The sequence below is a fragment of the Monodelphis domestica genome, chromosome 8 (genome assembly GCF_027887165.1).
Source record: "Monodelphis domestica isolate mMonDom1 chromosome 8, mMonDom1.pri, whole genome shotgun sequence".
Classification (NCBI taxonomy): domain Eukaryota; kingdom Metazoa; phylum Chordata; class Mammalia; order Didelphimorphia; family Didelphidae; genus Monodelphis; species Monodelphis domestica.
The window spans coordinates 11473466-11614801 of record NC_077234.1 but is presented as its reverse complement, the minus strand read 5'-3'; the positions used below and the strand labels follow the sequence as shown (position 1 = coordinate 11614801).

General features: G+C 48.5%; 4 protein-coding genes across 12 annotated transcripts in view; 3 read left to right on the top strand and 1 right to left on the bottom strand.

Moving 5' to 3' along the window:
• The first annotated feature begins 13846 nt into the window (after positions 1 to 13846).
• Positions 13847 to 37595, top strand: LOC100021695 (allantoinase, mitochondrial-like). Of its 6 annotated transcripts, none has more exons than XM_007502395.2 (12): positions 13847 to 13915; positions 15310 to 15467; positions 20896 to 21047; positions 24784 to 24898; positions 25123 to 25269; positions 28039 to 28102; positions 28469 to 28562; positions 30266 to 30452; positions 31266 to 31404; positions 33449 to 33621; positions 34623 to 34655; positions 36315 to 37595. In XM_007502395.2, exons 2-12 carry the CDS (start codon positions 15321 to 15323, stop codon positions 36438 to 36440), a joined length of 1377 nt encoding a protein of 458 aa, XP_007502457.2. In that variant the 5' UTR covers positions 13847 to 13915; positions 15310 to 15320; the 3' UTR covers positions 36441 to 37595. The 6 variants fall into 6 exon arrangements, 4 of the variants coding, with proteins under 4 accessions (XP_007502457.2, XP_056664168.1, XP_056664170.1 ...); XM_056808190.1 differs by having other exon boundaries at positions 34623 to 34754; XR_472123.2 differs by lacking the exons at positions 34623 to 34655; positions 36315 to 37595 and adding an exon at positions 32354 to 32424 and having other exon boundaries at positions 33449 to 33586.
• A 21620-nt stretch (positions 37596 to 59215) lies between these two features.
• AGXT (alanine--glyoxylate aminotransferase) lies at positions 59216 to 85713 on the top strand. Of its 2 annotated transcripts, XM_056808276.1 has the most exons (12): positions 59216 to 59371; positions 60055 to 60228; positions 64876 to 65068; positions 66498 to 66562; positions 71009 to 71109; positions 72979 to 73049; positions 73770 to 73854; positions 78376 to 78471; positions 79947 to 80016; positions 81595 to 81690; positions 84404 to 84532; positions 85328 to 85713. In XM_056808276.1, exons 2-12 carry the CDS (start codon positions 60064 to 60066, stop codon positions 85433 to 85435), a joined length of 1179 nt encoding a protein of 392 aa, XP_056664254.1. In that variant the 5' UTR covers positions 59216 to 59371; positions 60055 to 60063; the 3' UTR covers positions 85436 to 85713. The 2 variants fall into 2 exon arrangements, with proteins under 2 accessions (XP_056664254.1, XP_056664252.1); XM_056808274.1 differs by lacking the exon at positions 59216 to 59371 and having other exon boundaries at positions 59803 to 60228.
• A 4684-nt stretch (positions 85714 to 90397) lies between these two features.
• Positions 90398 to 120730, bottom strand: MAB21L4 (mab-21 like 4). Of its 2 annotated transcripts, none has more exons than XM_007502398.3 (5): positions 119751 to 120730; positions 99423 to 99648; positions 93388 to 93541; positions 92356 to 92572; positions 90398 to 91072 (listed from the first exon to the last, which is right to left on the bottom strand). In XM_007502398.3, exons 1-5 carry the CDS (start codon positions 120250 to 120252, stop codon positions 90948 to 90950), a joined length of 1224 nt encoding a protein of 407 aa, XP_007502460.2. In that variant the 5' UTR covers positions 120253 to 120730; the 3' UTR covers positions 90398 to 90947. The 2 variants fall into 2 exon arrangements, with proteins under 2 accessions (XP_007502460.2, XP_001373794.2); XM_001373757.3 differs by having other exon boundaries at positions 92356 to 92709; positions 119751 to 120639.
• A 19129-nt stretch (positions 120731 to 139859) lies between these two features.
• CROCC2 (ciliary rootlet coiled-coil, rootletin family member 2) overlaps positions 139860 to 141336 on the top strand; it is a 109357-nt gene continuing 107880 nt past the window's right edge. For both annotated transcript variants that reach the window (XM_056808008.1, XM_056808009.1), the window contains exon 1: positions 139860 to 140146. In XM_056808008.1, coding sequence (XP_056663986.1) covers positions 140072 to 140146 — 75 coding nt within the window. In that variant the 5' untranslated portion in view covers positions 139860 to 140071. The remainder of the gene's footprint in view (positions 140147 to 141336) is intronic.

The following is a 141336-nucleotide window of genomic DNA, read 5'->3' as shown; positions in this document are numbered from 1 at the left end:
TGAGTGCATTTATAGATAAAACTGTGAGGACCACAAGTAGATAGGAAGAAGATCAGAATTTGTAGGACTCGTGTAGAGGCAAATTCTCTCTGGTGATGACAGTGAACTCACAATAACTTCAGGACTCTAATGTTTCAGTGCCTGAAAAACTCTAGCAACTCCGATGGGAAAAGAACTGATTATTAATCAGTGATCAGGACATTTTTAAAAGTCCAAAATAGTGCCCAAAGGCTATTAAACAGGCAAAGCTAGTTAGCTTGGGAAAGCTCATTATCTGTGTGTCTGTGAAGAAGTTGGGGTGCTACTCCATCGCTACTGGATCTGTGAATTGATGCAATCCTTTTGGAAAACAAGATAGCATTTTGCAATAATGGCTACAAACTGTCCACATACTTTGACCCTGTGATAGCCCTGCTCAGACAACATCCTAAGGATGTTATTGAAAGGAAAAAACCCCTACCTGTAAAAAACAGATTCCTGTCACCTGTGTTTGTACCAGAAGAAAACTGACAGCAAACAAGAAATTGTAGCATATGAATGTGATGGAATATTAATATGGCCAAAAAATTATTAACATGAAAGAGATAAAGAAATATGAGAAGGCATAGGAAGAAATGCAAAAGGAACAATGCAGGAGCAAACTCATAGACATATTTATGCTGTGCTTTTAAAGTATGTAAAAATGTAAAGGGCCCAGAGAATATAACTGTTTATGACATTTACACAGAGCTTAGAATTTTGCAGAGCATTTAATAGACAACATTTGAGAATCACAACAGCCCTGTGAGGTTGGCATTACTGGTATTGTAAACAAGGAAGCAGAGATACAGAGAAGTAATATAATCCACTCAAGGTCACTCGGTTGGAAAGGGCAGTCAGTTTTGAATACAGGATTTATCTAAGTCCAGCACCCTTAGAACAGGTTGCAGCTATGTTTCCTTTGTCAAAGTCAACATATGTATTTTCTTTTTTTTTTTTATTGTTTTTAAACCCTTACTTTCTGTCTTGGCATTGATGCTGGGTATTGGTTTCAAGGCAGAAGAGCAATAAAGGTTAGGCAATGGGGGTTAAGTGACAAACTCAGGGTCATAAAACTAGGAAGTTTGGGAGGCCAAATTTGAACCCAGGACCTCCTGTCTCTAGGTTTGGCATTTAATCCACTAAGTCCAAAATATACAATTTTAAATAACCTGAAAATTACTTGACCTTATAGTTTTATCAATACTTTTATTTGAATGTGCTTGGTGGTGGTTACTTAGTTCAACATTTTTGTCAAAGATGGAAGAGACCTTTGAAAAATCATTGGTTCGTTCCATCAGCATGTAGTAAATGGTCTAGAATGCACCAGGCATTATTCTAAGTACTGGGGATAGAAGTAAAAAATGTAAGCAGTTCCTGCCCTCAAGGAGTTTACCTCATCTTCTGGTCAAATCCCCTCACTCTCTGGGACTTTTACATCTGTAAAAAAAAAAATGAGATTATTGGTCTACGTGACCTCTAAAGATCCCTTCAAGCTCTAAATCTTATGATCATTTTAAACAAAGGACCAAAAGGTAGAAGTGACTGACCCAAGATCACACAAAGTACGAGATCAAGGACTGGAGCCCAGATCCCTGGATTCTTACCAAAAGTCATCCAAGATCTGTTCCACATTCATATCTTTACTTAGGAAAATTGAATTTTGGTCTGAGGCAAAAACGTTGACTGGAAATTCCAGAAAAGAAGACCAGCTAGTCCAGTTGTCTACCAAGGCAGGAAGAACCACTGAGCCCATTTCCTGAATTCTCTCTGAGGACTGAGGTTTTTGGCACTCAGGACGAATGAGCCCCCATCCTGTACTCAGTGGTGAGCTGAGAAGTGTTCTGACTCCCTGGGTTAAGCTGTATTTGCAAGGAGAGCCAACAGCCACAGATCTCCATTGCAGGTGCTCCTCCATTCCTAAAAAATTGTAGAGAAGACAAGTATTTTGACTTTAAGTCATATTGTTAAATGCACTAGGGAGCCAAAGCCACTTGGCAGTGAGTCCTTTTTTAAAATGGAAGAAACCTCTGTAGTGAGATAAAATTACTTCTAAGCTTAAAGGTTCTTAAGCCCTGTCTGAGTCATGAAACCCCTTTGACATCCTGAAACTACTGAAACTTTCTCAGAAGAACATTATTAAATAATTGAAGGAAATACTAAACTTGAGTTAGAAGTGAATGAAAAGAAGGAACTGTTGGAGTTTGATTGCAGATCAAAGCATGCAGTCTTCCATTTAATTTCCGTTGTGAGTTTTTTTTTAATTGTATGTGTCATTTGTGTCTTCTGTTGAAGCATGAGCAATGTGGAAATATTATTGCATGAAAGCCCTGGTAAAATCTCTATCAGACTACTTACCATTTTAGGGAGGGAGAGAAGGAAGGAAGAAAGGAATGGAGGGAAGGAGGAAGGAAAGAAGGGAGGGAGGGAGGGAGGGAGGAAAGAAGGGAGGGAGGGAGGGAGGGAGGGAGGAAGGAAGGGAGGGAGGAAGGAAGGAAGGAAGGAAGGAAGGAAGGAAGGAAGGAAGGAAGGAAGGAAGGAAGGAAGGAAGGAAGGAAGGAAGGGAGGGAGGGAGGGAGGGAGGGAGGGAGGAAGGAAGGAAGGAAGGAAGGAAGGAAGGAAGGAAGGAAGGAAGGAAGGAAGGAAGGAAGGAAGGAAGGAAGGAAGGAAGGAAGGAAGGAAGGAAGGAAGGAAGGAAGGAAGGAAGGAAGGAAGGAAGGAAGGAAGGAAGGAAGGAAGGAAGGAAGGAAGGAAAGAAGGAAGGAAGGAAGGAAGGAAGGAAGGAAGGGAGGGAGGGAGGGAGGGAGGAAGGGAGGGAGGGAGGGAGGGAGGGAGGGAGGGAGGGAGGGAGGAAAATAGAGGTGTAATTTTTCCCATCCTCTTCTGAGACCCCCAAATATCTATCAACACATGGACCCCAGTTTTAGAACCCTTCTTTCTGCTTCGTTTGGAAGGGTTGAATTTTTGCCTTCTTTTCTAAAAGTGGTCCAGCTTCCCAAGAACTGTGTGCATCATGGGTATTGAAGTGGACCTCCTTGGGAGTGATTTTGACACAGAGAGGTATTTCAAGACAACTGCTCTTTTGAGTGTGATACCAAAAACCTCTGATATTTCCCAGGTCCTCCAAGAGTTTCCCAGAGACCCTCAGCTACAATATTCAGGGACCGTAAGCAAGGAAGAATCCACAGACTCCTGAGGTAACCCCTCAGACTCTTAACCAGCCCACAACTTTGGGAAGTTTCTCTGTATATCAAGCCTAACCCTACCTCCTTCCAAGGTCCAAGCACTGTTCCTAGCTCTAACTTACTCTTAATCTTTTCTGTTTCACAGAACCAACCCTTTGCTAGTCTGGTGAAACCTATGGACTCTTCTTAGAATACTATTTTTAACTTCATGAAATGAAATACTTTAGGGTAATAAAGAAAATCGGTTATATTGAAATACAGTTACCAAGATATAAAAACTAACCCCAAAGCAAGCCACAGCACCCAGCTTAAGATCTTCTGTGTCTAGGACCTTGCTTGGTCCAAGCAGAACAAATGCATGCCCTTCTACATGTGATTGCCCTTCAAATACTTGAAGAGAGCTTTTGGGTCCTCTCTTCTTCCTCGCTGTCTCAAGTCAACCATTCTCAGATACTCACCAATCCTTTCCCCATCATGGTCACCTTCCCCAGGAAATTCTCCAGTTTAGCACTGCCCTTCCTATTTAAACTGTGGGGCCCAGAAATGTGCACAGTCGCCCAAATGTGGTCTGGCTAGGGCAGAGATATTTTCTCATCCAAATCTGCCAGAAAGACCATGATGCATATGGAATTTATTGAGAATCAGAAGAAGGAAAATGTCGCTGAATATCCATGTGCCGCTTAGACTCAGATTCTGGCCTGGTTCTCAGCAGACACATGGATCCACCTTGAAGGAAAGGGGACTTGGGGACCAATTGCCATTTTATTTTTTCCTTCAGAAGAGATATCTCATTAAGCCAAGGCAGATGTCAAAACTGCCCTGACTCTGTGGTTGAATGAGCTTGTACTGAGAGCTGTTGAGATGTCTGGTGGCCTGTCAGCTGCTGGGGCATCCCGCATCTGCCCTCAGCCCTTCCCTGAGATTCACTTTCTTAGTGAAAGGGATGGAGGCAGGCCCTGCCAGTTCCGGAAATGACTTCCAAAGATTCACTGAATTCTAAAGCATTGCTCAGTGCATGGGGGGATAATGCTGATTTTTCAAGTAAACTCTTCAGCAGCAGAAATATATTTCTAATTATAGGAACCACAGGGAAGGCTTTATCTTTGGCAGAACGCGTTTTGCTGACACAGGAGCTGAAAGGGCCATATGCTGACTTTTTCATATGTGAGCTGTGTGACTTTGACAAGATTTTGACCCCCTCTGAGCCTGCATTTCCACAATAGCAAATTGATAGGAAAATTGGGGAAATAGAGAGTTTTCCCTTTTCTCTTTCTCTAGATCTCAGATGACCATATGAATTGGGGAGGATCTGAGTTTTGATCAGACATCTGTGGTATTTAGACTTGGTAACAACACCCTATCTAAATGTGGTCTACATCCATCTCCAAGTGACTGCCAGTCCCTGGAACTCCCCTTGTCTTTCTTCCATACTAGCTCGGTATTCCACTCCCATTTGCCTAGTTTTCCTTTAATGTCTCTGCCAGTTATGGCCTGGGACTACCTTCTCTATTCCCTTCTCCAATCTCCATTTCTTACCTCAAAATTGAGTTGCTCTTGAATGACTTCTGCCATGGCAGGACTACCAGTATCAAGGATAACAGAAGCTGGCAGTTTTCTTATTACTTGCATCACTCCCACAAGCCCCCACAGCAGCCCCAGTGTTGTCCTTTTTCTCTTGGGATCGTGGAATCTCCAAGCTGGAAGGGATCTGGACCAAGGGTCACCTAATGCAAAAGATACCTGAACAGGATACCTCTACAGCCCACCTAAAAAGCCATCCTCCATCCCACTGAAAAGAAACTCACTACTTTTCCAAGGAAGCTCATGTACCAGGAATTGTAGGAGGCACCAATACAAACAAAAAAAGATAGTCCCTACCTCGAAGAGGCTTACCTTATTTTGTTGTTGGTTCAGTGGATAGAGCATTGGGCCTGGAATCAGGAAGACCAGAATTCAAATCCAATCTCAGACACAAGACCCTGGACAAATCACTTGACTCTGTTTACCTCAATTTCCTCATCTGTTAAATGAGCTAGAGAAGGAAATGGCAAGCCACGCCAGTATCTTTGCAAAAAACAAACAAACCACCAAATAGCATCATAAGAGGTTGGGGAAGAGTAATGATGCAGTGATGTTGGGAACCAGAGTTGGGAGAGATGAAGGATGAACAGCCACCCTCAGAACTCTCAGTGTTGGGATGTTAAACCTCCAATCTGCCTGTAGACAACTTCTACCCAAGCCTTTTAATTCTGCCCTTCTGGAACAGCTGAACAAGTCTAATCCCTCTTCCACATTAGAGCCCTTCAAATATTTGAAGACATCTATGATGTTCCTACCCACCCCCACCCCCACTGTTCTCTTCTCTGGGCTAAATATGCAGTTAGTTTTTCCTCTCCCTCCTTGAAAAAAGGTGTTTCCCATAAATCCCAAACTCCATTCTCCCCTTCTTACCGAGACTCAAGGTTCTGGTCCTGCTCCACACAGGGACCTCTGACTCTATCACAAGAGGCTCTTCAGTGTCATAGAAAGCGCTAGACTTGAAGTCTAACTTCATTCAAATCCAGCCTCTCCCTCTTAGGACCTATGTGACCTTGGTAGAGTAATCTAATTTCTCTGTACCCCCATTTCCTTATATCTTAAAGAGCAGCTTGGACTCAATGGCTCCTTCTAATCCTGTATCTAGGAGCTTATTCTCTGATCTATGGTTCACCTAACGCCCATGATTGATAGCATGAGTATTTCCCTCTCCATACTGATGGATTCTATTTGATTCCTAGGTAAACAAAGGCATGGCATCATCACCTCCAATGTCCTTTGACTTGCAGGAACTGTGACTTACCCCTTTGTCACGGGTGATCTTAAAGGAGCCCACTTTCCCTTGGACTTTGCATGTACAGATTGGAGAATGTGTCACAGGCTTCTGGGGGATGCTTTATATATACCATCTGTTCTTATTATACCACCTTATACCCCTTTAAAAAACAAATCCATTTTAGGCTGACTATGATGACCAAATAGTGGTAATAGTAGGAGTAGCAGCACATAGTATTTTAAGATTTTCAAAGCACTTTACAAATATTATCCAATTTGAGTCTCATAATAACACCAGGAGTGGGTGCCATTATAATACATTTTTCAAATGAAGAAACTGAGGCAAATAAGTTATGTGACTTTCCCAGAGTGATATAACAACTACATATCTGAGGCTAGCTTTGAGCTCAGGTCTTCCTGACTCCAGAATTCTCTCTACTGAGCTACCCACATTCCTCAGTTATGTTGGGGAACACACCAATGGGGGGGGGGGCTTATGGCCTTTGGTATTTGAATTAGTAATAGTAGAATAAGTAATTCTGCCCAAAAAGGAAATGAAACTTATCTGGCATCACCTGTTCTTGATGGAGAAATATTTCTCCTTGTGATCATGGCTTTCTTATATTGGTGCACTAATCAAGAGATCAAGGGAAGCCCTCTGAAATGGTTGACCCCAGCTCTGAGTGCTCATCCCAAATCCACCAACTATTTCTTTAGTGATGTAGTCTAGAATTTTACCCGAAATTACATGCTGACCACACTACAAATGGTGGTCAGATTCCGTTCTCTTCACTTCTCTGAAAGCTGAGACCTGCAGTACTCTGCCCATTCTCTGCCATCTTTCAAAGATCATTGACGGTGGCTCAGCAATCACATTGGCTGGGTTTTTTTTTGTACCCGAAGATGTTGTTTGACTGAGATGCCTGACTTCTCTGTATCAAGAACAGTCAGGGGTTCTCTAATTTCCCCCCATTCATCTGGAATATCAGTTATTAGTCTGCTCTTTGCAGTCCAGAGAAAAAAGAGGCCAAAGTGACCTGAGGCATTCTGTCTTCTATTGACTGTCAGCTGCCAATGTCTCATCTGCCATCAGCTGGGGTCCTATTCTTTTTGTGCTCTTCCCTTTACTCCCATGATGGCTGATTGTGTTTTCTTTTGTTTACTTTGTCATTGTCAAAATGTTCCTGAAACTAATACATCTGATCATGAACAACCCAGAGGGATCTTGGAGAAAGAACACTATCCACATTCAGAGGAAGAACTGTGGGAGTAGAAACACAGAAGAAAAACAACTGCTTGAATACATGGGTCGAGGGGACATGGCTGGGGATGTAGACTCTGAATGGACATCTTAATGCAAACACCAATAACATGGAAATAGGCTCTGATCAAGGACGCAAGTAATACCCAATGAAATTGGGCATCGGTTGTGGGAAGGGGGGGGGGGGGAAGAGGGAAATAAAGCGAGTATTGCAACAAAAAAAATTTTTTTAATTAAATTAAAAATTTTTTTTAAAAAGAATTCTTCTCCAGACCGCTTTCCCCAAGATCTGGGACTGCAAGTTGCTTTTACTTCCCTTAACTCCCAAGCCCCGTGGAACTCAGTCCAATGGCCACTTGGCAGCCCAAGTCAATACCTTCCCCTTTTAACAAAGGATCTTTTTACCTCGACCAGGATTCCCCTGTACTTGAGAGGGGGCTTAGCATGGTTGATATCCTTGTCCTTTGGTTTCCTCCTCAATGGCGGCTCATTCGGAATGTCAACATTCCTGACATCATTTTTGCAGGACAACAGTGACACGCTTCTATATCCATCATCTGCTTATCCGTCTTTACGTCCATCTTCCATACAAATCTTTTTAAGCTCTAAAACGCTCCACTGTCTGATTTCTTGGGCTGCTACATTGGTTCTTTAGACAACCTTCCATTCTCAAATCTTCCTTTCATGATCCTCTTGATGACATCAGAATGTCGTTCTTGATATCTTCTCTTCTCGTCTCTGACACAACAGCTGGGAGATCCTGGGCAAGTCACAACTCTCCAAGCTTGATGGTCCTCCTCTGTGAAATTTGGGGTTTCTGCTGTGGAGGATGATTGGCAGCTTTTTGTGCAGGAAGAGAGGAGGAAGAAATAACTCTGAAATTATTCATTTCAACCTCCGGACAAGTGCTCACATAGCCCTGATCTCCTCTACAACAGCCTCCTAATGGGTCTTCTTATCTCCAATCTCTCTCCTCCTGTTCACCCAACGCAGCAAGCTGCCAGATCTATTTTGTCTCTGTGCAGATTGGACCTTCTCCTCTCCCTAATCAAGTCCAGGGACTTCCTGATAAAAAGAAATGGAGCCCCGAGGCTCCCCTACTTATCCCAGAAAGGGACTGGCTATCAGTTCTTTTCAGGGCTTTAGGGGTACCCTGAGGGGTTAGACTATCTCAGTGATCCTATCAGCTCATCAGTCCATTGTAGTGTGTCCCAGTCATTGGCAGCACAGCTCCATTAACATCAATTAGCTTTTACAAAGCAGGGGTGACTTTGAAGATCTAAGAAGGGCCTGAATACACTCATCCTCCCTCCAACACTTTGTCCTCTTTGCCTCTGGGAAGAGGGGACTCTCAGCGAACTCAGTTTCCTCCAAACGAGGCACCTCTGCTGAAGGAGCCCCCTCTCAGTTGCTCTTATCTTGGGTTTTTGGTGGTTCGGTATGCTTTGCTTTTCAGGGTCTCAAGTCTAGATCTGCAAACCCTGTCACAAACTCCGGGGGGCTGCTTGCTCTCTTGAGCAAGCTCTCTTGGTCTCTCCTTCATCTAAAATAAAAGGACAAACCTAGCCTACTTGGCAGCCTTGAATGAGGCTCTGAAGCCTCCCCCCTTCCTTTGCTGTCTCTTTTCTTTGACCAAAGAAGCCAAACGAAGAGAAAGAAGAGGGTCTGAGTGACCCACACCCTTTGAATGGACCACCAGTTCCAACTACTCAGCCAACATAATAGTGTCTCTTCCCCAAATGGCTGACAGACCAGAACTAGTTACAGACCTGTGCCCAGGCTTCGAGGGGATTGCTGGGGATCTAGTACTAGGGGCAAGTTCTTAAGGATTGGGCTCATCAGCCCCCCTTTTCTAGATACTTCTCTTGTTAGCTTTGAACCCCTTCCAGCCTCATTGCCAGGAAGAGGAGACAGCCAGGGCAACGACATGAATATGGGTGAGGGAGAGAGAGAGAGGCCAGTCTGACTGGATGCCAGAGTACCGGAGGGGAGAGGAGGAGGGTGTTAATGTTCAATGAGGCTGGAAGGGGTTCAAAGGGGTCCCGTCCCTCCGTGCTTCCACATCACAGAGTTTCTCCCTTTCTTTAAGATATAGTTCCTTCACCATCATCCAGAAGAAGTCTTTCCTGACCCCCCCCCCAACTTCTAGTGCCTCCCCTCCCAAACTACTTGTATTCATTAACTTTCTGCTTGTGATGTGTGCATATTTCTGCATCTCTGCATGTGTGGACAACCCTCAGTGCTTAGACAATAACGAGATCATCTCCCACATTCAAATGTAGGATCCTTGGAAGCAGAGATGGCTTCATTCTTTTTCTGGGATCCCAGAGTCTAGTGTCATGCCTGGAACCTACATTCTTGCTGACATGGTGCAGATTTGGGCGTGCATATATGTAATATGTACATCCACAAACCGCACATAAGACAGCCATTCATCGCAGTTTTCATTTAGTGCTTTCATTCTCTTTCCATCTGAGACCTTTGGCCAAACCTCGAATTGTTGAACCGCCTCTATGCCTCCGGTGTTTGTCCAGCATCTGTGGCCACGTGATACAGTTCCAAACAAGGCCAATCAAAGTGAGGCAACATCTGGCCTTGGGGGATGAAGGGGAGTGAACCCTGCACTAGTAAAATAATAAGTAACTCTTCCCATAGCTCTAGCCCCCTGAGGCTCCCTGATGTTAAAGTTCATTATGACTGTTTGTTCATTCTCTTTCCTGGAAAGCAATTTCCTCTCTAGCTGTTGGGAAGCAATTTCTTCTGCTGCTGCATTTCAGGATGAGTGATTGCCCACCCCAATGGGCACCAATGGGAAACTCCTTTGGAAAATGGCTCCCCCTTGACTGAGGGGTCCCCTCTCTGCAGACACAGAAGATAACACCAAGACCCATGTTGTATTGTTCTATGAGGAGAGAGACAGAAAGAGACAAGCGATAGAAACAGAGACCTCAAGAGAAATGTAGACACAGAGAGAGAAAAGGAGAAGAGAAGAGACAGAGAGAGACTGGGGAAGATAACAGAGAAAGAGGAACAGAGAGGGGTGGTGGTAGCGCTGAGAGACACAGAGCCTGAGAGAAAGAAAGACATAGAGAAGGGTGAGAGAGACACAGAAAGACCGAGACAGAGAAGGCAGAGAGAAAAGAAAAAAAAAGTGCCAGGTTTTGGGCTAAGTACTGGAGATTACAAATAAGGGCAAACAAGCTAGCTCCTACCCTTAAGCAGCTTACATTCTAAAGGAGAAAGATAAAGTAGGAAGGAGAACTGAGACAGTAGGACTCGGTGGTCTCCCAAATCCCTTCCTGCCCTAAATCTCTGACCTTATTGGAGCAGGTAAATAAAACCAGGCACCCAGAATGTGAGTCAGCTAGTCAACAGCCATTTTAGGAGTACTTACCCTGCTCCAAGGGCTCCCCTGGATGGGACCTCAAGGGGAGATCTCACAACTTTCTGAGGCAGCTCATTTCTCCTGTTTTCTCCAACATTTAGAAGTTGTTCATTATATCATGCCTTAATTTGCCTCTCTGAAATTTCTGCTCCAGTTCTTGCTCTCTTCAGTCGAGCTGGACAAATCTAATTTCCTCTTAATTTCTTGAAGATGGCATTGTAACGAGGGCTGGTCAATTAATACCTCCCTCTCTTACACCCCAAAAGGGCAGGGGAGACTGTTACATAGGATCAGGGAAATAAGGTCAAAAGTGATCTCAGAGGTTCTCTAGTCTAACCTCCTCATCTTTGAGCCTCCCCCCAACCTCCCAACCCAGCCGGGACATCAAGTGACTTGGCCAACATCACAAGAGGAGACGGAGAACCAATCCACATCTGAGAAACAGAACTAGTGATGACAAAATAAAATTCCTTAGAACTGGATCTTGGGGTAGGGCATTAGGAAAGGTAAATGGGATTTACTGTTAGCTAAAAAAATGTAATTTAAGGGGGCAGCTGGGTAGCTCAGTGGATCGAGAGCTAGCCCTAGAGACAGGAGGTCCTAGGTTCAAATCTGGCCTCAGATACTTCCCAGCTGTGTGACCCTGGGCAAGTCACTTGACCCCCATTGCCTAGCCCTTACCACTCTTCTGCCTTGGAGCCAATACACAGTATTGACTCCAAGACGGAAGGTAAGGGTTTTTAAAAAAAAATGTAATTTAAGAAAGATGACAGACGCCATTTAGAAGCTTGGTCCATCTATGAGTCTTTGACCGGGTATTCGAAGTCTAGGAGAGCACAAGTCCAATCCCAGGTCTTCCTGGTCCCTGTTACTCTGGTCTCCTCCTGTCCTGGTTGCTTGTTCTCTTCTCCCCAGTCCCTACCCCTGGCCAGATTCCACGGGCTGCTTTAGATACGGCTAGCCTTAGCCCAGACACCTTCTTAACACGCCTCATGCCACCTCTCTCTGCTTCCAAGTGAAAACACTCAGCCTCACCCCCTTTTTTGTTCTGGGAGAAAAGCAGAAGCCAGGTTTACACTGCCCTGGGAGCCCCTTTCTCTAGTCGGGCTCACCCCAATGTTGATGAAGGAAAGGCAAAGACAAAGGGGCGTGTCTCTGGGAGGGCTTGAAAAAGAAAGGTTCCTGCCCAGGGAGATGCTGAGGCTGGCATTAGATCAGCTTCAGAGGAATCTCCTTTGCATTGGGCTAAGAGGAGATTTGAACAGAAAAGAGACTCTTCCAGATTGACCTTAAAAATCAAATGATACCGAATTTAAGTGATTTTTCCTCAGTAGGAACAAGAAAACCAGGAAGGAGACATTCAGTTACATCTGACAAGTATTACTAAGCACCTCCCACCTACAAGGCATGGTATGCAGCAAGAGGAGGACCAGCCTTGGAGACCCGGGGCAAGCCCTGCCTCGACCACTTACTGGCTGTGTGGACTCACACAAATTCCTCTTTTTCTCCCTGTTCCAAGCAAGACTTGAAAACGCTCTGCGACCCAGGAGTTGCCAATTTGTAGCGTTATGGAGGGAATTACGCACAAGGATGAAATCCCAGGTCTAGACGGGGCAGGTGCCAGGAGTAAAACCAAAAATAAAAATGTGCTCTTATCCAGGAGTTTCCATTGTGTTATGCAGAGAGGTTAAACTAGTAGGACGTGATTCGAGGAAGGAGATGACACTCATAATTGGGGCAATCATGGAAGACTGCATGAAGGAAGTGTAGGGAGCTGAGCTTCTAAAATTTAGAGCTGGAAGGAAGAGCATCTAATTCATCTCCCTCTGCCTCCCACTGGAGAAATTCGGTAAGGATCTGCCTGGTCATTTTGAAATGTATGTTCTATTTCTTTCCTTGGGGAATGAGGTAGTTACCCCATTTTTGTTGTATACTAGTTTCAGTTGTGTCTGGCTCTTGATGGACCCCCCCTTTTTTTTGGATAAGATCCTAGAGTGGTTTTCCAGTTCCTTCTCCAGCTCATTTCACAGATAAGGAAATTGAGGCAAACAGGAGTGACTTTCCCAGGGTCACATAGTTTGTATCAGAACCTGGATTTGAAATTGTCTTCCTGACTATGTCAAGCACCAGGCTGGGTACAAGGGTAGTTGCAAAGTGAATAGGAGCACAGAGCCTGGCCTCAGGAGCTTATAATTTGAAAGGGAGACAATATACCAGGAAAAGTGCACCAAGGAGTGGAGTCAGAGGACCTGATTTCAAATTCTAGACACTGTCACCTCGAATGACCTTGGGTAAATTACTGGACATGTCCTAGCCTCAGTTTCCTTTCCAGCAAAATGGGAGCATTGAACCGGATGGCATCTGAGCACCCTTCCTTTGTTCACTTTTTGGACCTCGATTTTCTCTTCTGTCAAATGGCCAATGAGGAGGTTTGTTTGGCTCAACTATACCTGTATGAAGCAGTTTTGTTTTTCTTGCTTTAGCACTGGGGGTGAGGGGTGGGAAGGGAAAGAAGGAAAGGTAAGAGGGAGAGAATTTGAATTTAAAAATAAAATGGAGTTGGCCTAAATCTCTGATGTTGTGATGCCCATCTGTACCTCAGTTTCCTGCTCTGTAAATGAGGGAATTGACTCCTAAGGCTAAAGTAAGCATTTTTGTGGGATCTGGGGTGGTAGCAAAGGCTTCCTGGAGCCAAGGAATCAAATCATAAAAATCATAGGCTTTACAGCTGAAAGGAACCTGAAAATGATCTCATCCATTCCCTCCTTCTCACATAGGAGGAAGCTGGGGCTCAGAAAGGGCTGGTGACTTGCCTAAGATCTCCTAACAGGTTCCTAGGCTTAGAAAACATTCCTCCTGGGTTCTGAGCAGTCCAGCTCCCCAAGTTACTCCACCGAGAGGGAAAGGGAGGCTCAGGCTCAATGTCTTACAAATACAATGGAGCTGTCCATAAGGCCAGGAGCCGGATCTAAAACAATCCCCCAATACTGTTTGTCTTTCCTCCTAGCTTTGTTAGCCAGGAGGGAGAAGGAGCAGGGCAGGGGCTCAAAGCTGTGCCCAGGGTGCCAGGTGAAAGCTCTGTTAGGGTGAAGCTCCTCTGGGAAATGCCAGAAAATCCCACCCACGCCGGAACCGGGAGGCAGGTGGGGGAGGGGCTTGATTTCACATAAAAGGAAGGGGAAAGCCAGGGAAGGAGGGAAGTGGGGGAAGTGGGAGCCAGAGGCAGCAGCTGAGCAGTCCAAGGAGCCGGGAGAGGTGAGTGCTGAGCAAACATTCTCTGGGAGAGGGAGTCAGGCAGAGCCAGCCTTTCAAGGATGCCCAGTGGTTAGAACTCTCATTCTTAAGGTGGGGAAGAAAACTTCACCTTCTCTAAACCTGAGGACCTCCCCCATTTCTGAGACTCAGTTTCCCCCTCTGTAAAATGGTAGGGTTAGATTAGATGACCTCTGAGGCTTCCCACTATTACTGCTATTTTGCCTCTGCGAAGTTTGCCCCCTTCCCCACTCATGTCAATGAAAACACTGATTTGAGCCAAAGGAAAAGCTCCCAACTCCAACTGCCTACTTGCCGGGGCTGAGAAAAGCACTTTGGAAAGCTCAGTGCCCTACAGAAACGCCACCTGTCCTGACTCGCAGCACCCTGGCCAAGTCACAAATCCTCCGTCCTGGGCTGCTGCTTGCCTTTTCCCATCGTGCCTCATTTCCTAGTTATCATGGCACAGCTAGGGCTGGGGAGGGCTCATCAGAGCTAACCAGGCTCCAGGCATCTCCCCTCTTTCCAGCTGCCAGCTGGGCAGACCCATTCATAACAAAACACTGGCAAGCCCACCCTATTTGTAAACCCTTAGTGTTACACCATCAAGCGCTCCCTACCAGTTTGGAGGCAGAATTGAACTCAGAGCCTCCTAACACCAGGGACAGCTCTCCATCCCCCGAGCCAGCCAGCTGTGCCACTTCTAATCCGTCAGGAGTTTGTGAGCTGCTTTTCTGCCCCAAGTGCAAGGCAATAGGGCAAGGAAAGGGCTGGGAAGCTCAGTAGTTGTGGTCTGGACTAAAGGAACTTCATTGTGCATCTGACTCGGGGCTCCCAACCAAGGACTTTCTAAACCTTTGATTGGGCATCAGAATGGGAGGAGAAGACACAGGCTTTAGCTGGTGCCAGGACACCTCCCCATGCCCACATCTCTCCCCTCTAAACAACCAGCAACCACCTCCTTAGACAGCAAGCTATACTAAATAGTATATATATATATATATATATATATATATATATATATATATATATATATATATATATACAAAATATACTAAATAAAAAGGTGGACTAAAAGGCAGCGAGCCTTGAGTTTGAATCCTACCTCAGTCCCTGGGCAAGTCACTTCCCCTCTTCTGCCTCAGTTTCCTCTTCATTAAAAAAAGAATAGTACTTACCTCCCAGCTTTATGGCCAGGCTCATAGGAGATCGTAGATGCAAAGGGCTTGGGAAGTCCTAAAGAGCCCTCTCAATGTTCCCCGAGGGCAGAAAACAATTTCTAGAGTGACTTTAAGTTTATTCCCCGGCCAGCTGACTTGAGTGGACAGAGGGACCATGGGGCGCTCCTCTAAGGTCTTGACAGCATTTTCTCCCCTTCTGTTCCTCATCTCTCTAAGGACCATCTGGAATGGAGGCGGGTTCCCAGGTCACGGTGATCAGGAGCAGCCGGGTGGTGATGGACGATGCCATCATCCCAGCAGAGATCATCATCGACCGGGGCCAAATTGCTGAGATTCTGCCCATTGGCAGCACGGTTCTGAGCCAGGGGGAGAAGGCAAGTACGAGGGCAGCCTGGCCTTCATGCCGAGCGAGGCAGGCACTGACAAGTCTGCACAGCACAAACGTGTGCAAGCATGTGTGCAAGGGGTGCCTCCTGGGCTTTGTCCGGAAAACTGGCAAAGAGAACTATTCCGACTGGGAATAAGGGCAGCCACTTTCAAGGGGAGAGCCTCATGGGCGAGCCAGAACTGTCTGCTCAGATCTGCAGAACTGAAGGGTCAGCCACTTTCCCCTCTGCTTTCCCAGCACAACTGCCCGGGAGGCCTCCTCTTCCCTTCCAGACCCCTCAGGCTTGCCCACCTGCTCTCTTGCCCCCATGGGCAGCCCCTCATGCACCTTGCATGCCACGTGGCACTCCTCCTTTGCCCTAACCCATCACGTGGGCCCAAGGAAACATTTGAGGAGTGAGACCTGCCCCCCCCTTTCCTGGTAATGGGTTTAGAGGTCTGGGACATTGGACAGCTGAGAGTTTCATGTACTTCTGTCCATTAGCTACCACCCGAGAATGGACTTATTGCTTGGCCCCACAGGCGAGACCTGAGAACCAGTGGTACAAGCTGCAGAGACACATGCAGGTTCAGGGTCAGGGAGAATCTTCCTCCCAACCCTGGAGGAGAATAGGTTGCCCTGGGAGGCACTGGGCTGTCCCTAACTGGAGTTCTGGAAAAGTGAACGAGGGGACAGCTAGGTAATTCAGTGGATGGAGAGCCAGGCCCAGAGATGGGAGGTCCTGGGTTCAAATCTGACCTCAGACACTTCCCAGCTGTGTGATCCTAGGCAAGTCACTTAACCCCCATTGCCTAGCCCTGACCACTCTTCTGCCTTAGAACCAGTACACAGTATTGATTCTAAGATGGAAGGTAAGGGGTTAAAAAAAGAATCAGGAAGGAGCCCCAGGCTGGGTGTCTTGTAGAAGGATTGCTCACCCCCAATGTCTGGTACAGTGCAGGCACCCACAGCCCTTTTTTGATTGGTTGATGGATGGATGGATACCTTCCAGCTCAGAGATTCTGGGATTCTAACCATGCACAGGCAAGCTGGGAGAGAGTGGCTCTACTATTTTGGCTGTCTTCATAAGCCTTAATTGGACATTGTGGCAAAATATAAAAATGCTGCCCCCTCCAGCTACCCTTTGTAAAGAGCCAGCTTTGTATGTATTTGTTTGCACGTAGTCTCCCCCATTAGACTGCAAGCTCTTTGAGGGTAGGGTGCATTTGGTGTCTCTGTTTGCATCTCTAGTGCTTACGCAGTGCCCAGAACATAGAAGGTGTTTAATAAATGCTTATTGACTCCCACTCAAAGTGAGCATTGCTTTGACATAGATCAAAAGATCTGTAAGGAAAGCATCCACCCCGAGGATAAGAGCAGCACCCACCAAGCAACTTCTCTGGAAGATGCACCCTTAACCACAAAGCTGTGTACTTGAGCGACTGCTCTTGCTATTGATGGGCAGAGTTCAGAGAGAGGACTTGAGGACACGCTCGGGCTGGTGCCAAAGCATCGTAAGTCCAGCTCATGGGTTGGACTGAGCCAAATCAGAGTTTTATCTCATGCCAGGCTATCAGTCTGCCCTAGTTAAGGATCATATTTGGTTATACTTTATCAGTATCTGCTGTTGACTGGCTCCCTATCCAAAGCAAGCCACACACAATGGGGCAGATCCACCCTGCTCCCATTTCTGTCTTAACTGCCAAGAAAGATGCTCTTTGGACTACAGACGACCTAGCAAAACATAACAAAACAGCTAATAGAGAGCTGGCAGACAAGATAAATAGAGAGTAGGAAAGCATCCAGCTGTCCTTGATGGCTTCAGGTCACCTGGTCCAACTGAACTCTGACCTCAGGTCCTGAAAAACCTAATTACTGAGCTGGGTGGTAACACAGGTTTAGAGAGGGGAGACAGTCTCACAATTTTGGGGCAAGGAAAGAAAATGGAGTCTACAAACTATTGGTCCACAGACTTGATGTTGCCTTTGGGTGAAATTCTAGAAGGCGTTATTAAAAGGGTGGTGGGTGAACATCCAGAAAAGGAAATAGTAATCACAAGGAGTGAGCCAGGCTTCATCAAGACCAGATCATGCCAAATGACTTTTATTTGCTCTTTGGACACAGATACCAATTGGGGAGATCAAGGGGATGCTATGAAGTTTGCCCATATTTTAGCCAAGCTTTGGGCAAAGTCTGTTCTCATGGAAAAGGAAAGGATAGGTGAAACAAGTGGATATGGGACTAAGTGAATGCCTCTTGGAAGGTTTCCATGTCTTGATGCCCCCTGTGCTCAGCCTTATTATCAATGACTTGTCTAAAGTCACAGTTGAGAGAATGCTTTTTTAGCTATGTAGATGGCACAAAGTGGGAAGAGCAGCTCACACATTGGATGATAGAGTCAGGATCCAAAAAGATCTTGAGAGGCTAGAGCAGTGACGCTGAACCTCTTAGAGGAGCAGGTGATGTGAGAAATGTCCTCTGGCCTTTCTGGTCTGTGGAGAGGGGGGAGGGAGCAGACTGGCCCCACATCCCTTTGACTTTCTAGTAATTCTGGCAAACTCTGAGCTGGGGCAAAAGTGCACATGCCCACAGAGAAGGCTCCCAGCTAGCATGTGTGCCATAGGTCTACCACCATGGGGGCTAGAACAATGAGCTGAAATGAATAAGATGAAACCAATCAATCAGCAATTATGCCCTAAATGCCTAAATTGTACCCGGAAATGGGCAAAAGACCTAAATGTAACGACACACTCAGGTTCCAAAAACAAAACTCACAAGTGCATGAAGAGGACATTGGTATGCTCCTACTAGCTCTCCAGAAATGATGATCAGGAAAACGTAGGGAAAGGATGGGAAGGAAGGTGTCAGGGTTCCAACCTGTGCCGTAGGAAAATTGACCAGGGTTCTTCCTAGTAGGCTAGGGAGCAGAATAAATCAGGCTAGACTCTAGGGAAAGTTAGCTAGATTCATTTAGGGTAGGGAAGGGGAAGTTTAGAGAAGCCAGGAAAAGCTAGATCTCCAGACGTGAGGCAGGGATCAAAGCTCTCCACCTAGGTTAGGGAAAAAGGCACCAAAACCCAGCTTCTCTCCTCTTTTATTCTCCCTCTGACACCTCCCACAAAGGAAGTGGGAGGAGTCAAAGGAAGTTGCAGTAGAGGGTCCAGGGAGATGGAGTCTCCCAGGGCTTAGGTCCACTTCAAAACACACATTTAGAAAAAGAGGTTCAGAAGACCACCGGCTGAATAGGAGTCCACAAAGTTTTGTGGCATCCAAAAAGAAAACCAGTGTAACAATGGGCTGCACCATTGGGAGAGGCTTTAAGTAAAAGTTTAACCACTGGCTCCTCTCTCACTTTTCAGTCAAATCTGTATTATTAACATTTTCTACACGACTTTCTTAGTCTAGGGGATGAACAAACCATAAATTAAGTCTTGGTTTGTAGTTTTGCTGATGTCAAAGTTGTCAATGATCATACTGAAAATTTAACGATTGGCTCTTAGAGCTGATGTGAGCTGGCCCTGGCGTACCCTAGGGAATAAGGAAGTGATCAAAGTCCCACTGCCCTCTGCGCAGGTCAGATCATATGGAGAGTACTAGCTTTTGTCCAAGGTACCACTGGGTCAGAAAGATTAGAGCCCTTTATAACATTATAGCCCTTTGGGGTTCACAAAAACATTTTCTCTTGTGAGCCTTTCAACAATAGCGGCGACTGCCCTCCTTTAGTAGGGTCATATAGCCAGAAAGTGTTCTCGACAAAATTTGAACTTGGGTCTTCCTAACTCTTAAGTTCAACGCTTGGAGGGAAGAGTGTCTGGGACAGGGAGTTGAGATTCCCTTTGTCCTCTGCCTTGATCAGACCTTGTCTAGACTAGAGCCAGAAGGGATCGGGAAGGCCATTTCTTATCCTACAAATGAGAAATTTGGACCCCAAAGAGGCAGCAGGACTTATCCAGGGACTTAATGTATGGATTTGAATTCTGAGCTCTTGGCCCAGAGCCCTTTCCACTAGAGCCACTACCCTCAGCCCATGGGAGCTTCAGGTCTTCATTTGTAAAGAAAATGTACCTTAGATGTGACCGTGAGCAGGAAGATGCTTTTATAAAAATGCTTCTAGCATGCTCTCTTACATCAAAGAAGCATATAAAGTACTTGGGAAGTGTTAAAGTACTGGAGAGTGCCCATTTTTTTTAGTATTATTGCCCTTATTCTTGTAGCACAACCTATTTAACCAAACCTGAAGGCAAGAAATTGGCCTGGATTCCACTGGATTCCACACTCCAAAACAAGAACCAACCCTCAACTGGCCACAGGCCACCAATCACATCTAGGCATCATTCTCTGATGGACAGGTGGCTGGGGCGGGAAGGGGGGGGAAGACATTGGAGGAAAGGGCATGAATGGCACAGCAACACCAAACGCTGAGAAGGGCAGAGACAAGCAATGGTTAAATTAATATAGCATTAAAAAGGAGCTGTCCATGACTGAGACTCAGGGTTTCATGGAGGATCCTCTTTGTTGTTGTTGTTCTTTGTATAAGGAAATAGCAAAGATTGCTTAAATTCATAATGAATTGTTTAGGAAAAGGAATAAAGGCAAAAGAATATTCAATTTGGAGTCGGTTGAGTTGGGTTGGACTTGTGAGGCTTCAGTTTCCATCTTTGTGATCTTGGTTGAATGTGTTGGTAAAACGAAAGGGTTGGACTAGATGACCCCAACTTACCGGGCAGCTCGAAATCTAGGATCCCGGGAATTAGTTTAGTTTTTATTGCATTGCCAGGCCTCATCGTGTGTATCTGTGTGTGTGTGTGTGCGTGTGTGCATGTGTGTGTGCGTGTGTGCATGCCTAGTCCTGGGGTTCTGCTCTATTAGTTAGGGGTGAGTAGTCACCAAATGATATAAACCAGAAGGTTAGAGTGCCAAAACTTCTAAAAGCGAGGCTCATTTTGGGTAAGTTCTAGGATTTCCTTTCTTCTTCCACCGGTGCCCACCAAGGACAGTTCCCAGGAGCCAGGATTCATTTGGCCACTGCTCTTCAGTGGGGCTCCGGCTCTGCCCAGAAGACAATTTCTTTTTGTTCTGTATTTGGGCAGATTAGGACCAGCCACAGCCTGGTTTGTTCCTGGAAATATAGCCCAGGGTTGAACATCCTGGAGCTTTACTATCTGTGCAAGAGTTGGTGCGCGCGCGCACACACACATACAAAGGCTCTTCCAAAGTTCATTCATGGAGAGGAGCCCACTTTCTTGAGGCCCTTTAAGGAGACCATCACATAGATGCCATGCCAGTTCACCCAGCCTCCACTGACCCAGATTCCCAGGATGGTGCTTCTTGCTCAGACTCCCAGGTAGCCTTTAGATCTTGGAGGGACTCCAAGCTTTGGTCGGGAGACTGTCCCTCACTCCGCTTTCTTTTCTCTCTTTTCCAAATCTCTCCAGGTGCTCGATGTTGGCCACTTGGTGGTCATGCCTGGCATCGTAGACTCTCACGTACACATCAACGAGCCAGGACGCACAGCCTGGGAGGGATTCCACTCGGCCACCAGGGCGGCAGCAGCTGGAGGCATCACCACCCTGGTGGACATGCCACTGTACAGTATACTGGGCAGGGGAGAGGATGCTGGGAAAGGGGGATGGATGAAAGGAGGGAGGGCTGGGGTTCGAGTCTCCTGGCTAAAACACGACCCTAAAGAGTCCCACAAATGGTTCATGGGAAGATAAGTCTACCTACTTGCATTGCATTTACCAGCATTGAATAGTTTTATGCAACTTCAAAAGTCCTTTCCATATAGGGACCTTGGACATCATCTGGCCTAGACTTCACTTGGCAGATAAGGAATCGGAAATAATCACGGCAATAATAACTAGCATTTGGTCGCACTTTTATAGCTGTTACCTCATTCCATTTCCCAGAGAAAATTTAAGTGACTTGTCAAAGGAGTGAGTAGCAGAGCCACTTGCTCAGGTTCCACATCTTGAACACTTTCCATTGCTCCACACTGTCTCTTAGAAAACTAAGGACAGCATGGGGGGGGGGGCAAAAAATGTGGCACAGAATCCAGAGGACTCTCTAGCCTAGAAGGTGAGACCACGAGGAAATCATTTTACCTTCCTGGGCTTGAGTTGCTTCATCTATTGAGAGGATGAGTGTCAGACCAGAAGGCTTCCAAGGCCCCTTCCAGATTTACATCAATGGTTCTAAGTCACTTCAACACTCTAAGCCTCAGTTTCCCCATCTGTGAAATAGAGATAAATGATACTCAGAGGAGCTACCTTTGGGGCTTTTGAGGTAAACTTTAGACTGTCAAAGTCAACAGGGATTGATTAAGCAGCTACTCTGTGCCAGGTACTGAGCTCCACTTTATTGTTGTTCATGGAAATCTATAAAAGGTCACATCGATGGCATATTATTTTAGCTGGATGAGATGAGGTCATGGCTGATGGTCACAGTGTCTTCACCATCCAGACAACTGAGGTGATCACAGAGCCCAGGCTTTGGGGGTGGAGGGGGCTGGAACTCTAATGGTGGTACAATGAGAAAAAGGAAAAACACTGACTAGGATCAGAAGAATTCAATTCGAATCTCACTTCTGACATTTATTACTTGTGTTGTTGTTGAGTCATGTCAGACTCTTCATGACCCCATCTGGGATTTTCTTGGCAAATATGCTAGAATAGTTTTTCATTCCCTTTCCAGCTCATTGTGCAGATGAGGAAACTGAGGCAAACAGGGGTAAGGGACTTGTCCAGGGTAACACAGTTAAGATACTGGAATCATTTTTTATTTTATTCTACAGATGAGGAAACTGAGGTTTTTTAAGGTGAAATGACTTGACCTAAGTGATTAAGGCTGTGTTCCAGATTCCAGGCTCAGAGCTCCATCCACTCTGCCACGTAGCTTCCCCTTTTCATCTTTGGGTGTAAATTATTTCACTTCCAAGGCCCCTGGTTTCCTCCAGAATAAACTGGAGAGAATGGACTAGCTGGCCTCCAGAGGCCCTCTTTGTAGTATTCCAGGGGCAAGATACCCCCCTGGCCAGGGGCTCTCCGTTAAAAAGAATGCCCCAGACCCCTGCCTCAAGTCAGGCCGGAGCTCTGCCAGAATCCAGTGCCAGGAGGGAGAAACCGAGAATGCTGACTGCCTCGGCTTCTGAGCAGCAGCTGAGCTTAGCATCTACTTAGCAAGAATAATTAGGTGAAGGAGGGGCTCTGGCGCTGGTTTCAGGGTGTATTTCATGCCCAGGCACAGAAGTGCGAACGGGATCCTTTCCTCCTTCAAAATGATTGGCGGTCCTGCTCATCCAGTCTCATCTCTGGGGCTTGTGGGGTGCTGGGTGCAAATCCCGCAGAGGGGCTCTGTGGCAGCCGCCTCCAGATAGACCCTCGTGGAGAGCAATGCTAATGTGTCCATCGCGCCGCTCCCCACGGTGGACACCCCAGAATTTAATTCACAAACAGACAAGAAGCTGTTTCTGGTGCGCCCACCCCCTCGTGTCCTGAGGGCTCCCCACCTTTAACTGCTCCTAGCCTTGCTTGAAGGGAGGTCCTTGCGCATAAAGCCCCGTTTCCAGGCCGCCTTTATTCAGCATCTGAGCTTTCCTTCCTGCCCCCCCCCCCAAGTCTCAGCATGGGGCAGGGGCTTCCCTGGCAGAGGCCGGCTCACGCTTCACTGATTTCCGTAGACTTTCACCTCCGCCCTGTGAAGAAGGCCGGCGGTTAGCTTCATGGTGCCCATTTTACAGAGGAGGAGCCTGAGTCTGGGAGGTGGGCAGGGATTTGCCCAGATCACGAGGCAGGACTCGAACTGCAGTCTCCCAGGCTCCTCTGGCTGCCTCGGTCTCTCCTACAACATTTCCAAGAAGCAGCCATCGCTCTTTTGGTACTAAAGCCCCCTCCCCCCCCCCCCCCCCCCCATCGTGGAAGACTTGAATAGCTTCCCTGTGGGGATGCGGAGGTCATCTAGGCCGACTCCCCCTGGACCAGGCATCCCCAGCCCCAGCAGCCCTGCTCGAAGCCCTCCAGGGCTGGAGACCTCAGACCTCCCCAAGCCCGCTCGCTCCCCTTTCCGGCACCTGGAGAGCTCTCTGCCATCCCGCCCAGCGCTCCCTCCTTCGCACCGGCTCTCCCGCGGAGGCCAAACCCGCGGAGATCTGCCCTCTTCTCCGTGACGGCCTTCCGAACCTCCCAGCCTCCTCCTCGTCTCCACAGGCAGACGGATCCTGCAGTCTAATTCCATTTTCCCCACCGCGACCGTTCGGCGTCCCTAGGGGGAGGGGGCTTCCCTCCCAAGCGGGGCTCTCTGGGAACTATTTGCCTTGGGGAGGGTGGGGGGGGGCGGACACAAGGAGGATCCCCCCGAGCGCTGAGCTGAATTGAGCCTCCTAAAGACGACCCCAGCCACGCCCCTTTCAAATTAGAGGCCGCCGAGCTCTGCGGACCTCCGGCCACGCTCCGGCCAAGGTGGTCCCCCGGGCTAACTGCAGCTCCTTCCCACGGGCTATTTGGTCCGGCCGTACCACACCCATCCCAGAAAGGGACTCTTCCCGGGGCTGTCTGGAATGACACGTGAGCCAACACCGCCCTCTCCTGGTGGATTCCGGTTTTCCGCCGCTCAGGAGTCCTCGCGGAGGAACACAGGGCGAGTTCAGAGACCAGCGAGGCCATTCGCTGACTTTACAGAGGAGGGAACCGAGACCGGGAGGCGGACGTGACCAAGTTCAGCCCGTTAATGACCCTAAGTTCTCCCAGGGAGTCTGATTCCAGCGTCCACTCTCATTGCGTGGCGCCATGTTGTCCTACCCAAGGGAACATTTGCTTTGTTATTAGCTAAACTTTTCAAATATCATTTTATAGAAATAATAACATTATTTTTATATTGTATATAAATAATATAATATACATTATCTTATATATAATATATAACATAATCGATATAAATAATAACATTATTTTAAATACTTTATAGAATTTTATGTAATATAATATATATTCTGTTATACATAAAATATATAACAAAATGTATATGAATAATAACATTTTATTAGCTAAACTTCACACCAGTGAGTCCTTGGAGGACCAGAGGACCCAGGCTGGCCCTGTCCAGCAGTGGGGACATTCTGTGACCTTTACTTGCTGCTCACCCGCCCTCTCTTCTCTTCCACTCCCAAAGCATTCTACAGAGCTGTTCGAGCCTCCAGAGGGCACCAAGAGCCACCCATGTGTTCCCCACACTGACGATTGGCTCCCAGGCCTTGGGGGGTTTGGGGGGATCTTCCTTAGCGCTGCCCAGGAGGAAGCACAAGTGACTCCTCTCTTCTGCCTCTCTAGGAACTGCCAGCCTCCAACCACCACCTTGGCCAATCTCTACACCAAGCTCCAGGCAGCCAGAAGCCAATGCCACGTGGATGTGGCCTTCTGGGGAGGCCTGATCCCCGGAAACACGGTGAGTGACGCCCCCTCTTTACTCTCCCAGAAGCTCCAGAAGCAATCCTGGAATGTAGAATGTACTTTCCGTGCCCAGAGCTGCTAAGAACAAAGTCTGGGGGGGGGGGGGCTGTGACTCGGGTTCTCCTGCTTTCGCCTACCCCCCCCCCCCCCCCGCATGCCATCTGCACTTGGTCTCCCGGAAGGAGAGGTCTTGAGGCTTTCCTGTTCTGTCTCTTTTAGGCTGAACTCAAACCCATGATGAAGGCTGGCGTGCCCGGATTTAAGTGTTTCCTGATCGACAGCGGAGTGGAGGAATTCCCCAGTGTTGGCGCCCAGGATGTGCACTCAGCCATGAGGGAGCTGCAGGGGACAGACTGCGTCCTTCTGGTCAGTGTCGCCCGTGGAGAGCATGCTGAGAGCTCCCTCCTCAGGCGGGCGCCTCCATCCAGGAGTCTTCCTGACTCCAGGCCCAGTGTTCTTTCCACTGCTCTGCCTGCTGCCCTAATCTTCCTTTTCTCTGGGCAATTCTCTGAGGCTGTAGCTTCAGAGAAAATGCCCATCTGAATGGGTTGAAGTCTCCCTCTCAGAGAATCCCCAGCGTCCACGGAGACCCGGGTCAAGTTCCTCTCCCAGCTCGTGCAGGAAACAAATCCTCTGGGGTCTGCACGCTCCCTGGCGATCATTCGTTAGACAGTGGAAGCAACTGGAGAGAGCAAGGGCACGGAGGCACCTGGGCCTTTGCCTGGCCAAGTCTTTGTGTCTCTGTTCACTAGCCAAAGGCCACGCCGTGTCCTTAGTCCTTTTTCTGGTCTCTGTGGTTGGACAGACAACCTCAGGCTCATCCCAGGCCTTCTGGGAGTCTCCCAGGACAAGGGGAAGCATCTTCCAGAATGCCAGGCAGCCCCGATGCTTGTTCTTAGCCCACTCGAAGGTGAGGCTGAGGCCCAAATGGATTTTCACAACTTTCCTTTTAAAAAGGAACAAGGGGGACAAATTTGTATTCAGTTCACACGCTAGGATGGACAAGCTACCACGGGAGATCTAGAGTGGTCTCATCTCACTGTGGCTTGACTGAGAATCCCCAGGATGCATCGCCACCAAGTGGGGTCATCCGGACTTTCCTTGGAGACCTCTGGGATGAGGAGCTCCTGGGGCAACAGCTCTCATCGTTAGCAAAGTCTTCCTGCCATCGAGCCCAATATGGCCTCTTGGCAACATCCACCCCCTGGTCATGGTTCTGCCATCTGGGAGAAGGAGAATAAACCCAATCAGGCCTCCAGTCATAGCCCTTCAGATGCCGATACATGACCACTGGGTCCCCTTGGAGGACCTTCAGCCTCCTATGGAATGAACTCAAGGCCTTGCTGATCAACCTTCCTTGGGCACTCTTCTCTTTGTAAAGGCCTTTCTTCATGGTGGCCCCATAATTGGACACAATTTCTCCACTTACGATTTGGCTGGGGTAGAAGAAATTGGGACTGTGACCATCCTCTTTCTCTGGAGAGAGAGAGAGAGAGAGAGAGAGAGAGAGACAGAGAGACAGAGAGAGAGACAGAGAGAGAGACAGAGAGAGAGAGAGAGACAGAGAGAGAGACAGAGAGAGAGAGACAGAGAGACAGAGACAGAGACAGACACAGAGACAGACACAGAGACACAGAGACACAGACACACAGAGAGGGGGAGACAGAGAAGGGGAGACAGAGACTGAGAGAGAGAGAGAGAGAAAGAGATAGAGAGACACAGAAAGACAGAGAGACAAGAGACAGAAAAAGGAGACAGACAGAGAGACACACAGACAGATAGAAGCAGAGAGAGAGAGAGTCAGAGACAGAGAGAAAAGGAGAGAAAGACAGATAGAGAGAGGGAGAGACAGAGGGAAAGAGAGACAGAGAGAAAAGGAGAGAGAGACAGAGAGACACACAGACTGACAGAAGCAAAGAGACAGAGAGACTGACAGAGACAGAAAGAGAGGAGAAACAGACAGAGACAGAGAGAAAAAGAGAGAGAAAGATAGACAGAGAGGAGAGAGACAGAGAGAAAAGGAGACAGAGACACAGACAGAGGCAGAGGGACAGAGAGAAAGAGACAGAGACAGACAGAGAGAAAAGGAAAGAAAGACAGATAGATAGACAGACCTTTCTGTCTGAGGAGAGACAGAGACCGAGAGAAAAGGAAAGATAGACAGATAGAGAGAGAGAGACAGAGAGAGAGAAAAGGAGAGAAAGACAGAGAGACACACAGAGGAGAGAGAGAAGATCCGCTTTTTCCTATGTATTGTGTGCCCATGTCCCATTGCTGACTCACCCTGAATTTGGGGTTGACCAATGCTCCAGGTTCTTTTTTCACCAGAATGCTAACTGGCCACCCTTTTTTTTTTTTTGCTTTAGGAAGCTGAGCTCTGAACCCAAGTTCAAGACTTACCACATTTGTTTCTTATGAGACTCAGTTCATCATTCTCACCTGTTGAGATCTTTTGGGTTGTGATTCTTCCCTCCCCCCCCCCCCCCCCCCCGGGACGGAGTTGCATTATTATCTCCCTTTTCACATGAGAAAATTGAGTTAAACAGAGGCTAAGTTTGTTGCTGGAGGCCACACAGTAAGTGTCTGAGGCTGGATTTGAACTCAGGTCTTCCTGGCACTTTAACCACTGTACCCCTTCACTGTCTCTAAATCTGGAAAAGAATCTTGGAGGGAAGGTGCCAGAGCATGGTGACAAGATCACCGGGTAGGTGTTAAAAGACCTGCCTTAGGATTCTTATGCCCTTGAGCGAGTCTCTTGTCTGTTGTCTCCTCAGCTACAGAATGATGGATTTCCATTAGATGAAGTGTGAGGTCTAGGTGGTCCGGTGGATAGAGTGCCGCGCCAGAAGTTCAAATCCATCCTCAGACACTTCCTGGCTGTGTGACTCCCAGACAAGTCACGTCATTGTTTGCCTCAGTTTCCTCATCTGATAAATGAGCCAGAGAAGGAACTGGCAAACGGCTCCCGTATGTCTGCCAAGAAAACCCCAAACGGGGTGGCTGAGAATCAGACAGGACTGCCGGCCTCTTTCTGCCCTAACGTTCAAGGACCCCCGACAAAGACAAATGCCGAGTGCGCACAGGGACACCAGAGCCCGCTTTGATCTCTCTTCTCGCCTGGCTTCTTTTCTGCAGTTCCACGCCGAGGAGGACGTGGATGCGGAGAAGTCCGGAGGAGGAGGAGGAGGAGGAGGAGGAGGTAGGCTACGCTGAACCTTTGGTTCTAACCTCTTGTATTGTACGCCGTCAGCAGCCTGACTCTGAGTCTTCCTATTCGAGCCCATTTTGCCGTCCTCATTTCCTTGATGGACGTCGGAGGCCCCGTTTTATTTGGTGCCCGTGACTCTGAATCCAGCCCCCTCCCCCCCACGCCACCCTGCCTCCCCGTGCCAAGAAACGTTTCTGGCGGCCCTCGAGTTCTGTGGACGGAGGGGCCGTGAAGGTGCCACACAAATGGCCCATCCTTTGTCCATCTATGGGCTCCCAAAGCATCCCTGAGACTCAGGACCCCGGGGTGCTCGGTCTGGGTGACGTGACCGTCCGTCCCTCCCTCCTCTGCGTGCAGAACCTTCCCAGTACAGCACGTTCCTGGCATCCCACCCAGACGTCATGGAGGTCGAGGCCATCCGGACGGTCAGCGAGCTCTGCCTCCAGTACAAGTAAGCCAGGGAAGGGGCTTGAGGGCAGAGCGCAGCCAGGGGAGAGGAGAGCAGAGCAGGGGCGCACTCAAGGCTTATAGTCCGCCTGGCGAGATCCCAGGGGAGGGGGGGTTGTGGCCCCCTGATGGCCTCATGAGTCTCAAATGCCCCCTTGGCTGGGATCCGTCTCCCATCTTTGGCCGTCCGGCCTCTCTCTCCTCCCCTTTATCTGGTCGCCTCTCCGGCTTCCTTTTCTTTTTAATCTTTTGGGTGGTTTTATTTTTCCTTGATAAACAAGACAAAAATCCAAGCGGCCTTCATTTAGAATATTACCTAAAGCGTTGAAGAAGGAGGCCCGGCCTGGCCCGACCCGGCCTGGCTTCTCTTCCATCACCCTAAACCTGTCCCGGAGAGATCTGTCGATGAGCGCCTTCACCCGCCTGGCAGGCTGTGAGACCCCGGGATGGAGCAGGGAGGCTGTGCAGGAGACGCGTGCCTGCCCAGCCCAGACCGGAGGAGGACTGGCCGGAGGAGGCCGAGCTGTTCGGTCCAGGGGGGGGGGGGGGGACAATTATCCGGAATAGCGGAAGGGCTTGTCTGCCTTGGCTGGACTAGCACAGTCAGACGGGCCGGGTTCAAGGAAAAGCTTCTCCCGGTCCGTCTCCCAGAGCAGAGCGGGCTGCCCTCGGCAATGCTCTAGGAGACACTCTGTTTAGACACGGCTCTCCCCAGCCCGTCCTCCTGGCCTGGCCAAGCTTGTGAACAAGGCAGCCGGGCTTCATTCTGAGGTCCCGGGTCCGAGGGAGGCCTTGAAGTCTGACAGCAGCTGTCATTGTGGCTGTGCCGGGAGGCCAGAAGACAGAGGTCTCCTTTGCCTCCGTGAGCTCCTGGAGGGGGGCTTGTCGGTCTGAGCCGAGAGAGCGAATCGGGCTTGACCCCTCCTCAGGGAGCTGCTCCCAGCCCGGGGATGCAGGACGACAATCCGCTGCGGAGTCCGTTAAGGCATAAGTGATCCACGGCCGATCCCCTCCCGGTGGAGCCATTGTGGGCCAGTTGGCAATGAGCACTGCCAGGCTAAGGAGAGAGGAAGCTCTTGGCTTCCTTTTCTTTTCCTCTCCCCAGCCAAGAAGGGACGGAAGAAAGAAATGACCAGCTGGGGAAGGAGCCTCCATTCGATGACTCCGACCCTACCTTGGGTAGCACCAGAAAGGCTCAGAGACGGGAACTGAAGGGTTATTAGAAATAGGGCGAGTCCACCCGTTCTGCTCTCTAGATAAGGATGCTGCAGCCCAGAGATGTCGGGTGCTCTGCTAAAGCCCCCCTACCCCCCGGCACCGCCAATGGCAGGAAGTCCATCCCTGGACCCTTGAGGGCAGCCGCAGTCCTGCTGCTTGGACCCCTCCCGGATTCCACTTGCTATGGCCGATCAGGCAGTCGATGGACCACTATTTAGTAAACGGCTGCTCGGTGCCTCCCTCTGGCATTATCTCCAGTCGGGGCTTGAGTGCTTGGCACGGTGCCACCTCGTAGCTGCTCTGCCCCAGGCACTGGAGACCCAAACACAAGGGTGAAAGCAGCCCCCACGCCAGGGGAGAAGGATGGAGGCAGCTTCCCGCCAGGTCCTCTGCTGGCAAGCCCAGCTCTTGCTCCTTCTTTCCTGGCATTGGGGGGGGGGGGGGGAAGGACAGACGGCCTCTCCCACCCTCTCTTCCCTTCACTGACAGGGTGAGATGCCACATTGTCCACCTCTCCACGGCACAAGCCCTGCCCATCATCAGGGAGGCCAGGCAGAAGGGGGCGCCCCTCACCGTGGAGACCACCCACCACTACCTCTCCTTGGCTGCCCAGCACGTGCCCCCCGGAGGCACCCAGTACAAGTGCTGCCCTCCGATCCGGAGCAAGTGTAACCAGGTGACTGGCAGGCGGCTGTGGGGATGAGGTGACTGTTGTGAAGGGAGCTCCTCATCTCCCGTCCCCTTAATGTTGGAGGTTCACAAGCCTGTCTCTGGGGTCATGATGCCCTCAGGCCTCCCTGGTTCTCCGTTTCTCTCCTAAGAACACGCTGCCATCTCTGAGTGCCTTTTCTTCCTTCTTTTCCCAACTTTTTTTCCCAACTTTCCCAACTTTTCCCAACTCCCAACTTTTCCCAAGTCTTAGAATCAGTACTGTGCATTAGTCCCAAGGTAGAAGTGCAATAAGGGCAAGGCAATGGGGCTAAGTGACCTACCCAGGGTCACACAGCGGGGAAGTGTCTGAGGTCACATTTGAACCCAGGACCTCCTGTCTCCAGACCTGACTCTCCATCCACTGAGCCTACTAGCCACCCCCTATTAATGCCTGTTCTAATACTGAATATTTTCTCCTCTCATATGAGTGCTGCTTCCCCACGCTTGCTCAAGCCTCCATCCTGGGAGCGAATAGATTCTCTATTAATGAGGTAACATGGAAAATGCTTTGTGAAGCTCCGAACGCTGTAGAAACAAATGCTAGAAATGAGCCCGCCTTTTCTGTGAACGGCCGAACCCTGGTACAGTTGGGCGACGGGCTGCCCTCCTTCTCCAGGCTCCTGGGGTCTGGCTCAGCGGTCAGCATTGCCCTGTTTGGGGCCATTATCCCAGGAAGGGAGACCAGACAGTGTGGCCACCCAGCCGGCCGGCCGCCTGTCCCTTACTGCCCAAGAGCGCCCCCTGCAGGGCTTCAATCCCGCCTCGTCCTTCCTTACAGGACCAGCTGTGGAGGGCCCTCCAGGAGGGGGACATCGACCTGGTCATCTCAGACCACTCGCCCTGCACCGCGGACCTGAAGCACTTGGAAAGTGGCGACTTCCTCCAGGCTTGGGGAGGCATCTCCTCTCTGCAGTTAGGTAAGAAGGCCTCAGGAGGCGTCTCTCCTGGCAGGAAGCCAAGGAACCTGCCTGGCCTGACTCAGGGCCAGGAAGATCCAAGTGTGAATTCTGCCTCCCTCGCCTCCGGGCTCTCGGCAAGGCACTTGGCCTCTCCAGACCCAGATTCCGCCTCGATAAAAGGAAGGAATAACAAGCGCATTGACCATCCTTGGGGCCCGTTGCCTCTCCCAGAGGATCCGGAGGATGCGTTTACCCAGCTATTATTAATTACGTTCATCATTATTATTCTGGTGCTTCCCGGAGTGGTGAAGCCCCTTCCAAAGCACACTGCGCACAATAGGTGCATAAAAGTGCCTCATCCATCCATCCATCCATCCATTCATTCATTCCAGCTTTGAACTTCTCTGGCTAAAGGCAGTTCCAAATCCTCTCCCTTTCTCCCTCCGTATTCCCATAATGCTTTGCTCCCTGCTGCCTGTCACCAAAGGAACGTTGCTTCCCGGCAGGTCAAAGCCTCCGGGTGGGTCCAATGGGCTGCTGGTAGATGCCGGCCCTTCTGGGGATCCCCCGGCCCTGGGAGGGATGTTGAAATGCCGGCCGCATAGCCTGTCCTTGGAGGAGCTCGGCGGAGGCGCCGCAGCGTGGAGCAGGGGGACCCTAGACACAGGCTTCTCCCCCTCTGGAAGGGGAGGGAACCCTCGGCTGGTCCTCAGAGGTGGGTGCCAGGCTCGGCCAGCCTCAGCCCTCTCAGCCTCTCGTTCCATCTCAGAACCAATGCTGTGTCTTGGTTCCAGAACAGAAGAGAGTCGAGTGACTTGTCCAGGGTCACCCAGCTCGGCAGTGAGCATCCGAGGCCAGATTGGCACCCAGGACTTTCTGTCTCCACGCCGACTCTCAATCTCCTGCGTCACCCGGCTGCCCCCTCAGGCGCCTTCTTTAGGCTTCTTTGTTCTCTCCCACATAAAAGGAGGCGTTTGAACTCTATGATGGAGTCCCAGACGGAAGGTTTTGTCCCGTCCTAGAGAGCCAGGATGGGAGGTGAGGAGGGTGAATTAGGAGGGCTTGAGGCCGGGGCCCAGTGAGGAGGCCGATACAATGTCTGGGGGATGAGGGCCTGAACTAGGGGAGGCCAGGCTGACCACTGAGTGGGGAGAAGCAGGCAAAGGCGCAGAGGCACGATGAGACCTGGGGGTGACTTTGTGCCTCTGTTTGCCCACCTGTGAAATGGGGCAATGCAGAATGGGGGAGCCCTGCATTCGGCTGCCTTTTACACAGAGACCCGTGTGCCTAGGATGGAGGGGGTTAACCAACCTCACCCAGCTTCGGGCTTCTGGGCAGCTGCTTTCTGCTATGCCTTCCCCATGACAGCGGCAGCCCGAGCGCCCTGCTCCAGATGCCAAGGGGAACACTGGCACATGCCAGGCAGCCTCTGCCAGTGACCCAGATTCAGCTCCAGATTCCCATTTGGTGGATCGGACTTCTGGGCTCACCTTTGCAAGGCTGAATGTCACCCTGGGTGACGCTGGCACCAGCAGAAATCCGTGAAAAACCTCAGCAGTAAACAGTGACAGGAAAGGCCTCAGTTCTGCTTCTGAAAGCAAAGATCCTGAACCATTTGGGGCTCCCTGAGCTCCCCCCAACAGGGGGCCCATCCTGACCTCCCACAATCCCGAGCTGCCCTCAAAGCAGCCCCTCCTGAGAAAGCCAGTGATTAGCCCCTCCCCCTTGATTGCCTTCTGTCATTTGGCGCCCACTTGTTTGCATAATACACCCCCCAGTGATTAGCCCCTCCCCCTTGATTGCCTTCTGTCATTTGGCGCCCACTTGTTTGCACGCGGCATCCCCTGACAACTTCCCAAAGCAATGGAAGCTCGCTGAGGGTTGCCATCACGGTGTACAGCGAAGCACGCGGTAGCGAGCTCTCCTGAGGGGTCGGCTTCACTGGGTCCGCCCGAGGAGGGCCAGGAAAGCTTTCGCCGGGCCAAGCACGTTGGTCCGCGTTGTGTGCAGGGACCCGGCCGGGCAGACCCTCACGCCTGGGGCCCCTCCCGTCTGTGCGCAGTTCTCCCTCTCTTCTGGACCTCCGCACGGCGCAGAGGGTTTTCCCTTCATGACGTGGTCCGATTTATGTGCAAGAACCCGGCCAAACTGAGCGGCCTCGCGGCGCAGAAGGGAGCCTTGTGTCCGGGGCAAGACGCTGACCTGGTGATCTGGGACCCAGAGAAGGAGTTTGAGGTAAGGAAGGCGCCGCACAGGCGGGGAAGAAGGGCTGCGGGAGCTCAGAGGACAAAGAACCCCGGCGGGCCAAGCGGAATAGGGGAAAGGCTGAAGGTTGGAGGCCGCTTGGGGAAGTCAAGTTTCCGTTGGGCCGGAGGAAACTTGAAGAGAAAGCTGCTGCCCTTCAGGAACTATGGGAGCAAGGTGCAGTCAGGCCGGGCACTGGCTAGGGGACACGTGGCCATTAAACCCCCAGAACACTACTGGTAGAAGTAGGGAAGTCAGAAGGAGGAAGAAGTGTTGGGGGCAAAGAACGGGGAGCTCAGACTTCTAAACTGTCGTCTTCCATTTTAAGATCAGTCCTGTGTGTTTGGTTCCAAGTCAAAGGAGTGGTGAGGGGGATTAAGAGCTAGGCAAGGGGGATCAAGTGACTTGACCAGGGTCACATAGCTAAAAAGTGTCTGAGGTCAGATTTGAACCCAGGACCCCCATCTCTAGACTGGTTCTCTGTTCACTGAACCACCCAGCTGGTGCTATTCGTTCAGTTCTTTTGTAAACCCTCATCTTCCATCTTAGAATCAATAACGTGTATGGGTTCCAAGGCAGAAGAGTGGTAAGGGATAGGCAATGGGGGGTGAAGCGACTTGCCCAGGGTCACGCAGCTAAGAAGTGTCCAAGGCCAGATTTGAACCCAGGACCTCCTGTCTCAGGGCCTGGCTCTCCATCCACTGAGCCACCCGGCTCATAACCCCTAAGTTCAGTTTTGATCAAATTGAATAGGGAGTGTTGGTGGGACCTCCAGGTAGGAGCTGTATAGGGGCTGATAGAAGGGTAGATCTAGGGCAGAAGAGAAAGCTCTGGGTACTCACATCTGACCAGACCCTCCTTCCTTTGCCTCTGGCGGGCCGAGCTCCTGACAATAATATTCAAAGCCTCCCTCCCTGAACCCCACTTCTCTACCAGGTATAGATGGAAAAAGTAGCCGATTCTCGCCCAGATAACGGTTCCTTTCATTTCAGGTCAAAGAAAGCATGATTCAGCACAAAAACAAGGTATGGGCGTCTGCCGTCCCCTTCAGACCACACGTCTCCTTAGGGCAGGCTGGAAGGGGTCCCTCTCCCCCCCTCCCTCCACATGGAGCACTGGGTGAGGTAGGCTCTAAGGGCTGCCTCTGCTGGGAAAGGAGGGAGAGATTGTCTTCCAATTACCACAGACTCATGGGAAGGGACACAGAAGGGCCTCTCACCGTCTTGCACAGTCATGCTTGAAATGTTGGATCATAGAATCTGAGAGTTGGGAGGGAATTCTGAGACCATCTAATCCAGCCTGTACCTGAGCAAGAGCCCTCTGTATTCACAATTCACACACACACACACACACACACACACACACACACACACACACACACACACACACACATACACATACACTGGCTGTACATGCCTTTGCTTGAAGGTCTCCAGGGAGGGGGACTTGCCTGCCTCCCAGAGCATCCTGTTCCACTCTGAGGAAGTTCAAATCATTAGGATGTTGTTTTCTTCCTTCTAGCCAACATCAGTTTCTTGGCAAACCACCTTCTATTCCTACTCTACTGTCTAGGGCTAAATAGAACTAGTCTAATCCCTCTTTCACATGACTGACCTCCACCACCATCTCCAAGTCTCTTTACCAAGCTAAATATTTTCCCATTTCCCCATTTCCCCAACCAATTCCCCTGTGACCTGGCTTCCAGGCCTCCCACCATCCTGATCACCTTCCTTTGTAGAATCACCTTCACAAAGTGACACCCAGGAGTCATCCCTCCCACCCAGGTGGGTCTCCCCAGGGAGAGGGCATCTCCCAGGCCTGGATGGATACTCTGACTCACCTCTGGAGTCTCAGGCAGCTCTCTATTTCTTTTGCCCCTTGGAATTCTGGCCTATGGACTCTACCCAGCTTTGCTCTGAACCATCTATCCCATCTCATCCGCTTCCATATTTATGAAGTGATCTTTTTAAATGTACTTCCTTAGAGAGTTCCTATAAGGACAGTGAGTGACAGACATGAGTGTCAGTCAACAAACATTTATTAAGAGCTCGGTATGGGCCAGTTACTGTTCTAAGTGCTTTGTGTAGAAAGCAAAAGCAAATTGTCTTCAGCCCTTATGGAGTCTGCCTTCTAAGGATGATACTTTGAAAAGTACATTTCATCAATGGGGGAATGAGAATTGGGAACCCTGGAGAGGAGAAGAGAGGAGAGGAGAGGAGAGGAGAGGAGAGGAGAGGAGAGGAGAGGAGAGGAGAGGAGAGGAGAGGAGAGGAGAGGAGAGGAGAGGAGAGGAAAGAGCCGGGCATCTCTCCCTCTATCCTGTCCAAGGTTCTCTTCAGTGGAGGCTGAGTGATTCAAAGCAGGGATACAGCCTTGCTCTGGATTAGGCAACAGTCCCTGTTCTGCCAGCAGTTGGTAATGGCCTTGGGCAAGTCATTCCCCTTTGTGGTCCTCAGGAGGTCTGGCTCTAAAAGCAGGAGCTCAGCTTCATCAATCCCGAGTATTCTCCAGGAATCGCTGACCTCTGGGGTCCCTTGATTCTTGGTCTCCCTTTAAGGACTCACCACCCCGACCTGACAGAAAATCCAGGGATTAGGACTGTCTCTAAGAGCATCCCTTTGAAATGAGGGCTGGCTGGAAAACCTACAGGCAGAGAATGATTTGTCTTCTTGTTTCAATCACAGCTGACGCCCTATCTAGGCTTTCGCCTTCATGGAGAGGTTTTTGCTACTGTTGTCCATGGCAACCTGGTTTATCTGAATGGGGAATTTTCACCAGTACCACAAGGGAATCTGCTTCTGGTGAAATGATCTACCCAGGGAAAAGCTCATCTTCCTCTTCTAGCTGTTTTCAAGCTTCAGCTCAGGTGGCACCTCCTACAGGAAGTCCCCCACCCCAAATGTTACTTTGTATTTACTTTGTATATATTTTTTACTTAATTATCTATGTACACCTTAGTCCTCATTCCCCAGAAGAATGGCAAACACAATTACATTTTTGTCTTTGTATCATTTGATTGTGATACAATTGGCAATAAATGCTTATTGCATTGTATTGGAGTGGATTAATGGAAGAAAAAAGCAGGGGGCCAAGACTCAACTTCTCAACAATACTGGACACAAGGAGCAGCTTAGGTGGCTCAATGGATAAAACACTGGACCTGGGGTCAGGAGGGCCTGAGTTCAAATCTGGCCTCAGATTCTTCCTAGCTACATGACCTGGGCAAGTCACTTAAACTCACTTGCCTAGCCCTTGCCCTTCTGGCTTAGAGTTGTTACTAAGTCAGAGAGGAAGGGTCTTAAAAACCCAACAGTACTCAGCAGAACTTGACAGAAGAAGGGAACAGTGGAAATGCTTTTCAAGACAGAGGAAAGATGAAGCAGCCAGTTTGATAGATAAATTCAAAAACTTCTCAGAATGTAATTTAAGATCTAGGGGCCACCAGATGTGTTATTGGGTCTAGAGCAGTGATGGTGAACTTTTTAGAGACCGAGTGCCCAAACTGCAACCCTCACACCACCTGTGAGCCCCCTGTGGAGAAGAGAGAAATTATATGTCATGCAGCCAGACAAGAAGCTGGAGATTGATCAGCTGTCCATCAAAGGAAGATTCCATTTGGATTGTGACCGGGAAACGGTGGAAGGCAAGAGCCAGCTGCTGACTGATTTCTGGGCTTCTTGGCTGATGGTGGTAACTTTGAAGGAAGAAGCTGGGTTTATCTCTGGGCCTTGGGATAATCAAGCTGGAGGTGGTCTGGCTGATTTGAAGGCAGAAGAAGAAGGACAAGAGTCCATATCTCTCTCTGACTTCCTCTGTTTCATGGTAGTGACTGAATTGCCATTTCTCTCAATATCCTCCAACCTAAGACTCACTGTAGATAATAGGGAAACCTCCAACCCTCTTACCTCCATCCTCCACCTTTCCTGTTTTCCCCAATAAATACTTACTTGAGATAAAGAAGAGAAGAGTATTTCCTCTGAAATATCATAGCTTCTAAAAGGGTGATGGGGGAATGGTGGAGTCGGGCCAAGGCCACCAGAACTCATGGGGAAAGGAAAGTCACTTTGCAGGCAGAGCATATTGGTTCAAATTGCTCCTCTGAAGCTTCCTTCCCAGGTGACCTTAGGCAAGCTACCCAGGTTCCCTCGGCCTCAGTTTCCTCAACTGTAAAAGAAAGAGGAAGAACTAGCTATCTTCTTCATTCCCTTTTGGTTGTGAATAAACTGTACTACTATTTCCCACCTAGATTGGCAGCTCTTTGAAGCCAGGTACCCGGACCGTTGCCTTTTCCTCAGTTTCCATTTTTAAAAATAAATACCCCAATAGACTACCAGGGGCTGGTATATTCGACCTGGTCGCCAAGAAACAGCCCCGTGTTTGGGAATAAAATGCTCAATAAAAACAAAACATCCCCAAGTTCTCCTTGAGTCAGGAAGCCCATCGTCCTGGAACCAATAGGCTTTGGAGGGGTCCCGCCATCTTGGAGGAGCTGGGATTGGGGAGGGCCCCTGCCCGCCCTGAGGCTTTGAGCATCTCATAGGAGGGGCTGATTGCCCGGGAGATCTGAGAACAGAGAATCCCAGTAACAGTCACAATAACAGTGGCCTTTCTGGGGCCCTGACTGTGCCTGGCATGACGTCATTGGATCCAGTCACGCAGCCAGCATTTATGACGTACCACGTGCGGGGCTGGGGGGGGGGGGGGAGGAAGAGACAGAAAAGTCCAGTAGGGTGCCCTGAAGACATCCTCCAGTCTCCAAGTAGACACTACACAGGTGCCTCTCCTGTGCCGCTAGAGGTCACTGTTTCTCCATCCACACCCACGACCTTGGTCTCTGCACAACATGTCAGAGGAAGAAGGATCCGAGGATCTGGAGCTGCCTAGGAAGGACCCCGGGAGGCCTCTCCTCCAGCCTCTCCATCTAGAAGGAGGAAACCAAACTGGCGAGGCAGGATGTGAAGGTCCAAAAGAGCCAGACTGCCTCACACCAACCCATTACTTCCCCGAGCCTCACTTTCCTCATCCATAAAATGGGCAGGACAGATGACATCCTCTGGGGTTCTCCTCAGCTCAGGATGAAAGATGGCTTCCACTCATTGCCACAGTCAGAAATAGGGCATCATCTCTCATGATGTGGTTAACACGAGTTCCAATTCCAGCTCAATGGCCTTTGCTCCTTTGCAACCTCGGTCTCCCATTCATGAAATGGGGATAATGATTCTTTCTTTAATGAAAGACATGTGACACAAAGTAAATTTTATTTTATTTTATTTTCATTACAAACCAACACATAAGTTTTCCAAATTTATATGCTCCATGATGTCTGCCCCTCTTCTTCCCTTTCCCTCCCAGAGCTGACAGGCAATTCGATCTGGGTTATGCTTGTATTATCAGGCAAAACATAATTACATGTTATTCAGGTTTTTTTTGAAGGCAATGGGGGTTAAGTGACTTGCTCAGGGTCACACCGCTGGGAAGTGTCTGAGGCCAAATTTGAACCCAGGACCTCCTGTCTTTAGGCCTGGCTCTCAAACCACTGAGCTACCTAGCTGCCCCGTTATTCCCTTTTGTAAGTGAATAATCTTATAGAAGTAACACCCCAACCACATACCCAAATAAATGAGTAAAGAATCACCTATTTGGTCTGCATTCCAGCTCCCACAGTTCCTTCCCTAGAGGTGTTTGGTGTCCCTTTTCACAAGGCCCTCAGAATTGTGGGTCATCACTAAGCAGATCCCATTTGATCATTCCACAGCACTGCAGTGACTATGTACCACGTTCTCCTGGTTCTGCGTATTCCCGCTCTGCATCCGTTCATGTAGCTCTTCCTGAAGTCCTCCTTTTCATCCTTCCGTACAGCCCAAGGGCATCCCATCCCAGCATGCACCACATTCTGTCCAGCTTTTCCCCAGTAGAGGGGCGGGGCTAAGGGTCTCTGAACTTCCTGCGCCCCAGAGTCCTTGGGAATCACGTGCTTCCTGCGGCCCATGGGGGCACCATCGTCATTATTATGGGGCCAGGTTGAAACATGGCCTGGACAATAGTCGCAAGAAAGGATAAAACCGGCTGACATGCAGGGAACTCACTGCCTTTCTATTGGGCATCTCTCAGCCATAAACTGGGGGGAACTCACTGCAGAGAGAAGGTGCGCCGGTGCGGCTCCACTCATCCCCCCTTCTGAAGGTTGGAAGAGGGAGTTTCTGGAGGGGGTGTGGGGGGTGTCGATTTCAAGAAATGCTGAAATTGACTTGCTTACAGATGGACAGGTTTGTATCCACAGACTTCACAGGGCGGAGATGTATTTAGTGGAAGAAGACCCAGACCCAGAGGCTCGGCCCTTGCATGCACTCTCTGCCCTCCTTTCTCTGGGCGGGGGAGTCTAGGGGCTCCCACTGCCCTGTGGAGAAAGCCAGGGCCTCCGGCTCCACTCTGAGGCAACTCAGTTTGCTTCGCTCTGGTTCCCAGCCTCAGGCTGTCCTCTGGCTCACCTCAGGCATTTATTTCATCAGTGAGTCTTGCTGATCACAAAAGGGTGAGCACTGAAGCCCTCGTGCTCAGGATAAGAGCTTGGAGGGCTCCAGTTACTGACCACCAGCCTTCTGGATCCAGATTTAGATTTAGACCTAGAAGGAGCCTAAAACTCCCCCATTTTAAAGATGGCAAGACTGATCTGATCGTGATGGATAGAAACATTGGGAGGCAGGGTGACCAAGTGGAGAGAACCCTGGATTTGTGTAAGAACTGAAAGAGTTGGGTCTAAATCCTACCCTAGACCCTTTCCAGCTGTGTGACTTTGGGCGGGTCACCACCTCCCTGTGAGCTCAGTTTTGTTATTTCTAAAATGGGAGGCCTGAGCATAGGTGACCTTGAGGATCTCTTCCAATTCCCATTCCTACCGATCTTATTGCCTGAAATCAGATGTCCCTTCCAAGTCTAGTATGTACCACTGTGATCCACTCTGCATTTTTTCCTTCCTCTCTCCCCCCTCCTTCTCTCCCTCCCCTCCCCTTCTCTCTCTTTTCCTTCCTTCCTTCCTTCCTTCCTTCCTTCCTTCCTTCCTTCCTTCCTTCCTTCCTTCCTTCCTTCCTTCCTTCTTCCTTCCTCCCCTCCCTTCCTTCTTTCCTTCCTTCCCTCCCTTCTTTCTTTCCCTTCCTTTTTTCTTTCCCTTCTTTCTTTCCCTTCCTTCCCTCCCTCCTTCCTTCCTCCCTCTCTCTGTTTCTTCCTTTCCCTCCTTCTTTCCTTCCTTCCTTTCCCTAATTCCTTCCTTCCCTCCCTCCTTCCTCCCTTCCTTCCTTCTTCCCTCCCTCCCTTCCTTCCTTTTCCTTCTTTCCTTCCTTTCCCTCATTCCTTCCTTCCCTCCCTCCTTCCTTCTTTCCTTCCCTCTCTCCCTCCTTCCTTTCTCCCTCCTCTCTTCCCTCCCTCCCTCCTTTTTTGTACCCTTACTCCCTGTGTTTTCCTTCTGTCCTTTGGTTCATAAGGTTTCAACACAGTTAAAAATCAACCAAAGCCAAAGGGCATCTATCACAGCCTGGAGGGACTTGGACAGTTCACTGGGCTTTGGAAGCATCTCATTACTCAACTCAGCTAGTTGACTCTTTCTGACCTACCAGTGTGAACTCCTGAGAAAAAGCCAATTTGCTCTCTCATTTGGCTTAGAAATAGGTCCCCTCTCTGCACAGCATGGCCTCCAGTGCACACAATAGCAATACTCTGCTTGGTAGATTCTCTGAGCTGCAAGAAGGAATAGACATCTCCTTAGAGCACTGATGCAAGAGAAAGAGAGAGATGTAAAGAGAAAGAATGTGAAGAATGAGAGAGACCAAGGGAGAAACAGATGTGGGAAGGTGAAAGACAGAGGGAAGAGAGAGAGAGAGGGAGGGAGGGAGGGAGAGAGAGACAGAGAGAGAGACAGAGACAAAGAGAAAAACAGAGACAGAGATAGGAAAAGAGGAAGAGAAAGATATAGATGGAAAGACAGAGATAGAGACAGAAAGAAAGCCTGAGGCAGCCCAGTGTGCTTGGGAAGGAGAGGGAGGTAGACAGTTTATACTGAATCAGCAGAAGGTAAATGATTTAGGAAGCTCCAACCACAGGGACTGTGTCTTGCCCAGCTGCCTTCCAGAGGGGCCCTTGGGGAAAGGGTACAAAGTCTTCTTTGGAAAAAGTGTTTCCTGAGGTTTGGGAGGCTGAAGCATGTCAGACATGCCCTGCTGAAAGAGCCCTTTGTGCCGACTGGCCAGGGACTCACTGGAGCTCAGAGGGACGGGAGGGGCAGCATTCCACAACCTGTTAGCTCTAAGGTGTTTGTTTCATCCCTCCCCTTCCCTTTCCCCATTTAGTTGGTGTTGGTGGAGGGGCTGGCCCTTGAAGGCCTTATCTGGGTCGACAAGCCCAGTGGGAATCCTGGCTCATCAGCCGACCTCCCCAATGTTTCCCCTCTCATCTGTAAGGGGACAGCCAGAGCAAAGGTCTGGGCTAGTGGGTGGCAGGGGGTCTAAAAGGGCAGATATTTCTCCCTAATTTGATGAATTCCATGGGTCATGCATGGGGATAGGGATGGGGTGATGGTTCTTTCCCTCATCCCTACTCTGTAACATGCCCAAGCCAGAAGATTCTTCTGAGTTCCTGAATCAGAGAAAGTCGTCCAAATAGGACGAGCTTTCATCTACTTTCCAGTCCAATTCTGCATCACTTGACTCTGTTCTTCTCAAACAGGACTACCATTCTCTCTGTGTCTTTGCCTGAGCGGTCTCCCAGGCCTTGAGAGCACTCCCTTCCCTTCCACTGCTTAGACTCTCAATCTCAGATCTCACAGAACAAGCCTGGAGGTCCACATAGAGCCTTTCCTGGTGGCCCCCTGCTGTGCGGGCTCTCTTGCACTGTTCTCTCTCCCTCTCCCTCCCTCTCTCTCTCCCCCTAACAACGTTTATTTATTTTGTATGTATTGTTTATAACTGTAGCAATCTGTGCCAAGGTCTAGTCAATTTCACCTTTGCAACATATTTCACCTCTGCAATATCTCTTGTTGATTACACATCTGCTACATCTCTAGTTCATTTCACCTCTGATTTCACCTCTACCAACACCTCTTGTTGATTTCCCCTCTGAAGAATTTCTTGTTGATTTCATCTCTGGAGCATCTCTTGTTGATTTCACCTCCAAATCTCTCTAATCAGACCTCTTCTCTTCTCTGACACTGAACACCCATCTAGAGCAGGTTCTCATAACCTCACTGTGGACTATTGTGATAGTTGCTGGTGGGTCAGCCTGCCTCAAGTTCTCTCCTCCACTTTAGTCTGTTCCCCATTCAAATTGATTTTCCTAAAGTGCAGGTCCTGTGTCCCACCCTTTAACCCTACTTAGTAACCTCCAGTGATTCTCTATTACTTCTTAGGTCAAATACAAAATTCTCTTTGGCTTTTAAGCTTTTCATCACCTGCCCTCCCACCCTGCCCCTATACTCTGTGATCCGGTGACATTGGCTTCCTTTCTATGCCTCACTTCAGACACTCCCTGGAGGGGCCATTTTCACTGGTTATGTCCTATGGTTGGGTTGCTCTCCATCCTCATCTACTCCTCTTATCTTCCTTTAGGCTTTAGCCACAATCCCAACTTCTTCAATCAGGGCTTTCCAGCCTCCCACCCCTGTGCCTCCCCTGTAGAATTGCCTTCCCTTTACACTTTATGTAACTTATTTATACATAGCTGTTTGCACGTTTTCTCCTCTTCCACTTTAGAATGGGAGGTCTTTGAGGCAGGGACTGGTTTTGCCTGTCCTTGCAGGGTCAGGGGTGGGGGTGGAGGGACGTTTAATAAATAAAGCTTAATAAATGCTTATTGACTTGACTTAACATATAGACTCTGGACCTACCTCAGCTTCCACTTGCACTGAGCAGGTGAGTCCCCAGAGAGGGGCCACTATGTCCCCTCAGGGATCTAGAGTTAGTCTCCCGGCAAAGGTGTTTTCTTCCTAATATTATATATAGCTCTTGAGCCCCCACCTTTGTTCCTGGTCATCAGTTAATACCAATTAGTCAACCAGACTTCATAGGTAGCATTTATAGAGAGCTTTAAGGTTTGAAATCTCACTTAATCCTCACAACAACCCTGGGAAGTAGAAGCTGTTAGTATCTACATTTGCTATATGAGCAAACTGATGATGAGAAATTAAATTATTTTCCCAGTCATGCAGTTTGTAAGCAACTGGGGTAGGATTTGAATTTGAGTCTTTCTGTCTCCAATTCCAGCGCCATTAGGAGTACTGGGTACAAATAAGACTAAAAAGTTGGCCTAGAATGAGACATGATTGGGGCAGGACCTAGAAACCTGAATGAATCAGGGCAAGGAGCCATTGGAGTGAGGGAATCCTTGGAGATCTCTCAGTTCTCGAAGGATCTTGTATTTATTCATCTGTGTACATGCTGGGGGTTAGCTCCTCAGCTCCCTGACAAGGGGCTCTCTTCCTTTCTCTGTCTTCTCACTGATTAGCGCAATGTCTGGCTCCATTAATGCTTGTCATAGTGAATTAGATTGGAAGGACCAAGAAAGACAGTGCTCAAGGCACCAAACCATGTGTTGTGTGTGTGTGTGTGTGGGGAGGGGGGGTGTCGAGGGGCCCATCTGGCTACCATGAAGGGGAGTAAGAGGAGTGGGAGAGAGAGAAACTCTTCACAATATGTGTTTGTGTTATTTCAATCGACCTCTGGCCCTGTAGTCAGTTCTGATGATTATTTTGACATCCCCCCCGGCAATATTGGCACAGGCTGGTGATGGAAGTGTTGAGACATCCAGCAGTCCTCAGGAACAGGACTGTTTGGAAATAGTTTGCTCACCCAGGACATTTCGAACAAAGCAGTACAGTGCTCTATTTAACATTAAAGCAACTTTTCCTTACACAAGGCTTGTTTCACATCCAAAACCCTGGCCATACACAAAGGTGCGCAGGTTTGCTCTTGTATGAAGTCCCAGCAAGCTTTGTGAAGTCCCGTGAAAGCCCGATTCCGTGCAACAAGCTAGACAACAGTAGCTGAGCGGGTGGGCTGTGTGGCAGGATGCCAGCAAGAGCCTCTTGCTTTTCTTCGTTCAACAAAGATTGATTAAGGGCCTCTGAGGTGTCAGTCACTATGCTAAAGGACACTTAGTCAAGGGACAAAAAGAAGAAAAGATCAGCACTTCCTGCCATTGAAGAACTTACCTCTAGCTGGGAAAATAATATGAAGATAGAAAAAGAAACAAGAGATACCTGCAAATCATGTCGGGGCAGGAAAGAAAATGTGTGTGTGTGGGGTAGTGGAGGGATTAACTATTGAATATTATTCATATAGCACCTACTATGTGCCATAGAACTATGCTAAATGGTTTTTAAAAATATTTCATTATCTAGCTATTGAGGAGGTCACAATAGACTTCATGTAGGGAAGTAGTACATAAACTAAGCTTTCAAGGAAAAGAAGAATTCTAAGACATAGAATCCAGGAGAGAGAGAAAGAGAATGTCTGAGGCATGGGAGATAGATGGTGCCAAGGAATCATGCCCCCTTTACAGGAAGAGTTACACGGCAAATACTCCTAGGAGAAAACCCACTGGTGATTTCCTTCTAGGATGAGATGCTTGAGATCAGGTGGGTTGTTTTTTTTTTTTAATTTATTGTCACACAATACACACTTCCTATTGGTCTTTGTTATAAGAGCAAACTCATGCATAACCAAAACCCCCAAATAAAACCAAAAATGCGCTGATATGAAAGACGACTCCAAAGTTCTTTTTCTGGAGGTCCACGGAGAGCCTTCCCCGTCATAAGTCTTTCAGGGTTATCCCAGATCAGTGCACTGCTGAGAGGAGCCACGTTTTCACAGGTAATCTTCATCCAGTATTGCTGTTATTGTGCACAAGGTTCTCCTGGTTCTGTTGATCTCATTCTGCATCTGTTCTCACAGATCTTTCCAGATTTTTCTGAAATCACCAAGGCCAGGTTTTGATGGGGGTCAGGGAGGAAGGGCACTGGATATTATAGGAGTAAAAATGAATAAATACCCCTAGTATATAGGAATTTTTAAATACGAAATTTAAAAAGAGGGAAAAGAAAAAAGGTTCTTTCAGTCTAGTGAGCAGAGCAAAGAGAGCCAGAGACTCACACCCACAGCACTTTACCAAAAGCACAAGCTCCGAAAAAAGAGCCCCGAAGTGCCTCTCAGCCAAATTTATCTCCTAAGCATCCTTAGGTAAAATGAGGATGTAACTTAAAAGGATTCTGGGAATGTAGCTCAGGTTTGGCATATTTTCCATCTGCACAATACTCCATCTCAGGGGAAGAGATCTAGTGCCTATGTCCATTTGCTCAAACACATTTCTATGATAATGCCACAGGGATTCAACCTTTGATAGTGTCTCAAGAAATCACTTGTTAAAAAAAAAAGTCAACTAAAAAACCTGAAAAAACTCACACAGGAAGTCCACCATGGCCACCAAAGAAGAGATCGGAGTCTTACTTTCCATGGGACAGTTGCTTAGAGGAATGGCTGGAAAAAATGTTCAGTGAACCCTGTGAATGCTACAAATCAGGGCTTGAATGATTTTGTTACTTGTTCTAAACTTAAGAAAGTGAGAGAAGAAAGAGAAAATGTTAATAATGAAGATTAAATTTTAAATACTAAAAATGATGATTTTAAAATTAAGTTTAAATTTAAAAATAGTATCAACTATTAAATTTTAAATACATTGTGTGTGTGTGTGTGTGTGTGTGTGTGTGTGTGTGTGTGTGTGTGTGTGTGTTTTACCAGCATGCGGGGTGGAGAGTTACCTATGTGCTATTGGAGAGAGCAGGGCAGAAGAGGTAAAGTTCCAGAAGTGAAGGGTATAGGGAAGAAGGGAAGACTACCAGAGGGTCCCATGGAAAAGGGGACTTGGGTGGTGCCAAGGGTGGAGGGGCGAAGCCCCACCCCAGAGATCCTTGCTAATTTCACTTGTCAGTTTCCCTCAGTTACCTCAGATCCAGGAAAAACTCTTGGCAACCCCTTTTCCCTCCCCTCAGGTGCAATTACAAGCTTCCTGGTCCCTGGCAAACTTTGTTATCTTAATGTGTCACTTCGAAGGGCCAGTAGGCACCTCCTAAATTCATAAAACTCCTCCATAAAGAGGGCTGAAGTCCCGAATCCTGTCCCGCCCACCATAAAACAGGGGGCCCTCCTGGAGGGAGCAGCCAGCGTAGTGGGGAGGGAGCTGGTTGCTGTCTGAGGCTTTTCATCTCCTTCCAGCCTCAGGCAGCCAAAGGTTGGCCGCCTGCACTTTCCTGGCTGACTCCCTCGCTCCCTCCAGGAGGGGGTTGGCAGCAGCTCCTCCTGCACCCCAGATGTGCACCCCGGGAAGAGACCACTTGCCTGTAACTGGGCTTCACAGCTCTGTAAACTGTGGCTTGAGGAACATCTGCCCACTTTCCTCGCATGCTGGGGAGCTTGGCAGGCATTTCTGACCCCCATGGAGAGGGTGAGTCCTCCTTGGAAGCGTCTCTTTTAGTCATTCTAGCCAGGAGCAAACAGACCAGGACAGAACCAGCCTCTGACTGGGGGGGGGAGGGAAGGGGGACAATCTGATTTTCTTAGAGCCCAGGGGGGCTTGGGCCAGCAGAATCCTCTCCCCCAGGGGCGAGCTGGTAAATGGCATCTTTTCCTCTCCAGGTGGGAGTATCTAAAGGCATTTTTCCCTCCTCTCCTCTGTTCTGTTCCAGGACATTGACTTCCTCCCCACTCGGCAGGGGAGCCAGCAGAGAGGAGCAGAGACCTTCCAGGTTGCCTACCCCAGCGTCCTCAGTTTACAGCCAAGGAGACTGCCCCACCTGGAACAGACAGGGCTTCTTTATCCTGGAATTCCGGGTTCTGCTATTTCTCTCAAAATCCAGACCAAGCCAACCCCAAGAATCCAAGGAAGGAATGAACCAGGGAAGAGCCACCAACACCTTAGTGCAAACCACATGAGCCAACAGAAGAAGCACTGGGCGAACCAGAGCAGATTGGGCCAGAGGACAGGGAAGTTCTGAGGGCGGGTCAGGGGCTAAAGAGTGAAAGAGCTTGGATGTCTGGGACAATGAACCAGGAGAGAAAATGGGAGGCTGGCATCCCGGAGCCCTGGAGGAGCTGGGTTAGGCAATGAAGGAGTCTAAAGAACAGAGGCTTGGAAAATGGATGGATCTCTGCTCTATGGGAGATGGAGGACTCCAGAAGACATCTCCACTCACTTCACCCTTTTGCCTTGTGCTTGAAGGATGTGGAATTTGGCTGACTCAGACTTATGAGAGGCACTGTGTTTCTCAGTGGTTAGAGCTCCAGCTTCAGAGTCAGGATGTTCTGTATTCAATTCCACCTCTGGCAGGGCCATTTGTGGGACACCAGCCAGCCATGTCTATAATTTACAGAAAAGGCACTTGCCTAGTTCCACAGAGGAGCTTTCCTCACCCCAGAGTCCATCTAAATCCACAAGTCCAGGTCCCATCCCTGTCTCAGACTTAGGAGAATTGCTCTCAGCAGAGGGAGGGCACTATCCCCCCCCCCCCCAGGCTGGGACTGGGTGGCTTCCACAATAACTTCTGGGTAGGGGGATGCCACCGTTGGGGACTTCAGGGCAGGCAGCGGCTGGAAACATGGCTGGAATAACTCAATGACAGTAAGCGGGATTTTAACTCAGGGAGCTACACCAGAGTATCCTGAATCCTGGCTAGAGCAAGATCTAGCTTTTATGTCAAGGGCGTGTGTGTCTGTGGAAGAGAGAATTGTGGTCCTTGGAAGGAGAGCAGAAATCGAGGGGCTCCTAGTGAGTGAGCCGGTGAGAGGGCAAGGGAAGGACAGGGAGCCCTGAAGGGGGGAGATAGCCCATCCAAGAGGGGAGGCATGCTGGGGTGATGTGCTGACCTGGGTCCTAGAGCCTCCTGCACACACTGTCTACACCAGCATCATAAGAGCAGAGCCGGGTGTTCTGAGCTCCTCCAAATGCATTTTGGGAAGCGAGTGCCAGGGCGGGCTGACCTCGGGCAGGGGGTGGGTGTGCCCGTAGCAGACACTGTGTGCCCAGTGACCCTGACTTCTTTGTACTTCATGGCAATAGCTGTCTCCAAGGAGCCACAGGTACCTAGGAGAGAGCAGTGCTCTCTGGGAGGCTTGGCGACACCACCAGGTCTCACTCAGCTTCTTTGCTTGGGGCTTTCCTAAAACCCTCGACAAATGTGTTAAACCAGGTGAATTGTAATTCGCTCACGTGTGCTCGAACAGAATCAATGCAATTGGAGTAAGAAAATGAGATTTGGGTTGGGGTGTCAGGAGGAGCAATCTTGGCATTCAATATCTCTGCTAAGGGTCCCATACCAAGAGCCATTCCCCAGTGGAAAAGTGGCCAAAGATACAAACGGTTCTTGGAAGAACCTCAAACTCCATTAACCACCTTAACTGCCCTGTGCCATCTGGTTCAAAGCCCACATCCTAACAGACTTAACCTTTTCATGCATGAACTATGTCCTGGGTGCTTGCCTCAGTTTCCCACTACATTGAGAATCAGCTCCAACCACACTTCACTCCCTGGCCATCTCACTGCCATTTCACTTCATTTATAGCACCTGTCTACACCCTCCCAACCCCCCCATCCCCCAAACACACACATACAAACACTGGAAGCTTCAAATCAGCTTCTTCTATTTCCATCTACTTCCTTATGGCTCTGCTCACTCCTGTAACTTCCCACACCCAAATATCCCTTGCTACCACTCCACTATCTATATTGTCTACCTTGATTCGAATATATCTATCTGTCTTGAGAGCAAAGGTTGTCTTAGCTTTTGCATTTGTTTTTCCAAGGCTTAGCACATAATCATATTTGCGCGTTCATTCATGCATTAAACAATAAATATTGTTCCAAAGAAATGAAAATCAAGTTGACAAAAGGTTTCACTTCATGAAGACTTGCAAAGACAACAAAAACTGAAGGAAATCAGGGCTGAATGGACTCTAGGAAGATGGTAACACTGATACATGATTGGTGGAACTGTCAATTGGACCAACGATTCTGGAAAGCGATTTAAGATTACATAAAACAGTGACTGAAAACATGCCCTAATCATTGATAACAAGAGAAGTGAAAATAATGAAGGGAGATTTGAATGAACAGCTGAAGAGTGAGGTAAACAAAATGGGAAGGGGGGGGGAGAGCATTTTAATAATGACTGCAGTAATGGGAACATCATGTAATTATAATGACCAATCTTGGCCTTGGAAAAGAGAAGAAGAAATATACATCCTACCTTTCACTGAAAAGTGAAAATGGGGGACCAGAAGTGTTGAGTCCCGCTTTTGCTATAAGATGCCACCAATCTGGCTCCATGGAGAATGGAGAAGAAAGTGGGATGCATGGAATTCAGGGAATTAGTGAAAAAGCAGGAGAGAAAAATAGGGATGCCTAGAAGCTTAGTAACTTGCCTAGGATGACTCAGGGAGGGAGAGGAAGAGGTGGAGTGCTATTCACTTATTATGTGCCAAGCATGTGCTGCATTTGAAGGATACACATAATCCTTGCCCTCAAGGAGCTTACATTTTAATCGCTGTAATTATTTATTGAAATGAATCATTTTCATGACATAGGGGGGCATTTTGATTTTTCCATTTAATGGGAAGGCAAATGGAGCCATTGGAAAGCAGACTGGGGCCCCCTTTCCAGGAACCATCACCAAGTTGCTAGGACAGTGGCCAGTGAGTTGGCAGGGGGTGTGGTGAGGTAAAGCCTGGCCAAAGCTGGCTCTCACTGCAGATTCCAGGGCACCAACTCTGATGGTCTGGGGATTGTTAGAGCATGGAGAGACCTTAAAGATCACCTCGTGTAACCTCTCCTAGTATCGCTATGTAGACTGAAGCTCAGAGAATCAGTCTCGTGCTTTACTCAAGAACAGATGGAAGATGGGGTGGACTATTGTCCAAGGAGCAGCGTAGCTCAGTTCCAGAGACGCTCATCCCCAGAAGGCTGGCCGCCAAGGAACGCCTACTCTGTGCCAGGACTGCAGAGAGTAACAGGGAAGATTCCACTAGCCTCAGAGTCAAAGGCCTGGATTCCAGTCTGGCTACTGCCCTGCGAGCCGTGTGATGGATTATCACTGGACCATCTCTTGGGTCCTCGATTTCCTCATCTGTAAAACGAGGAAGTTGTCTTAGATGGTCTCTGAGGTTCTTTCCTGTCAGCAGGGAAGATAAAAGACAGCCAAGTCTCAGCCTGCTGGGCACGTGGGCTCGGGTTCCTGCGGCCGATTCCCAAGTATTTCTCTTCACGACTCTAGAAGACTGAGAGGGGATCTTCGTGACAGTAACTAACTAGCCAGAGCACTTCTTTTTTCTGAGCAAACAGACCTGAATTCCTCAGTGAACAGAAAGAACTCCTGGCGAGAAAGTTCCTCTCCCAGTAAGGGTCACTATTGACTGGGTGGCTTTGGGGACACTGAGCTACTGACTTGTCCAGGGTCTCACCACCAGCGGGTGGCAGAGGCAGGACTTGGAACCCAGAACTTCTGCCTCTGAGACTGGCTTTCCGTCCGCTATGCCATGTTTCTTTCCCCTTTGCCCAACATGTACCATTTCATGTGCTTCCTAAAAGAACCCCTTTGATCAGCCAATCAAACCATACACATTTATTAAATGCTTGCTGTATACATGATTGAGCACTAAAGCAGAAACGGGAAGGTCCTTGCCTCAAAGGACTTACATTTTACTAGCACAAATGACACAGACAGAGATGAGTAATAGTAGATCCACGGGCAGAGGGGAAGGGAAGGTCCTGGAAGTTACCCCTAGTCTTATTGTTGCCATAGTAACACAGTTCTAGAGCAGAAAAGGACCTCAAAAGGCAGAGTCCAGCCCTGCCATTTCCCAGGAGAGAAAAACAGAGATGCAAAGAGGTTCAGTAACTTTCCCAGCAGGACGTAGGTAGTGAGAGGGAGAGACTGAGCGGTATTCAAGCCCAGGTTGTCTGGCTGCAGACCCGTTTTATACATGAGGAAATGAAATCCCAGAGTGGACAAGGAAATGGCTCAAGTCTGCACATCTAAAGGTCAAAGGTGGGATTTGAACTTGGGACCCTCCTGCCCAACAGAGCCCAACTGTGCTCTGTTCATCATATCATGAACCAGCCAGCAAGCACTCGCAGCCTCCCCTGTTTGCTATTGCTAGGAGCCAGGCTCCGGGGTGTTTTGGTCTTTCTTTCCATGACACGTCACCTGAGTTGAGTCACCCGAGTTCCGCTGATTAGGTGGGGGGGTGTTTATTATCTGCACTAATGCACCCAATGGGTGTCCCCTGCTCAGATACTCCCTCCTTGTTGCAACAGCATCTCTCATCCTGAGCACACATCTACCTGTTGTGTCAACAGATAGCCATGGGAGCTGACGGAAACAAAGCTCTTTTCTGTGGACAAACTGCTCGTCCCTGAATCCCTGGGAGGGATCGGCCCACTCTACAGATGAGAAGACAGAGGCGCAAAGGGGCAGGGACGGAGCCAGGGCATGAACCACACGGCATGGGGCATCCTTGTGGAGAACACGGAGAGAGCCGTGATTGAGGGGATTTGGGGCTGGTTCCGTGGCGTGGACCCAAAGCACCCCCCCCCCCGTGACTAGCCCCTCGTGGGGTGCCCAGAGTCCTGCTCTTTGCCTCCAGCCCATATTCTTATCAGCTTTTCATTCTGGCCTTCTGAAGAGTTCTTCTTTAAACTGGTGGAGCCAGGGGGCAGCCCTGTGGCTCAGTGGATGGAAAGCCAGGCCCAGAGACAGGAGTCCTGGGTTCAAATCTGGCCTCAGACCCTTCCCAGTTGTGTGACCCTGGGCAAGTCACTTAACTCTCATTGCCTAGCCCTGACCACTCTTCTGCCTTAGAACCAATGCATAGTGTTGATTCTAAGCTGGAAGGTGAGGGTTTAAATCAAATCAAATCAAATCAAAATCAAAATAAACTGGTGGAATCGGCTATAGATCAAAGCAGATGATTTTCCACATTCGTTTATTTGGTTTGGGGTTTCCATGAAGATTCTCTTAGAGAAATGAACACTATGGAAATGGGTTTGGCATGTGATAATCCACGTATAACCCAGATCCAGGGGGAGGGAAAGAGACAAGGGGGATCATGTAACTTCAGAAAGCTTGGCCTAACATGGCCACCATTTTGGCAACAATTTGTAGTTTGCCAAGGGCTTTAGTAGATTCGATTATCTTCACAACAACCTGGGACATTGTTGTTATTATCTCCATTTTAAAGATGAGGCTGAGCCCCAGAGAAGTCATGTGGCTGGTTCAGGCTCATCTCTAATACAGGTCTGAAGTAAGATTCGAATTCAGATTCCCTGAGTTCAAATCCAGCTCGGAAGTCACGGAACCCCTGGCTGCCCAGCTGCTGTCTCTGCCAGATGCCTCTCCATTGCGCTTTGCATGGTCTTCATTTTTGAGGAAAGGCCGGAAGAAAACACATTGAATAATAGAATCCAAAAGGACCTCACAAGGCAATAAAGTAGATCTACTAAAAGGACACTGAATAGGATTAAGCATGAAGACACATACAGGCAGAAACTCTGAGTTGGAAGAAGTCAGAAAGGAGGCTGAGCGGCCATCCAGTCCAATCCAACACTGAGCCAGAGTCTCCACTGCAATGTACCCACCAAGTGGCCACCTAAGCTCTGCTCCAAGATTTTCAGGGCTTCTTCAAGGGAGCTGTTGTCTAGGCCACTCCTCCTTGTCCTAGTCAAGTAGCTTACAGATTCTACCTGGATTGGCTGGTTTGTTTTAATCACCTTTACAAGTATAAAAGGGATGGACGACCACAGATGCATCATTGATTAAGAGCTGGAAGGAACCTCAGAAGTCATTGGTCGAATCCCTTTCTTTTACACATTCAGAAACTGAGTCTCAAGGAGGTGGAAGCTCCTTGCAGGACACACAGGTCAGTCATTGTCAAGAGTGGGATTTGAACTTGGTCCTCTGGCCCTGAGGCCACCACTCTTTCCATTTTCTTACCTGGCTTCCAAAACAACAAAAGTAAACAATCTTGGTGTTTCAGGGGACTGCAGGGTCAGAATGATGAAACAGGATGATGTGGCAGCCAAAAACACTAACACTAGCTCAGGAACTTAACAGAAAAAATGGTCTGGATAGGACGATGGAAGCCACAGCCTCGACTGCATTTGGGCGTCATTAGACAATATCAGGCCAATTATATTCCATTGTGGGTACCAAAATATTGGCAGGGATGATGGGGGGGGTTAATAGATTGACTCATGTAGGAAACTACCACCTGGGATAGGACTTGTGGGGGACATGGCTGCCTTCTTCAAGAAGCAGATAACTGTGGAGAGGAAGATTGGCCATACTTTGCCCCAGACATGTCAAGATAAAGACACTGGAGAAGAAGGTAACACTAGCTGAGAGGCTGACTCTAGAGCCTCACAAGAATCATTAAATGGGGAAGAAGGAGAAAAAGAAGGAAGATGAAGGAGAAAATAGAAAGACATGGGGGAAGAGAGACAGAGACAGAGAGGCAGAGACAGAGACACAGAGAGATAGACAGAGAGACAGACATATAAGACAGAGACAGAGACACACACAGAGACAGAGACACAGAGGGAGATAGAGAGAGAGAGACTGATGGATCGATAGATAGACAGGCAGATGGACAGATAAGTGGATAGACAATAGATTGATAGACAGATATTCTGATGGAGCACTTATTAAATGCTTCCTATGTGCCAAGCACTGTGCAAATACAAGCAAGACAGTCCCTTCCTTTAAAGAGCAAACAACCTAAGGGAGGAAGTCAACACAGGAGAAATGGAAAAGAGATGGGAAATGGAGGTGGAGGACATTGGATGTATGGTGAATGGACAGTCAGGAAGTACCATGGGCTCCTGCGCCTATCGAAGTAGGGAAAGCAAGCCAGGGGCCAAGTCTAAGAGGGCAGTGAGAGGAAGTGGGTTCCCCATCCTTGGAGGTCTTTGAGTGGATCCTGGATGACCACTTATGAAAGATGCTGTAGAAGAGCTTCCTGCTCAAACACATGCTCCACGAGGCTAGACGTCCGGCCATCTTGGATATTCTCTCCTATTATGCAGTTGCCCATCCGGGGCTCCCTCCCCTGTCTTCAAACTCCAATGCTTTTTTCAAGGATGCCAAACTTTAGAACCACAACCGAAGTATTCCAGAAGGAGACAATGGAATTTCTTGTCCCCCACAGTGTGCCGTTTACCTTAACATTATTCCCACCCACCCCTATCTTGGAATGTTTATGATTCGTGTGATGGAGATTTATTCTTGAAAATGAATTAGCAGAGCCAGCTAGTGGCTCAGAGGATAGAGTTCCAGGCCTAAAGATGGGAGGGAGGTTCTGGATTTAAATAGGACCTCAGATACTTCCTAGATATGTGACCCTGGCCAGGTCATTTCACCCCCACTGTCTAGCCCTGACCACTCTTCTGTCCACTATTGATTCTAAGAGGGAAGGGGAGGGTTTAAAAAAAAGAGAAAAAGAATTAGCTACTCAACTCAGCTTCAGGTGAGATGACCAATATCCCAAGAAGCCTCTGATTGTCTCTTCTCTGTCTGCCAGTCTAAATTCCAAATTAGAGTCCAAGGAATCAAGTCAGGCTCTGAGGAGGAACTTGCTCCTTCCCTGGACTCCCCCGCCCCCAGCCCCAATATTGATATGGCACAAAAGCCCATTGGGGTAGAAATGATGCCTCCATCCTGTGGGTGGCCCAGGATTTGATCCCACATGGAAAAGAAAATCTATAGAAATAATGGGGAACTTTGAGGAAATTTTGGGCTGGAGAGGCAAGTGACTTGGTCAGGGTCACACAATTAGAAAGCAACAGAGCTAGAATTCACACCCAGGTCATCTGACTCCCAACCTAAGTCTCTTTCTTCTCCCCCATCCAATCAATGCCTCTTTGGAGAGGACTGAACGCCTTGAAGTATGAGCCCCTAAATTAGGCAACATGAGGGGGAAGTGAGAAGAAAGTTCTGAGTTCGCTTGTCTTTCCATGCTGTGCTTAGGTCAACATTATTGGAAGTGTTGAACATTTAACCCCAGAAGCCATGTCAAAACCTTGACCCTCCTGGCTTGCAAAGTCTTTCCTTATCCACAAACATATAATAGGAGGCTGGAGAATGGGTTTCTCTAACCAAGGCCAAACAGTTATAAATGGCGGGGGGTGGGATGGGTGAGAGCTCCCAAAAAAGAGAAAACAGAATTATACAATTCGCATTTGGTGCCACCAAGTTGGAAACCAACTCAACCCCACCAAATGTGCTCATGGGGTTGTTTCTACAGATACTACCGGCTTCTCGATGCCCCTGTTCTTGGCCAACTTCAAGTCTATCCAGTCGTATGGAACCGAAATGTCTATATCTTCCTGGTCAGTTATTTTAGCAAAGATTTGTGTCCAGAACCCCTGCAGTACTTTCCAGGGCCTGTGACGTTCTTGGTTTGTACTTATGGTGCTGAAACTTGGAAAGGACAAATGAAAGACAGGATGCCACAAAGAAGTACTCAGCGGCAGATTTCTATCCCCGAATGCTTACATTAAAAGGAAGGAGAAGGAGAAAATGAATGAGTCTGATTTGTAGTTGAAGAAACTGGAAAATGAACAAACAAATATACCGAAAGCAAACTCCAAGTGGGAAATTATGAAAATAAAAGGAGAAATAAACAAAACAGGAAATCAAAGAACAATTAGACTGATGCAGCTGTTTAAAGTTTTATTTTTATGAAGAGTAATGCAGATGAGGAACCAATAGCAAATTCTATTTTAAAAAAGATTATAGAGGAAAATCAAATCATCAAAATAGAACTAACAAAGTACATCAAGAAGAAATAAAGGAACCCATCAGAATCTCTTACACGTGAGTAGATGCCAACAAAGTTGACAGCATAAAAGAAATGTTTGGGTATTTACAGAAATAGCCAATGGACAAAACAGGAAATAGTCTAAATAAACCAACTTCAGAAGAAGGAAATAAATAAACCATTAATGGTCTTCCATGTATAAAGGCCCCCAGAGTAGATGGAACCACAGATGAATTCTATCAGACGTTCAGAGAACAGCCAAGTCCTATAGTTTTGTTTTGTTTTGTGAGCTTGGGTCCCCTTATCTCACCCTGGTTAAAAGTTCAAAGCTGCTCAGAGACTCAACCACAGTACTGATCATCATAGAAACTTTGGCCTGCTCCACTGATCTGAGCTCTGCCACTCATCTCCTCTTTAGGCAGACTGATAACCCTCCATTCTGGAAGGAGCTAGAGTTATTGAGGACACCTCATTGATTTAAGTCCCTTTGAAGCCCAGAACTCCTGAACTCAAGAAATTCACCAGCTTCACATCTTCAGGAGCAGGAACTACCAGCACGCGTCACTGTTCCTGGCCCCCTAGACTGCCCTGCCTTTGAACCGGGGTTGGTTAACCCCTCCTCAGGCAGCCTCCTCATTCCCAGGAGCTCACTATATTAATGCCAAATTTGGGAACACCTGATTGGCTTAGCTCTCCACATCTCAGAGTTTCTGAGCTCAAGGGATCCTCCAGTACTCACCCCTAATAGCATCACCCAACCCAGCTGCTTTGATACTTTTAAGCAAAGAACACTGTATCATGGCTGCTAGGTTGTGCAACCCATACCTCTCCACCTTTTCTACAAGAATAGCATGAGTTTCTTTATCCGATGTTTTACTAAAATCTAGGTAAACACTGATCTATCTATTATATAGAAATTGCTGATCTATTGTTCTATTAACTCAATTAAAAAAGCAAGGGAAGTTCATCAGAATAGTGCTTGAACAGGAAATTCCATACAAAAATCTAAATAACTTTTTTCATTTAATCTTTTCTTCTTTTCTCTCTTCCTCCCTCCCTTCCTTTCTTCTTTCCTTCTTTCCTTTCTTTCTTTCTTCCCTCCTTCCTTCCTTCCTTCCCTTCCTTCCTTCCTTCCTTCCTTTTTCCTTCCTTTTTCCTTCCTTCCTTCCTTCTTTCCTTCCTTCCTTCCTTCCTTTCTTTCTTCCTTCTTTCCTTTCTTCCTTCCTTCCTTCCTTCCTTCCTTCCTTCCTTCCTTCCTTCCTTCCTTCCTTCCTTCCTTCCTTCCTTCCTTCCTTCCTTCCTTCCTTCCTTCCTTCCTTCCTTCCTTTCTCCTTCCCTCCCTCCATTCTGGAAATAGACATCAACCATGTTGATTCAGGAGACTATCAGGGAATATCAGTTCTCAAAGACTTCCTGTATCTTCATTTCATATTCATTCATGACTTGCAGGCTCCGTAATTATTGAACTTATCCTTTTCTCTAAGGTCTTCTATTGTTATACTCCCTAATTACATTAGAAATGTCGAGATGAGGCCTTGACCTCCCCAACCATAAGCACAAGGAATCAAGACCGTAGATGCTAAGCTGGAAAAAAGGTCATGAAAGGTAATCCAGCCCGATTCCCTCCTTTATGGAGGAGGAAGATCGAGTCCCCAAAGAAGAATGATGTCAGCTGCTCAGGCAAGAAGGGGCACAGCCGAGGTTTCAACTTGGTCCTTTGACACAAAATAGAACACTTTCTACTGGGCCACACTGTGCCCCAGTCAGATAGATTCCTGCCTCAGTTGCTAACTAGTGTCTTGGTTTTGGCCTCTTCCCAGCATTGTGAAGTCCCCAGACACCCTGGGGGATGATGGAGTTAATCTGTCACAGCTGTGCCTTCCAAAGAATATAGTCAGTTCTGGTGTTAATGGAGAGGCTGCTGTCACACAAAGGGGCATGGGGTGGTGTTGCCGGGAATAGAGTGATGGGTGGGAACCAGGAAGACTCCTCTTCCTGAGTTCAAGTCCTGCCTCAGACATTTCCTAGCTGTGTAACCCTGTACAAGTCACTTGGCCCTGCTTGCCTCAATTTTCTCCTCTGCAAAATGACCAGAAAAGGAAATGACAAAGCCTTCCAGTGCCTCTGCCAAGAAGCCTCCAAAGTGGGCCATGAACAATCCAACATGACTGAGCAGGGATTCCACACCGCCAATCTCCTCCTAGCTCTCCATATGCTTCGGTTTCAGTTGACTTTTCTCTAAAATGAAATCGTTGGACTAGGTGCTCTCTCCAATCCCTTCCCTCCTCAGGCCCGGCTCCTGCGACCTGCATGGGGCTTTCTGAAGCTAAAATGGGAGAATAATAGTTGATGTCTTTACAGTAGCTCTGGAGAAGAGGGTCCGTTTCCTGTGCTCGGGCAAGTGTAGCGAGGAGAACCAAGTTCGGTCCTTAGTAGGGATTTATTTAGTAAATGTTTGTTGACTGACAGCAGCGTAAGACTTCCAAAGCCTCTGAGCCTGACAAACTTGGAAAGAAGAGTGGGCTTCACCCCACCCCTTTGTAAATGATAAACCGAAAGCCCGGAGGGGTTCGGTGGCTTGTCCTGGGCCACAGAGCTTGCTGGGAGTCGAGCTGAGCCTTGGACACTGGTCTCTTGACCAGGCGTCCAGGAGGCTGGCAGGGACCTTGTGCCACCTTGAAATGGACCCAAAGTGTTTCATAAGCTTTAAAGAGTCACATCCACGTCACACGTCACACGGCAGTAGCCGATTCACGTTCATTTTTCTCTCATTGTTTCCTTTTCTTTTTGAATCTCCCAAAGGAGCATTTGCTTTGCTTGTCGCCTCGCTTCCCTTTTTCTAAACAAAGACAGAATCTAGCTAAGGCAGAGAAATCTTGGCCTTCTACTCCTAAAAGGTGCAGAGCTCCATCCCCAAGGGAATGCTGGGAGGAGAAAGGGAGGGAGACCCGCAGAAGTACCCCTTTCTTGAAAGAAGTTGGACAGGGGTGGATGCAGATGCCATTGGCTTTCTTGTCTTAAAGAGGTTTAATTGATTGAGAAGTTTTTTTTTTCCTTTTCCCAAAAGATAGGAAGCAAGAAAAAGCTTGGAAAGGGAGGTAACGGAGAGCTCGGGACCAGGTTGTTTTATTGATCTTGGACTGAGGGTGGCAACCCCCTCCGACCCTAGGGAAGAGGGTTCAGTGGCCTTTAAAAGTCAGACTGTCCCTGCTACTAAGTAAGGCCAGTTGGAGTTAAGAGAGAGGGAAAGAGAAGAGAGAAAGAGAGAGAGAGAGAGAGAGAGAGAGAGAGAGAGAGAGAGAGAGAGAGAGAGAGAGAGAGAGAGAGAGAGAGAGAGAGAGAGAGAGAGAGAGAGAGAGAGAGAGAGAGAGAGGGAAAGGGAGAGAGATTGCTCCACAAAGGGACACAGCCTATTGATTCTTGCTTTGCTGTTGATAAAAGGTCTTTTTCAAACCACAAACCAATCAGTGCTTGTTGGCACTGCTGGGAGATGCACAGGCTTCTACCAAGCAGTGTGTTCCTGGCTTCCCAGACAGCAGGTTGGGTCCAGTCACTAGTTCCTGTCTTGATACCTCCACAGAGCCGGGCCATGGCCAGCTATCCGTTGATTGTTGGGCCTCCAGCCTCCCTGAGGAAGCCCCTGAAGGTCCCAGACAGACTTCTCTTGGGACCTGGACCTTCCAATATTGCTCCTCGGATCATGGCTGCAGGGAATCTCCCAATGATTGGACACATGCATGATGAAATGTATCAGGTAAGTGGGAAGGGGACTGGCTTGGATATTCCCTTCTGAAATTTTCTGAAGACATATATGAATTTCAACATAGCAGAAGGTTGGATCTGAGGTCCATTTGGGCCGGGAGACAGGAGACATCCTTGTCTGAGTTCTCACCCTGTTTCTCTGTGTGAGTAACTTCGCATCATTTAGGCCTCAGTTTTCTCATCTTTAAAATGGAGAGAACAATACCTGGAGGTCCTCTGCCACAGAGTTGTTTGTGAGGGTGACTGGCCATGTATGTTCAAATGAGATAAAAACGAAAAGTTTCATACAGACTACAAGAGCCTAGACTGAGGGCTAGAAGTATTGTGGGAGAAACACCCAAGTACGTAGCAGAGTCTCGCCCCAAGAATGGGAGACTCAAGCTCTGTTCAATCCAAAGGTAAGAAAAGAATTTTATTTGAAGTATTTATTTGAAGAAGAGGTTTAAGGTGGTCAAATATATTTTTTTTATTTGAATTGAAAATTTTTATGTAACTCATTCATTTAGAATATTTTCCCATGATTCCATGATTCATGTTCTTTCTCTCCCCTTCTCCCACCCCCTCCCATAGTCAATGAGCAATTCCACTGGGTTTTACAAGTGTCATTGATCAAGACCTATTTTCATATTGTTGATATTTGCACTAGGGTGATTGATTAGAATCTATGTCCCCAGTCATAACCCCATGACCCATGTAATTGATCCTGCGTTTTTCTTCTGCGTTTCTCTTTCCACGGTTCTTCGGCATTTCTGCTCCCACAGTTCTTCCTCTGAATGTGGATACTTTCTTTCTCCTAAGTCCCTCAGAATTGTTAAGGTGGTTGAATAGCCCAGTAGCTGGTGGAATAGCCTGGGGCTGGTAGTGTAAGAGCCTCTTTGGAGCTGAGGGAATAGCCTAATAGGTAATGAAGTAGCAGCCTCAGGAGTAGAGTCACAACCCCAAGTGTAGAGTAGCAATGAGAGGTGGGGGTCCAGGTTGGCCTATTTATTAGGGTCTGGGGGCTTGTCATCTCCCATTGCAGAGAAATCTTCACCTTTCTGGAAAGTCCTGGAAAATGGGCACAGCCAAATCCAGGTGGAGGTGTGTTTGGGGTTTGACAGCTATATCATAGAGAATAAGGAGCATGAGCAGGTCTGGGGGATCCTTCTGGAATGCCAGAGTCCCCCCGGGAGCAGCTCCCTTGTTCCCCATTGTCCACCTCCTCATCATTTGTCCATGTGGGTGAGGTCTCGCTGCCCTTCTGGAATGGGAATATGGCAACCAGTGAGGGGGTGCAGTAAAATGGGGGACCCCTCTGGGTAATGAATTCTGTCTCCCAGTTCAGAACTAGAGTCAAAAAAAGAACATGAGCAATGAATAAAGCAGATTAGGCCCAAAGCTGATGGCCAGTGTAGAATATTACAGATGAATAATGTAGATTTTGCGGTTCCTGCCTGGCGGATGCTGCAGTTTATGTTTAACTAGTGCTAACTGGGGAGAATTCCCAGATTTCAGTGTGTGACTGTCTTGTTCCTCTCATTGGCCATTGCTGGGCTCCATCAGAAGGAATGGAAGAGAACAGGGCGGCCCAGGGAGTCATGGGGGCAGAGAGGTCAGGACACAAAGTGCTTGGCAGATTTCTGGTCCTACCAGCATTCCAGCGATCTTGCTCAAGGGAAGAATTAGACTTCAGAACCCCCTACTATGCAGCAGCTGACACCAAACAGCTCCTCCCTGAGTACTTAGTGGGCTCCTACTCTGAACCAGCCCTCTAGGTGCTGATGCCCCAAAGCACCCAGTGAAACAGTCCCATTCTCCAAAGGGCTTACGTGCCACCGACTGGACAACATGCGTCTGGGTACATATTGACAAGACAGATTCCAGGTGCTTTTAGGGGGAGACCGAGCAATTGGGGGGATCAGGAAGCCGCCGCTCATGGAGAAAGGGGGCACTTGAGGGGAGTCTGATGAATACTGGAGTTGGAAGAGGCAGAGAAGAGGAAGAAGCACATTTCAGGCATCAGGGATAAAGAGTGCGAGACATAGAGATGGGAAACAGAGTCACGCAGGAGGAATGATTGATACTGTCGTGATGCCAAAGGGATTCGTAGTCAGGGGTCCACTGAGCCCAAAGATCTCCGAGGTCTCTTCTAGCTCCAAAAGTCTGCCTTTCTGAAAAATGAAATAAGTTGTAAAAGTTCTATCTCAGCGTCTGCTCTTGTTATCAAGAAGCCTGGGTTCTAGTTTTGTCTCTAACAATAACTAAGTAGATGACCGGGGCAACTTATTTCCCCTGTTTGCACCTCAATTTTCTCACCTGGAAAATGGAAGAGATGATGACTAGATGACTTCTTGGGTTCCTTAATGAATGCCTGTCCAATTGAATTAGCTTGAATAAAGGATGTTCTATCTAGAGGAGGTTTAATGAATGGCCTTGTGGGAACTGGGGAGAGCTGGCCAGCCTCGCTCTGTCTCCGCCCCTCAAGAAGGGCCCCAAAGGATTCTTTCCCTTCTTTCTGCCTCTGAGGGCTGATTCTTGACTCTCTTCTCATTTTCTCTGAGTTTCCAGTTCTTGGGAAACTGAGGATTTATCCATCAACATTGTGGCTGGAGTTGCGTAACATTGTGGCCATGCTAAGGCATTTGAAGCTCTTCCTTGGTGCCTATGGCTTAGGGCTAACCTCTAAAGTCCATTTTCCAGAGGGGAAAATAGGATCTTCAAGCAAGAAGGGACTTGCCTAAAGTCAGTATGGGAATCCTTAACAGGATGGGTGGGACTGACCCAAATCTAATCCTCTTTTCATTCAGTTTCCAGGCCAGAGGATCTCAGGGTGAGAAATTCCTCAAATTAGAGTTAGAAGCGACCTCAGAGGCTGTCTGGTCCCTCATTTGATCAACCGAAAAACTGAGGCCCAGAGAAGGCCCCTGATTTGCCTCTGCTCACAAGGGGAATATGCATCAGAGATCAGACGTGCGGCCCAATCCTTCGATTCCAGAGCCAGGGCACTTTGTACTCTAACCATATTTACTGAGGCAGAACGGAAAGGATGCCTCTCTTTTTACAGATGAGGAAATGAAGGGACTTGGCTATGGGCACCCAGTTTCCCCAAGGGTAAGCCCAGCCTTCCAAACCCATTCACACTTCCTCGTTCCAAAGTAATCAGCAGAAAACAGGCTAAAACCATCTCCGTTGTGGATACAAAACTCTTGCCTACAGTTCTACCAAAAAGGCAATTAGTTACTTAGCCACCTTCCCAGCTGTCTTCAGGAAAGCCAGAGGTCCTTTGTTCAGCCACCACGGTGATGTGGGGGAAAGAGCACATGACTAGATAGGAAACAGAGACTGATTAAGGGCTAAAGGACTTGCCCAGGCCATACGGCTATGAAATGTCTCAGGTAGAATTTGAATTCAGAGCTTCCTGACTCCAAGACTTTCTTGGCTGTGAAAGACAGAAAAGGGAAGGATAAGAGAACAGCCCAGGCTCTTTTGGATTCTGAACACTCAAAAAGAAGCGGAGTAAAGAAGGTTGGAAAAGTGTATCATTGAGAACTGTGCCTCAGTCATTATTTAATGGCATTTTCACCACCATATCAGTCATAGGGAGGCAAGAAGGACTTTGGACTATGGAGGAGTTTTCTAGTCTTCTTCAAATCTCACCATAGCATAATGTTGGTTCTGTCTGCTTCCACCAGCTAGTTTTTAAGTCTTCCCATTTCCCTCTCAACAGCTCTAGTAGGTGTACCCATTTTATGGCTGAGAAAACAGGTTCAGAGACATCAAGTGATCACATCATGTTCACATCATGTTCACAAAATGCCAGCATTTGAATCCAAGTCTTCTCACCCCAAGTTCAAGTTCTTTCTGTTGTGCTCTACTTGTCTTTCTCTGCCTCCTTAAATTTCTCCGCACCTTTCTGCCAGATCTCGTTTACTACCTGTGTGTCCTTGGGGGAATGTCTTCCTATCTCTGGACTGCTCTTCCTTTTTGCAGATGTGAAATGAAGGAGCTGGGCTAGGGGAGGTCTGAGATTCGTTCACACTCCAGATAGATGTTCTCATGACTTGAGCCCCCTCACCTTTCCTTGCCTTCTTGGGATTTGGACACGTCTTCTGGAGGGGAGAGAGAAAAGTCAAAGATAGTGACAGAAGAGAGAGAAAAAGAGGTCGACAGAGGAACAGGAGGAGGAGAAGGAAATGGAAAAGGGGGGAAAGTGGCAGAAAGAGGGAGAAAGACAGAGAGAGAGAGAGAGAGAGACAGAGAGAGACAGACAGAGAGAGAGACAGAGACAGAGAGAGACAGAGAAAGACAGAGAGACAGACAGACGAGAGAGAGAGAGAGAGAGAGAGAGAGAGAGAGAGACAGAGAGAGAGACAGAGAGACAGAGAGAGAGAGAGAGAGAGAGAGAGAGAGAGAGAGAGAGAGAGAGAGAGAGAGAGAGAGAGAGAGAGAGTAACCGAGTCCTGCTCTTGAGGGCAGTTGCATCCCCACATCCCTGGCTAGCTGGTGTTTTGTACATCTCAGGCACTTCATTGAGATTTGGCTCCAAGAATCCTCTGTTCAAATCCGAAAGCTCTGCTTGGAGTAATCCATAGCAGGTGAGCTCAGGGCATCACTTTTGGCAAAGTGGAGATTTACCCACAACCTCCCTCTTCTACTTCAGATCATGGATGAGATCAAAGATGGCATCCGATACGCTTTCCAAACCCACAACCAGCTCACCATGGTCATCAGTGGCTCTGGGCACGCAGCAATGGAAGCGGCTCTGTTCAATGTAGTGGAGCCAGGAGAATCGGTCCTAGTGGGAGTGAATGGCCTCTGGGGGCAGCGGATAGCAGAAATCGCTGAGAGGATGGGTAAGTGAACCAGCTATGTCTGGAGTGAATTCCACACTCAAATCGGGAACGGGTACATGAGTGACTCTTGGATGAAGACTCTTGCAAAGAAGCGGAAACTATTGTGGGATGAAGGGAGTCTCAGAAGCAGAGCTGAATGCCTTCATTTTCCCAATGAGCAAACTGTCACTTCAGAGCGATCACACATCCCGAAAGGAGTGGCACAAAGGAGTGAGCTAATGCCTACTCTTGAGAAGCTGACATATGATCCAGGTGATATAGTTTAAGAAACCTGCCCATGATTGCATAGTTAGTAGGTGTCTGATACTAAATCTGAACGCGACTCTTCCAGACTCCAGAGACAGCACCCTAGCCATTGCACCATCCTGCCACCCAGTTTAATTCAAAGCCCTTGTCTCCCACCTTCCCAAAAGTCCTGGGCACGACTCTATTGAAGAGAGATCCACCAATCACAGAGAGCTATTTTCAAGTAGAATATCCCTTTGTTGGATGGTCACACATCCTCCCTAGTCCAATTAGCAGCAACTTGGGGTCAAACATCTTACTCAGAGTCCAACCACCACATAGAAAGGTTCCCCCAAACCCCAGCATTCCTCCATCTTCTAAGGCTTCTAGAATTAGCTAAGCCTATGAGCTTGGGGCAGTCTGTCCATATGGTCAGTGCCACATTCCAGTTGCCTATTTTGGCCAAGTGACTGTGGCTCAAAAGGGGGAAATGGTGCTGGGCTTAATGATTAAGCAGACTGTTTACAGACATTACACCACAGTTCCCAGGGTGATTTTTTAGGAGGTCAGTTAAAAAAATAGGTTTCCATTCCAAGTTCTTGTTAATAGACAACTTAAGGGGGCAGCTGGGTGGCTCAGTGGATGGAGAGCCAGGCCCAGAGATGAGAGGTCCTGGGTTCAAATCTGGTCTCAGACACTTCCCAGTGGTGTGACCCTGGGCATGTCACTTCACCCCCATTGTCTAGCCCTTATCACTCTTCTGCCTTGGAACCAATAAACAGTATTAATTCTAAGATGGAAGGTATGGGTTAAAAAAATTGATCTTTCTTTCTTTTTTAAACCCTCACCTTCCATCTTAGAATCAATGCTATGTATTGGTTCCAAGGCAGAAGAAGGGTAAGGACTAGGCAAAAAAGTTTAAGTGACTTGCCCAGGGTCACCCTTCTAGGAAGGGTCTGAGGTCAGATTTGAATCAAGAACCTCCCAACTCCAGGCTTTTCATTCTACCCACTGAGCTACCTCATTCCCCTTGAGTAGCCAACATTGTCAGTCAGGCATCTGGATGTTGAGAGGCTGGCATTCTACCCCCAGGACAGCCAACCCAGCTATGCTTTCAAAGGTAGAAATAAATCACTGAGCTGTGGCTGATGACTTTTCCTTGGTCTCCTGATCCTCTGCCTCCTGTATTTCTTCAACCCATCAGGAGCCAAAGTGCATCAGATGGTGAAGGCCCCCGGAGAGTATTACACCCTAAAAGATGTGGAAAAGGTAAGTGCCAGGCTTGTCTGCAGCCATCATACACTCGAGCTTTGGCCCCATCACCAAGTTCAGATGGATGTTATTATGCTGCTGTAAAGGGGACAGGATGGGAAGAGTCCTGGAGGAGGAGGAGCTGGGGGCCCAGCTATGGCTGTGAGGGGAATGGGCACAGGCACGGGCACCCAGACAATCCGTCAGTCCAATTTAGCGAATTCAGCAAACGCTCACAATGCACTTGTGCAAAGAGCACTGGGCTGGGCACTCAGGCACATAAAATGGTGAGCTGTTAGGTGGTTGGATGGCACAGTGTTGGATGTGACCAGTATTAATCTTCAGGGTAGGCAAGACCTGTCGTTAAATATGTCTTCAGACAGCTCCTATCTGTATGACCACAAACAAACATTTATTTGGCCTTTATCAGCCTCAGTTTCTTCATCTGTAAAATGCGATTAAAATGGCATCTCTATCACAAGATTGTTGTGAAGGTCAAATGAGATAATTTGTAAAATATTTTTGAAGATCATAATCCAGGAATCCCTGAATACCATAAATATACACTATCCCCTTTTTAGAGTTAAAACAAGTAAAAAGATAAATTTTGCAAAAAGAATGCAAAAGCCCCAAACTTTGTCATGGATTTTCCAGATCACAGGGGCACAGCACCCCTAATCCCCCAACCCCCCACAATGTGGAAGGGATGTTTGTATTACACCTAAATGCTAAATTATCATCATCATCATCATCATCATCATCATCATCATCATCAGTATGGTCCCCGCTCCCTGAAATTTAAAAGCCTAATATAAGAATTTGTCAAATAAGGGGCAGCTGGATGGCTCAGTGGATGGAGAACCAGGCCCAGAGAGGGGAGGTTCTAGGTCCAAATCTGGCCTCAGACACTTCCTAGCTGTGTGACTCTGGCAAAGTCACTTAACCTCCCCTGCCTAGTCATTACTGCTCTTCTGGAGCTATTTGGAAGCTTACTAAGGTAGAAGGTAAGGATTTTTTTTTTTTTGAAAAATTGGGTTTCAAAGTATGGGTGGGGATGTAACAGGAATTGATAAAGAACGAAAGGGGAGGATATTTCATACACAGCATGAGCAAAGGCCAAGAGGGCAGAGAACACAGAGCATACTCAAGGGATGGAGCTGTCCAATTGGACCACAGCACAGAATTCATAAAGAAAAGGAATATGAGGCAAGCCTAGGAAAATGGAGGCAAAGGAATCACCAGGTTATGAAAAGCTTGGGATGTCAGGCAAAGGAGATTTTACTTGCCACCAAAGAATTTTGAGTCATCATTATGGCCAGATCAATGAATAGGGAAAGATTAGTTTGACAGGAGTACAAAGGATGGATTGGAGGTTGGAGTAGCAAGAGGTGGAAGACCTCTAAGGAGTGTCTCATCCATTTCAAAAAATGTGGGCTTCTGTGGGCTAGATCAATATTTTAGGAAGACAGTAATGAAGATGAAGAAAAGGGCAGTGCCATCTTCTTGCCAACTTCTTGGCTGCCTTTTATATATGCTCTATTCTTCTTCCTTCTTCTTTTCTTCTTTCTTTCTTTCTTTCTTTCTTTCTTTCTTTCTTTCTTTCTTTCTTTCTTTCTTTCTTCTTCTTCTTCTTCTTCTTCTTCTTCTTCCTTCTTCTTCTTCTTCTTCTTCTTCTTCTTCTTCTTCTTCTTCTTCTTCTTCTTCTTCTTCTTCTTCTTCTTCTTCTTCTTCTTCTTCTTCTTCTTCTTCTTCTTCTTCTTCTTCTTCTTCTTCTTCTTCTTCTTCTTCTTCTTCTTCTTCTTCTTCTTCTTCTTCTTCTTCTTCTTCTTCTTCTTCTTCTTCTTCTTCTTCTTCTTCTTCTTCTTCTTCTTCTTCTTCTTCTTCTTTTCTTCTTCCTTCACATTCTAGAACCATGATTAAATCTATGACTCTATTCATCATCCCTGTAACATTCCAAACTAAAGCATCCTTCTCTGACCACACTCTTTTGTAGAAGTTACCTGCCCCCATTAGAATGGAGGTTCCTGGAGGGCAAGATTGTTTTCTTGTTCCTAATGCTTAGCACAATGCTTAGAGAATCATAAACATTGAATACGTTATTTTTTAATTGTTCATAATGTGTAATTGGAAATATGTTACCATAAAAACTACATTTCCCAGGAGCCCACTGACTTCCTATCATTATGTAATTCCTGTAGATAGGGGATACATTCAGTGGGTATTCCTGCTCTGGCTCTTTACTTCCTGTCTCATGATAATAAGCAGGGTTTTTTAATAGACTAATTAGCCATGGGCATGTGTTTTTTTTAATTTTGTTACCTTTTTATTCCTTTACTTCTAATGATCATTAATAAATCTTTTAAAATATAATATTTTTATTATTTGAAATGAATTGTAATTTTTATAATATAAAGGAAAGGATGAACATGAGAGATTTTGTGGAGTTATGATTCACAAGAAACTACTCAGATAGAAGGTATGAAAGAGAAGGAAGAGTCAGTAATGACCCCAAGGCTTTAAACATGAGCTATGGGATAAATGGTGGGGTCACTCACAGAAATACTGAGAGTATAAGGAAGGAGAATTGGGGGAAAAGAGGACAAAGTCATTTTGGGATAAGTTGAATTTGAGGTGCTAGATGATCATCCAAAAGGAAGATCCCATAAACCATTGGTGATTAGGGTCTAATAGTCGAGTCATCAGAATAGAAGATTTCTGCAAGAGAGTCATTTGACGAGAAGAAATGGCTGGAGTCATGGGAATTCATAATTCTTATGGTTCTTAGAATGTAATGAGAGGATTAAGGAGGATGTGGACAGAGTCTGGAGGGCGCCCACCTTAAAAAAAATGTTCCTTCACCACCTGAGGGAAAAATGTATGCTCCATTGTTGTATTAGATAAGGCAAACCAATGCAATTCACACTAGAAATTCAGAAATTTCTGAGAGATCAGGAGTGTTATCTGCATCATCATTAACCTTAGAGAAAATGTACCACCCTGTAGTGACTAAAAGCTGGAGGTGGCATTAGAAAGACCTGACTTCCAATCCCATCACTGATGGTTCCTAGCTATGTGACTGGGCAAGTCACTTACCTGGGTTTCACTTTCCTCACTGATCATAGAGCCACAGAATTGGAGAGGTGGGAGGATTGTTTGTTGCCTTTGCTTTGTACCCTCAGTGTTTGGTATGGTGCCTGACACAGAATAAGTAATGATGGCTTGTTTGTTGATTGGCCCAGGCATCTTTTCCAACCTATACATGAATGGAAATCTACTGTTAAATGCCTGAAAGTGGCTGCCCAGCTTTTGCTTAGAGACTTACAAGGAGAATTCCCCACCTCCCAAGGCAGCCCATTTCAGTTTTAGGCAGGTGCAATTATTCAATCCCACCCACCGACCAATAAGATTTAATTGGCCTTTTTGTAATTTCACCTTGGATTCTGCCCCTTGTAGCCAAGCAGAGCAAGCTAAATACTATGTAATAGAGATGCTGATGACCATAGCATTGGAGTACTGACTGTAGCATTGAATTCACAGGAATATTTTAAGGGTCAAATGAGATGTTGTTTTGTTGATTGGTTATATCTGACTCTTTGTGACCCAAGTTGGGTCTTCTTGGCAAAGACACTGGAATAGTTTGCCATTTCCTTCTCCAGCTCATTTGACAGATGAGGAAACTGAGGCAAACAGGGCTAAGTTACTTAAGGTCACATAGCTAGAGTCTGATACTGGATTTGAACTCAGGTCCTCCTAATTCCAGGCCTTGCCTTTCACTCTTTCCCCTGTGCCACCTTCAAATGATATCATATATGGAAATCTCTTTAAAAAGCTAAAGACTCTCTGTGAGTATTGGCGATTATTATTGTGATGGTAATGATGATGATGGTAATGAAGATAATGAAGAAGAATAGGAGAGCTAACATAAAGGAGTATATGAAATAAATCTCTTTTCTGGGTACTCTACTAAGTAGATCAAAAGCTGAGAGGAACTTCAAAATATAACCTACCTGCTGGTGACTAAAACATTATCAGTCCCACTGCATGAATTTAATTCAATTCAACAAGTATATATTGAGTGCCTGCCATAAGATGCTCTATGGGGCCCTAAAGACACAAATGCCAGGCCTTGCTCTAAACTGGGCTTCCATTCTACCCAGGGATGCAGCAAGTACACAAATGTGCATCCTACATGGAAGTCAGAGTATGACCAAGGCAACACAGCAAAACTGACAAATTGCTCTGAGAAAACTAGAGGAAGAAGAACAATTTCAGGTAGGGAAGACTGAAAAAGATTTTGGAAAAGATTCTAGGAATGTAGGTATAGGGCTTATAATATATTGGGGAGCCATTGCCTCCATTGTCTAATCTCTCTCTCTCTCTCTCTCTCTCTCTCTCTGTGTGTGTGTGTGTGTGTGTGTGTGTGTGTGTGTGTGTCTCCATCACTATCTCTGTCTCTGTCTCTAGGGTCTGACTCAACACAAACCTGTGCTGCTCTTCCTCACCCATGGAGAATCAACCAGTGGGATAATGCAGCCCTTGGATGGCTATGGTGATCTTTGCCACAAGTGAGTCCCATAGACTCCCTAGGTAAAGTGAGGAGAGCGGCTCTCAGTCTCCTAGATTCCTTCTCTTAGCTGGAAATGCACTTACTTTTCACTATCCACCCCCCTTGACCTCCCCAGGAGTATTGCCTTTCCCTGGTAGAATTTCAGAATATTTCTCAGATAGTTACTTGAGAGACACTCTGTGGTCCACAGAGGGGAACTCTAGATCCAAGGAGTACAATCAGCTCTATAATCTAGCTTGGCCAGTGAAGAGTTTTCTCATTGAATAGTTGTGCTGGTTGAAAAAGGATGAATCTGGGAGGCAGCTAGGTGATTGAGTAGATAGAGGGCCAGGTCTGGGTTCAAATATGGTCTCAGATACTTCCTAGCTATGTGATCTTGGGCAAGTCACTTAACCTCCATGTGTAGCCCTTGCCACTCTTCTGCCTTGGAGCCAATACAAAATATTGATTCTAAGGTGGAGGTAAGGAAGAAAGAAAGAAAGAAAGAAAGAAAGAAAGAAAGAAAGAAAGAAAGAAAGAAAGAAAGAAAGAAAGAAAGAAAGAAAGAAAGAAAGAAAGAAAGAAAGAAAGAAAGAAAGAAAGAAAGAAAGAAAGAAAGAAAGAAAGAAAGAAAGAAAGAAAGAAAGAAAGAAAGAGAGAGAGAAAGAAAGAGAGAGAGAAAGAAAGAGAGAGAGAAAGAAAGAAAGAGAGAGAGAGAGAGAGAGAGAGAGAGAGAGAGAGGGAGAGAGGGAGGGAGGGAGGGAGGAAGGGAGGAAGGGAGGAAGGGAGGAAGGGAGGAAGGGAGGAAAGGAAGAAGGAAGGAAGGAAGAAGGAAGGAAGGAAGAAGGAAGGAAGGAAGAAGGAAGGAAGGAAGGAAGGAAGGAAGAAGGAAGGAAAGAAGATGAAATAATATAATATGCCCAGATTATCAATTTTCCAAGAATTCAAAAATAATTAAACCTTGAAAATACAATACAACTTTGGGGCCTAGGTGTAAATATATTACTCACTTATGTTCAGGCACATACACATGTGTGCACATGTCTTATGTACATGTGTGTTATTTACATGATGTCCCACAACCACCATTAGACTGTGACATCCCCAAGGCCAGGGACCGTTTTTGCCTTTTCTTTGTATTTGCAAATCTCGGCCCCCTAGCTGGCACACAGTAGCAGGTGATATTTCCCGATTGTTAACTGCCTGCCCTACTGTCCCACCTCTCAGAGGATGTAATTTACCTCTGATGAGCCTGGTCTCTGTGATAATAATTCTTCAGGGACTTTGCCTGCCTGACCAGAGCACACTAGACACACTGAGGCTCACTCTGCCACCAGAACAGCCAGTTTAAGTGTATTCATCATGTTTCAGTTTTTGAGGAACAGAGACAAAGCATCATGCCGAGTTATTCCAGCTACAGGGCAAAGGCAACAAAAACCCCAGTTATGTTTATATAAAAATAATCTCGACCTTAATCCTTTCTCTGTTACTTATTAGCTGTATGACTTGGGAGGAGAAGGGTTTAGAAATAAGATTGCATATAGCACTTACTATGTGGCAAGTGATTTTGGAAAATATTCTCTTATTTGATCCCCACGACAATCATGAGAGGTATGTGCTATTATTATCCCCATTTTACAGTTGAGAGACTGAAGCAGACAGAAGTGAAGTGACTTGCTCAGGGTCATGCAACTAATAAATTTCTGAAGTCATATTTGAACTCCAGTCACTTCATGCTTATCTATATATTAGAAATATCAGTGCTTCTAAGAAATACCTCAGGGGGATATAAGAAGATCAAATGTTACAAGGTATATACAGTGCTTTGTGCTAGAAAAGTTAGCTAATTATACTGACTTCCCTGGACTTTCCTCTCTCCCTTTGTCAGGCATAATTGTTTGCTTCTGGTGGACTCTGTAGCCTCATTAGGGGGAGCTCCAATTTACATGGACAAGCAAGGTAAGAGCCATTTTTTAATTCTTTATTAATTCCTCCAATGATGAATCCCTATTTGGGCTTCCTCATGCTGGCAAATAGGCTGGGATGTAGAGATTCCTAACTAAGTTGCACCATAAAGAAAGATAGCTGACCTAATACCTTTGACCCATTCATCTAAAATGATGACTGAAAAGCCCTTGTGGCAACCTCTTCTTCAGTTAGAGCTCCTTTTAAATACAAAGTTCTTGTCTGCAGAAGGGAAAGGTTAGATTAGCACTAGTTTTATTAACAATAATGAGTTACTCCAACTAAATGACTAAACTCTTGGAAAGTAAGTCTATAGGGGAATAGGACCTGGGACTGGCCACTCTTAATGGAGAAGAGAGGGTCTGGGAAAATCCGGAGCATGGGCATTGCCCAGTGAGAACAGGTCTGGGTGAGTTATCAAGGGGAAGGGCTTTGGAGAGTAAGGAGTGTTGCAGGAAAATACATAATCATACTAAATGACACAGCTCTGGCCACCAAGTATCATTAAGTTAGAAGACCAAAGCTGCACTAGCCAGAAAATAATCACTAACACTGCGTCCCCACCCAGAATTCTATTTGAAGGCATTAAAAAGAATATTGGGAAGGGAATCCCCCAAAATGCTCCAAGTCAGGGAGAGAGATCTAGAAAACAAAGTACCAGTCTTATAGGGCAAGAACAAATGTCATCCAATCTCTTCTTCTCTGTTGATGCAGGTATTGATATCTTGTACTCTGGATCTCAGAAAGCCTTAAATTCACCTCCTGGAACTGCCCCAATTTCCTTCAGTGAAAGAGCTAGGTAAACTTCCTCTTCCATCATGTCTTTTTCCCCATTTCATTGATTTCCTGATGTGCTTCCCAACCCTGTGAATTCCTACCCCAAACAAGGGCTAACAGTAGAGCAAAATTGTCTGATGAAGCAAACCTGTCTGATCACACATTCACCTTACTCCATCTGTAGTCCTCCACCTCTCTCCCAAGAAGAATTTAAGTGCCATACTCTATTCTTTGTCTATTCTTTGGAAGCAAGATTGTTTATTGCATTGATGTGAGTGAGACCACTAGGGATGTTCTGATTTATTTCCTTGTCATGACTTCATGCAAGTCTTCCCACCCTTCTTCAAATTCTTGATAGTCCTCATTTGTTGAGTCGCCATACTTTTGGATTACATTCATGTGAAGTCAAAAAGCATTTATTTAACACTTTCTCATAGATGCTAATTTCATATATTCCAGTTTCTTTTATTTTGCACATACTAATTTCATGTGTTACAATTTCATTTAGTCATCCCTGAAGCAATGGCCAATTAGAGTTGAGTTTTTGCTGTTTTTTTTTTTGAGATTTCATATCTTCTTTTTTTAGTTGTTTTTCAATCATGTCCAACTCTTCATGATCCCATTTGGGATTTTCTTGGCAAAGATACTTGAGTGGTTTGCCATGTCCTTCTCCAGTGCATCTGAAAGATGAGGAAACTGAGGCAAACAAAGCTAAGTGACTCAGCTAGGAAGTGTCTGAGGCTGAATTTGACCTCAGATCTTCCCAACTCCAGGCCTGGTATTCTATCCACTGCATCACCTAGCTGTCCTGAATAGAGTCCTCTGCTTTTGTTTATAGTATTTTATAACCGCAGCAAATGATGCTATGAATATTTTGTTATATATGCAAACTTTGGTTCCATCACTGACTTCTTTGGGGGGCTATTGTCAATAATGAGTTCACTGGGTAAACAGTATAAACTTTTAATGCCTTTTCCACATAATTCCATGCTGCTTTTGAGAATGGAAGGGCCAGCTCCTAGTTCCATGCTTATAACGCTAGCCCCTGCAATACTGACTCCCTCTTCTTCTTGTTTTAGTAGTCACCGATTTGGGGGGGGAGCTTCACCTCAGAATTATTTTAATTTGTGCTTCACTTATCAGTGTCTTGGGGCATTTTTCTTCAAATAATGAAAAGTTCTGTTTGAAATTTGAAAAGTTTGCCCCCCCCCCTCCCCGTTATCTTGTCACACAGCTAAATGTCTTCTCCTCGCTGGAACAGTCCCTTGCTTACCCCAGCTGCTGGCCTCAGAGTGAGTCAGTCTCTGGTTGGTAGCCCAAATCAGCCTTCAGATTTGGGTATCCTACTAATATCTTGTAGTTATGCTTTGAGAGTTTTTAAAACCCATGAAAGGCCAAAGAAAAGACAATATTTGTTTTGGTAACACAGCCCTTTTACTCATATCCTCATGAATGGGCCCATTCATTTGGATGCCTTATAGAATTGCTTGGGCATCCAACGGCTGGATCAATGTGCAAATGACCTACTATGAACCTTTGAACATTTAATTAGACTCAGCAGGAGATGCCTGTTAAATGTTTAGTCACTTCCATGTTATGGTCCTTCAAAGGGCTACTCAGAAATGGCAAAGAACCCCCAAACTCATTTATTTGTGGCTTAATGGGTGTGGATGACATTCGGGAAACTCGTGGGCCTTCTAGTCACCTTATCAAAATTCCACCACCCAGTTTCTCCTTCCTGGGCCCTCACTCAACATCACCCTCAATGGTAACATTTGTTTAGCCAGGGTAACCAAAAGTCAACTGGTCAAGGCTGACAAGTTTCAAGGATGGAGACTATTGATATGTCTCCTTGTTCCAAGCAAGCACCCCCCTTCCCATACTACTACACACACTCACAGGACACTTGGGACTATGACGAGCCTTCTTTGACAAGGTGTGAATGAGGATGCCCTGGGTACCCATCAGTGACACTATCCTGAGTGCCAAGGGTTGGGTCATGGTGGATGGATCTCTTGTACCTCTAGTTTGTCACAGAGAAGAACTAAGAGTGCTGGAGCTAAGAGGTAAAACAGGAGACGAAGAGGCTCTGACTAGGAGGCCTGCACACTTTGGGGGACCCTCACAGGAATTCTGGGGCTCTAAGTGAAGAGGAAACTGTGTAGCCTCAGGGATGGCAGTGGCTGGAGGCAGAAGGACAGCAGGGAAATTCAGGGGTCAAGATGGAAGCTACAGGATTGAGACCTAGAAGCAGTTAATGGGGTATTGGTAGAGTATCATGGAGTTCCTAGAGAAAAAGAATTCTGGGACCTATGTACCAGAACCCAATGGAGGAGCTCTTGGCGATGTCTGAGTTCCTGGACCCAGATCTATGTTCTCTATTTATTATTTTCTCTGTCTCCCTCTGTGTCTCTGTTTCCCTTTGGCTGTATGTGTGAATCTCTCTCCCTCTCCCTCCCTGTCATCCTCTCCCTCTTCCTCCCCCCTCTCTCCCTATCCATCTGTCTGTGTCTCTCTCCTGTTCTCTTCCTTCTTTCCTCTGTCTCTCTCCCTCCCTCCCTCTCTTTCTCTTTCTGTCTGTCTGTCTGTCTCTCCCTCTTCCCCCCCTCTCTCCCCCCTCTCTCCTCTTCCTTCTTTCCTCTCTCTCCCTCCCTCTCTCTGTCTGTCTCTCTCCCTCTTCCCCTCTCTCCCTCTCCCTCCCTTTCCCTCTCCCTCCCTCTTTTCCTCTCTGTTCTCTTCCTTCTTTCCTCTGTCTGTCTGTCTGTCTGTATATATATACACATTCATATCTGTTTCACACAACACTTTCCCAAATATACGCACATATCCGTCCCCATCTATTTGTATGGGCCATACTCTCGTTACTGGCACTGATCTCTCCTACTAGCCCAACTTCCCAGCTCAGGCAGCACAGCCAGCCCGAGGGGGCTCTCTGGAGAAGTGTGCGCATGTGCCCTCTTTGCGATGGAGGAAGCGGCAGTAGCAAGGGGAGCGAAAGAGCCAGAAGTAGGGGGGGGGGGCTTTGTTCCTCAGATGGGGCGATGGTCCTTCCCAGTTGTTGCCATTTAAAGGCTATGAGTGCAGCCTCTCTTTCCAGGCAGGTGACCCAGAAATCCTCCTTCCAGCCTCCCTGACTGGCTTCTTGGTCCCTGGGTGGGATGTTCCGTTCCTTCTAAAGCTCAGCGTGTCCTGTGCTTGCCATGCTCTTGCCCCTCGCCTGCATGTCTTGGGTCCCCCGACCGTCCCTCCCAGGCTTAGATAAAGAACCACCTCAATTGGGTGGACTTTGCTAATCCCCAGTTCCTGGTGTGCTCTGTCCTCCCCCTGCATCTCTGGTCTGTGAAGGTGGTCCTTCTCCTTGCATCCGCCTCTCAGGGATTGCAGTATGTTCACCCAATAGAAGGCAAGAGCTGTCCAGCTGCTGGATGTGTGTCCTCAGTACCTAAGACAGTACCTGGCCCTTAGTAGGTACTTTAAAAATTCTTGCTGATTGGGAACAGCTCCGTGGCTCAGGGGGGCCTAGAGATGGGAGTTGGCAGCTTCCCAATATATTCTCAGACACTTCCTAGCTGTGTGACCCTGGGCAAGTCACTTAATTGGCATCGTTTATCCCTTGCTGCTCTTCCGCCTTGAAACCAATACCCCAGTATTGATTCTAAGAGCGAAGGGAAGGGGATTTGCTTTCTGGCAAGGCTAGCCTGCTCCTCTCATGCTGGGTATCTTTCCAGGGACCTGGGAAGGTCCCAAAAGTGGCGACAGTCACTTTGCAGTCCCAGTACCTGAGCAGGGGGCTAGAGCTTCCCTCTGATGAGAGCCCCCTCCTCCAGGCGAGCCTGACTGGAGGTGGGGACAAAGGAGAGTTTGAGTTCCAGCTCCCAGGACACCTGGGTCTTGGACGCCCCCTGCCAGAGAGGCATAGATATCCTCAAGATAATCTCTTCCCGGAAGCTGCAGGAAACCAGTTTCCTTTTCTGCCCAGAGATCCAAATAATCCTCCACTAGAAACTGAGAAAACAGAACTTATTCTCCTTCCTGGGAGCAGATTCTCATCTATCCCTCACAGCCTCCAGGAAGTCGAATCAAGGTTAGGCAGCCCATCCAATATGTTCCACGTCTCCCCGGTTCTCCACTGTACCTGTTTCCGAGCCAAATTGGAGACCAGCTCTGGAAAAACACTTTCTTTTCCAATTACATGTAGGAAAGATCTTCAAAATGCATTTTCTTGGGGGCAGCTGGGTAGCTCAGTGGATTGAGAGCCAAGCCTAGAGATGGGAGGTCCTGGGTTCAAATCTGACCTCAGATACTTCCCAGCTGTATGACCGTGGATAAGTCCCTTTACCCCAATTGCCAAGCCCTTTCCACATTTCTGCCTTGGGACTGATTTTTAGTCTCAATCCTAAGACAGGAGGTAAAGTGGTTGGGGTTGGGGTTTTTAAGTGAAGGATCGCTGACAGCCACACATTTAGGAACTGGCTATCTGAATCCTTTCCGTAATGCTGGGCAGACAATGAATGTTCCATTTTCCTTCTTTTCTTTTTCCTAGAAATAAATTTTTGAATCGGAAGACAAAGCCTGTTTCTTTCTATTTCGATCTCAAGAATCTGGCCAACTTTTGGGGCTGTGACAACAGTCCTAGAATGTGAGTACTGACTGCAGAGCTCCGGGGCTCTGAGGATGCACCTCGGAACGCATTCCTCGCCACTTTCCACAGTAGGAAGAGGGGACTCGTCAATGCTAGAGCCAGGAAACAACCTCGGAGGGCCACAGTGTGCAGAAGAGCAAACAAGGCTACACATGCAGGGATCCGTCTTCACTTTGGATGGCCTTCCACAGAGGAGCCTGACCTAACTCCGAATGGCGACCCCCTCTTTTAGATTACACTCCTGAAATGAGATCTCGTGGGGGGGGGGGGAGACAGAGACAGACAGACAGATGGTGATGGAGACAGAGACAGAGAGAAGAAAGAGAGACGGAGACAGGGAAGAGAGATACAGAAGGGGGAGAGGGAGAGAAAGACAGAAACAGAGAGACAGACAGTGATGGAGACAGAGAGACAGAGAAGAAAGAGAGGAAAGAGATACAGAGAGAGGGGGGAGAGGAAGAGAAAGACAGAGACAGAGAGACAGAAAGAGACAGACAGACAGACAGAGACAAAGAGACACAGAAAGGCAGAGACAGAAAGAGACAGAGACAAAGATACAGAGACAGACAGACAGCGATGGAGACAGACAGAGACAGAGAGAAGAGAGACAGAGTCAGAGACAGAGGAAAGATACAAAGAGGGGGAGAGGGAAAGACAGAGACAGAGAGACACAGAGAGGAAAGACAGAGACAGAGGAGAGAGACAGAATGAGAGAGAGAGTGAGAGAGAGAGAGCTAAAGAGAGATGCTGAAAAAACATTGCTGAGGCCACATTTCAGTCTCATACATGCCAGATTTGAGGGGAAATTGTGGCCTACGCAGTGTTCTGCAGTGTCGTGTTTCTCAAACATTTTGGCCCTAGGATTGACCCCTTGGGGCTCTTAAAAATTATTAAGAACCCTGAGGAGGTCTTATTTAAATGGGTTATTATCTATTTATATTAATCATTTTATAAATATAAATTAATACCATTTAAATGCATTTCTTAATTTAATTTTCCAAAATTCCGGTAATCTAAAAACCATCTTTTTATGGAAAATAGCAGTTCTAGCATGGAGACAAGAGGGCTTGGCCAGCCACGAATGAAAGGCTGTTGGGTGAGATTTCACTCACCCTGCTTGGTCTCAAGTTGGTCAAGCATGAAGCAATGGGTGGTCGCAGGAGCCTCGCTATAGCCGTGAGTCAGACTTCTGAGGCATCTGGTCCAGCCTGCTCGAGCTCTAGGGAAGGGGTGAATGTGGCTTGACATCAGGAAATGCCACCTCACCAGTGGAGCCCCTCGGGAGGTGGTGGGAGATTCCCCTCACAGGGCACCTTCGAGCAAAGGCTGGGCAGCCACAGGGGAGATCTGTCCCACAGGAGATGCTTCATGGGGCACTGGCTGGGCTGGGTGACCTCTGAGGTCCGGGCTCCGTGGTCCTGCGCCTCGGCCCCTCTGGAGCCATTGATTCCAGGGCGTCTGATGTCTTTCAGGTATCATCACACCACCCCGGTCATCGGCCTGATGGGGCTTCGAGAGAGCTTGGCCATACTTGCTGAAGAGGTGAGCCCGCCTCGCTGCCCCTGAGAGTGGGAAGGCCCACAGAACTTCTGGGAAAGGCTCCCCTCTTTCTGCAGATTGGATCTCCTGGAGCTTTGCTGGGGATCCTTTGTGGGGTGCTCTGGTTGTTGTGGAGGGGTTCCAGGCAGGCCCGACTCTTCCTGACCCCACTTGGGTGTTCTTGGCCAAGATCCTGGAATGGTGGGCCAGTTCCTTTTCCAGCTCATTTCACAGATGAGGAAGCTCAGGCCAACAGGGGGAAGTGACTTGGCCAGGGCCACACGGTCAGTAAGTGTCTGAAGTTGGATTTAAACCCAGGAAGAGGAGTCCTGCTAACTCCAGCACTATCCACTGGGCTATCTATTCTGTCTCGATGTCCCCTGATGTGTAACCAGGAGAGGCCATTTGGTCCAGTGCTTTAGAGCCCATGCTGGGGTCCAGCTCTTCCTCGGTGTCCAGTATGTTCTGGGCAAGTCGTCTGCCTGGGCTCACATTTTCACACCTGCATGCAGAGCCTGACACCCAGTTTTGGACACGGCAAGGGAGGGAATTTGCTGCTGAGGTCCTTCTCCGTCCCCTTCGCCCTGCCGCCCCTCCCTGAGGAAAGAGAAGAGATGCTCTTCCTTGAAAACAAATAATGGCCTCAGACGATAATATTTGACTATCTCGGAAGGGCCCTAAACGGATAAAAATCACAAATCTGGACCCAAAGGAGGGACTGGTGAGGCTGGGAGGAGCCCTGGGGCACGGGCTGCCCAGCTGAACTAAGCCTGAGCCCTGGTGGAGGCCACCAGGCCTGGGTTCAAATCCTGACTCCAGTACTTCTAGGATGGGTCCTAGGCCATTAACCAATGTTTCATCATCTACAAAATAAGAATATGAGTGACGTCAAGGCGGTCCTGAACTTGTTACCCAAATGTGGGACTGCCCTCCCAGCTGGCCAGGTTCCGACAGAGGTTCAGACCCATGGCGGGGGCAACCTGAGGAGCTCCTCCTTCCCGAAGGGCGTGCAAGGGTGAGAGACCAGGAAGAAGTGCCCAAGCAGGATATGGGGCGTCAGAAAGACTGTCTTCCCTGGTTCATATCTGGCCGCAGATGCTTCTGAGCTGTATGACCCTGGTCGAGTCATTTCACCGGGTCTGCCTCCACTGATGGAGGAGAGGGCCTTCCTTTCCATCTCCTCTTGTCTGAGGGGAGCTGGTTCCAGGAACGAATCCTGAATGCAGAGCTCAAGGCCGGGCATGAAAACTCCCTTCCAACTACCACAATCGGGAACTGTTCTTGGCTTCCGCGTCCTCGTGGGCACCGGGGGAGGCTGGGCCAGCGGCTTCCGAGGCCCCTCCTGGATTTAAATGTAGTAAATAGAACCGAGTGGAACACCTTTAATCCGTCTCACATTGGGTTTTCAGTCGGAAGGATTCCACTAAAATGTTAATGAATAAAGTGCTGCATCCTCAGCCTTTCCCTCCGCCTCTCTCTCCTCCGCTTCCGGCTCCTTTTGCTGGTCTTCCGGGTGGCTTCGCCTTTTCTCCGTGCCCTCCTCCGCGGCCCGCACTCACCGACTCTCTTTTCTCTGCTCAGGGCCTGGAGGAGAGCTGGAGGAAGCACCGCGAGGCCACCAACTACCTGTACGAAGGGCTGCAGAAGCTGGGGCTGCAGCTCTTTGTGAAGGAGCCGGTAAGGCCGGAGGGGAGCCCCGAGAGGGGAAAAGCGGCCCCAGGGCGGAACACGGGGCAAAGGAGAAATTGGGGGGGGGGGCTTCAGGGCGGTGGGAAAGAAAAGAACAAAGAGGGGCCCTGGGGTTTGGGAACCCGCCCAGAGAGGGGAGGTTGTGGGTTCAAATTTGGCCTTAAACACTTCCCAGCCGTGTGACCTTGGTCACTTAATGCCAATGGCTTAGTACTCATCACTCCTCTGCCTTGGAACCAGTATATAGTATTGATTCTAAGATGGAAGGTGAGGAGGGGAGGGGGGAAGGAAGGAAGGAAGGAAGGAAGGAAGGAAGGAAGGAAGGAAGGAAGGAAGGAAGGAAGGAAGGGAGGGAGGGAGGGAGGGAGGGAGGGAGGGAGGGAGGGAGGGAGGGAGGGAGGGAGGGAGGGAGGGAGGGAGGGAGGGAGGGAGGGAGGGAGGGAGGAAGGGAGGGAGGGAGAGAGAAAGGGAGAAGGGAAGGAAGGAGGGAGGGAGAGAGAAAGGGAGAAGGGAAGGAAGGAGGGAGGGAAGGAAGGAGGGAAAGGAAGGGAGAAAGGAAGAAAGGGAGGGAGAAAGGGAGGGAGGAAGGGAAGGAAGAAGGAAGGAAGGGAAGGAGGAAGGAGGGAAAGGAAGAAGGAAGGAAGGAAGGGAGGGAGGGAGAGAGAAAGGGAGAAGGGAAGGAAGGAGGGAGGGAAGGAAGGAGGGAAAGGAAGGGAGAAAGGAAGAAAGGGAGGGAGAAAGGGAGGGAGGAAGGGAAGGAAGAAGGAAGGAAGGGAAGGAGGAAGGAGGGAAAGGAAGAAGGAAGGAAAGGAAGGAGGGAGGGAGGAAGGGAGGGAAGGAAAGGAAGGAGGGAGGGAGAAAGGGATGGAGAGAGGGAGGAAGGAAGAAAGAGGTTTACCACCCAGTGAGGGGTGAAACAAGGCATAGATGCAGACTCTTGCTCCTTCCAAGACTGGAAGGCAACTGGGTAGAGTGGAAGAGGCTCTCTCTGGAACTAGAGGAGATGGGCTTGAATCTTGGCTCCTAGATTTCTCACTAGATAGAGAGCACTGGACTCAGAATGAGTTCAAATCCTGCCTCTGACACTTCCAAGCTGTGGGAGACTGAATCACTTATGTGGCCCTTATAAAATGCTGAATGTTCCCTGGGAAGTTCCCCACTGGGGACCTTTTGGGTTTGATCTGTCTCCCTTGTGTCCAAATCCCAGCTCCTCCCAGGGTTTACAAATAATAAAAACCTTCTACAATCCCGGAGCTCAGCATCTCTATTATAAGGCCACACTGACATCCCTGAGGACAATGACTGGCCTGACAGCAAGGGGGTAGAGAGAGAGCCAGGGGGGTGGTCAGTGCCAGGAAGCCCTGCCTCTGGGGAAGCTAAAGCTGGTGAATCATTTAATCTTGGGGATTTGGGGCTGCAGCAAGTGGGCTGACCAAGGGGCTGCACGATTTGGCCTTAGCATGGCAAAGCCCCCAGGATCTCCCTGGGCGAGGACGGAGGGAAGGGGGTGACCACCAGAAGCAACAAATCTGTCCAGGTCTGAAGTGGAGCAGGTGGAAGCTGCTGTGCTAAGTGATGGGGGTGGGGATGGGGCCCTGAGTAGCCCCTCTACTTCTGCCTCTGCAGATGAGGACACTCAGCTTTAAAAAGGAAAAAAGAAAAGAACTGCCAGTCTAAGGCTGACATAAGTAAAGTACTTCGCAAACCCTTAAAGCCTCTCTAGAACTACTGAAGTTATTGTTAGCACAGCAGCTTTGGCAGAGCAGATGGAGAAGCCAGGCGTGTGTCTTGGTCCAAATCCACCTCTTAAGCCAAAGGCATCAAACTCAGACAGAAGCTGGAGGCCACGAATGCTCATGGAAGGGTCCCTGGGGGTCAGATAGTGACTTCGTTGTAAAATATAGGTTATCTACATGTGATTGTATTTTTAAATAGATTTTAATAACTCTTTCTCGGCTGCATTTAATGGGTGCTGCAGAGGGCCTTGTGCCCGAGACTTCTGCAGTGCGTGGCCCTGGGGGTCCCAGGACTCCACATTGCCAAGAAAATACTGTCCTGAATGAGTGATGAGAGCTTCCTGGTGAGAAGCTCCCTGTACCAGTGAGCTCGCAGGTCCATCCAGCCCCTTTTCCTGGTCTGTGATTGTCGTACGACCAATGTCAAGCCGGTAATCCGTAGCCAGAGTCAAGCTGAGAGTGAGAAAATGACTCCCCATCAGAACACTAACGAAGGGGGGTACCTGGAACTTTGCCTCAGGGCACTGAAACGTAGCCATCCAGAAAATACAGAAAAATAGAAATGAGAAACCCATAAAAATGTAGAACTAGAGCCTCCCTTCAGCGCTGAACTCAGCCCCTCTTTGGGGAGTGTCTAGTTAAAAGAAGAAGCTGACGGTTCCCGGACTCCCCTGGAGTCCAGCCTTGTCCCTTTCCCCGGGACAACCTCTTCAGGAGGGACCTGACAGTGCCCCCCCCGTCTCTGCCCCCCCATGGGTCAGTGGGGATCCCCCCCAGTGCCCCAAGGCTCAGGCTCTTTCCCCATCCACTGAACTGTCTTTCACAATTGATTCCCAACCCTGGATGCAGGTCCCTGAGTGGGTCCCGAGGAGGATCAGGCTCCAAACGGGCCCGAATGACCCAGCCTCAAGCTTCTGCCCTGTGCCGGCCGAGGGTGAGAAGCCGGGGATGCTTTTGTTTTCCAGGCCGTGAGGCTGCCCACAGTCACGACGGTGGCGGTGCCTCCGGGGTACAACTGGAAGGACCTCGTCTCGTACGTCATGAAGAACCACAGCCTGGAGATCACGGGAGGCCTGGGCCCTTCCACTGGGATGGTGCGTGCGCCAGGCAGATCCCGGCCCCAAAGGACCGCGGAACCAAGAGGAAGTGGGTGGTCCCTGGGCAGAGCCCTTCGCCGGGGCCTCGTCTGTAGAATGAGAGGCGGACGGCGGCCTCGAGGGTGACCCTGTGATCGCCGCTAACGCACCCGAGTCGGGGAGCATGCCGCGTGCCGGGGCCGTGCGCGGAGCCTCAGAGGGAGCCTGGCGGTCCCCCCTCGGCCAGGGATGCTGTTCGCAGCAGCAGCATCCGTGGTCTGCAGGCCGACCTCCCTGGGAGCCCATCCCCCTCCCTTCTGCTCCGGACACGCGTCACCATAGCTAGGACTTGTCCAGCTCCTGGCGTGCGTCATCTTGCTTAGACGAGGGCTGTTACTGTCCCGTACAGATGGGGAAACTGAGGCCCTGGGAGCTCCGGGGAGGGGCTCTAGGGGCTGCCTCGGGAAGGGAGACGGTCTGGGAGGCAGAGGGCCGCGGGCAGCCTAGCCAAGGCCTGGACTGAAAGGCAGGACCATCTCGTCTTCCTTGGACCGATGAGGAAACTGAGGCTTGGGATTTCCCAGCGGCTTTCTCAAGGTCTTCCAGGGAGGGGCAGAGGCCGGACACGGATTCAAGTCCAGAACTCGACTCCTGCTCTAAGCGGGTCCAGAGGCTGGTTGGACCGAAATGCTCAGAGCAAAGGGATGGGGCCGGGCCTTGGCCGGGTCGGACCCTGGGAGGAGCCGACCTTAGAGCCCTGCCCTCGCCCCACGGCCCCGCCATCCCACGCTCTTGTGTCCTCCCCCATTCTAGGTGCTCCGCATCGGCCTCCTCGGGTACAACGCCACCAAAGCCAACGTGGACCGCGTCATCGCCGCCTTGAAGGATGCCCTGCGCCACTGCCCCAAGAACAAGCTGTAGCAGGCCCAGGCGCCTCCCCAGTGCCTCGTCCCCGATCCCTGCCCCGGAACTTCCACGGGCTGGGGGGAGCCCCAGAAGGGAGGGGGAAGGCCGGCTCTGGAGGAGGGGGAGTCGCCGCCTATGCCGGCCTTCTTGGGCCTCTGTCGGGAGGGGTCGCGTATCCCTCTGGAGCTCCGAGCCCTGGACGCGGCCTTCGCAGCTTCGGATTTCTGCTTGGGGAATCGCCGTCCGCTCGGCCCACGCCTGTGGCTCTCTTTAATAAAAGAACCAGTTTTGTCTGCCTGGTCTTTCCTTGCCTTCGCCCCGCCTGCCGGGCCTCCGTGCACCCCTGGACGGGTCCTAAGGAGTGGGAGCGGGGCCTCTGCCCAAGGGCCGCACCCCAGCGCACCCCAGCGGGCGAGAAGCTCAAGGGCTCCCCCGGCAAATGACCAGATTAACCTGAAGCGAATGGATTGAAATCGCAACGGCTCAATCTCTACTTACTGCTAACAGACATACACAGCAGTAACTCGAGCATCTATTGTCTCTCCAGGAAGGTCTCCTGAGAGTGAGCACACACACACACACACACACACACACACACACCCCTGAGAATAAGCATGCACATGCACACACACACCCGAGAGTGAACACACACCTGAGAGTGAACACACATGCACATGTACACACCCCTGAGAGTGAGCACACACCCGAGAGTGAACACACACACACACCCCTGAGAGTGAGCACACACACCTGAGAGTGAACACACCCCTGAGAGTGAGCACACACACACCTGAGAGTGAGCACGCACATGCACACACACACCCCTGAGAGTGAACACACACCTGAGAGTGAACACACATGCACATGTACACACCCCTGAGAGTGAGCACACACCCGAGAGTGAACACACACACACACCCCTGAGAGTGAGCACACACCCCTGAGAGTGAACACACATACACCCCTGAGAGTGAGCACACACACACCTGAGAGTGAACACACATACACCCCTGAGAGTGAGCACACACACACCTGAGAGTGAACACACATACACCCCTGAGAGTGAGCACACACACACCTGAGAGTGAGCACACATACACCCCTGAGAGTGAACACACATACACCCCTGAGAGTGAGCACACACGCACGCACACCCCTGAGAGTGAGCACACACACACACATACCTGACCAGGAAGGTTTCCTGAGAGTGAGCACACACATATACACACACACACACACACACACACACACACCCCTGAGAGTGAGCACGCACATGCACACACACACCCCTGAGAGTGAACACACATCCCTGAGAGTGAGCACACATACCTGAGAGTGAACACACACACCCCTGAGAGTGAGTACACACACCCCTGAGAGTCAACACACACCTGAGAGTCAACACACACACCCCTGAGAGTGAGCACACACACACCCCTGAGAGTGAGTACACACACCCCTGACAGTGAGCGCACACACCCCTGAGAGTGAACACATACACCCCTGAGAGTGAGCACACACGCACATGTACACACTCCTGAGAGTGAGTACACACACCCCTGAGAGTGAACACACACCCCTGAGAGTGAGCGCACACACCCCTGAGAGTGAACACATACACCCCTGAGAGTGAGTACACATACCCCTGAGAGTGAGCGCACACACCCCTGAGAGTGAACACATACACCCCTGAGAGTGAGCACACATGCACATGTACACACTCCTGAGAGTGAGCACATACACACCCCTGAGAGTGAGCACACACACACACACATACCTGACCAGGAAGGTTTCCTGAGTGAGCACACACAAACACCCCCCAGAGAATGAGCACACACATGCACACGCACACACACCCCTAACCCTGACCCTGTCCCCAGCAATAGTGCCATGCACCCACACTGCCCCTCCAGCAGACAGCATGAAGGCATGTTGGATAAGGCCGTGGACTGGAGTCTAGAAAATTGGGCTTCCAATCCCTCCCGAGACTCATCGGGGTCTGTGATGAAGGGCCTCAACTCTACCTCAGTAGAGTGCAAAGAATCGGAGCCCGACCTCCAGGGTTGTGCTGAGGACTGAACGCGATCCCCTGGGAAGGTGCTTTGCAAACCTTAAAACTCGATGAAGCTCAAAATGGGTTCTCTTTCCACTCTAGATCTGGACTTCCATTATTGTCAAAGAAAATGAACCCCCAATGTAGAAACGCCCTTCCCTTGCAAGGCGGCCACTCAGCTGTCTCTTACTGGTTTAAGCTCTCCATGAGTGCCCCAGGAGACTCCTGGATTCCAGGATGAGTCAGAGGCAGGACTTGAATGCAACTCTTTCTGTCATATCTCAGACCTCTGCCTGTCACATTCTCGTTTTAAATGGGAGGAAAAGGCCCTTTCCAGCTTTTTAACTTTAAAATTGGCCGGCTCTCTTCAGAGCTCAGCCTGCCTCAAACCCAGAGATGGGAAAGGAGGGAGCCGTGGGGATAGCTTTGAGCTGGAGACATCTCCAGGAAGGGTGTCTCCAGCTCAAAGCTATCCCCAAGGGTAGGAAGGGTGACAGAGCCTGGTAGCCTGGGCCGGGAATGGAAATGCAGGCAAGTTGTCCCTAGGTAGAGCACAAGTTTAATTCTGGGTACCCCATTGTCAGAAGGGTGTTAATAGAGTGTCCAGAAGAGGGGAGCCAGAATGGTGAAGGACCCTGAATTCCTCCCACGGAATTGGATCTGTTTGGCCAGAGAAGAAAAGACTCAAGAAATGCAAATGCTATCTTCAAGTATTTGAAAGACTTTTGACTGGAAGGGAAATTAAACTTGCATGATGTCAGAATACCCTTCCTAACAATGAATGCAGTCCCAAGTGGATAAGCTGCTTGCTCAGGAGGCAGTGCATTCCACTTCTGGAGGTCTTCAAGAGAAGGTTGGATGACCATTTGATGGGAGTGCTATAGAAGAGATTATTACTCAGATGCAAGTTGCATTGGATGGTTTCCATGGCCTTTTTCACCCTCTTTCTGTGATTCCATAAGGCCAGAAGGAACAAAGGGGAGAGGAATTTAGCTAACAGCATCTTCCACAGCTGGGATCTGACTACCAAGGATTATCAATCCAGGCATCCTATAGTCAACCTGCCCTCTTTTTTTTTTTTTAATACACCTCACAATGGAAAATAACAACTGAGCCAATGCAATAGCGATCCATTTTAGCAAGAATCATCCAGCCCTGGAATTCCAGGCTGCCACTGAGGAGCTGAGTGAATTCAGAAAAGGAAAGGTCCTACAGTAGCTTAAAGCAGCCAAATCAATCTCCTGTTATTGATCAGCACAACAGCTTAGTGTGATTGAATCACATGGCCTGGGCTTGAGCACTGCTTGCCTACTACTTCCTGTTTGACCTTAGGTGAGTCCCTTAACTTTTCTTTCATTCATAGACACTGGACCAAATCCATGTGTCTGCAACCACAAGAGGAAAACACCATGCCTTTGTCTTTAAAGCAGTGGTTCAACCAGTCCTCCAACAGTTTCATTATGAAGGAGTGGTTACTCTAATCCCTCAATGCAACCTATAATTCAGAATAATTTGTAACGATCACTCCCGTCCTTGGGCTAGAATCAGTTGAGAAATTGTTGTCACACACACACACACACACACACACACACACACATACTACCAAAAATCACCACTGGACATGCCCAAGGTCCACACTTGTAGTCTGGCTTTAGGGAGGCTCTCTCCCTTCTGGACCACAGGTTCAGCTCCAAAGCCCACTGACCCAGCTTTGCTGTGCTGCATTCTTCCTTGTGGATGGTTAGCTGCAGGACCATGTCTCTGAAGGAGAGAGTACTGATGGAGCCCACATCCATTCTACCGAAATCTGCTCACCAATTCCCCTTTCCTATGTGTCTGTGTGTGGATTTAGCCAAGACCACAGGTGGATTCCAAGTGGTCATGGTTGGTGACTGCTTAGGAGGGTTGAACTCGGGCTACTCAAGTAGCCTTGGGTGCTGCCCCTACTTTTGTCCCAACAGATCCGAGTTCTAGTCCCTGCACTGCTCTAGTCCAGTTGTGACTGTAGGATGTCAGTAAGCCTCAGTTTGTCTTGTCTATAGAATAAAGATCAGTGCATTTGTCTTCCCTCTGCTTATAGGGCAATTTTAACTGAAGTGTTTTTTAAAAACAGAAAGTATGCCATAAAAGTGAATGGCTGCTACCACCTCCATCCTCCCCCTCACTGTCACCATCATCATGTACGTCACTGGAACTACACAGAGCAGCCAGTCAAGAGACACAGCTTTGGCCCATTGCCTCTCCCTGGACCTCTCTTTTCCCACATTTGAGTGCTTGGCCCAGAGCTATAACCAGGCTGAGGAAGGCAGAGCTTTGTCCCTGGGGCCACAAATACAGAGTTCAATGGCAGTACTTCTAGCACTGTAGGAACAGTAATAATAAGAGAAATCACTAAAAGTTAGGCAGGATGAGAAAGAACTTTACGTAGCTACCTCCCAGCAACACTATGAGGTAGGAGCTGTTGTTATCCCCATTTTAGGGATGACTATGTCGACATCAAAAGGGGCGAAGTGTCTCGTCCAGCTAGTGTCTGCAGCAGAATTTGGACTCACCTTCCTGACTACAAGTCCATCAGTCTTTCTGCTCTGCCATATCACTTCCAGAAACACTAGAGCTTAGCATCTCGTAGGCAAGAATGGCAGACGCTTCCTGATTCCTTGGCAGATGAGCTCCCACCTCTAACAGCCTTGTCCTCCCCACTTCCTCCAAGGGTCTCCACCACAGCGCTCCCCAACTACTGGATCAAGGGCATGTTTCACGACATAAGCCTGGGGCAGTTTTGTACCATAAAACTGTCAATGATGGCTCTGCCCAGACCAGAGGAGACGAGGAATGCGAGGGATTACTTTTAGAATGCTGGCTTGGGGAAGGAGTCAGAAGAGCATGGGGGCTCCCTGCTACATTTCAAAAGAGGAAAAAGCAGACACTTCCAGAAAAGCACTCTTACTGCATCCACAGACCTCGTACCCTGGCGCTTATTTATTTTAGATCAAACATGTTACATTTCATTGCCACAAAATCACCCGAGAGCTCCAAATCATGTACATCTACCCATTGTCAATGGTGAATATGCTTGCATTGGTGTGGGGACTCCCCCCACCAATATCCCTGAGGATAAATAAAAGCAGCAAATCTGAACACTAATCCTAGAGACCAAAGACGGAACTTTGGGGTAGCAGAATATGGTTCTGGCAGCACCCATGGGGCTGGATTTGGGTCACCATGGGAAATCTCACTATCCAAATGGCCACAGTTCATACAGATCCCATCACCGATTGCCTTCTGGGAAAACAAGCGGAATGCTAAGATCTCCCAGAAAACTGATGCCATTCCCATTCCCATCTCGTCCCATGGTGCTCTGAGGCATTGTTTGAGGACTACGAGAAGCCACAAGAGCACCCAGTGGAGCGAGAGCCCCATAAAGGCAGAATGGCTCCATGAGAAGATTCCAAAAAGTCTGAAACTTCTCAGGGATCAAAACGAAACAAAAACAAAAACAATGCAGCTCAGCTTCCAGAATTCTCCAGTTTCTTGGTCTTCAAGAAGATGTTTTGCATGGCTGAAATCCGATCTTTGTCTTGAATGTTGTAGACCTGGAACTAGAGAGCAGAGAAGGAAGATGAGAAAGAGAGCGGCCAAGCCTGCCATCCTTTTGGACTTCAGCGTCCACTGATCTAGACGTCCCTGCTCCGGAGCCTTCTATGCTTCCTCCATGAGAAGCTCCCCCCCCCCCCCCCCCCAGGCTCAGCAGTGGTGCCTAGGCGTGCTACACGGTCAACCTTCAGGATTCGAAGACAACTAGTCTTGTCGATGGCGTGATCCATCCACGAAGACAGACCACAAGACCTCTCTGACGAGTCAAAAGAGGGAGTCTGGTGAGGCGCCCACTAACTTGGAGCCCGGATCTGGAGCCACACAGGCTCTCCGTCAGGCCTTCCTCCAGCCTTTCCCAGCTCACTCGGACCTCCCAGAGCTTCCGCTCCGTGGAAAACCCAAGGGTGTGATCGGAACACAATGAGACACCTGAGGAGGATTTCCTTCGATTCAATTTCGCATGAATTTATCAAGCGTCTGTTGTGTGCCAGACACCGTGCTAGGCTCAAACAGCAGAAAGGAAATGAAAATTCCCATCCTACTTGAGGGGGCCACAGGGGGCGGGGGATGCGACCTGCACATGGAATTCTGCACCTGGACCATGTTTTGTAGTGCCAAAGAACTGCAACAAAAGCAGCGGTGAAGTGGCTGAACAAATCGTGAGAAAGAAAGGGAGTAAGCAGGTAGGTCGCCCCTACTATGCACCAGGAACTCTGCGAAGCACTCTTACAAATGTGATCTCACTCTGTAGAAGATGCTATCACTATTCCAGTTTTACGATTGAGTACATGGAGGAAAAGAGAAGAGAAGTGACTAGCCCAGGGTCACACAGCAAGTGAGCCTCTGAGACTGAATTTCGACTTGTGTTCTCCTCACTCCAAGGCCAGCCTTCTGCCCCCCGACTTCCTCTATCACAGGGTACGCATTTTTAGGGCGCCAGCCTGTGAGATGACTAAAAAGAACCCTGGGAAGACTTGTACGAAGGTGCAGAAGCAGAATGACGTAGACAATAGCAAGAGGCAGGAGCTAGCGGCGGTCTCAAAAGCCGAGTGTTGAATTGGAAAAAGAGCCCTTGGCGATCTGTCTGGGGGCGGCTCGGGGCTCGCAGACCGCCCCCACGTGGTAGGCGCCAACGCTGCTGCGTGCGGAGCACGCTGGGGCGGCTGCTTTTCCAGGAAGGCTGTGGTGGAAGGTGTGAGAGGGACGAGCCCTCCGCCGCGTTTGGGGCTTTATGGGGACAGAAGCCTTTGCGGGGGGCACGGCGCTAGGCACGGGGGGAGCTGCCTACCTTGTCCAGGAGGACGTCGAAATAGGCCGTGTGCCAGTAGCTCGGGCTGTTGGCAGGCAGCTGCAGGAGGGCCTTGATGCCGGTGTCGAGCCTCGGGGGGCTGGCGAACAGGTGGGTCACGTGGATCTGCAGGGACTGCTCTGGCTGGCTGGCGAACTTCTCCACTTGCTGGTACACCGAGTTCAGGTCCAGACCTCGGCCTTGGAGGAGGTTGTGCCTGGGGAAGAGGAAGTGGGGGAGGTTTCTGGCGGCCAGGCAGCAGAGCAGGACCACCAGGAGCCGGTACACGGAGCCCTCCAGGTCGGTCCAGTCCTCCGGGGAAGGGAAGAGCTCGGTGGCCCACAGCAGCACCATCTGTGGGAAACAAAGCAGAGCCTCAGGGTCCAAGGCCAAGGCTGGGAGGTGCGGAGGACGAGAGGCTGCAGGCGCGCCCACGGAGGTCCAATGGAGCTGCCCTGTGGCAGGGGCTTACTGGAGGGGAGGCGCGGGAGGGGGGGGGGGCTTTGGGGGCGGCAGCGGTGTCGAGGGGAGCCTGAGGCCGCGGGGCTCCTCGATCAGCACCCACCACGCCCCTGGCTGTCCTTTCTGGGCGGCGGTGATGGGCGCCCTGTGCCCAGCGGGATGCAGCCCCTTTCACAGCACAACTCTTACTCCTGTCTGTCCTCTGGGGTCTGCTGCACAGTGGGCACTCAATAAATGGTTGTTGATTGAATATGGGGCATAAGAGAGTTTGCCAAGCAGATCCTAGATCTCTGCTCCAGCTCAAAGCCACAGTGTTCAAGGCTGTAGAGCAGCCCGGGGAAGATGTGGCACACACGCAGCACGAGCTGCTCCGTGCCCCTCTTGCCAGTGTCCCTTTCTGCATGCGCCACCCCTCTGTCCAACCTCAGAAAGCACCCCCATCTCTCCTGGAAAGCCTGGGGCTCCCAGACGGCTTGACTTTGCCCTCTGGCACTCGAACTGGGAGAAGGGTCACCCATGAGGGCCCAGAGCAGGACAGCAGTCCATCCCCTGATGACCCCCAGCACTGACCTTCAGCTGGTCAAACGTGAGGCCGGCCTTCTTGCCTCCCTCTCGCCAGCTCTCATTGTTGACCCTGTCCAAGACCGAGAGGCTCTCCAGACGGTAGCCTTGGAGGGAGCCCACGATACTGAGGAGTTTGCTGATGAGGTTGTCGGTGGAGACCCTAAAAAGACATCCAGATGGAAGTAAACAAATAGGCTGGGAGTCTCAGCAACGTCCCAGAAAAAGGCCCCGAAGATTCTCCCTTGTTTCCACTGATCCAGCACCCGGATGCGTGCGGGCTCAGACAGTTCAGACCGAAGCGGCCGGCCACCTGGGAGGCCTGCGGTCCCACTAGGTCACTGACCAGGCCTGGGTTCATTGGTCAGTCTGCAAAGTAATTGGCTGTGACTCGAGAGCGCTACATGTTGGTTTTAAAAGACAGGCAGAGACAGTATGCAGCGAAGAAGTCTTCCCAGGAACTATGTTTGGAGCTGGAAAAGAGATGAGGAGGGCTTTACTAACTCTTGCTAAGAGTTAAGGAACTCTTACTTAGAAGCAGCAGAAGGGTCAGCCTTGTGAACCCAGGAAGACTTGGGTTCGAGAATTGCCTCCCTGCTCCTCTGCAAGTCGATTCATCTCTCTGACACCGAGCTGTGGTCAAGCTAAGAGTTTGTATCAAGGAGAGAATTCCCAAATGAAGAGCTAAATCATAGCTGTAGACCAAAAGGAATCACAACTCACAGACGGCCCGCAGACCCCTTCTAGCTCATCACATACTCACATTTTGCCTAAAATTGACGAGGTATGGAACAAATGGACTCACAGACCCATCAGTCCATCCCTGACCTCTCTCGTGAGCAAGTCCTCCATCTCTGATGTTGCCCTGAAGGTCTCAGAGGCAGCTTCCATGAAGAAATGTGCATTGGCTGACTGCCCGACCAAAGCATAACGTGCTCTACAGCCCCAAGGGTTTTCCTGGACATCCTCCCCTCTTCCAAGCATCCCTCTCGCTGTGGAGGGCACCGCCATCCTCCCAGTCTGCCAGAGCGGAAACTCTAGTGTCATCCTTGACTCATCAATTGCACTCCCCAATCGCCACAGGTTCCCCTTTTCTCATCTCAGCCCCAGCACCTCTCCCCTGGGCTTTGGCAAGTCCCAAATGGTCATCTCTCCTCCCTCTCATTCATCCTCCACTCAACTGCCAGAGTGATTTCCCCAAGTCCCACATCTATCCACGCACACCCTTATTCCTACCCAGTGAACTCCAGTGGTTCCCTCTTGCCTCCAGGCTCCAGTATACACGTCTCTCTGTGCCATACAAAGCTCTTTACCGTCTGGCCCCAATTTTTTCTCTCCATGCTCCAGGCTTAGCATAGTCTATGCCACATACATGTGCGTTGATTGATTGATAAACTCCTCCACTCCACTTGGAAAGCTCTTCCTAGTTGGCCCCGATCTAGCATTCCAAAGTCATCCTACATGCTAAATTCTCTTTGCCTCCCACTTAGTCCTCTGTCTCAGGGCTCCACACCTTTGCCAGTCCTTTCCCCCGCACCAGAAATGCCCTGCCTCTCCCTTCTACCCCAGAAATCGATCTTCTTCACGATGCAGATCAAGTCCCATCTTCTACACAAAGCTTTGAGCCCTGATGTCCTCTCCCTCAAGCTACCTTGTTTTCCATTATTTTGTGGCTGTTGTACTTATAGTTTTCTATTTATATATTATACATAATATATATAGTCTATAGTTTTCTCCAGACTTCCCTATGTGCTTGCTGTCTCCCTCATTAGAATGGAAGTTCTTTGAGAGTAGGGATTATTTTGTCCATTGTGTCTTCCGGATTTAGCACCAAGCTTGGCACCTAAAGGCTTTTTGGTGTAGTGGAAGACTTCTGGTAAAGGGGAACCCACTTCCTCCAGAAATAGTTCTGCTTTTGGATAGCTCTCATTACTAGGAAGCTTTACCCAGGTGAGATCTGCTTCTGTAATTTGTACCCATTGCTAAATAGCTGGTAGCCTTAAAAAAACTAAAGATAGCTGCTGGCTATCTTAGAGAAGAAACTCTATCAAGAGAGGAAACTCTCCTCTCTTGGCTAAATATACAGAGATCCTTCAAGGCATGATCCTATGGGAAGGTCACCTTCTTTGGTTGCCAGCCAATTTGTCAATGTTCTTCCTTAGATATAGCATTAAAAATGAGCACAGTGGAGGCAGCCGGGTGGCTCAGTGGCTAGAGAGCCAGGCTGGAGATGGGAGGTCCCAGGTTCAACTGTGACTTCAGACATTTCCCAGACTAGTCACTTCACCCCCATTGCCTAAACCTTACCGTTCTTCTGCCTTGGAACCAATACACAGTATTGATTCTAAGACGGAAGGGAAGGGTTTTTTCATGAATGAGAACATTGTGAATATCATCTCCCTTGTTGCAGGCACTTAAGTAATCAAGCCTCTATTTGTAGTAGAACACAAGAATAATAATCCCCAACCTAGGCACAATGAGAATCTTTCCAAAGCTCAAACTCCTGGGTAGAGGCTGAAGTACGTACCATCCCCATCATCCATCTCACCTGCTGAGGAGGCTTCCAATGAGCCTACAGAGGCCGAAGGGGCTGACATCCCAATAGGAGCTATACAACATGTCAGTACGTCTCAGAAGTGGGAAATGGAACTCCATCTTCATGGCTCCATCCTGTCCCTCCTTTAGCCACTAGCCCATGCTGCCTCTGGCCTAGACCATGAAGTATCCAAGAATAACATTGCAGAATAGCTTCTATTTCTATCTGAACCCCATTGAGAAAGAGCAGAATGAAATAATAAGAGCTCATGTTTGCATATCTGCTTTAAGGTTTGTAAAGCGCTTGATAGATGTTATCTCCTTTGAGCTCCCCTACAAGCCCAAGGGACAGAGAGATGTTAGAGCTCTTATTAGTCCCTACTGAATGATAATGAAAACCAAGGTTCCATCCCCTACAGCTGCTGTGTCAGTGAGAGCAGTACCTAGATCTTCCTGGTTTGGCATCACTAACAAGGAAACTGAGGCCCAGAGCAATCATAAGATCAAAACTTGGAAGACCCCCTGATCTAACCCTCTCACTTGACACTCCTGGCCTGGCTGCCCTTTCTCCAGGGGTCAGTTAAACCTTGCTTCCTTTGGCTCTCAAGACTCCTCCCAGTCCTTAGTCATCCTAAGACCCCTATTCTTACCCCTTGGGCACAGATCTCCATTTTTCCCCTTTTAAGGCACCCTCTCCCAATATACTCTTTCTCCATCACTGGCCTGTTACAACGACCTCTTCTCCCCAACTAGGTTAACTTTAGAGCACTACCCAAGGAAGAGTTGTTGATGCCCAAACTCACACAGTTTGCAAGAGTGAGGTTTAGGGTGCAGGTCTTCAGACGCCAATCTTTCCTAGATGGCGGAGCCCCTCACCATTGCCATTTCTGGAATGGTAGCCCATGTATCTCTTGGACCTCCTAGGCTGGGAGATGGTAGTGAGCTTAGAGGTCATCTGCTCACACACACATTCTCCTGACATCTTCCCTTTGGTCTCAGGACAGTGGGTCTACTCGACCTCTCCCTTCAGCCATTGCCTCTCCTTAACCACCCAGAAGTATTACTCACCAATGTCCATGGCTCCTAGTCCAGGGGAGAACACCTACTGGGAGCCACCTAACAGAGGAAATTCCTAGCTATGAAGCCCCTTGGCTCAGGACAGAGATGGGCAGGCCTAAAAAGGTCTGAGAATGAGAAAGGAGAGGGCAGAACAGGTATTTCCTAGACTTCTAAGAAAAAGGAAAAACTATACAACCTCAAAGAGGGCCTGTAGCCAACTCAAAGGAAGAGATGCCTTAAAACAAGACTCTGGATGGTCCTTCCCTTCCTAAAGCAGCCAATTCCACTTTGGGACACCTCTATTGCCAGAAAGTTTTTTTTCCTGACAGCTAGCCACATTTTCATCTTTTCAGTGACCACCCAGAACCATCCCAGTTCTGCCAAGAAGAATAATTCTCATCCCTTTTCCCCATGATGCCCTTCAAAGCCTTTCCAGGTCTCCAGCCCTTCCAATGCATCTTCACATAGCAGATCATTGACACCATTAACAATTCTGACCACCCTGCTCTTGCTGATTTTCATTTTATCAATGTCCTTCCTAAGTCTTGAGTCTCCATCAATCACTCAATGAACCAACAGGCATTTATTAAACACTGACTAGGTGCCAAGCAAGCACTGTGCCCAGGACACTGGGCCAGAGTCCCCCAGTCGGGTCCAACAAGACAGAAGAGGACAACAGGATTGTCACTTCCTCAAACCAGGAAACTAGCCTTCCTTTAATGGAACTTCAGGGTGGAAAACAAAGTGGCATGAATGGTCATACACAGCTTTCCTTAAGCAGAAAATGTTGAATTCCAATCTGAAATGTGCCTCTGGTTCACTCTGTGGCCTTGGACAAGACAGGTAGCACCCACTTATCTGCAATTCCTCATCTGGCAAGGAGAATAATGGCGACCTGCCTCTTGGGGTGGGGACAGTTTAATGACTGTTTTTCAAGTGTTCTGAGAACCTCAAATGAAAGGGGTCACATGAATGCACATGATAATTATGTTACCATCTTGGGATAGGGCTTAATCATTCCAATCGCGCTGGGAGTCCAGCCCAGAGAAGTCCTGGTTGTCTTCAGGTAGAGAAATGAAGAAGTTTGCCTAGATCGACCTTCGGCAGGTTATGGTCTTGGGTGGTCTCACTCCACCCTCCAGTATCTTTTTAAGGAGCCAGCAGAAGCTGACACTACACTCTCTGACCACAGGGCTGAGTCTTATCTGAAAACTTTTGGTCAGAAGTCTCAGGCTGGACAGAGCCTAAATATGATAATTAGCACCCATGAGAAACTGGCTGCTTCTATCGGGGAAAATAATAATAAAGAACATTTATATAGTGGCAAAGTACTTTACATCTATTATTTCATGTGAGGCTCACAACAAGGGAGGTAGCTGCTCTTGTTGCCCTTATTTTACAGAGGAGAATACTGAGGCAGATAGAGGTTAAGTAGCTTGCCCAGTTTCACACACTTAGTAACTGAGGCCACATTAGAACTCAAGTCTTTTTGATCCCAAGACCACGTACTTTATCCACTACACCCTCTACTACTAGTACATTAATGTCGGGGCAAAGAATTAAAAACCAAAGGGTTGTCCATCATTTGGAGAATGAATGAACCAATGGTATCTGGTTGTGATGGAATACCATTGCGCCATAAGGAATGACAAACAGGATGAGTTCAGAGAAACCTGGAAAGATTTCTATGAACTGATGCAAAGTGACGTGAGCAGAATCGGGAGAACATTGTATACAGTAATAGAAATATTATGTGATGATCAACGGTGAAAGACTAAACCATTATAAGCAAAGCAAGTCTCCAAGAAAATCATGGGGGACTCGTGTTCAAAATGCTATCCATAGCCAAAGAAGGGCCTGTTGGAATCTGAATATAGATCAAAGCAGACCATCTTCCAGTATATTTTCTGTAATGAGATTTCTATTATACATGTGATATGTGTCTTCTATCATGACATGAGCAACATGAAAGTATGGGTATAATCTATATCAGTCTATTCACTGCTTCAGGGAAGGGGGAAGGGAGGAAGAAAATCTGAATTTTAAAATAAAAAAAAAGCAATTGTCAAAAATTGTTTCTACCTCTAACTGCAAAAAAAAAATGGAGAAAAAATTTTGTAAAAGATTCATGCTAATAAGGGGCAACTAAGTAGCATAGTGGATAGAGCACCAGGCCTGGAGTCAGGAGGTCCTGAGTTCAAATTTGGACTCAGATACTTCCTAGCTATGTGACCCTGGGCAAGTCAGTTAGCCCCCATTGCCTACCCCTTACCAATCATCTGTCTTAGAATTGATTCGAGGAGAGGGAGAGGGAGAGGGAGAGGGAGAGGAGAGAAAAAAGATGCATGCCAAAAATATGCAAGGCTTTCCTTCTGCCTCCTTCTAAGATATCTTTGTGTATTAGGAGACAGTTGGGGGGAGGGATAGAAAGATAGCAGAACTGCCTTTACCTCCAATGATGGGAATCTGAGGGTATGAGATCAGCTCCTTGGTGCTGAATTTTCTCCAAGCTGCCATCTGGGAAACCTTGGGCCAGGTGCTTCCTTTGAAGATGAAGAATACTGCGGTTCCTCTTGACCACAGGAATGATGTTAAAGCAGATCATTCTCCAACCACTGGACACCAGCAGAGACATGTGGAGATCTTCTTCCTTTAAATTCGCTGCATTCAGGGAACCTGAAACAAGGGCCAACACAAGAACTGAAGAATAGTGGGACCTCTAAATAGAAATATTTCTCTTTTACACACTCACACACACATATGCCTATGTATGGACCCATTTTATTGATTGTACACCATGATCACTTCTACATATATTCTTCTATCCCCCAACTTGTACCTTCTTTAAGACAAAGAAAAACTGTACAGAGAAATACAAGGCAAAGCAACTACTAGAGTGATTGTCTGGCAATGTATACAAGATTCTGTACCTGTAGCCCCTACCTTTATTCTGAAAAGAGGCAGCCCTGCTTATTTTCTGTTCTTTGGGACCGAAATGTGTTTATTTCTGTTACAAAACTCAGAACTTGACTCCCCTCTTTCTTCCTCTAGTACTTTCTTTCCTGTCTTCCTCCTTCCTTCCTTTCTTTTTTCTCTTTCTTTCTCTTCTTTTCTTTTCCTTTCCTTTATTCCTTTCTTTCTCTTTGTCTTTCTTTCTCTCCCTTCCTTTCTCTCTTTCTTTTTTCCCTCTCTTATCCAGTTTCTTATCCATCTAGTCCTTAGGCTCAGTCTTCTTCTAATCTATTATAGTGATTTTTTTTACTTTTTCTTCATAGGAGAATTCATTCCCCTCCCTGTCTTTTAAATATATTTTTACTGGAATCTTTTGTTTAAACACTGTCTACATTTCCCTCTGCATCCTCCCTCTCCTTCACAGAAACATGGTTTTTTAAAAAGAGAGAGAAGGAGGAGGAAGAGGGAAAAAGTCAATAAAGCCCACAATTATTGAAAAAAAAATCAGATGTAGACCCCAACCTCTGTGCTCTTCTCATCTCTTTCCTTTTGGGCCAGTCTTGGTCTTGATCATTTCATAACATTTACTTTTAATTGTTTTGTGGTAGTACTTCCTATTTCCATTGTTATAGCCACTGTATAAAAGTTTTCCTGGCTTTACTTCCTTCACTTTTCCTTAATCAGTAAAAGTCTTTTCCATGCATCTCAGTAATTATCCTGCTAATTATTTCTTATAGCACAATAGAATTCATGTACCACAAATTTGACTAATAACCTCTTAAATGATTTCCAATTCACTGGTATCTATTTTGTTTTGGTTCTTTGCTACAACTACAAAAAGCTGCTATAATTATATTAATGTACAAAGAGCCTTTCTTTTTTTTTTTTTTTTGCTAGAGCAGAAGGTTTCTTTATTTTTTTAATTTTAAAAATTTTATATAATTAATTAATTTAGAATATTATTCCATGATTCATTTTCTTTCCCTCCCCTCCTCCACCCCCTCCCATAGCTGACATGCAATTCCACTGGATTTTACATGTGTCACTGATCAAGACCTATTTCCATATTGTTGATATTTGCACTAGAGTGATCATTTAGAGTCTATATCCCCATCAAACCATGTGATCAAGCAATTGTTTTTCTTCTATTTCTACTCCCACAGTTCTTTCTCTGGATGTGGGTAGTGTTCTTTCTCATAAGTCCCTCAGAATTGTCCTGGATCATTGCATTGCTGCTAGTAGAGAAGTTCATTACATTCAATTGTACCACAGTGTATCCTTCTGTGTATAAGGTTCTCCTGGTTCTGCTCCTTTCACTCTGCATCAATTCCTGGAAGTTGTTCCAGTTCCCATGGAATTCCTCCAGTTCACAATAGTATACCATCACCAACATATACCACAATTTGCTCAGCCATTCCCCAATTGAAGGGCATCCCCTCATTTTCCAATTTTTGGCCACCACAAAGAGCGCAGCTATGAATATTCTTGTAACAAAGAGCCTTTCTTATAATCTCTGAATTTGTTGGGATATATGCTGAGCCTTGGAATCTCTGGGTCAAAAAGTATGGACATTTTAGCTGCTTTATTTGTATAATTCCAAGTTGTTTTCCTCAATGGTTGGACCAACATACAGCTCCACTAACAATGCATTAGTGTGCCCCTCTTTCCAGAGCTCCTCCAACAGTAACTGTTTTTATCTTTTGCCATCTGTGGCAATATAAGGAATGTAAGGTGAAACCTTAGAGTTATTCTGATTTGCATTTTATTAGTAATCCGGGGCATTCTTTCAGATGCCTGCTAATAGTTTGTAATTCTTTTGAGTCTTTGCCTCTAACATCCTCTGGGTATATATCACTTATTCTGAGTATCAGCATCATGGTATGCAGTTCTGGTAATTATCCATCAGGCTAAACTGATTAATCTAACCAGAACCATCATGAGGTTGATATTAGTAAAGGTAATGGTAGGAAACTGCATGATCTTGTGTGGCTTTTACTCATGGAATGCCCCAAATATCTCAGAAGAGTCCACAAGAAGGGCCACACAAAAATCAGTGGAGGAGCCCACGGTGGTCACAAGCTGGCTTTGGAATATTACCAACAATGAAAGAAAGAAAGAAGTGAAAAAATGAATGAAAGAGTATTTATTATGTGCTTACTATATATCACGGTCACTATGCTAAGCATGGCAGATATGGATATTTTAAAAAATAGACATTCTACGCCTTCCTGGAACTGACAGTCTCATAGGGGAAGACAAACCAGGCAGGGCAGGGATAAATAGGGAGGGATATTTTGTTCTGACTTGGGTGCACTCAATAGATGAGATTTCATTAAGTAATTGATTCTGGGAGCCATAGCAGGAGCCATGCCGGGAGCTAGGGGTACAAAGATAGAGACAACACAGTTCTTAGCCTCAAGGAGCTTAAATTCTATGTGAGAAATAACATCTAGAGAAGCCTTCGTGGCATGAACAAATGCACAAAGAGGTGCTTCGGTCATGGAGAGAGCGTCAAAGGTGATACGGACAGACTGATACCTCAGTGGTATCCACAGATTATTAAAAGAACTTGAAACAGGTTTCCAGACCACTGGGTAGATTTTTCATGGCGGTGTCCTGGAAAGCAATGGCATTAATCATGAAGGATGAAAAGGCCTAAACATGGTGAGATTGTACCAGGGATGGGAACATCCAATTTATTGAGATTTCATTCCGTTAGAACAAACATTTATTAAGCATCTACTATGTTCTAGGACCTGTGCTGGGTTCCGAGAATCACGAAACTGTTGATGTATAAACGTATGATTTGAATGGTAATTATTAACAGGAGCGAGGTCAGCCATGGCTGAGATGGGTGTTAGTTTCTCCTTGGCCTCAGACCAAAGCCAACTTGCACGTAGCCTTTGCAAAAACCGTTTTTGCCTTGTTTTTCTCTGAAGTAAAAACTTGCCAGAGTTCCGTTTTTAGGTGTTGTTTTTTCTGAACTCATTAGTTTACCTTTCTTGTCCTGTTAGTCATGGAATGTTCCCAAAGGAGCCTGGGTATCCTTCCTCCCAATTAATTAATGGATTTGTCTTCTGCTGGTGACTAAATGAAAACATTCTTCCTCTGTGTGCTGGCTGGCCTCAATCCCACCCTTCCCCTTTCAGGGAGATCTTTGCACGCAGTAGGCACTTAATAAGGGTTTGTTCAATTGAGCTGGATGTAGTCCAGAAAAGCAGGGCAGATGGTTGTGCTTTGGCCCAAGAAGAAGTTAAACTGAATCAATAGATGTGTTGCATTAGGGCAGGGAGTTTTCCGGGGCACGGACTGATTTTGTTTTGTCTCTCTGTTCCCAGTGCCCAGCACAGTGCCTGGCACATAATAGATGCTTGTTTAATAAAGGACTTGTTGACTGGCTGATGGGTTTTTCCCAGATGAACCACTGGAAAACACAAGAAACGTTTCCCCTGCACACTAGAATGCCTGCCGCAGACACTTACTAGCTGGGTGAGCTTGGCAAAAGGCTTTACCTCTCTGAACCTCATTTGTCTTGTCTGTGAAATAGAAAGAATCCTGCCTGTTCCTCTCACCTCGTAGAGTAGACGTGACAATCAAATGGGACAGCCTATGTAAAGGATGCCACAAACGTATAGTTCTTGTTGTTCTTGTCATGACTTTAGAACCATTTGAACCAATGGTTAACCTTTCTGGATCCTTCCCCCGCTTGCTAGGACTTTTCTACTCACCCTCAAATTACGCTGAATTTGTTAAACATATATGTGTAGCCCAAGTCCCAAAGCCCATTTGAATGAGAGCTTCTAATCATTGGTGGAGACCATTGCCCTGCGCCTGTGTGAGGGAGGGAGGGAGGGAGGAACGAAGGAACGAAGGAAGGAAGAAAGGAAGGAAGGAAGGAAGGAAGGAAGGAAGGAAGGAAGGAAGGAAGGAAGGAAGGAAGGAAGGAAGGAAGGAAGGAAGGAAGGAAGGAAAGGCCGAACAAATGAAAGAAAAAGAAAAATATTTATTAAGCACCTACTATGTGCCAGGCATTGAGATAAGTACTTTTACAAATATGATCTCATTTGATGTTCATGACAACCCTGTGGAGTAGGTGTTATTATTCCCATTTTACAGCAGAGAATGAGGAAGCACAAATGACTTGCCCAGGGTCATTCAGCTAGTTCATGTCACAGGCAGGATTTGGAGTCCTCATCCTTTTTCTTTCTTTGGAGCTCGCACCCTAACAACATTACGCCACACTGACTCTTATGATTGATGCCCGGAGAAACAGAAAATTAATAGGCTATCGTTGGATTTCACTAATGCTGGACAAGGATGTAAGACACGTCATCTGTCAGGCACTGGGGGAAATGTTCAGCAAAATTCCCAGAGATAGCTCTCCCAATTAATGTCTATTTTGTTTTTCCCACTAATCAAACCTGCACATTTATGTGGGTGAGTGCCTAATAATAACTCAAGCTTCTATAGCTCTTCAAAGCTTAAAACGGTTTTTATCTTGCTCCTAGCAGTCCTGTAAAGGGTATGCCTAGTTATTATCACCATTTGACAAATTAGGAAACTGAGCCTCAGAGTTGAGCTCCTGGATCACCCAGATAATAAGCAAAAGAGGATAAGAGGTAGGAGACAAATCGAAGCCTTCCTAAGTCCAACACTCCATCTATTACTCCATGCTGGTGCATGATGCTACACAAGCTCTCCACAATCTGCCGCCACCCTCCCTTTGAAGTCTTGCCTCCTGCCACTCCCTTTTCTGTACCAGTACTCCAGCCAAAGTAAACCATGTCCTGTCCTCTGTACATGTCCCCACACTTTCCAGACTTCATTCCTTGACTTATTCTTTTTCACAGTCTTGAAATGATGTCCTACTCCCCGGCTCTACCTATTTTGGATTCCTAACCCTTCTTTAAAATATAACTTAGTGGTAACTAGGTGGCTGAGTGGATGGAGAGCCAAGCCTGGAGATGGGAGGTCCTGGGTTCAAACCTGGTCTCTGATACTTCCTAGCTGAGTGACCCTGGGCAATTCACTTCTCTCATTGCCTAACCCTTACTCCTCTTCTACCTTGGAAATGGTAGTTGGTATCAATTCTAAGATAGAAGGTATGGGCTTTTAAAAATGCTTAATTTAGATATTTCTTCTACCAAGAATTCCTATGTAATTTTCCACTAGGGAATTCCTATTTTCAACACTAAATTCTTTACCAGATCTGTAACTAAGGGTCGTAGACCCCTGGTGAACCAGGGATTTGCTCACCCAGCGTGTGAAGACTGCTTTGACGGAACAGATGGAAGAAACCAATAAGAAGGTTCAACGGCTGAGAGGGCGACGCAGCAAAGCACTGTGGAGTGCTTAGGGCATGTTGGAGCACAAAAGACAACACAGCCATCCAATGCAGCTGAGGAAGTCTCCAGATGTAATGATTTTTCCTGCCAATGGACCCAGGCTTCCAACGCTGAGAGAGTGGGACTGTCTCTGTGCATTGACTTTTCCACTTAAATCTCCTTCAAGCACAAGTGTTTTTGGGCACTCTCATCTACATCCCAGATGAAAGCGTGGTTTCTGAGAGACTACTACTACTAACTAAGGCAAAGTGACTAGGGACCTATAGCTCAAGGCCCCCTAAATCCAAGGGACACTGAGAAGATCATTTCAGGGCACACTTTCTCTCCGTCAGTGGTCAAATCCTTTCTCCCTGTCTCTAGCTGTGACTAGTTCAAAAGTAATAAAGAAAAGTCCAGGGTTCTGCCCCACCCCCAGCAGTGATACCTCATTTGACATCTCCCTCCTCTCCCTATCTTGCAGTCTCTTTGCACCTTGGGGACAAAATTTCATCACTAGATTTCTGTTCTTCATTAAACTTTCTGCATTTTTCTCAGTGAGTGCCCAACAGTAAATTGTATTATATGGCCTCTGATGGCCCCTCCAGGATTCCAGAGTTTGTTTCCCTACATAAAACTCAGTTATTTACCATTTGGCCTGCTTGCTCTCCTTGTTCTTACTGGCATTGAGCTTTCCACATTCCATATGACCACTTTGTTGCAAATATCTTGAATGTGCCGTATTGGCGAGCTGTCATCATGTCCCTCCTGCTTCCTTGACAGGAAATAATTGTCAAGGTTTTCTAGCAGGACAGTAGGTAAATCAGGGCACTAGGAAGTAGAAGAGAATGCCCAGGCTTCTGGCCAGAGATGCCCCCCTGCAAGGACTATGGGAAGCAGGCATTAGGAGGGCCCCTTCCTCTTGGGTGTTTACAAGAGCCAGATAATGGGAAGGGAGCTGGTAGACCCAATCAGTCTATTCTTGGTGGGGCAATGGCCACACTCTCAGTGCATGCAGATCTCCATCTTAGTCCCAAATCAGATGCTCTGAGTTACTCGGAGTCTGAGGGTTCAGTAAACATTAATCCTCAGGTAAAAGCAAGCTGCAAGACTGTAAAAGCAGATAAAAGCCTCTAGCATGGAGCTCATAGCAAGAAAGTTCTCCAGAGCCTCAGGAGCTCCCTTCCTTCCATAGTAAAAAACCAACCCCAATTGCTACCTCCACATTCAGAGGTCTTGGAGCTGGGTCCTAAAGCATTACCCCTGCAGGGTGAAAAACCTCAAGCTGTGACAGGTCAGCTCCACAGAGTCTTGGGCTTCAACAGCATGGGTTAGTGCCATGGAAGTGTCGGGACTGGCTCAAGCCCCCTCGTCTCCTGAGACAGTGACAATGGGCCATTGCTCCTGGTCTGTCACAGTAGTGTGGGCTGGGAGGGTGCCAAGTCAGGTCTGCTATCCCAGGATCCTTGAGCAACATGTGCCCAAACTGGAAAGATGGCTGGTGATGAAAGCTACCATCCTGGGGTACATGGAAGATTGACAAAAGGTGGCCCACTGGAGAAGGAAATGGCAAGTCACTCGGGTGTCTTTGCCAAGAAAACTCCATGAAGAGTCAGACACAACTGAACAACAACAGAGGAGACTGGAGGGCCGGGTTTGTTTTCCAAGCCTTAAAGTAGTCTCCAAATGTCAGCTATTGGGACTGTGCTCGGAGGCCACCTACTGAATTGTTGAGCTTCCCCTTCCTTTACCATTCCTAGAGATGCTGCTCAGGAGGGGCTCCTGGCCAGAGGGAGCAGGATTGAATGGAGTCCTGGAGCATGCAGCACTTCCATTGCATGAGGCTACAGGGTGCCCCCTGCTTGCCAGGGTCCAGGCTCAGCAGGGACACCCCACCTCGACTATACTTCATCCCCTCCCATCCTTGGCTTTCCATTCCACCTGCTCCCCAGACATCTGAGGCTGGCTCCTGGCCCGTGACATGGGAGCCTCTGGGAGGAGACGCCAGCCTCACCAGAGCAGTGCATTGTCAGCAAGTCTTCCCCAACCCAGCCTGGCACCTTTGGTTATTGGGAAACGGATTGTAGGCAGTGCCTGGGATGGGACAGAGGAGGGACTCCCACGGGGGCCAGAGCCTCGAGGTATCTTGAGGCAATGCCCCAGATGCAGCCCACAATGCTCCAGTATCTAGGCTAGTTTCAGGCAATGAGCGAGCAGGTGCTGTACAAATGTAGAAAGGAATTCTGCAATCCAGGAGACATAGGACTAGGAGGAGGAGGAGGAGGCAGCAGATACGTAGAGAAGTTGTTGCTTGAAAGTCAAGGTTCAGAGGCGAGGGTTAGAGTCCCAGACCTGCTTCTCACTTGCTGTGTGAATATGAGCAAACTGCTTCCCTCCCCTGAACCCCCAATCCCTTATCTCCTGGCTGGCTGTGAGTACAAATCCCTGATCCCAAATCATGCTTTGCCTTCATCTCCCTCCCATCTAGCCATGTGTCTGTCCACCAGATCCATCTGGCCATCTGGCCACCCCCTCAACCAGCCTCCCCACAAACCCTCACTTTGTCCCTCTTTGAGCATGATCATCAATCCATGGTGCCATTACCAACGGAAAGGTCCTGTCATGTATACCAACTCACCATCCCTCCATCTCATTAGGACCAAACACCCTTTCCTGGCCTCCACTTCCTTTTATGCATTAGCTTCCCTGACATATTAGAAGGTTCGCTCCTTGAGGGTAGGAACTGTCTGACTTGTTTCTATCTGTACTCCTAGCAGCTAGCTCAGTGCCTGATTCAGAGTGAGCATCTAATATAAGCTTTCTCATCCATCCAATGAGCCAAGCAAGCCAGGGAGGCTAAAAACAAACAAGAGAGGCAGAAGTTTTTAAAACTCTATTCAGGAAAGAGAAGGGCTAAGGGTGGGACAGGGACTGGCCTTGGGCTGGATGGGATGAAAATTGCTGCACTGTTATTTTGCTTCTATTTTCTTTTACTTTAGTTGAAAATAATAAATGCTGGAAGAGTTGGGAGAAAACTGCGCTGCTGGGGGAATTGTAAACTGATCCAACCATTTCAGAGGGTGATTTGGAACTACGCCCCAAAAGCTTTAAAACCACGCATACCCTTTAATCCAGCAATACCACTACGGTGTCTATACCCCAAATAGATATTTCCAAAGGGAAAAGAACCTAGTTGTATAAAAAAGCTTGTAACAGCTCTTTTTGTGGTGGCAAAGATTTGGAAACTGAGTAGATATCCATCAACTGGGGGATGTCTGAACAAATCGTGACATCTGATTGTAGAGGAATACTGCTGGGCTAGGAGAAATCATGAGAAGGATGATTGAAGAAAGACCTGGAAAGAGCTGATGCAAAGGGAAGAGAGCAGAACCAGGAGAACATGGTACACAGCAACAGCAATATTATGTGGGAACATTTATGAATGACTTGGTTATTCTTAGCAATACAGTGATTCAAGACAAAATCTCAAGGACTGATACACTGTGGTACATTCAAATGTAACAGACTTCTCTACTAGCAGCCATGCAGTGATCCAGGACAATTAGGAGGAACTTATGAGAAAGATGCTATCTACATCCAGAGGAAGAACTGTGGGAGCAGAAGTGTAGAAGGAATGATCACATGGTCAATGGGGATATGATTGGGGATGGAGACTCTAAACCAGTGGTTCTCAACCTTTCTAATGCCGGGACCCCGCAGTACAGCTCCTCATGTTGCAGTGACCCCAAACCAAAAAATTATTTTGGTGGCTACTTCAAAACTGTAATTCTGCTAGTTATGATTTGGAATGTAAATACCTGATATGCATTATGTATTCTCATTGCTACAAATTGAGAGGTTGAGAACTGCTACTCTAAACAATCACCCTAATGCAAATATCAACAATATGGAAATAGGTCTTGATGAATGACACATGTAAAACCCAGTGGAATTGCTTGTTGGCTGCAGGGAGGTGGAGGGGGGAGGGAGAGAGCACAAATTATAGAACCATGGAAAAATATTCTAAATTAATCAAATAAATAAAATTTTTCATTTAAAAAAAGAACAGAAGAAAATCTTCAAGGACTCATAATTCAAAACACCATTCACCTCCAAAGAAAGAATTGATGGAGTCTGAATGCAGACTGAGAAATACTCTACTTCACTTTATTTCATTACTTTTCTTTTGCTTGTTCAAGTTCTCTTTTATGCATGTAAAATCTATATTAGATTGCTTGTTGTCTCAAGGATTGGGGAGGGGATATAATACTTATTTTCTAATATCATCCTTACAGGAAGGAAGAAAGAGGTGAGAATGCGGCTCAAACTTTTCAAAAATGAAGGTAAAAATGATTTTTTCATGTAATTGAAGAAAGAAATATTTTTTAAAAGAATTACCTCTGCCCTGGAAATGACCCAGCTAAAAAGGGGTGACAACATAAGTAAAGAGGCACTTAGATGCCCTTGTGAACTCAAGCCAATTGATCCAGATGACTAAAGTCCCTGGTGACTCTGGGCCATTGCTGGTGACATTTGAAAGATAATGGAGAAGAGGATAAGATGAGAGGACAAATGTTGCTGAGATTTTCCCAAAAGGAGGTGTATAGAGACTGAAAACTCTTGGCCCAAAGGATCTGACTTCAATTCTGAGGCTAGTCTAAGACAAATCATAAAAGAGATGGTGAGCGAACTAGAAAGGGAAGCAGTGATTACAAAGAATCAACTGGGCTTGGTCAAGAACAGGTCTTCCTAGTTGCTTTCTATTATATAGGTCTAGGATCTATACAAAGCCCTGGTTCCTCTGGGGTATTTAAAGTCTTTCACAACCCAAGACTCTGGCTTACCTGCAAGTTTATTCCATTTTATTGTCCTTCACTCACCCTCTATTCCAGCTAAATGGACCTACGTGTTATTTCTCATACATGACATTCCAACTCCCTGCTCCTTAGCATCAGCTATCCTGTGAGCCTGGAATGCACTCCCTCCTTTCTTCTCCTTAGATTCCCTTGCTTCTTTCGAAATGCAGTGAAAGCACTGTCTCCCACCCGATTCCTCAAATTGTTCACCTTTCCTTTCACCTCTGAAAAATGAAAGAACTTGTATCCACTTGGTATTTATCTACATTGTTTCATCTGACAATGTAAACTCCCTAAAGGCAGGGATTGTTTCATTCTTGTCTTTTTTTTTGCCCAATCAGTCTACCATTACCCTTATTTCTTTCCTACAGATGGATGTAGAGGAGAATTAACTTGAATTTTAAAAAAACAATTAGTATTTACACTATGCAAATTATCATAAAAAAATTTGAGAAAGAAAAAATTCTGCCAAACTCTTTTAATTAAACAATACAGTCCTAATGCCTAAGCCAAGGCAGCACAAAGCAAAGAAAGAATACTATACACCAACACCATCAATGAACAGTTAAAAATTTTTTAAATCAAATCTAGAACAAAAGATTGCAGCTAAATAGGATTCACTATGATCAATTAGCCTTCATTTAGTACTTGCTATACACCAGGCAAAGAAAAAGTGAACTAGTCCCTGTCCTCAAAGAACTCCCATTTAGTTGGGGGAAATATCTTCTTTCTGGGAATTAACACAGTCCTTGACATACGGCTGGCACTTAATACTTGTTCCTTGATGGATTCTTCCTTTTCAAAATAGTGAGTAGAGACTGGATGGCCCCTTGTTGATATGGCATGGAGAGATTTTTTGCTCCTGTCAAGCCATAAATAAATAAATATTTATTAAGCACCTACTATGTACCAGGTAATCTTCCTCGAAGATTCTATGAGTCACCACTTCCCAAAAAAGCTCTCTTAAATAGGATGCGCAGAATTCCACTGTCCAGAGTACTCTACTATGCTCTCAAATGGCCAGCTCCCATCTAGGGGTCTCTGCCCTTTTCTGGACACTATGCTCCAGGGAATGAGGACCAAGAAAACAGGGAGAGCTCAGGGAAAGCCTCGAAGCCTTGTTATATGAAAACTGTTTGGAGAAGCCTGAAAAAGAGCACTCTTAGGAGGGACACCTTAGCTCTGCTCTCAAATATCTGAAGGGTTTTCTTTTTTTTTTTCCTGTTAAAAATAGCTTCATTTTATTTTTGGTAATGCATTTGATGCTCAATTCCAGTGCCTTCCCCTATCTTCTCAAATAAAATATTCATGGCATATAGGTCTGAGGTTTCTATATCACCCTTAACTTCTCTTATTTCTTTTTTTTATTTATAGTTTTTTAAAATATATTTTATTTGATCATTTCCAAGCATTATTCATTAAAGACATAGATCATTTTCTTTTCCTCCCCCCCAACCCCCCATAGCCAATGCGTAAGTCCACTGGGCATTAGATGTTTTCTTGATTTGAACCCATTGCTATGTTGATAGTATTTGCATTAGAGTGTTCATTTAGAGTCTCTCCTCTGTCATGTCCCCTCAACCTCTGTATTCAGGCAGTTGCTTTTTCTCGGTGTTTCCACTCCCAGAGTTTATCCTTTGCTTATGAATGGTGTTTTTTTTTTCTCCTGGATCCCTGCAAGTTGTTCAGGGACATTACACCGCCCCTAATGGAGACGTCCATTACGTTCGATTATACCACAGTGTATCAGTCTCTGTGTGCAATGTTCTCCTGGTTCTGCTCCTCTCACTCTGCATCACTTCCTGGAGGTTGTTCCAGTCTCCATGGAACTTCTCCACTTTATTATTCCTTTTAGCACAATAGTATTCCATCACCAACATATACCACAGTTTGTTCAGCCATTCCCCAATTGATGGGCATCCCCTCGTTTTCCAGTTTTTGGCCACCTGAAGGGTTTTCTTATCAAATAGAGCTTAGTCAAATTCTCTTCACTTCCAGAAAGTAGGAACTAGAGTCAATAGGTAGATGTTTCAAGGGTGTGGATTTTAGTTCAATACCAGGGAAAAAAACACCTTCTAACAATTAGAAGTAGAATGGACTGTTTGTGAGGCAGTGAGCTCCTCATCATGGAAAGTAGTCTCCAAATGCCTAAGTAAAGGGATTTTAAGTTAGATGCCTATTAAGGCCTCTTCCTTTTTTTTTTTAACCCTTACCTTCCACTTTGGAATCAATACTATGTATTGGTTTCAAGGCAGAAGAATGATAAGGGCTAGGCAATGGGAGTAAAGTGACTTGCCCAGGATCACACAGCTGGGAAGTGTCTGAAGCCAGATTTGAACCAAGGACCTCCCATCTCTAGGCCTGGCTCTCAATCCACTGAGCTACCCAGCTACCCCTGGTTAAGGCCTCTTCTGATGATAAGATTCCATGCAATAGAGAAATGGAAAGGGCAAGACGAAATTCTCTGGCTCCACACTGTTAACTCCTTAATTATTGCATTTCAGTCCTGAGGACTCACCCCTTGTCCTCGGGCTGAGCCATCTGCCCAGTGTCTGGAAGCACTTCAGGTATTTCCCATGTGTCTGCTTCTGCCTTGGAAAGAGTTGGAGATATTTCTGATAGAGAGAGAAGGTGGAGCAGGGTGAAGGCAGTGGGTGTGTCCCAGATAGCAAAACAACAGGACTAGGGAAATAAATGGTTGGTTATTCTTGAGAAAACAAGGAGAGACTTTGTTGGTCATGGCACAGGTTCTCCCTTGAGCCTAGAAGGTTCTCCTTCCCTCCTTGTGCCTCTTAAAATCTCTACCTCTCTGTGGAACCCAGCTTAGGTGCCACCCTCTACAAGAAGCCTCCCCAGATTCCATTCGTTTTGATTCTTCTCTCTCCCTCTTCCAGTTATCATATATGGGCTTGCCTGGGCACATGCAGAGAAGGGCGATAGGATGGCTTGTACACAAGTCAGAACTTAATAAGGGATGGTTGAATGAATGAAATGGCCTGGTTAGTGTATTCCATCCAGGGTGATCCTTGAAGGCACAGGTCCTTTTTTCTTTTCTCTTTGGATTGCCAGCACCTATCACAGAGTAGGGCTTTGGATGGCTAATTCCAAATAAAGGTAAGTGCAGGGAAGAGGGACATTTCTACCATTTGGAAATCCATTTCCTTGCCATCAGAGAGGAGAGTAGAGACAGAAAAGAGGCTGGAAGTTGGTTTTACTGGTGCTTTTGGATAACTTGGAGAAGCCAACCAACCATCATCCTTCTGGTGAGACAGAGAATCACTGAGCCTTGCCATCTGCCCTGCTGTTCCTCCCTTCGTATTCCTGGCCTTGACACTTGCCCTGCTGATTAGCGCCCTGGGCCTTGCGATCTGCTCTTCTCCCCTCCAACTCGTTAGACACACTCCCAGCTCCAGAATATCAGCATTGGTTGTTTTGTTATTATTCAGGTGTTTCAGTTGTTCTAACTCCTTGTGGCCTCATTTGGGATTTTCTTGGCAAAGATCTTGGAGTGATTTGTCATTTCCTTCTTCAGCTCATTTTACAGAAGAGGAAACTGAGGCAAACAAGCTATGCCAAGGAAACTCCACAATATTCATTGATCTCTCAGTGGAATGGGCTGCATTGAGAGGTGGTGAGTTCCCTCTCACAGAAAGTCTTCAAGGAAAGGCCAGAGAGCTGGATGGCTTTTTATCAGGGATGACACCAGTGGGCTTCTCGGGTGAGTATGATGTAGATGTGATGACTACTGACTTTGCCAATTCTGCAATGCTGTGATTCCCTGAACCTCCCTGAGGTGACCATCTATGACCACTACTTTGTGGTACCATGGGAAAAGTCCAGGCCCTGGAGTCAGTCTTACCTCTGATGCCTACCACCTGGGAGATCTTGGGCCAGTCATTAACACTCTGAGGCCTCAGTTTCTTCAACTATAAAATGAGAAGGTTGAAGTCTATGGACTCAGAGGTCCTTTCTGTCTCTAGCTCTGTGATCCTTCTAAGATATAAATTGGACCTGCCTTCCCAGAGGGGTTCCCAATCCAATGAAAGTCAAGGGTCCTCAAGATATTGACATTAGACTTCTGAGCAGCGCCAAAAACTTCAGGATGATTCTATCTCAGCATTATTCAAAGAGGTATTAATCTTAGTTACCCACGTTCCCTTAGAACACTGACATGTTATAGGAATAAGGCTCTAGACTTGGAGTAAAGAGAACCTGGGTTCAAATCCTGCCTCAGACACTTACTAGCTGTATGACCCTGGACAGGGCACTTTAACAGCTCCATGACTCAGTTTCCTCAAATGTAAAATGAGGGTGAGAGTAGGACCCCAGGACCTCAAAGGTCCTTTCTAGCTCTAAATCTCTGATCTTATCATCGTCAAACTTTCTCAGTCATCAAGTAACTCCTCTACCCCCACAATGGCCATGACAAACAAATGAAAGAACAAGTCAAAGCTGATGGAACGAATGAGTTCTTTCCCCATTTTGGTCTTCAGCAGCTCCTGTCTTTGGATTGGGCTAGCACCCAGCTCTAGGTAAACGCATCAGCCACTATCTGGCCTGCTCCATTCTGGTCCCTGAGCCCCCCTTAGTCTCAGGACATGACTTTGGCTCCTTCTTTACTAAGAAGTTGGAGGCTGCCTCCATCAGCGACCCTCCTCCACACTCCCAAACTTCCCCACCTTCAGCCATTTCTTCCCCTTCACCTGGTCTCAGAGAATCTTCCTTTCCATAGCCAGCTCTCCCACTTATCTCCTCTCTCCTGCTTCTCCAGCTACAAATGCACTCAATTTCCTCTGTCCAGAGAGTGGCATCTCTTTGGCCTCCCTCTCCATCAGCCCCCATAAACCCCGGGCTGTCCCCTCCTTCCCATTTCCCCTGCCACCATCCTAAGCGAACCTCTCAATTTTGTTCTCCCTTTAAATTCCTATCGCACGTGAGAGCCAAGCTGCCATTTGCTACCCATGGCTCAGTTTAACTTCCCAAGAGCCTCCATCTGGCTGTGCTGTCTAAGAATCCTCATCGCTCCTCATTGCCCGACCACCTTGACTGAGCAAATATTGATTAAATGTCCGTCCTGTTCCAGGCACCATGATCGGTCCCAGAGACACAAAAGCAATAATAGCAGGAACTTCCAATTGTACTGAAAGATTGGCACAGCACTTCATACATATCGACTCATGTGAGCATCATGAGAACTCTGGGAGGAAAGTGCTAGCTTTGATATCACCGCTTTACAGATGAAGAAACTGAGGCCCAGAGAAGTCAATGACCTTCCCATGGTCACACAGTCAGAGACCGAGGCCAACTACAACCAGGTCTTCCTGACTCCAAGTCCAAAGCACTAACCACTCCACCACAATACTTCAGAAAACGGAATAGCCCCCACCCTCAAGAAGCTGACATTCTACTTTGTCTGGCATTCAAGGTCCTCTAGAATTCGCCTGTATCTCCCACTCTTCCCTGATGCTTCATAAAAATGGAGTGGAGAATCCACTTCTCTGAGTTTGTCCTGCACTTTCCAGCCTTCTTCATGCCCAGCCACAGCACTTAATGGTTTGTCTTTTTTTTTTTTTAACTCTGACCTTTGGTTTTAGAATCAATACTGTGTATTGATTCCAAGGCAGAAGAGCGGTAAGGGCTAGGCAAGGGGGGTTAAGTGACTTGTCCAGGGTCACACAGCTAGGAAGTCTATGAGGTCAGATTTGAACCTAGGACTTCCCATCTCTAAGTGTGGCTCTCAATCCATGGAACCACCCAGTTGCCCCCAAAATGGTTGTCTTTGAATGTGGTTGTAGTCAAAGAATTCATCTCCAATAAATCAATGGGGGTGGGGCAAACCTCCATGTCTCTCCAAGATTAGGACTGGCTGTTAGGTCCTGGGAGGGCTGCTATCAGCATCAGTGAAATCAAAGATTATTAGCTCATGGAAAGAACTTTAGTAATACCCTGACCCAACTTCTTTATGGTAAGCTAAGAGAACTGGAGTCCAGAGAGGTCAAGAGCCTGGTCCTAGATCATATATCCAGGACGTCCTGGACGCCCTGAAATCCATTTGCTATACAGATTTTATCTTATCCCGGCATCCAGGACAGGCATGGATCTTGGAGCCAGAACGTTCAAAGCTTGAACTCTTAAATCTCAAAAAAATAAAAATAGATGAAAATCCATTCCAGGCTCGCCTGAGATAATAAGTACTATGTGACCTGGAGCTAGTAAGTTTCCTGTAAAATGGGGACAATGTTAGCACCTGCCAGGATTCTTGTGAGATAAGGTCTTTGGCTTTGTAAACCTCAAAGCCAGACTCCTTATCTTATCACAGATTCATTCAGCTCCCTGGGTGACATTAGTCACATCAATCAGGCAGTTGACAAGGATTTAGGACCTTCCGTCATAATCATTAAGAAGAAGAAGAGCAACTAGCATTTCTACAGCACTTGGAGATTCGCAAAGTGTTTCCCAAATATTATTTGGTCCTTGCAATCACCCTGGAAACTATTAGCTATTATTATCCCCATTTTACAGTTGAGGAAATTGAGACTGATAGAGATTAAGGTCTCCCAGCTCATGTCTGAGGTAGGATTTGAACTCATTTCTTCCTTCCTCCTATTCCACTGTTCTATGCACTGGGCCATGCCAGTTGCTGGGAATCCATATGCCAACGGAGTCATCCCCTGCCTCCATGGGTCTGTTTTCTCCTCTATGCCATGACAGTGTTGAACCAGATGGTCTCTAACATCACCTTCTAGCTCAGGACTGTCTCTCTGCCTAAGGTCCAAGGACCATGGGCCACCTCCTTCCCCATCAGCTTTGGTCCCCAGCAGCAGGAAAGGGCAGGAGGCTGGCCAGGTTCCAAGGCTTCTCCGGCTACCTCCTGCCTCTCACCGAAGGCCCGTCAGAGGAGAGGAGTCGGACTCGTTGTTCCGGTCCCTGGGGAGGGAGAGCCCTGAGCAGGAGGCAGCCTTGCCTTTTAAGGAAGGCTTCAGAGAACTATGCTTGGAATGTCACCTGTGTGCCTGACGCAGTGCAGTCATCCTCCTAACACCTGGGGCGGGTGGGCTTGGACTAGACCCTCCCTGCACCCCCTTTTTGTTTTCTCCCTTTGTCTGATGGGCCACGGGTGGCAAGGAAGGCTGCGCCAAAGATGGGCTTCCAGGGCACGGAGGAGGGTTTGGAGAGAATGTGATGGTGGGGGTGAGGGGTGATGGAAAGAGTTAGGGCAGGAGTGAGTCCGAATCTCACCCCCATTCAGAGTCCGAGGTCCTGGGTTCAAACATCTACTTGGCTGCCACTTGGGGGTCTCCGAGTCAGCGAGCTGTTGGGTTCCTCTTCCGTAAAATCGAGGTCATGTCCCGAGCACCTTCCTCACGGTGCCAGCCCAGGAAGCAGCCCTTAGCCAGTGATTGCTGACTGGCCCCACAGGGGCTGTTATGAGGCTCCAGGGAGATAACATCTGCAGACCTTGGAGGGCAATAGAAATGGGAGCTCTTATTATTCTTTCAGGCTCTGTCAACAGCCCAGAGAGCTAAGCAGATGGAAGGTAAAACACATCTTCGTCCTTGGCAACACATGGAGCCAGTGGGACCAGCAAGCACAGGGGCGTTCCCTGGAGGCAGTGGAGTGAGCCGGCCATCTACGGCCGAGAACGGTTCAGGACCCCGATGACTCACAGAAAGCCGGCTGGTTTCTACGTGAGCTTTGGGGAAACAGAGTCGTAAATCAGCCCGATTGACTCTGTTGGCTGACTGCACAGGTTTGTGGTTTGGTTGCTTTTAGATTTAGAAGAATAAAGAGGAGAGAAGAGAGAACTAGACCCTCGCAGGGTCCTCCCTGACAATCGGGCTCTTGGGGATTTGCTCAGCAAAGACCCACAAGCCCTCTGGCAACTCCAAGACCAGTCCTCCATCATTGCCATCGGACTGGAAGTCTCCTTTCCTCTTGGTGGTGCGTGAAAGAGAACTCCAATGCCGCTACTATCCAGCCCTGCACTGCCTCCACTTCTGATCCCTTCGGAGCGAACCCCAACTGGCTCAGACACTCTTCCCAGTCTGTCCCTCTGGTCATTTTTTAGGGTTCTGTGTGGCAGCTGGTGAAAGCAATGGACTCCTTCTCAGAATCGTGTTTGTAAATGCACAAAATAAAATACACGCGAAACAAGGAAACCATGCGTCAAAATAGTCATCGAAGCCACTCAACAAGTTCCTGGAAGGGAACAAGTGTTTGGGTAGCACCTACTATGTGCCAGGCACTGTGCTAAGCACTTGACAAATATTATCATCTCATTCAGTCCTCACCACAGCCCTATGAGGTGGGTGCTATTATTATCCTCATTTTACAGTTAAAGAAACTGAGGCAGAGGTGACAGGAATATACTCATTTTACATCTGAAGAAACTGAGGCAAACAGAGGGAAAATGACTTGCCCAGGGTCACTCCGGGAGTCAAGTGTCTAAGGCTAGATCTGAACACCAGTCTTCCTGACTCAGTCTGTCCCCTATTAGGAAATCCTTCTCATGGAATCCTCTTTCAGCCTCCACTGTTCTGGCTGGTTTCATGAACTATTTCAGAAGGGGGTGGAGGCTGCAGACTGGGGCGGGACAGGGGGTCAGCTTTGCTTCAGTGTTCTCATGGAGGGCTCCTTGGGATTGGGCAAGAGGAGAGGAAGGTATTAGGAAGAAATGACTGACAAAAACAAAAGACAAAAAACAACCCTTTACAATGCCTGTCTGGGCTTGAGTGAGGATCTCTCCTTCCCGACCTCTTTTGATCAGTGTTTCTGGGGCACTTTGTTCTGTAGTCAAGAACAAACACACTGAACCCGGATTAGAGTCCTCGGACCCTGGGAAGGCCTGTGAAGTTGTTCACCGACAGAGGCCAGCCTCCCTGCTCCCCTGCTCGCTTGGAGGGATGCTGCACGCTCTCGCACCCAGCCAATCCTTCCTGAGGGCTCCGTCCCATGAGATCGTGTCTGTGAGGTGCTTTTTAAAGGCTACTCAATGGACTCAGAAGGGCTGAAATGATGTTATCGCCCTTCGTCTCTGTGTCCCGGCGCCCCCTGCCCGCTCCCAGGAGGACCTGAAAAATGCTCAGCCTCACGGCCCGTGGCGGGAAGAAGCCAAGTCCCAGCATCCTCGCGTCCACCAATGGAACTCCAAAACGCTCTCTCCAGCCTTCTCAAGCCCTGCTCCCAGGCTGCCCTCCCTGTCAGAGTCCCCAGGTCACCCGCCTCCCTTCCAGCATTAGATTAGATGGGGACATCACCTCACCCTTCTGCCCTGAAGTCTCGGTGGAGTCACCCTCAGCTCTCCATCAATGCGCCTCCCTGGGACCGGCTGCCCCTCCCGGCCCCCCAGATTCTGCTGCCAGTTCCAGTGTGGGCTCCCTGGCAGATCTACCTGACCTGAGCCTCGAGGGCCCTGGGTCTGAGAAGATGCAGGGTCATCGAGCGGAAAGAAGCCCGAAAGGAGGAGTCGGGACGTGGGTGCCGATCACGGCTCTGCTAGGAGCTGTGTGACCTGGGGAGCTCCTCCACTTCTCTCTGATCTCACAAAAAGAGAGGAGAGGAGGGTGGGAGTGGCATCCCTTCTGGACACACACACACACACACACACACACACACACACACACACACACACACACACGCTTCACGCTACCTGGCATGATGAGACAGTGGTGCTTGCAGTGGACAATGGCAGCTACAAGAAGCTCCTTCAAATGCCCGAGGACCTTGCTGGGCAGGATGTAGCCTTGGCATTCAGTGCTCTCAGATGGGTTGAAGACATCCTCAGTCATCCATCTCTCCAAGCCAGTTGCATCCCGAGGAATCCCTAGCATGTAGGGAGCTGGGCTGAGAGGGTTCTCCTGAACCCTTCTTCCCTCGGGCTGACCGTCCGTTGCCTCTTGAGCCAACAGGGCTTCGGAGTCCACCCACAGGGGCACTTCTATAGTCAGATCATCCTCAGAGGTCCGCAGGGCAAACTGGAAGGCTTCCAGGTCCCTGGAGTAATCCACCCGGAACCTGGGGTCCAGCTCCTGGACCCTCTCCAGAATGGTCAGGAGGACGTTCTCAGCCCTCTGGTAGTCCTGGATCTTGGGCGTCTCCCGGGACTGGATAGCCTGCAGGTAGTGATGCCACAGGGAGATTTTCACTGCCATGGCTGCCAACCCAATTGTTGTCTATGGAGGGGCTGGGAGCCAGCTGGAGCTGGGCATCCGCGCTGTGCTCTCTCTTGGGGCAGAGCCCGAATGAGCGCGGGACGGGACAGTTCCTGGGAACCAGGGTGAGCGGCAGGTACACTGGGGCGGAGCCCCCACCAGCCAGCCAACAAATACCAGGGAGACAACAAGCCGCAGAGTTTCCCTATTAAATACTTGAACCGGGGCCAAGGCAGCACCTTTGAAGGGAGCTCTTACGTCAGGCACCTCACAATTAGAGATATGGGTGGCAGGGGGCCGGGCCAAAAGGGGGGAGGGATCGGCGTGGCTTATCTCATGGCGGCCTGACTTGGGTGTCCCACTGCTTACACACCACACAGTGAAAGCCCAGCCTCAGGAACATCCGGGGCACAAAGGTGGGCACCCACATCCCCCTCCCCGAGGATGGGCATCAGATCTCTCCTAAGAAGGACCAGCGGCGTTTTGGAGTGGGGTGCTGGGTCTGGGGAAGTTAAGGCGACTGACTGCTCCTAGGCTAAGCGATGGGGGCAGAGAGAGAGGCAAGAACAGTGGGTCCCCCCCCCCGGGACTTTGTAATCCTGCCATCAGTGATACCCAAACAAGATAGAACGTGGAGATAACCTCAGAGATGCTCAAAGAGGGACCGAGAAAGGCTTCTTGCAGAAGATGAGATTCTAGCCGAGCCTTGAAGGAAACCAAGAGGCAGCAATGAGGAGGGAAAGAATTCTAGGAGTGGGGCACAGCCAGGAAAAATGCTTGGAGTTGGGAGATAGAGGACACATCAGGTGTGAGGAATAGCAAGGAGGTCAGTGTCACGAGCTCCAAGAATTCAAGGAAGACCCGAGTTCAAATCCCCACTGACTGGCAAACCATGTGGCCCTCATCCAATCATTTCACCTCCTTTGCTTTAGATGATGCCCCAAGAATGGAGCCACCAGATCACAGATGGGTTGTGATTAGCACTGGGGGGGGGGGCAGTTCACCTTCTCCCCGAGATCCTCTCTCTGTTTCTGACCCCATTCGTGTTGGCTTTGTGAGAAGCAAGGGCGGGAGTGGACACAAAGGATGTCTACACTACTACGGAAGTCCCCTAAGGACAGGTGTCTCAGTGCCCAGAGCAGAGATCCCAGGATTCCCCATTTGGGGCTGGAAAAGACATTAGAGTTCTCCCCAGTTAAGTGACTTGTCCAGGGCCACACAGCTATAGTGTCTGAGGTAGGATTGGAATCCAGGTCTCCCTGACTGTAGACCCAGTGCTCTATCCATTCTACCACACTGCCTCTTAATATTTAACAATGCTTGTTGAGGGATTCACCTCTAGAGAACTCTGTCAATGCTCTGTATGGCTCACACAGTAGGGCAAACACCGTCCTCGTCTTGCCTCTAAAGTAACGATAATATTCAGCATGGTAAAAACTGAACTTGGTCCAGAACTCTGGGGGACGGGGATTCTAAGCATCTTAATGACATGGCCTCACTCTTCTGACCAGCCTTCACACAAAATGGGTAGAGGAATTTCATCAGTCCCATTTTCTAGATGAGAAAACTAAGACACAGAGGGGAACTAGGTGGAGCAGTGGAGAGAGCTACACTCTCAGAGCTGAGTTCAAATCCAGTCTGAGACACTTACTAGCAGTGTGACCTTGCACAAGTCACCTGACCCTTGTCTGCCTTAGTTTCCTCATCCTTAAAGTGGGGTAATAATAGCCCCTACTTTCCAGTGTTGCTGTGAGGACCAAAGGATTTGCTAGTAATTGGTCGAGTTGGATTTGAACCTTGGATTCTTCCTGACTCCAAGGCAAATACTCTCTACTTAGCCACCTAATCCTCTGGTTTTTGTTTTTAATTTTAAACCCTCATCTTCTGCCTTACTAAATATCCATTTCAAGGCAAAAGGACAGTAAGGGCTTGGCAGGTGAGGTTAAGTGACTTGTCCAGTATCAGCCAGGTTAGTGTCTGAGGTCACATTTGAACCCAGGACCTCTGTTCTCCAGGTCTGGCACTCTATCCACTGTTCTACCTAGCTGCCCCCTCACCTAACCCTCTTATTTGTACATCGTGGCATACTAGAGAGAGTAAATCAGTGCTTTTCTGTGCCCAAGGCAACAGCTTCCTTTGTTTTATCCTCATTACATCTCTCCTTGGAGTGTACATGGAGACTTGACTTTAGGACGTCTTGGATTCAAATTCTACCTCTCACAATTTCTTCAATTATCTTGTTTATTATTGATCTGATCGCATCTAGAAATTCCCTTCCATTTCTTAACAGACGGAGCTTAGACTTCATCTCTGTGTGTGTTCAGGAAGAGCCCTTGCCTTCTCCAGGAGCAGGATGGGAGCTGGATATCAAGCTCTGAAGGAATTTCCACTGGTTTCCTGCTGGAAAATGGATGGGGGAAAAGCTCAGCTCTTCCTGGCTCTTCTGCACCTGCACTGGCCTCCCCTACCCCGAGCAGAGCCAGAGATGGGCAGGTCTTCGCTTGGGCATGAGGGTGATCCTTGGTCCTGCTTGGCTCCAGGCCCGAGGGCGTGAGGACCTCCAAAGCCCAGGAAGCCCCGGGCTCATTTCCTCTCCTGCAGGTGTTCCTCTTGGAGCTCTCCAGGGCAGAGCTGGGCACTTGCCTCATGGGAAACCTTGTCTGCTTTCCCGGGCCTGATGGATGGTCCCCACCTGCATGCAGTCCCTTCCCCAGGATGTATGATTCAGAAACCGAGGCAGAAGCCAAAGCCCTTGTTTTCTTTGTTCCATTTGGCTTAGAACCCTGGAAGACTCCCTCAGAGGCCACCCTCCTGGCCAGAAGGCGGGGGCTGGACCAGAGAACCTCTGGAGGATTCATAGATGGTGAAAACTGGAAGAGACCATAGGGATCCTTTCATGCAGATTCCCCATTTCACAGGAGGAAACTGAGGCATGCCTGAGCTCCCATGAATGGCAGATCTAGGATGTGACTGCGAAGGTCCCAATTCCCAATTTCTGATGCTTTTCCACTCAGCAAATATTTAATAAACGCGGACCCCCTGGGTGCAAGGCACAGAGGGGAGCAGAGCCCCGATCCAGGCAGGAACAGGTCAGCTGGAGGCTCAGGCCATGCAGCCCAGTGGTACCAAACGCATCCAAAAAGATCTATATTGCCCTAGTTTTGAAGCCTTATCCATGGTTTACTGCATTTTCATTTGTTTTGTTAGAGGGCTCCCAATCACATTTTAATCTGCTTCTGGACTCGCGGCCAGCCTGGCCAATAGAACTGAAGGACCTCGGTAGCCACCCAGCCCAACCCATTCCTGGAAGCCTCCGTAGAGCAGCGAGGTGGCACAGTGAATAGAGCACCATCCACTCACCTTCCCGAGTTCCGATCCAGCTTCAGACATTTCCTAGCTGCGTGACCGTGGGCAAGTCACTTTACCCTCTTTGCCTCAGTTTCCTCATCTGTAAAATGAGCTGGAGAAGGAAATGGCCAACCACTCCAGTATCTTTGCCAAGAAAACCCCAACTGGGGTCACAAAGCTGGAAGCGGCTGGAAGCCACCGCAGCAATGATACATCGAAATGGTTCTCCAGCCTTTCCCAGGAGGCAGGACTTTCCCAGGCCGAGTTTGCCGGACATCCAGCCAACAGCGATCTCGGGGTTCAGGCAAAATGAGGCCCCTCCCCTTTGGCGTCTGCAGGCAAAGGCCAGCCCACGTTCCCCCTTTCCGTTCAGCGGCTGCGGCTAAACTGCCTCACTGAATTTCCATGAAGGGCTAACGATAGCGCCGGCAGCTTGTCGGGGAGAGTTAAGGCTTGGAAGGACCCAGTAGTTCCCGGAAGCAGACATTCTCCCAGGAAGAAGGGATGGGCAGCATCTCGACTGGCCCGGGGGATTGTGGGCAAACCCCTCCCAAGCCCCAGGAAAGCGCGCCTCCAGGGCGCTCGCTGAGCAAAGCCCAGAGGGGCCCGGAGCGGCACAAATGGAAACTGAGCCTGGAAGGCATCTCAGCATCTTCACCGGAAACCTTCAGGGTGCTGTAAAAAGACCCAGCCGGGGTGCCGCCTGCAGAGGGACCTTTCAACTTCCCTCCAGACCCGGAACCCCGAAAGACCCCCAGGCTGGTAGGGGGAGAATCGAAAGAGGACGGTGTGGCCTTGGGCAAGTCATTACACTCCTGCTTGCCTCGGGTCCTCGGTGTCCACCTCCCCCGGAAGCTGGGAGGCCCGAATTAGAGAACGGTTTACAGCACGTAGCCCAGGGCCTGGTGCGTGTCCGGTGCCTAATAAAGCTGTGTCCCTCCTGCCTGCCTGCCCGCCTGCCTTCCCAACACATGGGCTGCGTGGCCAAACGCTCCAAAGATTAGGGAAAGTCAAGGCGAGTTTCTTTCCCATCCAAGTTCCCTGGACACCCCGACAGAAGGGGAGGCGCCTCGCCCCACCTTCGGTGAGTCTGGGCAGGGGCTGTGCCGGAGCCGGACTCCAGCGGGTGTAGACCTGCCCGAGGACTGCCCAGTCCCGGAGCTGCTCTTTCCCCTGCTTAGTAATAAACAAGGAACCAAGAACGCTGGGGGATTCCTGCTGTGTCCTCAGCCATGGCCGCTGGCCCTCTGGCTGCGATTGCTACAAAGAAGAGAAGGGGAGGGGCCTGAGGAGAGGCCGTGGGCTGGCCGTTGTTACTGGCGTCTCCTTTCTCGGGGTTCTTTCTCCTGGCAGAGCCCCGGCGGCCCTAGCCTAGTTCTAATGCCATTCTTCCTGTCCCAGAGGTCACTCTGAGTGGCCCGAGCCTCCCGGGGCAGCCGCCCCGCCTGCTACCGGGCACTGGGGCCGCTGGCTCCGCCTCCCCTCAGACACTCGGCAGGACCTTGGCCAAGACTTACTTCCAGGCTGCGATGATGAGTGACTTGTCCAGGGGGGGGGGGGGGGGCTCCAAAGGCGGGAGCTCCCCAGAGTTAAGCCCCTCAACACATCAGCTGTTGGAATTGCAGAGAATGGCCTAACTGGCTTTTCACGGGCTCTTAAGCTGGAAGGAAGGACATCGGATACCATCCAGTCTTTCCTCTCACTTCAAAGATCCAGAGACATAAAGTAGGTCCATTGGTAAGCATTTATTTGGCGCCTACTGTGCTCCAACCATTGGACTAAGTTCTGGGGAGATAAAGAAAGGTACAAGGCAGGGCCCACCCTTCAGGAACTCACCCTCTGGACAGGCAAACAACTTTGTACCAATAAGACGATAAATGGGATATCACCAACAAGGCAAAGGAATCAAAAGGAAGAGCCTGGAAAGGCTTCGGAAGAAGAGAGGTCAATGACTTGCCCAGGGTCTCCCAGCTAGGCAGCATCAGAGGTGGAGGAGAGCCACCAAAGTCTTCGTGTATTTCTTCTTTTTCATAACTGCTAGTTCACATCCTTGACGGCTTGCCTTTGGGGAAGGAAGCCGCTCATCCTGGGACTGAGGCATTGGGCCGACCCCTTCTGGGTATTCCAGGTCAAATTTTCATCAGAAACAATGGTGGGGTGATTTCTTCCTCCTCCGCCCCCCACCTGCCCCATCTCTGACTGTACTCGCCTGCCTGTTAACCCCCACGTTTATCCCTTCAGAACCGTGCTTGTACCTGTTATTGGAGACAGCCTTCAATAATAGACTTAGAGCAAGCCGAGACCTAAGGGGTCCCCCTTATTTTACAGATGAAGAAACTGAGGTAGGAATGCTTAATTCATCCAAACTCGCGCAGCTAGTAAGAGATAGACTGGAGAGCTGAACCTTGAATGGTCACCCTGTGCTCTCCCCACAGCCCCACAATACCCACAATCCCTTTCTTCCCTCTCCCTTGTTCCCAAGTCCTGCTGACCTGAGCTCTGAGGAGCCTCTCCCTAGTGTTTACTCATCGATTGTCCCAGCCACCCTCTCTTCAGCCCCTGGTTCCTTATTGCATAATAGCTTCCCGCCTTCATTTCCTCTCCCTCTTTAACTCCTTCTTGCCTTGGCAGTGTCATCTTCCTTAGGCTTAGGGCCCGCCATGTAGAGTCAGAGAGCCCGGGTTCGAGTCTCGGCTCTGCTAGTTCCCGCTTGGGTCTCCTCTTCCTCCACTATCCCAGGACATTGAGGACTTCTACAGCTCTTAGCTAGAGCTGCCCTCTAGGACACTCTGGAGCTCAGAACTCCTTCATGGTTCTCTGAAGCGTGCAAGAACAAAGGCCACCCTCTCCACTTGGCCATCGAGCTCGTTGTGGTCCTGCTCTTCCTGCCCACTCCCCGGACCCATCCCCCAGGCCCACATTTCCCCTGTCCATCAGGGTGTTCGCTCACCCCGTGAGTCTGTCTCCTGCTGCTGCTGCCACCGCCCTCCTTGGCCTGCCCCACCCTGATGGCCTCTGCCTCCTTGGACATCCTTTCGGAAGGCTTCCCCATGCTTGGGGGCCACAGTGACCTCTGCCCTGGGCCCCAGAGGTCGGGTCATACGTGGAACAAGCTCTCCCTGCCGAGCCAGCTTCACTGGCTTCCTGAAACTCCAAAGTCCTCCCAAAGCTTCCCAATTGTCATCTCTCGGGAGCCCAGCAGGGTTAGGGGACCACAGCAGAAAGGAGACCCCAGGAGAAAGGGCTGCCGACCCTTTGGGGTCTGTGGAATCCCCTTCCTGTGACCCCGGACCTCCTGGGAATCAGCCGCTCTGTGGGGATGAGGCGGGACTGATCTCCTTTCCGCCACAGGAGTCCCACCAGTTCCCCCAGAGGGGAGAAGAGACTCACCAGAGAGGGTGGAGGCAAGACAGAAGGGACTTTAATGACCCCCCCACATCCAAGGACCCCCTCCTGATACAGATGAGGAAGTGGAAGCCCAGAGAGGGATCTGCCCCAAGCCTGAGATCTGAACCCAGCTTCTCTGGCTCCAGTCTCTCCCTTGTTCCCCTCTTTACTCCTTATGCCCTTTTATACCTCGGGGGTGCCTTGGACCTCATCTGCTCATCCTTTTGCTACCTCTCATGCACCAAATATAATCTGGACAGTAGAGATGCTCCTAATGAATGGTTACCCCTGACCAGACACCTGAAACATATCAGGACAGTAATAACTCCCACAGATGGATCTCATGGGATCAGAAGTCTAGAGGGAGAAGAAACCTCAGAGGTCCTTGAGTTCCAATGTTTCATTTTACAGATAAACATAACTGAGCTTCAGACAAACGGAACCAAATACAAGTAAGGCTCCTAGTCTGGATCTGAACCCAAGTCTTCCTAAGTCCAGTGTTCAATCTATGGTCCTATGAGGCTTCTTCAGCCATCTGTAGCTTCATTAGAATGGGGGCCCTCAACTGCACAGCTCCCAACTGCTCCCCCATGAAAGAGTCCTTCTCAAAATTTCAGGGGCCAAAAAGTTCTTGGGGTCAGCCTTCGACAGGCAGATTCTTGGATACCAGCTTGCCCAGCTGCCTCAGCTCAGTGCTAATGGCTTATTGGACCTGCCACTGCCTGTACTCCAAAAAAACAAAAAAACAAAACAAAAAAAACAGCATGGGGCTGTGGAAATGGATTCCATGTGGAGGTAGAGGCGGTTCTTACCGGCCGGGAAGAGGGTTTCCTCTCCTGGGAGCTCCCACCAAATCATACACTGGCTCCCCATGCCCAAGAGTCTCAGGACTGTTGTGAAGCTCAAAGGAGACCGTTTATAGGTAAGATTGCTCTGCAAGACACAAGACACATTGCTATTATTCTCATTATTCGTTGTGATATCATTCATTGTAGCCGAGATGCTTCTGGGGAGGACCTGCCTTGCTTTGGTCAGCCACAGCTCCAGTGCATGCCCCAGCCCAGGCCCCACCTGCATTCCTTCCCCCTGAGAGCCCCCAGTCAGGAGCCCCAGTGCAGGAAGCAGACACACCTTTGCCTCGCAGGCCGGGCATCAAACTGAAACCACCTGGCTTCCATCTCCTCTGCCACGGCCCCAGTGATTCAGGTGAAATCAATGTTCCTGATGCAACAAGGGCAGCCCCCGGCTCTGAACCCAAATGATCTGGATTGTTCCTGGGAGGCAGGTGTGAAGACTAGGTGGGATCCAACCTCTGCTGCATTTGATCGGACGCCTACAGGGAAGGGCATGGCTGGAAAGGCACGCATGGACGGATGGCTGCATGGGAGACCTAAACTGAAAGGATGCTCAGCCTCCCCACTGCAGCCAGCCGGGCTCAGCTAGATCCCTCCTTCCATGCCCAACGGGCAAGCCTTTGCCTCAACTAACCAAGGATCCCAACATACCAGGCATGCAAAGCTCCTCTGTCCCTGCCAGCCCTCTTTCCTAGCCCCTTCCACCCCGCCACAGGGCACCTACACTGGACAGGTCACTGTCTATTCACTGAACTTGCCTTGCCCCCTCTGGCCACGTGGCAATCCCAATGGCTGACCCCCACGCCTGAAACACTCTCTCCACTCATCTCTGCCTTTTCCCAATCCTACCATTCATAGGCCACCTGCCCTAGGACACCTTCTCTGCCTTCCCCCATATTCTTTCCTGGGAGGCCGTGGTCTGACTCCCTCCTTGGTTATCTTCACTCCCTACCTCACGTTATTCACCTGGGTGTATACAGCAGATGATTAGATAGATGTCAGTCAGTGTTTTTCAGTCACATTTGACTCTTGATCCCATTTGGGACCTTCTGGGCAAAGATGCTGGGCTGGTTTTCTATTGCCTTCTCAAGCTCACTTGACAGGTGAGGAAACTGAGGCAAACAAAGTTAAGTGACTTGCCCAGGGTCCCTCAGCAAGGGAGTATTCGAAGCCGGATTTGAACTCAGGTCTTCCTGCCTCCCGTCTCAGAGCTCTAACCACTTCATGAGACAGAGAAACACACAGAGAGAAGCAGATGATAAAGAGATAGATGACAGATAGGCAGGTCCATGTATAGCATGTGTGCATACGTATGGTTGATATACTGTGTCTGCTGCCAGCTCTCCTCTTCCATATTGAGTATAAGCTCCTGGCAGGCAGGCAGTTCCTTAAATTCTCATTTCCCAAATCTGTACACGGTACCGTAAAAAGAAAAAAACACTGAAATGATGGTTTTATTAGTGGGGGGGGGGGGTCCTAGTGCAGAAATTCCTTCTCCTAAGGCACTGACTCCCCATAGGCTGCCCTGCTGGGTCCTTCTTGCAGCAAGAGTGTCTTTTGATCCTTATGTCGCTGCCCCCAGAAGCTCCTCTTCCCCAAGCCTTCTCTCCCCTTACTCAGGCCCCCAAATTCTCCTCTCCCTCAGCAGAGGATCTTGCCTCTCGATTTCCTAAAACCAAATAGGGGCCATTTGATCTGCTCTCCTTCTTCATCCCCACCCCCTTACCATCATATCCCACTGGTTTTTCTTTCTCCCAAACTCTGACAGCCCCTCACAAGGGCCCGCCATTCCTGGCATGCACTTAACCCCCTCCCTCGTCTCTTCTCCATCAGGTTGCATGCTCAATGATTCCCTCCCTCCCTCCCTCCCTCCAATCTTCCCCATCTCTGAGGTTTCTCACCTCATCGCCTTCCCCCCATGCATCAGATCCACTCCAAATCTTGTCCATAACACCTCAAAGACCTGCCGCCATATTTGTTCCAGCCCTCATCGCCTCTCCTGGATTATCTCTCTACCTCCAGCCTCCCCCACTGCAATCCATCCTAACGCTGCTGCTGCTGCTGCTGCCAAATCAACTTTCAATCAGTGAAGATCTGGCCTCATCCCTCACTGCTCACTCAGCTCCAGTTGCCTGCAACCTATTGCCTCAGCTTTTCTTGAAGTGGCTCAAAATTGGAAGCAATTGGGGAGTGTCTGAATAAGTGATTGTACGTGGTTGTGATGGCAAACTATTGAGTCACAAGGACAAGTTCAGAAAAACCTGGAAAGACTTGTATGAAGTGATGCAAAGCGAAGCACAAAGAACCAAAAGAAGAGAGCCAAGAGAACACTGTATACAGTATCAAAAATATATGATGATCCGCGAGCAAGGACTAAATTATTATCACCAAAACAAAGGTCCAAGATGATCCCAAGGGGCTGCTCTCCACAGCCAAAGAAGGAATTGTGGGAGTCTGAAAGCAGATCAAAGCAGGCCATGCTTCTTTGAATTCCTTCATGGTTTGGTTTTGTTTTTTATTGTAGGTGTGATATGTGGGGAATACGGGAACACATTTCATGAAAGCACTGGTAGAACCCAGATCGGACCCTTCACTGCTGTAGGTAGTGGGGAAGGCAGGCAAGGAAAGAATCTGAATCACAAAATGTCACAAAACACAAAATTGCCAACAATTGTTTCTATGTGTAATTAAAAGAAATAAAATTGAATGACAAAAAGAATCCAGGTTACATGACCTCTTATCTCTGAGATCCCTTTACAACCTGGTTCCAACCCACCCTTCAAGCTTTGTTGGACATTCCTTCCCATCTCCAACTCTTCCATCCAGCCCAACTGCTATCCACTCTGTCCTCCCACCTGGCCCTCCAACTCCCACCTCCATGCTATTGCCCTGGATGCTCCCCGTGCCTGGCATGCAGTGCCTCCTTACGTCTGACTCACCCAATCCCCCTGTTCCTTTCAGCTGTGGCTTTCAGAGCACCATTTCCTGCAGGAAGCCCTTCTGATGCCCCAACCCACTTGGACTGAACTGTTGGGGTCTGTCCGTTTTCCATGAATGCTGCTTATACTGCATGTACTTGTGTGGGTGGGCAGGTCCCCCAGCGGTACAGCATCCCCTTGTGAGTGAGTATTGTTTCATTCCTTGTATCTGTGTCCTCAGTGCCTAGCACAGTGCCTGGCACATTTGTTGTCATCGTTGTTTGGTTGTTCAGCTGGATCCAATTCTACATGATCCCATGAACCCCTGTCACTGGGTTTTCTTGACAATGATATTAGAGTGGATTTGCCATTCCCTTCTCCGGCATGTCTCCATTTTACAGATGAGAAATTGAGGCAAATTGGAGTTGTCACTTGACCAGAGTCCCACAGCTAGTGAATGTCTAAGGCTGGATTTGAACTTAGATCTTGGTGATTCTACGGCCAGTTCTATCCACTCTGCCACCTGGTACAGAGTAGGTGCTTAATAAGCATTTGTTGATTGACTTAAGCTAGAAGGCCATCTATTCAAATCATGCATCTATTCCTACACTCATTTACAGAAAAGGCTCAGGCTTACAGTGGGGCAGGGAATGGACTGCCCAAGGTAGCATATGTAGTGGGTTCCTTAGAGAGAGCTGATTACTTGGAGTTTACTTATAATTGACCTGGAATAAATGGCTGTCAAATTTGATTCTCAGAAAAGATAAAAGAATCAAGCTTATGAAAATAAGATTTACATTGGCTGATGTCTCTCTGCCATTCTCTGATTCTTCCTAGGATTTCAGGACCAATCTGAAGAGTCTAGGGGCAGCTCAGTGGTTCTGTGGATCAAGAGCCAGGCCCAGAGATGGGAGGTCCCAGGTTCAAATCTGGCCTCAGACACTTCCTAGCTGGGTGACCCTGGGCAAGTCACTTAACACCCATTGCTTATCCCTTAATGATCGTCTGCCCTGGAACCAATGTACAATATTGATTCAAAGATAGAAGGTAAGGGTTTAAAAATAAATGAAGCATCTTGGAGGCTGAGCTTGTGAGTAACCAAGTCCAGAGAAGAAGGGATGTGACCAGAGCAGCTCCTGACTAACTGCCAGGATTCAGATCTAAAAGAAGGTAGGTGGGGCTGGCCGAGAGTAGTTGTTTCCTACCCTTTATCTCTTGGCACCTTCCTCCATCCACGAGTCACCCAGCCTTAGGAACCAGCCTCAAACAGAACAGATAGACATCTGCCTTGGTACTGAATCATAAAGTTTGACTCAGCCATCAAAGATATTTCTACTGGGTCAATCTAAGGCTGAGTGACACAGATACAGACAAAGACACAGACAGAGATAGGCACAAAGACCCAGGCAGAGAGAAAATAGAGAGATAGAGAAAGGAAAGAAGGAAAGAAAGAAAGAAGGAAAGAAAGAAAGAAAGAAAGAAAGAAAGAAAGAAAGAAAGAAAGAAAGAAAGAAAGAAAGAAAGAAAGAAAGAAGGAAAGAAGGAAAGAAGGAAAGAAAGAAAGAAGGAAAGAAAGAAAGAAAGAAAGAAAGAAAGGAAGGAAGGAAGGAAGGAAGGAAGGAAGGAAGGAAGGAAGGAAGGGAAAGAGAGAGAGAGAAAGGAAGAAAGAAAGAAAGGAAGAAAGAAAGAAAGAAAGAAAGAAAGAAAGAAAGAAAGAAAGAAAGAAAGAAAGAAAGAAAGAAAGAAAGAAAGAAAGAAAGAAAGAAAGAAAGAAAGAAAGAAAGAAAGAAAGAAAGAAAGAAAGAAAGAAAGAAAGAAAGAAAGGAGGGAGGGAGGGAAGGAGGGAAGGAAGGAGGGAGGGAAGGAAGGAAGGGGAGGAAGAGGAAGAGGAGGAGAAAGACAGAGACAGAGGAAGAAAGACATAGAGAGGGGGAGAGACAGGGCAGAGAGTGACAAACAACAGATGAACAGATACACAGATGCAGACAGAAAGACTGAGATATAGAAGGAGACCAGAACAGATAAAGAAACAAAGGAGTATAGAAGAGAAAGAGAGCTGTGAATCACTTGGGTTTTGAGAAGGGAGGTTCCTGGGTTCCAGGCATTCCTTTCCTCTTCTCTTAATTCAGGGGCTGGACTGGGTGAGCTTTAGGGCCTCTATGATAGAGTGGAAGCCCGAGACTTCCATTTTTCCTCTTGCATCCTCAGAGCACAAGAGTTTCCTGGACTGGAAGTTCCCCATAGGAATGATATCCCAGGGGCAGTCCTGACTCCTGTGCCTATCCCTAGTGCCTAGTGTAATCCTGGGCATACACTAAAGACCTAATTAAAGCTTGCTGGGTGACTGATGAAGTTACTAAAAATGCTAACAGCTTATATCTAAAAACACTATCTCCCAAGCAAAAAAAAACAAGCATATGGAAGGATGTCAAATCCCAGAGAGGCAGTGTAGTGTGGTGGGTAGAACTCTGGCTCTTGGGCCAAGAAAACTGGGGTTCAAGTCCTGCTTCTGACACTTTCTTGCCTTGTGATGACACTTAGCTGTAGAACCCTGGGCCAGTCACCTCATCTTGACTGAGCCTCAGTTGCTTCTTCTGTAAAATAAAATAATAATGGCATTTGCAAAGGGCTTCCTTCACACTGACCCTGTGGGGGAGGTTGGGCAAGTGTAATTACTGGGATGAGGAAAGAGCCTGAGAGCAGTGTGTGGACTTGCCCAGAGTCCCCCACTTAGAAGAAAAGGGAGGCATCCAGACTGTCAGGAACCCCAAGGGTTGCTGGGAGGCTCCAATGAGACGATGGTCACAGAGACTTCAGAATGGTAGTTACTTCTAATGCTTAGATGGATCAAGATCTCTCCACATGTGCCAGGGAGCGGGCATGGGACTGAGTTCCTGAAAGTCTCAGGCAGGGTGAAGCAGGCAGCAAAAACTGTTCTTTTTTATTTTAATTACTGTCTTTTATTTTTTAAGTTCATTTAATTAATTAATTAATTAAGAACATTTTTCCATGGTTCCATGATTCATGTTCTTTCCCTCCCCTCCTCCCTCTCCCTACCCCCCCCCCATGAGCAAAAACCGCTCTTGGTGCCTCTTGGGAGGCAAGATGATTCTCAAAATGGAACCCAATTCTACTCCAGGACCTGTCTGGGTTCTTGTCTCTGCCACTGGCTGCCAATGTGGCGTTGGACCAATTCAGTGGAGTCTAAAGTCCCTGGCACCTCTAAATCTATTATCTTTTGGCACTAACCCTCCTTTGGCCTTAGTTTCTTCATTTGTAAAATGAGACTAAGCCATCTCTGAGACCCCTTCTAGTCTCCAGATCAATGACTATCTCTGATCCTGGTTGTATGATCCTGAATAAATCCCTTAGTCTCTCTCTTCTTCAGTTTGCTCATCTGTAAAATGGGCCCCAAGGAACCCTTCAACTCTAATAGTCCAGAGCTATGGCTTCTGGGAAAATGGGTAGAAGTGAGTGTGTTCAAAGGGAGGAAAACAACAACTCCATAAGATTTCTCTGAACCCTGAAATTAAATCCGTTGCTTGTTTCCGGCCACACTGATCAATCTGTGGTTCCCTCTATGCCCTGCTTTCCGAGCGTTTGCCCAGGCTGTGCCCCTGCCTGGAATGTTTCCCCTCCTTCTGCCATCTTTTAGAACGATGATACTAAGAGCTACCATTTAGAAAGCTCTTGAGATTTTCAGCTGCTGCACATCTGGCTCTACCTCATTTGATCCTTGTGATAACCCCAGCCATGGATATGAATCGTCTGGCTGATCAAGGAGCAAGTCAGGCCTTTCATTAAGACTCTTCAAAAATCCCTCAGGTGCCTCCACCCACCCCCATGCCACTCATCCTGCTATTGGGAGCCTGCCTCAGGCGGCTGTGTCACCCGCTCCTTCCTATCAGGAGACTGTGCCCAGGGGCACCCATCCCTGGCATCAGGCGTGGGCATCTGCTGCCCCGGGGTGTACTGGGGAGTCAGAAAACAGTTGCGTGGGGCCTCCTGGAAGCATCCATCAGTCAGCAGACATTAAGTACCTACTATGTGCTAAGGCATCATGCTAAGCCCTAGGACACGTGTACACACAAAGAGCCCCTGTCCCAGGGGGGACCACACACATCCCTTCATTTATGCCTAGTCATCCCTGCAGGGTCCGCAACCCTGTGCTACGGGGTATGGAAAGGGATGGGGAAACAGACTCATTCAGCCCATAAATCCAAACCAGGACTAGCACTCGGGCCCTCGGGGTCCTCATCTCCTCTACGGTGCCCATATAGATGGTATCATTTGAGAATTGGCAGGGAGGGATCTCAGCAGCCACCACGTCTAATCACACCCGAAAGGTGTGCGCTTGGGCAGCTCCAAGTGTGACCAGGTTTCCTTGCTGTCGGTGTCTGGCTTCCACAGAGCAAGTCTAATCCTCCATCCCCAGGCCAGCCCTTCAGCCACTTGAAGATGGGGCTCTCACACTCGCCCCTCTCTTCTTCCCAACAGCCAATCCGCACTCATCCCAGCAGCCTTTCGCCATCCAGGATGCCAACCCACCTCCAGATGCTCCTGGACTTGTCAATGTTCTTAGAAAGTCACCATCGAAGTCCCAGGTGAGTCTCCATGAGGAAGCAAGCCAAGAAAGCATGGAGGGCTCTGGGGTGCCAGACTGTGCCTTGGGGGCCGCTCTGTGATCTCAGGAAGACACTCCAGCTCGGGGCCACCCTTTCCTGTATGTGAAAGAGTTAGACTCGTGGTCTGGGGGGGGGTGCGGAAGGCTTCCCGAGTCGCCCAGAATTTCCCGAGTAGCCCTATTTGCCGAGCGTTGGCATGAGGACCTGAAGAGAAGATCCCCCCATCCTCGATGAGTTCTGTCCACCGAGGGAGGCGCCAGGCAAACACCTCTGTGCAGAGAAGAGGGCTAAACTGGAAAGAATCTCAGACAGAAGGCACTGGACATCATTCTGCTAGAAATCGGACTCGCAGGCAGGGATGAGGAGGGGGAGAGATCCAGGCAGAGAATGCAGGGGGTCTGGAGAGGAAGGGAGGGTGGCAGCAGGGTCACCCAGACAGGCCGTAAATGTATATATGGGGGGGCTAGAGTTGACTCTGGAGTGACGGGCAGCCCCTGGAGTTCAGTGGAAGGAGCAGGGCTGCTATGGCCAGATTTGGGCTTGGGGAAGAGTATTCTGAGAGCTGAGTGGGGAGAGACCTGGGGCACAATGGCAGCAGTTCAGGTACGAGCAGATGAGAGCCTGCGCCAGGGCGGTGGCAGCGGCCAAGGATAAAAGGAACACAAGAGCTCCATGTGGCTCAGTCGTCTGGAGTCCGAGCCTGGCAACTGAAAAGATGGCGGCTGGCACAGTAGCCGAGGGAACTTGGGAAGCGCAGGGGGAGGGCTTGGGAGAAAAGACAGCGAGGCCCAAGAGACTCCCCAGTGCAAGGTGTCCCAGAGGCCACTGCCCAGACCGGAGTAGAGCTTAGAGCTGGACAAACAGATCTGAGCACGCTTTGCATAGACTCATCCATGGGAGCCGATGAGATGATCAAGGGAACACGTCTAGAGGGAGCGGAGGAGGCAGCCCAGGACAAAGCCTTTGAGGAGATGCCCCTGGCTGGTGGGTGCTATTAGCTCAATGATGCTTCAGCAAGGGAGATGGAGGGGACTGACCAGACAGGCAGGCGGGGCACCAGGACACGGCGGTCTCACCAAAGCCTGGACAGAAGAGAATATGAAGGAGACAAGAATGACGGGCCACGTCAGGACTTCAGGGAGGTCAGGGAGGCCAGAGACCCAGAAAAGGCCAGTTTCCTAAGCAAATGATAGAATTTAACCCCAAATCTCCTTCCCATTCCTCCTTGGCGGTCCATCAAACCGCATGAGAATATTGTGGGAGCAAGCACTGCCTTGGATCGCTCCTGGAGCCGACCGGGAGGGCCTCCCTCTCTTCCCTTGTAAAGAATGGACTAGACAATCTCTTGGGCCAGATCTAAGCCCAGAAATGTCCTGTCGTCAGCCTGATAAGTAGAAGGCAGGGCCAGGACTGTGTCCCCACCTTGTCTATCAGAATAGCAGGTAAAGAATTGGAGGGACCTTTAAGGCCATCCAACCCAACTGCTGATCGAGGAGGACCTCGAGTTCAGAGAAGGAAAACCAAGTGCCCAAGCGCATGTAATTAGAATCCTAGAATGTAAAGTGAGGGGGGCGAGGGTAGGGAAGCAGCTAGTTCAGTGGAGAGATCCTGGGTTCAAATCTGGACTCAGACACTGAGTAGCCGTGGGACCCTGGGCAAGTCACTTAACCCCAACAGCCTAACCCTTACCACTTTGCCTTGGAAGGGGTATTTCGATCAGACAGAAAGCAAAGGTTTAAAAAATGGGCTGGGAAGGATGATGAACAGAGAAAGGAATTAATCTTTCCAAGATCACACACACACACACACACACACACACACACACACACACACACACACACACACACACACACACACACCGTGCACTTCCCGCTCCATCATGGCCCTGTATTCCAGCTTAGGAAGTGGGAAAGGGGACGGCTCAGTGATCTAAACCTGCAGCTAGCTTGGGCATGTATCTGTAGGTAGCTCTGATTCTAGGGATCTTCAGGAGAGACTGGCGGAGCGCAGATACTCAGAAGAAGCGAGCATTGCCACCGGACCATCACATGGCTTTATAGTTTAATTTGGGGTTAAATAATACATTTTTGGCTAGAAAACAATCATATTTTGGAGGCCGAGGCCCATTTTTAATCCCCAGCATTGGTTCCTTTTCTTCTAGTCAACGAAAGCTGCTTCTGCTTATCAGATTCCATTGGGAAAAGATGAATCATCGAGGCGCCCATGGAGAGGAGGACCCTGGGCACTGTCCAAAGGGGAGATGCCAGGTGTCAGAACCATAAAAGGAGAGAAACAGTACAGTGGTTGGAGTCTGGGAGAAAAGTCTAACCACTGAGCTGGAGAGAATGGCATGGCCACACCGAAGAAAATGGTGACAGCCGGGATCCAGAGGTGCAGGTTGGGTCCGATACGCAGGAGCCGGAGAACATAACAGGGCAGCTGAAATAAAAATGTGGGTCAAAATAAGCCAAGGGGATCAAGGCAGACGGAGCAGCAGATGCCAGCCAGCCACCGAAGGGCTCTTTGCTCGCTCCGTCCCCGCTCCGTGTCCTTGGGTCACACATGTGAACCTCACCTCTTCGGCTGTCCTCAGTTGGGCCCTCCTTACTCAACGGGATCTAAAATGACGGCTCTGTGCTCCCAGATTCGGAGATGGGGAGGCTCCCAGAATCTGGGGGTGGCCCAGGTCACTCTTGGATAACCACAATGGTTGGAAAGGTCTCTTTTCTTTTTTAATCCTAAATCTGCCTTCCTGCAGCTTCCTCTGTAGTTTCCACTTCAGCCCTCTCCAGAGGGCAGAGGCGCCCCACAAACCATCCGTCCAGTACTTAAAGATAGCTGCCACATCCCCCTTGAGTGTCCTCTGCTCTGGGCTAAGCAGCCTCAGGTCCTCGGGTGGCACGAACTCAACCCCCCCCCCCATCCTGCTCCTCCTCAGGGGGCTCTTCCTAAAATGGGACGGCCAGAACCGAACAGCCCAGCTCCCAGCTGCCCCTCTATGGTCAGGAAGTCGTGAGTGAGTTCAATGACTTCTCCAGACTCACAAAGAGATTAAGAGTTAAAGTCAGGCCTTCCTCGCCCTTGATGGCACTTGAAATTAGGAAGGAGAGCATTTTCTATTGGATCCTAGAGGTAAGAGGGAGCCATGGGAGTTCATTGAGTTGGGAGTGACCGCCTCACCTGTGCTGAATGGAAGAGAGATTATAGTCCAGTTGGGTGGAGTCTAGAAGCTTTATTAAGTGCCTACTGTGTGCCAGGCATTGTGCTAGCCACTAGGAATACCAATATAAAGAAAAAGAAGGATGGCCTCTGTCCTCCAGGAGCTTACATTCTAATAGGGAAAGACAACACGGAACAGGGAGGTGGAAAGGGGGCAGGAGGAGATACTCACACAAGGGTGTGAGGGCAAAGCTGGGAGAGTCAGCAGCAGAGCTGGGAGAGGACTGGAGTGCCCCAAGGGGAGGTCATCCAGAAGACTGGACTCTCACTCAAAGACTGGACAGCTCACTCAATGCTCTTTCAGTTCCAAAGAATTCCCCAAAGCTCGTGCTTCTCTGTCTGCCCCCCGGAGGACCCCTAGGATCTCCTGGCCCCGTGCTGACTTGCTAAGCCAGGAGTAAAATGATAGGTGCTGTGTTCATGTCACAAGTGAGTTTGGGTCTCTCTCATCTGTGCAGGGAACTAACTCCCTCGTATGGAAAGTCCCTCCAGAGTTTCCTGGAATGTTGAGTGTTTAAGGGACTTGCCTAGTCACCACATGTCAGAGACAGGACTCGAATTCAGGTCCCCTCACCTCTAAGACCTCCCTGAAGTGATTTATTTGGGAACTCTCAGGAGTTTCCAGAAACATTCTGTAAAATCCCAGAATGGTGGCTCACTCACTGAACCGCCATTGGGGAGGCCTGGGTTCTTGTCCTGGCTCTGCCAGCAGTGCCCAGGCCCTTCCTGGGAAGTTAGTGTGGCTGCCTGGCCTTTGCTTTTGAGGGAGGAAGCTCATTCGATAGTATGGAAGATCCCTTCCAGAGCTGGAAAAATTCTCTGGTTTCATATTCTTAGGGGGCCCTGGGGATCTCTGGGATTCTGGGTGCCTCAGAGAAACCAGGGCCCCCAGAGGCCATCTCCCTCTGCCTCCCTCAGGAGCTTGTTGTCTGGTGACACTCACCCACAAGGTATCCCTTGGGGGCCCCAAGTCCCAGGCTGGGCAGCCCATTGGCCTCACCCAAGGGGCCAACTCAGAGGCACCTGTGCACATGGCTGGGCTCGGGGCCACCAGTGTCCCTGGCGAGGATGCTTTCTGGATGAGCCTCCCGGGCTTAGAGGCTTCAGCCAAGGCGTCCCAGGTCTCCAGGAGACAGTCCTCGCCCAGCAGCATTCCACCGTCCCCATGGCAACAGAGCGCTGGCATTCTTGTTTCCAGGGCGACCCCAGGCCCTCCGCGTCCTGGGTTTCCACAGCAACCGAGAGGCCCCAGTGAAAGCCTTCCCTGCTCCAGTCCCCTGGACAAGTCCCAGCAGCTTCTGCAAACGGCGCTGGATCTCCTCTGCCTGCAGAAGCTTCTGGGGCACCTGGGAACTGCAGGTCTAGAAGCCTCCCCGAGACCCAGGGAGCCCCTGCTGCACTGACTCTGGCAAGGAGCTGGGTTTGCCTGGAGCTTCCCTCCAGCCCACGTTCCCGCTAGATCTGGGCCATGAGTGCTGAGGCCAGGGATCCGGGTGACCCAGGGGAGGAGAGGCCCAGGCTGAAGCTGGAAGCTGTGATCCAGGTCAGTTCACCGTCCCTGCCACCCTCCCTCAAGTAATGGGCGGGCAGATGGAGGGAACACCTGACATCCTGCCGCCTCCCTCCTGGACCTGCTCCTGAAGCCCAGCAGCCAGGAGGCACCTCTGAGGAGGGCCCTGGCTGGGAAGTGCTTTCTACAGTGCTCAGGGGCTGGCCTGGCCGAGACTCTATCAGAAGGACAGGGAGGGAGAGTGTGGGGAGGCGTCAGGGACTCGGGAGAGAGAGAACAACCCCAAAAGGAGGTCAGGGGTTCCAGGCATCCTCCTGAGCTCCCCTCAGTCTGCCTTAATTTACAGAAAGAGAGCCAATAAAAATGAGCCCCATCGCCCCTAAGGCTAGGAGAAGCAGGGAAGCCCCAAAGGGATCAGGCTCCCAAAGACCACCTGCTCCCAGCAGTTGCTAGGCTGGGCTGGAAAGCCATTGAGATCAGGGACCTCTGCCCAGGAGCTCATGGGCTCCGAATTTAGAGCTGGACGGGACCCCCTCAATGTGCACAGGAGCAAACTGAGAAGAGAAAGTGGATTCAAATCCCAGTCTTATGTACTAGCTGCATGATCACGAGTGCCACACTCCCTCTCTATGAGCCTCAGTTTCCTCCTATGGGCAGTAAAGCCAGGGGTTCCATGGCCTGGGATCTGTGAACTTAACAAAATCAATGACTATTTCAATAGAAACAGTTTCCTTTGTAATCTTATATGCTTTATTTTATACATTTAAAGACATGTTTCCACGATGGGGCCAAGGCTGGGGGAAGGAGGGGCTCGCAATAGAGTATGACAATTTATTTTGCCATTGCACCTCTAGGAGCTGTGGGACTTTCCATCTGACTTGCAGCTGCCCCCCTATTCAAGTGGAGGCCCCCTGAGAGCAGGGATCACCCCACTTTTCTTTTTGTATCCCCAGCTCTTAGTAACACATAGTTAATAAATGCTTCATTCATTCACTCACTCACTCATTCATTCATTCACTCACTCATTCATAGCACAAAAAAGTAAGAAGCCCTGATGTGGATGGTGCCGTGGATCAGTTTTAGCTGCTGTGATTCTCCCAAGAGGCAGCCTAGGAAGAGATAGATCCAAGAGGCTCGGTGTGATGAATCAGGCTTTAAAAGAGGCGTGATCTGCAGGCAGAAAGCTGAGAAACCCCAGGAATTCTCATGGCCACCCCTTGCCT

Coding starts and splice junctions, on each gene's coding strand:
- MAB21L4 (XM_001373757.3), bottom strand. CDS start 120,252: ATGGCAGTGAAAATCTCCCTGTGGCATCACTACCTGCAGGCTATCCAG. Junction 99,649..119,750: donor CCACTGTCTCATCATGCCAG/GTAGCGTGAAGC, acceptor CCCTTGTTTCAG/GTTCCCTGAATGCAGCGAAT. Junction 91,073..92,355: donor TCGACGTCCTCCTGGACAAG/GTAGGCAGCTCC, acceptor TCTGCTCTCTAG/TTCCAGGTCTACAACATTCA.
- LOC100021695 (XM_056808190.1), top strand. CDS start 15,321: ATGGAGGCGGGTTCCCAGGTCACGGTGATCAGGAGCAGCCGGGTGGTG. Junction 15,468..20,895: donor TTCTGAGCCAGGGGGAGAAG/GCAAGTACGAGG, acceptor AAATCTCTCCAG/GTGCTCGATGTTGGCCACTT. Junction 34,755..36,314: donor CACATGGAGCACTGGGTGAG/GTAGGCTCTAAG, acceptor TTTCAATCACAG/CTGACGCCCTATCTAGGCTT.
- AGXT (XM_056808274.1), top strand. CDS start 59,965: ATGCACAGGCTTCTACCAAGCAGTGTGTTCCTGGCTTCCCAGACAGCA. Junction 71,110..72,978: donor TATGGTGATCTTTGCCACAA/GTGAGTCCCATA, acceptor TCCCTTTGTCAG/GCATAATTGTTTGCTTCTGG. Junction 73,855..78,375: donor TCCTTCAGTGAAAGAGCTAG/GTAAACTTCCTC, acceptor TCTTTTTCCTAG/AAATAAATTTTTGAATCGGA.